This window comes from Halichoerus grypus, chromosome 7 (assembly GCF_964656455.1).
Source record: "Halichoerus grypus chromosome 7, mHalGry1.hap1.1, whole genome shotgun sequence".
NCBI lineage: Eukaryota > Metazoa > Chordata > Mammalia > Carnivora > Phocidae > Halichoerus > Halichoerus grypus.
Genome location: NC_135718.1, coordinates 134,926,700 through 135,048,595, shown reverse-complemented (window position 1 = coordinate 135,048,595; position 121,896 = coordinate 134,926,700). Strand labels below are relative to the sequence as shown.

The following is a 121,896-nucleotide window of genomic DNA, read 5'->3' as shown; positions in this document are numbered from 1 at the left end:
CCAAGGTCCTCTTTCATTCCCTCTCAGTTTTGTAAAATTTTGTCCCCCAAATCTTCAGAGACATTCTATAGTTTAGGCTCTCCCAACATGGACTGTTCCAGCAAATCTACTGCCTCCAGAAAAATCTAAACCAGAATTCAGCATTCATTTTTTTGTTCAAGTACTCTGCCAAATTTGAGAGAACTTAATGGCAAGCACCACTTTCTTCCTTTCAGTGGGATACAGGGACTGGATAGGACATCCAGTACCTAGGTTTATAGGATCCTCTCCCAAGATCTGTCTCACAATGTGAGTGATGTTACCTGGCTCATCATCAGCAGGCTTCTAGTTGATGAGGGGATGCCAGTTTTCATTTTTCACAGGTGCCCTGACTGGGTTCTCTTGGAGCTCTCTTAGCTTAGTGTAAAAGAATGCATCTCCCTTCCCTCCCTGGTAGAGAAGGGAGGAAGTAGTCTTTCTCAACAGGCACTGCATGCCCTACAAGGCTGAGGACTTATTTCTCCCCAGGGTTCCTTTTCCATTGCTGGGGATTAAGAGTGTTTGTTTCTTGGTAGGGGCTGTTCTGACCTGATACTTCTCAGTAATTCCTGTGGGAATGTGAATATCGCATTTACTGGGAATGGAGTCTATATAGAATGTGAGGTAGTTAGTATGTGCTTTGGTTATTAGCCTCATTTCCAGAATAAGATAACCTCACTTAACATTCTCTTACATGAATTTGTGCTGATATGTCAAAGTATAAAATGAAAAATGCTATAATAGAAGAGAGAATAGACAGAAATTTAAGGATTTCTCATATTGCCTTGCCTTTTTAGATAGATGTTTCATTTCTTCACTTAGAAATGAGAAGGATAAGGAAGATCTTCCCCCCAAAATGCATGTTTGGGGTTCTGATTTTATATGCTTGTCTCCCTCTCATAGCTGCCTGCATTTGATATGTAATTGGCCTAAGATCGCAGGCTGAAATTTGGAGGCAGAATAGGGATCCAACCCTAGTAAGTGAAGCTCTGCTTTAGATGTTGGAAGTGGGGCAAAGATTCTACTATGACAGTATTTGTGGATGTGCCCCTCTTCCATTATGCCTTAGTACCTTTGCTTTTGCAAATACAGAGTTCTAAGAGAAGCCACTTACACTGAAATCAAAGTAATTCTATACTAATTAGATAGAGCAGGTAAGGTTCCGGAATACCTAACTTGGGTCCCCATGGTTGTTCAACTGACTCTCAGTCTTTATCAATCAATTTGGGAAAGTGGCCAGGGTCCCATTTGAATATTAGTAGGTTCTAGTAGCACATGGATGCTCTCTCCCACAACTTCAGATAAGGGATGTTCTTGAGAGACAGGCAATAGACATGATGAATTCCCTATAAGGGTAGCCATTGCCTTAAAGCACCATGAACTTCTTAAGCCTCATTGTGTTTGATTCTGCTGCCACTCCAGCATGACTCAAGTTTGACCATTTGGAAAAAGCTGCTATTAAGAATCTTGCATGTGCCTATGCCAGCTCTCTGTCATTTTTAGAATATGGCTTTGGTTCTCTATTTTGAGAAGGCATTTTATTCAGTTTCCAGTTGGTCAGTATTACTAAGAGACACTCAAGGCAATCTAGGGGCGGAGCAAGATGGCGGAGGAGTAAGAGACCTGGATTTCGTCTGGTCTCAGGAATTCAGCTGGATAGGGATCAAAGCATTCTGAACACCTACAAACTCAACAGGAGATCAAAGAAAAGAATAGCAACAACTCTCTGAACAGAAAAGCAACCACTTTCTGGAAGGGACCCAACAAGTGGCAGATCTGGGGAGACTCCCCTTCCTCCCCCGGGAGGAGCGGTGCGAGAGCACACCACAGGGATCTGCTGGGTTTGGAGACTCCACACCGAGTCGGGTGCCAGAGATAGAAACGCTCAGTCACAGGCCAGGTGAGCATGGAGTTCGGCCGGAGACCGGGGAGAGAGGAGTGATTGCCTGCTTTTCTCTGGGGGCTCACTGAGGAACGGGGCCCCGAGTTCTCGCTTCCTCTGGGATGGAGATTGGGAGGCCACCATTTTCACTCTTGGCCTCCAAAGCTGTACGGAAAGCTTGCAGGGAACAAAAGCTCCTGAGAGCAAACCCGAGCAGATTACTTAGCCCGGACCGGAAAAGGGCGGGGCAATTCCGCCTCGGGCAAAGACATTTGGGAACCACGGCAACAGGCCCCTCCCCCAGAAGATCAGCAAGAACAGCCAGCCAAGACCAAGTTTACCAATCAATGAGAACGGCAGAACTCCTGCGCTAGGGGAATAATGCACATAGAAACCATGGCTTTTTTACCATGATTCTTTAGTCTTTCAAAGTTAATTTTTTTTAACTGTCTTTTTTTTTTTTGAATTTTTCTTTTTCCCTTTTTCAACCAACATCTTATCAATCCCTTTTTTAAAAAACATTTTTATTTTTCATTTTTAGAGTCATATTGTATCCCTTCATAGTAGTTACCCTTATTTTTGGCATATATATATAAGTTGTTCTCTCCTTAAAATTTTGAGATAGTTTCTTCTAACAGATCAAAATATACCCTAAATCTCTAGTGTATGGTTTTGTTCTACTCTCCTGCCTGATCACATTCTCTCCCTTTTTTTCTTTTTTTTTTTAAATCCTCTTCTTTCTTTTTCCAAACAACTTCTTATCAATTCCTTTTATAAAATTTTTTATACTTTTCATCTTTACAGTCATATTCCATCCCTTCATCATATCAACCCTTATTTTTGTACATATATGAGTTTTTCTTTCTTTAAAATTTTGGGAGGCACTTTCTTCTAACAGACCAAAATACACCCAAAATCTAGTGTGTGGCACTGATCTATGCACCAGCCTGATCATATTTGATCATATTATGGTTTTTTTTGTTTTGTTCTGTTTTTGTTTGTTTTTATCTTTTTCTTTTTCTTTTTCTCTTTTCTTTTTCTCTTTTCTTTTTTCTTTCTTTCCCTTTCTTTTCCCCTGGTTTCAGGTCTTTTCTGATTTGTTTAGAATATATTTTCTGGGGAGTTTGTTACCCTGTTAGCATTTTGTTCTCTCATTAATCTAGTCTCCTCTGGACAAAATGACAAGACGGAAAAAATCACCTCAACCAAAGGAACAAGAGGTAGTACCAAATGCCAGGGACCTACTCATTACAGACATTAGTATGATGTCAGATCTAGATTCAGAATCATCACTTTAAAGATACTAGCTGGGCTTGAAAAAAGCATGGAAGTTATTAGAGAAACCCTTTCTGGAGAAGTAAAAGAACTAAAATCTAACCAAGTCGAAATCAAAAAGGCTATTAATGAGGTGCAATCAAATATGGGGGCGCTAACTGCTAGGATAAATGAGGCAGAAGAAAGAATCAGTGAGATAGAAGACCAAATGATGGAAAATAAAGAAGCTGAGAAAAAGAGAGATAAACAACTACTGGATCACGAGGGCAGAATTCGAGAGATAAACGATACCATAAGACGAAACAACATTAGAATAATTGGGATCCCAGAAGAAGAGAGAGAGGGGCAGAAGGTATATTGGAACAAATTATAGCAGAGAACTTCCCTAATTTGGGGAAGGCAACAGGCATCAAAATCCAGGAGGCACAGAGGACCCCTCTCAAAATCAATAAAAATAGGTCAACACCCTGACATCTGATAGTAAAACTTACGAGTCTCAGAGACAAAGAGAAAATCCTGAAAGCAGCTCGGGAGAAGAGATCTGTAACCTACAATGGTAGAAACATTAGATTGGCAACAGACCTATCCACAGAGACCTGGCAGGCCAGAAAAGACTGACATGATATATTCAGAGCACTAAATGAGAAAAATATGCAGCCAAAAATACTATATCCAGCTAGGTTGTCATTGAAAATAGAAGGAGAGATAAAAAGCTTCCAGGACAAACAAAAACTAAACGAATTTGCAAACATGAAACCAGGCCTACAAGAAATATTGAGGGCGCCTGGGTGGCTCAGTTGGTTAAGCAACTGCCTTCAGCTCAGGTCGTGATCCTGGAGTCCCAGGATCGAGTCCCACATCGGGCTCCCTGCTCAGTGGGGAGTCTGCTTCTCCCTCTGACCCTCTCCCCTCTCATGCTCTCTCTCACTCTCTCTCTCTCAAATAAATAAATAAAATCTTAAAAAAAAAAAATATTGAAAGGGGTCCTCTAAGCAAAGAGAGAGCCTGAAAGCAACATAGACCAGAAAGGAACACAGACAATATACAGTAACAGTCACCTTACAGGCAATACAATGGCACTAAATTCCTATCTTTCAATAGTTACCCTGAATGTAAATGGGCTAAATGCCCCAATCAAAAGATACAGGCTATCAGATTGGATAAAAAAAAACAAGACCCATTGATATGCTGTCTGCAAGAGACTCATTTTAGACCCAAAGACACCCCCAGATTGAAAGTGAGGGGGTGGAAAACAATTTACCATGCTAATGGACACCAAAAGAAAGCTGGGGTGGCAATCCTTATATCAGACAAATTAGATTTTAAACCAAAGACTGTAATAAGAGATGAGGAAGGACACTATATCCTACTTAAAGGGTCTATCCAACAAGAAGATCTAACAATTGTAAATATCTATGCCCCTAACATGGGAGCAGCCAATTATATAAGCCAATTAATAACAAAAGCAAAGAAACACATTGAAAACCATACAATAATAATGGGGGACTTTAACACGCCCCTCACTGAAATGGACAGATCATCTAAGCAAAAGATCAACAAGGAAATAAAGGCTTTAAATGACACACTAGACCAGATGGACTTCACAGATATATTCAGATCATTCCATCCCAAAGCTAGAGATTACACATTCTTCTCTAGTGCCCATGGAACATGCTCCAGAATAGATCACATCCTAGGTCACAAATCAGGTCTCAACTGGTACCAAAAGATTGGGATCATTCCCTGCCTATTTTCACACCACAATGCTTTGAAACTAGAACTCAATCACAAAAGGAAAGTCGGAAAGAACTCAAGTACACGGAGGCTAAAGAGCATCCTACTAAAGAATGAATGGGTCAATGAGGAAATTAAAGAAGAATTAAAATAATTCATGGAAACCAATGAAAATGAAAACACAACTGTTCGAAATCTTTGGGATGCAGCAAAGGCAGTCCTAAGAGGAAATTATATAGCAATACAAGCCTTTCTCAAGAAACAAGAAAGGTCTCAAATACATAACCTAACCCTGAACCTAAAGGAGCTGGAGAAAGAACAGCAAATAAAGCCTAAACCCAGCAGGAGAAGAGAAATAATAAAGATCATAGCAGAAATCAATGAAATAGAAACCAAAAGAACAGTAGAACAGATCAACGAAACTAGGAGCTGGTTCTTTGAAAGAATTAACAAGATTGAAAAACCCCTAGCCGGACTTATCAAAAAGAAAAGAGAAAGGACCCAAATAAATAAAATCATGAATGAAAGAGGAGAGATCACAACCAACACCAAAGAAATACAAACAATTATAAGAACATATTATGAGCAACTCTATGCCAGCAAATTAGATAATCTGGAAGAAATGGAGGCATTCCTAGAGATATATAAACTACCAAAACTGAACCAGGAAGAAATAGAAAACCTGAACAGACCTATAACCACTAAGGAAATTGAAGCAGTCATCAAAAATCTCCCAAAAAACAAGAGCCCAGGGCCAGATGGTTTCCCAGGGAAATTCTACCAAACATTTGAAGAATACCTATTCTTCTGAAACTGTTCCAAAAAATAGAAATGCAAGGAAAACTTCCAAACTCGTTTTATGAGGCCACCATTACCTTGATCCCAAAGCCAGACAAAGACCCCATCCAAAAGGAGAATTACAGACCAATATCCTTGATGAACATGGATCCAAAATTCTCACCAAATTACTAGCCAGTAGGATCCAACAGTACATTAAAAGGATTATTCACCACGACCAAGTGGGATTTATCCCTGGGCTACAAGGTTGGTTCAACATCCACAAATCATTAAATGTGATACAATACATCAATAAAAGAAAAAACAAGAACCATATGATCCTCACAATAGATGCAGAAAAAGCATTTGAGAAAGTACAGCATCCTTTCTTGATCAAAACTCTTCAGAGTATAGGGATAAAGGGTATATACCTCAAGATCATAAAAGCCATCTATGAAAAACCCACAGTGAATATCATTCTCAATGTGCAAAAACTGAGAGCTTTTCCCCTAAGGTCAGGAACATGGCAGGGATGTCCACTATCACCACTGCTATTCAACATAGTATTAGAAGTCCTAGCCACAGCAATCAGACAACAAAAAGAAATCAAAGGCACGCAAATCGGCAAAGAAGAAGTCAAACTCTCACTGTTTGCAGATGATATGATACTTTATGTGGAAAACCCAAAAGACCCCACCCCAGAACTGCTGGAACTCATACAGGAATTCAGTAAAGTGGCAGGATATAAAATCAATGCACAGAAATCAGTGACATTCCTATACACCAACAACAAGACAGAAGAAAGAGAAGTTAAGGAGTTGATCCCATTTACAATCGCACCCAAAACCATAAGATACCTAGGAATAAATCTAACCAAAGAGGCAAAGGATCTGTACTCAGAAAACTATAAAATACTCATGAAAGAAATTGACGAAGACACAAAGAAATGGAAAAACATTCCATGCTCATGGATTGGAAGAACAAATATTGTGAAGATGTCAATGCTACCTAGAGCAATCTACACATTCAATGCAATCCCCATCAAAATACCATCCACTTTTTTCAAAGAAATGGAACAAATAATCCTAAAATTTGTATGGAACCAGAAAAGACCCCGAATAGCCAGAGGAATGTTGAAAAAGAAGAGCAAAGCTGGCAGCATCACAATTCCGGACTTCCAGCTCTATTACAAAGCTGTCATCATCAGGACAGTATGGTACTGGCACAAAAACAGACACATAGATCAATGGAACAGAATAGAGAGCCCAGAAATGGACCCTCAACTCTATGGTCAACTAATCTTTGACAAAGCAGGAATGAATGTCCAGTGGAAAAAAGACAGTCTCTTCACCAAAGGGTGTTGGGAAAATTGGACAGCCACATGCAGAAGAATGAAACTGGACCATTTCCTTACACCACACACAAAAATAGACTCCAAATGGTTGATAGACCATCAAAATCCTAAAGGAGAACACAGGCAACAACCTCTTCGACCTCAGCCACAGCAACTTCTTCCTAGAAACATTGCCAAACACAAGGGAAGCAAGGGCAAAAATGAACTATTGCGACTTCATCAAGATAAAAAGATTTTGCACAGCAAAAGAAACAGTCAACAAAACCAAAAGACAACCAACAGAATGGGAGAAGATATTTGCAAATGACATATCAGATAAAAGGCTAGTATCCAAAATCTCTAAAGAACTTATCAAACTCAACACCCAAAGAACAAAGAATCCAATCAAGAAATGGGCAGAAGACATGAACAGACATTTTTCCAAAGAAGACATCCAAATGGCCAACAGACACATGAAAAAGTGCTCAACATGGCTCGGCATCAGGGAAATCCAACTCAAAACCTCAATGAGATATCACCTCACACCAGTCAGAATGGCTAAAATTAACAAGTCAGGAGACGACAGATGTTGGCAGGGATGCCGAGAAAGGGGAACCCTCCTACACTGTTGGTGGGAACGCAAGCTGGTGCAGCCACTCTGGAAAACAGTATGGAGGTTCCTCAAAAAGTTGAAAATAGAGCTACCATATGATCCAGCAATTGCACTACTGGGTATTTACCCCAAAGATACAAATGTAGGGATCCAAAGGGGTACGTGCACCCCGATGTTTATAGCAGCAATGTCCACGATAGCCAAAGTGTGGAAAGAGCCAAGATGTCCATTGACAGATGAATGGATAAAGAAGAAGTGGCATATATATACAATGGAATATTATGCAGCCATCAAAAGGAATGAGATCTTGCCATATGCAACGACGTGAATGGAACTGGAGACTGTTATGCTGAGCAAAATAAGTCAATCAGAGAAAGACGTGTATCATATGACCTCACTGATATGAGGAATTCTTAATTTCAGGAAACAAACTGAGTGTTGCTGGAGTGGGGGGTGGGGTGGGAGGGATGGAGTGGCTGGGTCATAGACATTGGGGAGGGTATATGCTATGGTGAGCACTCTGAATTGTGCAAGACTGTTGAATCTCAGATCTGTACCTCTGAAACAAATAATGCAATATATGTTAAGAAAAAAAAAGAAGATAGCAGGAGGGGAAGAATGAAGGGTGGAATCGGAGGGGGAGACGAACCATGAGAGACAATGGACTCTGAAAAACAAATGAGAGTTCTAGAGGGGAAGGGGGGTGGGAGGATGGGTTAGCCTGGTGATGGGTATTAAAGAGGGCACGTTCTGCATGGAGCACTGGGTGTTATGCACAAACAATGAATCATGGAACACTACATCAAAAACTAATGATGTAATGTATGGTGATTAACATAACAATAAAAAATGAAAAAAAAAGAGAGACACTCAATTCATCAGAGGTTACTTATAGGGCAAGCTCAATTGGGAGAGGGAGATGCAGTGATTCTAAAGCATTATGAATGCAGTCGTTTCAAAGGGAGGCAACTTAGTTTCAACTTGAGATGCTACCATGTTCTGCTAGACAGCAGCTGCCATCCCATAGTTCAGGGTTTTTTTTTCTATTACTAAGGACTTCTCCAAGTCTTGTGAGTTATTTCAGAGATGTTTGGAATGATATTCTTTATTATTCCTAGGAACTTGTTTGATAGAAACTGTTGTGCATTCTAATGAAAGATACAAGGTCCAAAGTGGATCAACCTTTCAGCAAGGGGTAACTTATAGCAAAAGCAACATTTTCTCCTGTTATCTCAGATGCTGGTTTTTACACTCAGAATGGTCAATACTCACAATTTTAGCCTAGAGCTGAATTTGATAAAAATAAGTTTCTTTTTTTATGCTCCTTTTTTTGTTGACATAAATTTTTCCTAGAGTTAAATGCACAGATCTTAAGCATATGTAAAATTTAATGAATTCTGATTAATATACATTCCTGTTTAACCATCATTACAATCACGATATAGATTATTTCCATCACCCTGGAAACTTCCTTTATTTCTACTTCTATTCTCTCAACCCCCTACAGGCAAACATTGTTCTTTTTGTCACCATAGATTAGTTTTGCCTGTTCTAGAATATCGTATAAATAAACTTATCTATGTGTATCTTCTATGTCTGGCTTTTTTTCACCTACCATAATATTTTTGGGGTTTGTCCTTATTGTTGCATGTATCAATGGTTCTCTGAGCTTGTGTATCTGTAAGTTGTTTTCACAACTTAAATAAAACCAATTAGATCTTTCAGCCATTATTTCTTTTAGGTATTTTTTTTCCATCTCATTCTCTCTCCTCTCTTTTTGGGAAATTTCAGCCATTATTTCTTTTAGGTATTTTTTTTCCATCTCATTCTCTCTCCTCTCTTTTTGGGACTCTGATTCTGTGGTTAGACTGTTTAATATTGTCATTTATATCACTGAAGTTTTGCTCACTTTTCCTAATTCTCATTTTCTTTTTTCCTCAGAATAGATTTCTGTTGGTATTTCTTCAAGTTCACTAATTTTTATTCTCTAATCTGCTCGTAAATTCATCCAGTAAAATTTTTGTTTCTGGTATAATTTTCAGTTCTAGAGTTTTCATTTGGCTTTTTTTCATGGTTTAATTTCTCTGTTGAGGTTATTATGATTTAGTTTTTATTTTAAGTCCTTAAACATATTATTATAACTTCTTTGAAGTATTAATATGCTAATTCTAACACGAGAGCTACCTCAGGGACTATTTCTATTGATGCGGGTTTTTTTTCTTGATTAAGGGTCACCATAACCCGTTTTTAAAAAAATTGTGTAGTAATTTTTGATTATATACACAACATTTCGTATAATGCATTATAGAGACTCTAGACTCCTTGATCTTCCTTTCATGAGTGTTGGTTGTTTGATCTAGTAGTTGAGTTACTGGTTTGTCACCTTGATCTTAAGTATGCTTGGTCTTATGCTTTGTTATAACACATCTCTGGTGTTAAAAATCAAAATTCAACTGAGTAAATTTAAAGATCTAATTGGTTTTATTTAAGAATTCATGAACTGGGTAGCATCCCATCTGGCAAATACAAGGGAGCTCCAAGGAGTTGTACAAAATGAAAGACTTTTATAGGCAGAAACAGGGCAGGACAAGCAACTTATTAGCAAAAGAAAAGAAAGGATTGTTATGGGCAAGGTCCCTTAGGGGGAAAGGCAGAAAGTCTTAATGCACAGATTACCTCACAGGTGCTGATCAGGAAATCCCAGACTGGTTTAAAATTCCATTCCTAGGAGAGGCCGAAACTGCTTTTAGGTGGTATTAAGGCTTGGTGGGGCTTAACATTAAGTGACTCCATTTTGAACCTGTTTCTTTTTAACACTGGAAAGCCCTGATGTCTCGTAAGCCCTTCTAATTTTGTAAGACTCAACTCTAAACTTGAGTCTTCTCTACCCTGCATCAAATGTGGAGTGGAAATGTCCCCAGGGGAAATGGAAATGTGGACCTCACCCAATGATTGTGGTTTTGTTGATTTTAAGGATCTAATCTTCTACAGTTTCTGCTTTCTTACGGTTGCTCTCTGGTGCCTTCATTAGGTAGTATTTTGTTTTGTTTTTTAAATTTATTTTGTTGAGAGATATAATTGTTATCTTTCAAGGACTTAGTTAAAATAAACTACTTCTCCATTACTAAAACTTGACTTCAAAATGAATTTCAAACTGCATATTTTGTATTGTACACATAATGAACTATGAAATTCGGGAAGTGATTAGATGAATATTTGCAAATATGTTTTCCTTTCTCTCTAGCCTGATCTTGTTTTCTCTTTCCCTGGACACTGGTATTTAATTCTTGGTTTTCTGCATGCCTCAGCAGTTTGAGCCTCTAGCATTTTTCCCTCTCACATTCCCAACCTTTGTTTAGTACTTTTCCTGATCACAGTACTCTTTACACTAAATTGTGATAATCTATTGACTTGTTTATATACCCCTTTGACTATGGGGGCATGAGGGCTTTACCTTGTTTTATATCTGGCTCATTATTTGGCACTTATTAGGCACTGAACATACAAATATATTGATAAATTAATAAATAAATGGAAGAATTAAACAAAATGGAAATATTTGAAATGGAAATTTGAAACTGAGATTTTCATGAAACTTCTGTTTTTACAAAGGTATTTAAATAATGATTTTCCTAGACTGAATTTTGTCCTAAGTTATGAGTATTTGGGTTGAGTCATTTTAACACTAATAAAATATTTATGTTGAAAAATATATATAATTTTATACAATTGAAAGGCAGACGAGGCAGGTTAACAGGGAAGGGGAAGATTAGATCCTGAAGTCATCTGCTCTAATTTCTCTTAAGCCATAACTCAGGACAGGACTCTGGAAAAATATGAATGCACTAATGCATTCCAGAAGAGTGGGTGACAGTGGTTTTATGTCACTTTATGTCATATAGGTTAAATTTTAATGGACAGTGAAACTCCGTTTTGCCAAGTAAGAGAACCTGGACCAATTTATACAGAAAATTCTAGTAAAATAACGTAACAGGCTAATGTTAATAAATGGTCTGCTGTTTCTTTTTGAAATAAAGGTGGCTGAGACAGTGAAAAAAGATTTTAGGACAAGGTCTGGACCTTTCTGTTCATCCATAAAAGGATTGAATTTAATTGTTTTGCATTCTCAAATTTTCCTGTAACATTAACTAATAAACCTACTTATTCCTTCATTTATTCCTTTATGCACGATCATTTTTTACATGCGTACTTCAGGCTAAGGGTGGTGCTAGGCCTTGGTTACATATAGATGAATAAGACATAGTTCCTTCCCGTAAGTCCTCACAGGAAACCATAATGTACTTCATAATATATAAATATTGACTTATAAACTACAGGGAAGAATGTTTAACTTTGCTTGAAAAGAAATAGGGAGTGTACCTCGGAGAAAGTGACTCATAAATTAGAACTTGAAAACAAGGTCAAAGATCTTTTAAAAAATCAGATAGTGAAGTTGCAGATGTAAAGAAGAAAAGGAGAGAACAGTAGAAGGAAAAGCATAGAGCTAACGTCTTAGAAGATAAAGTGGTGATAAGGCAAAAGGAAATATGAATCAATGTGCTGCAATTAAAGTCCTTTGGCAATAATTAGTGTCTAGTGCAACATCTGGCTTTGGCAATTGTGCGTCATGTTATGGCAGTGCTACTTAACTCTATAACCAGTGGCTTAAAGATTAGTATTAACCAACTTATGCTATGCAGCTATGCTTGAGGTACAGCGACAAATTTAAAGAATTTGCTCTGCGGACATGTTTTATTTGGCCGGCACAATCATTTAAACGATTTTTTTGAATTTGAATGTACTTAATGGTTTGCAACAACTTCCACATATCTTTGTTGCTTCACACACTAACATTTTCTTGCTGACCCCTAAAGGTATTTTAGTGTGCAATCCTTAATCCAGAGACTGGTTTTATGATCATTTGAAAAATCTTTCCAACGTAAGACACGGTATGAATAAACAATTGGATTGAAGATGATTTCAGAAGTTGTGCTGTTTTGTGTTATTATGTTTGAGTCTGAGAAAATTCTGTTACTTTGAACAGTATAATAAACAGTGTTGGTTTTAATGGATGGATTATTGGACATTAGTCCAATTATCCAGCCAGAAGAGTTTAAATTACAAGGGCCTAGAAATTAGCTTGGACACATGCCTCAGCAGTGATTTCAGGAATGCAGTTACTGAAGTTGGCGAAATAATTGTTGTATTGCACAGTAGCGTGCTTGTAGGAGGGAAGAACAGTGATAATAAAACAACAATAACACAACAGGGTTATTTCAAGGGAACTGTTATCCTTGATAGAAGCAGAGCAAAAAGCCCCCTGAGATCTGAGTAAGGGAGATCTTGGGACAGAATCTCCAGAGGGACAGTGGTTGTGATTCCAATAGACCCCAGTGTTTTTCCCAAAATTGTCCCACTCCCTTAATTTCTGTCATTTTGTCTCTTGCACTGATAACCGAGCTCAGCTCCCAGGGCTGTGCTTCTCCCCCTAGAAAACTCTAGCCCCTATTTAGATGGAACGCTTTTGTGTTTCCTACTTCAGCACACCAAAGACACAAAGAAGTATTAGCAAGTTACTCTCTTACATACTAAGAAAGATAAATATGTATATAAAACTTAAACAGGGAAGACTTGTTTAACATTATTCAGCATAGTTCTTGATTCTCAAATAGCTACACTGTTGCCCCCCACAGTCCTCCTGGTGCCTTGCCTGGCTCCCCTCCTCACCTACACCTTTCCCAGATGCCTGTCTCTGCCGGTGGTGACGCCTACCCATCGATATGTTAATGAGCGTGTATGTGTATACCCATTGTGTGTATTCAGGAAAAACTATTAGCTACATAAATTGTTATTCTGAAAATTGATGGACAGTATTTATTAGTATCGTTGTCTACCACATGTGCCATTATAAGTGTGCCCAGTAAACTACATAAAATGTGTTTCTGATGAGACTTATTTTTTAGTAAATATGATATGAATTTTACATTCAAATACTGTATTCACTGAAAAAGTAAAGAATTTTGATGTTACTGCCTTTACTTAGAATGTTTTAAAATCTTCTTTGTAGAAATTGCCTTTAGAGGTTTTAGCAAATTCTTTTGCATATTCTCAGTAGTGACAATTTTTTTTTTTTAATCATTTCTGGGTAAGTTTGATTTTTGGAAATAGCCAAGAGTTATTTGGTGTGAACTCTGGTAAATAAAGTGGCTGATCATACTAGGTATTATAATTTAGCAGAAGGAAATAAAGTTGAATGTGAGGATAAACAATGAGGTTTTTGTTTTGTTTTGTTTTGTTTTGTAGATCAAGCTGGCTGCCTCAGATCTTCCTCTTCTCATCTATGTAGCTGCAGAAGGAATGGTTGCGGGAATATCAGCGTGATATTGGTAAATGCCTGAAAAGCTTCTGACAATGTGTTTTCCAACCAGAGGTTTTAACTTGAAATTCTCTCATGAAAAGTGAGTATAAACCTCTTTTCTCTCCAAGATGCTCTACTGTAACTATTAGCATGAGACAGTGTTTTTTTGTTTTTTGTTTTTTTAAATTTATTTATTTGACAGAGAGAGACACAGCGAGAGGGGGAACACAAGCAGGGGGAGTGGGAGAGGGAGAAGCAGGCTTCCCGCAGAGCAGGGAGCCAGACGCGGGGCTCGATCCCAGGACCCTGGGATCATGACCTGAGCGGAAGGCAGACTCCCAACGACTGAGCCACCCAGGCGCCCCAGCATGAGACAGTTTGTGAAAGGAGGGACAATGTTCTTTTTTTTCCGCTCACTTTTTTTTTTCCTCACGTATTTCCCACACCTCATATTCTGCATGGCACATAGTAGCGTATTCAATAAATATTTGTTGAGTGAACAAAAGGTAAGCATGTTGACTTTTCTCTTCAATAAACATTGGCCCTACTATTAGTAAGAGCAGTGTTAACAAGATAACTTTTAGGTAATTATAAATTGTAAGTGATATGTAACTAAGTTCCTACTATTAAATATAGATTATTTTTGCTTATATTAATATATTTTAAAAGATAATAAAAGTTGTTTCATAATGGTCACCTAAGGTTATTTAGATTTTATTATGATCTGACAATATAGGGCAGGTATTCATAGAAATTATGTTTTCTAGGAGTACTCTTGTTCCTCTACTGAGTAAGCAGAATGATCCTGCTAAAAGTCAGTCAGAACTGTAACCAGTTCTTTGCCCAAAAGCTTCTACTGGTTTCACAAATACATGTAAGATGGGTTCCCTCCAAGGATCCTTGGACTGGGCAATTCCCATTGCCCAGAATCCACTTCTGCAGATATTTCCACGGTCAAATTGTTTATTGTCTGTAAGTTTTAGTTATAAACTTACTTCCAGGGCTCTGGAAGATCATTTTTCTTTTCTTTTTTTCTTTTTGTTTTTAAAGATATTATTTACTTATTTGAGGGAGAGAGAGAGATCAGAAGCAGGGGGGACCAGCAGACAGAGGGAGAGGGAGAAGCAGACTCCCCGCCAAGCAGGGAGCCCGACGTGGGGCTCCATCCCAGGACCCCGGGATCCTGACCTGAGCCGAAGGCAGACGCATAACCAACTGAGCCACCCAGGCGCCCCTGGAAGATAATTTTTCTAACTGTCTCATCGATCTTATGAGTTTTTCAGGAAAAATTAGATTCAATTTTGAAGTAACATTATCTGAAATAAGGTAAAAAAAAAAAAGGCAGAAACTCAGAGATGTTTTAATAGGCCGATAATTCTATTTGAAGTCATCGTAGGTAGATTGAAAAGCCTGTCTTCACCTTGCAGGATTTCACATCTTTTCAAGGAAAGGAAAGTAGATGCAGAAACATGATTTTCTTTTCTTTTCTTTTTTAAAAATTTTATTTATTTGAGAGAGTGAGAGTGAGAGAGCGTGGGGGATGGGCAGGGAGTGGAGGGATGGAGAGAGAAAGAGAGAGAGGGAGAACCAGACTCTCCACTGAGTGGGGAACCTGACATGGGGCTCAATCCTAGGACTCTGGGATCATGACTTGAGCTGAAGGCAGATGCTTAACTGACTGAGCCACCCAGGTACCCCAGAAACATGATTTTCTAATCTACCTAGTTTTGGCTGGTTTTTGAACATCTTGGTTTTTAAGTATGTTAATATTATGAGGTAACAGATTAATGATTTGAAGGAAATTTGAAGGATCAAATTTATTGTCACTTTACTTTGTTATCGGTTAGGTATATATTCTATTTCATATTCCTACAGCCACATTTGATTAATAAAATATCTTCTAAGAGCAGTACTTTGGTGTTATTTTAAGGCTGGTATACTTAGCCCAGAAATAAATAAAAGAACATTGCCATTTTAGGAGATACAGCTGAAAAATGAGAAATACAGAGATGTTTGCCAAAGGACAGATATTTAGTAGAAAGAACATTTCTTACTTTCTCATTGAGTCTGGGAGTACTAGGAAAATGGAGGAAATTTGTGAGAGATCTAGTAGAGAATATATATAGTGGACTTTTAATGGAAATATAATCTTGAAAATGAAAATACTGATATATACCCTTAAGTATAAATTTTACTTTACAAAGATATATGATCTTAGTTAAGTGGGTTATTATTAGAATTTTATAAACTCTTTTGTTATCACTCCATTTCCATCAAGTTATGAGAACAGTTTCTATTATAATGTTCAAAATCTGATTCTTTTTTTAATCCATGTCTCTAATTTGGATTATCTCTGGGAAACTTGTTGCCAAGAGGGCATGTACTGCATTATAGTTTTATAAGGGAAGATTTAGGGCTGGAAATTGGAAGAGAAGCTGTGTCACTGCACTTTAATTTTTGACCAGGAAGATAATTTTCAGTAACTTTGTTTTGAGAGTTAAATTGTATTTTGTATTTTTAGGTAGACTGGTGATTTGTTGCTGGTGTTTTACCAGGATGGAGATTTGTAGAGGATTAGTAAGGTCAGAAGAGTTTTATTTTTTAATTCATTGCATAGAATACATAGTGCTGAGATAAAAGGTGGTTTGCAACTGCACTTTGGAAGAGAATGGTCATTTATTCGGCTTCTTTTGAAATGAAAATTTTTTATTTGTTGTAACAGCATTGTTGCCACAAATCAAATAGGATATCTCATAGCAAAGCTTTCTTTGTTATAGTCTGCAGAATATTACTCTTCTCTTTTAAGCTTATACTAAAAATGTGATTTCAGAGTCCCAAAATTCCAATACCTAGCTACATAGTTCTTCCTGAGGTAGATAAAATGTTAGGAACAGATTTGTATCAGCTTCCATATTATTAGTTTTCCTCTCACTTTCTTCTTTGACTTTGGAAAAACAGCTGCGATGGTTGGTTTGAGACCTTTTATGACTTCTCTCACTCACAGAAATGACTATTTTAGTGTTGACCTTTGTCCCTTCTCTCAGGGATAGAGATAACTTGATACCACTAGTCATGGAGAAGGAAACTGAACATCAAGGATCAAGAGAAGTAAACTAGAGAGAAACAATATCAGTGAATTTTAAGGCAAAAAAGAATGGAAATACCCTCTGGGTATTTTCACATAGAATCAGGTTATAGAAGCAGATAAAAATGTTTTATTGTTTTAGTTTCTTCGTCTGGAAGCATAAAAAGAGCTGAAGAGATGGAAAGCCATAAAGCCTTACTTGAAAAAGAACTCTGATAATCTTGTTAGGCTGAATTTAGATTGTTACCAAATGTCTTTTTTCTTTTTACCTCTTCTACTTGTAAATACATTTTTAAGTTCTTTCTGGATTTTGAGCATCTGTAGTTCACCTGAAAGCCCATGCCAGATAACAGAACGGATTGCTGATTCTTTTTTTTTTTTTTTTGATTGCTGATTCTTTTATTGCCAATACATTAATCTTTCTTCCACACCCCCCCACAAATATATATGCCAACAATTAAGGTATATTCATATAAAAGGAACATGCTGATAAAATCATCATCATGTGTGTTACTATCGAGATTTATTTTTATTATGACATTCATCATTCTCTGGTATATTCTTGTGTATTTGTTTGTTTATTGTTTGTGTCCTCCCACGAGATGGTAATTTTTATGAGAGGGAATATTCATCTTATAAACCTAGAGAGTGTCAGGCACACAGCAGATGTTAAATGTTGGTTGAATAAATGGATGAGTGAATCACCCGAGGCAGATACCTTCCACAGTGAAATAGTACCCTATCTTGACTTTGCAGAAAATTCTAACCAGTGTTTGGAGCTCCACACCTGAATGTCCAACTGCTTTCTTACCTCTTCCACTTGACTGTCTGACAGGAATCCCACATTTAACATTGTCCACAATATACCTCCTAATTTCTCAAACCAAATCTGTTCTAAGTCAAATCCATGTTTTAATCATCTCAAGTAAATGGCTACTTGATTTCTTTTTTTCCTTTCCCTCTCTATGTATAATCTATCGTAAGTTCAGACAGCTATACCTCCAAAAAAATTTTTCAGATCTGTCTACTTTTCTTCACCTTTCCATTTGTCACTTGGACAAGCTACCACTGTCTCTCGTGTGGACATCTGTAATCTCCTGTAAATAAATGGTTTCTCTGCTTCCATTCTTGCCCTCTATCATCTGTTCTCCACACAGCAGCAGAAGTGCTGTTTAAAAAATCCTGAACCACTTTAGGATGCCTTCCCTCTACCATTAGAATAAAATCTGAACTCTTCACTGTGTTTTGAGGACTCCTATGAGTTCTGCCTCCTCTCCCACCTGACCCTGTTGGACGCTTCTCACTAACCTCCAGCCACAATGACGCTCTTCTGCTCATCAACTAGGCCCTGGTCACTCCTAAACTTGGGGCCTGTTGAACTTGCCGTACCCTCTGTGTATGTTTTGCTCCCAATCTTTCCATTTCTAGCTCCTGTTGTCATTCAGATATCAACTCCAGTCTACAAAAGTGGTCCCCAGTCATGCTCCATCACATTCCCTAATTTATTTTCTTCATAGAACTTAAACTATAGAAAGTGATTGTGAACTTTCCTTCTGGAACAGAAACTCCACGAGAGCAGAGAAGAAGGACTTTGCCTTTCTTCTTCCGTATTATATCCCGGGACCTCAGACAGTGCCTGACCTGTGGTGTGCAGGTGCTCAGTAAAACACAGTGAGTGCATATGCAGATGAACGTGCAGAGATACATCTTCATAAGAGTTAAAAAGATAGCTAAAATGTCCTTCCCTCTCTTTCCTTAGCTATGGAAACGTTTCAGACTTGTTAAAATTACCAACTGACACAGCGATAAGGTAGGAAGCAAAAGATAAATGGTTTTGTGAGCTCTAAGCTATTGGGAGAAAGGCAGAGGTAGGGAGAAGCCCGTGTGTTCAAGTGCCGAGGGAAGAAGTCAAGTGCCAGTGTGAGTGGGCTCTGTTATTAGTATGAACGTGCAAGTCTCCATATTACTGTGCCTTCCCCACCAGCTGCCATTTCTCTGAGACATTCCGTGTCAACTGGAAACGGATTCTTTGTGTAAATCCTCCTTGAGCAGCAATCAGTGCTTTTCCTTTATTTTTATTTATTTATTTATTTATTTATTTATTTATTTATTTAAGATTTTACTTAATTTGACAGAGAGAGACACAGCGAGAGAGGGAACACAAGCAGGGGGAGTGGGAGAGGGAGAAGCAGGCTTCCCACTGAGCAGGGAGCCAGACGCGGGGCTTGATCCCAGGATCCTGGGATCACAACCCGAGCCAAGGCAGACACTTAACGACCGAGCCACCCAGGCGCCCCAGTGCTTTCCCTTTAACAAAGTGAAAGTTTCAATTAAGTTTTCGAAAGGAAGGTTATCTTTGAGATGTAAATAATATGTTAACATTGTACTCATCTCTAAAAAGCTAAGTACATTAACTTGGAATGTGCTGAGCTAGGGGTAAATTGATATCCGGCCTGCAGCTGCCAGAGGATTTTTGTCTTGTTTCTTCACACGGGAGAGAAAATGCAAGCCCCGGTCAGTTATTGCCTGCTGGGGTACTGCCCTATCTATTTCGGGCAGGGAAAACGGGAGAGGGCTGACTGGTTTACTCTCTAAGTAGCACCTTTCCGAGGAAGCTCAGTTTCAAAATCCTAGAAACAGTATGTGTTAGTTTAATCAGAGTTTGGCCCTGAGGAGAATTAAAATGAAAGAAATTCCACAATTAGAAGGTGTGGAAGTGGAAAGCCGACTAAATCAAGCCCTTAGAGAGGCAGTGTGGGTTGGTGAGATTACATTCATAGGGTGTATAATAGGCCAAGGTTTTAATTTCCAGATTCTTTCACTTAAGAGCTTCTATGTCTGAATTCTAGTAGAATGGAGGCCTGTCCAGGCTTTTCTTCCCTCCATTGTAAGGGCCTCATCTTTGTAGTTCTTAACCTACAACCGAGAAAGGTAAGAGTCCCAAGTTTGCAAGAGGTTTGAATAGAGGTTTATAGCAAAGACCTGGACAGAAAGCCTAGCTTCACAATGGGCTTTGTTCTCCTTTCCCAGGATGGATTTCCTATTCTCTCAGGTTGGCCTTTTACTAAAAAAATCAGAATAATGAAGAGAAGAAAGTTTCATGGGGGATCCTAGGAGCCACTGTTTGTGTTTATTTGGGATCCCTGAGGGAAACCTCTGCTAAATGAAGTTGGTTACAAGTTATGAATTGTACATCGTTAATCAACATTGACATGGAGCTGTGCACAGGGAGGTGGCCCAGTCAGATAGAGTGGGACTGGGACAAAGCCTGGTGGCATTCCCAGCAGTGAGGGGAAGGTTGATCTGAGTTTAGAAGTTTTGAGGGATAAATGGATGTCTAGTCTTAAACCCAGTACTAACATGGAATTGTCCTATTTTTAATTTTTTGAGGAATCTTCATATTGTTTTCCGTAGTAACTATACCAGTTTATGCTCTCATCAATGGTGTATGGAGGTGCTCTGTTTTCCACATCCTTGCCAATACTTTCTAACTTTTGTCTTTTTAATAAAAGTGACTCTGACAGGTGTGAGGTGATATCACATTGTGGTTTTGATTTGCATTTCCCTGATAAGTGATGTTGAATATCTTTTCATGTGTCTGTTGGTCATTTGTATGTCTTCTTTTGAGAAAAGTCTATTTGGATCTTTTGCTCATTTTTTAATCAGGTTGTTTTTCTCTTACCGAGTTGTTTGAGTTCCCTATGTATTTTGATATTAAACCCTTACCAGATATATGGTGTGCAAATATTTTCTCCCATTCCGTAGGTTGCTTTTTCACTCTATCAATTGTTTCTTTTGCGGAGTAGAAGCATTTGGTTTGGTATAATCGTACTTGTCTGTTTTTGCTTTTGTTGTCCCTGCTTTTGGTGTCACATCCAAAAAATCATTGCCACCACCAATGTCAAGAAGGTTTTTCTCTATTTTCTTCTAATAGTTTTATGGTTTAGGGCTTTATATTTAAGGTTTTTTTTGTTTGGTTTGGTTTTTACATTTCGGTTTTTAATTCATTTTGAGTTCATTTTTGTGTATGTATAAGGAAGGGTCCAATTTCATTCTTCTGCATGTGCTATCCAGTTTTCCCAACACCATTGATTGAAGGCAACGTCCTTTCCCTACTGTTTGCTCTTGGCAGCCTTATCAAAGTTTAGTTGACCATAAATGGTTGAATTTATTTTTGGTTTTCTCATTCTGTTCTATTGGTCTATATGTCTGTTTTTATGCCAGTACCATACTATTTTTGAAAGTTTCATGGGGGATCCTAGGAGCCACTGTTTGTGTTTATTTGGGATCCCTGAGGGAAACCTCTTCTTCTGAATATATATTCAAAGGGAATGAAATCAGGATCTTGAAGTGATAGCTGCACTCCCGTGTTCATTGCAGCATTATTCACAATAACGAAGATGTGGAAACAACCTAAATGTCTGTCAACAGATAAAGGGATAAAGAAAATGGCGTATGTCTGTATACATATATATACACACCATGCATTAGGTTTTGGAGTACTAGCTTTTGCTGATAGTTTATTGTGGCCATTTCACAATTTATACATACACTAAAACATCAAGTTGTACACCTTCAACATATATAATTTTATTTCTCATTTATACCTAAATAAAGCTGGGGGGAAAAACCAATTAAAAAAAAAAAGAAACCCAGCATTAATAACCTTAATATGGGAGAAACACATGATAAAAAAAAAGTGAAAACAGTACAAAGACAAAAACCCACTAATAAACGGCAAGTAGAGGTCTAGAAATGATTTTTTTATTATTCACATATACATTGGCTACCTCTGCCTTTCTCAAGAACTTTATGCCAGTGCTCATTTCCTTCACCATTCCTTCCCTATCCTCCTCCAAATATAGGAAGAGCTCTTCAATTCACAAAAGATTTTGAGTCTACAATGTACTATGTACTAGGGAGAAAGCAATGAATAAAATAATCTGTACTTCAAGGTATTTAAATAGGAAGGTAAATATACATGTATACGAATTTAATTTTTATATAGTATTTTATGTATAGTAGGTATGATCAAGGGGTACAAATAGCACTGATGCAAAAAAAAAAAAAATGCTTAAACCCATGTGAGGTGTGTGAGGTGTTAAGAATGAGATATTTAAATGCATTTAGCAAGGGGACCATGGAAGTGTTAACCAGCTGACTGATAACTGCGTTATTTTGGGCATGATTTTTTTTTTTATCAGAGGGTAGAAAGGCTACTTTAGTCTAGCTCTGTTTCATTCATTTCTAAGACATAGGCCTATTAATAGAAAATTTGAAATCAACAATAATGTTGTATTTATGTAACTCTAGTATAATTAATTAGAACATAAACTTTTTTTTTAAGATTTTAGTTATTTACTTGAGAGAGAGAGAGTGCACGTGAGCACAAGCAGGGGGAGCGGCAGAGGGAGAGGGAGAAGCAGACTCCCCGCTGAGCAGGGAGCCTGACACAGGGCTCGATTCCAGGACCCTGGGATCATGACCTGAGCTGAAGGCAGACACTTAACTGATGGAGCCACCCAGGCGCCCCTAGAACATAAACTCAAACAGGTTCTTTTTGACACAATAAATAAAGACGATAGTCTATTGGTTTTTTGCATGATTTGTCAGGTTAATTCTTGTTTGTACTTGTCTTTTTTTTTTTTTTTTTAATCTAGAATCAGAATGTGTTTTGAGAAAATGCACCAGGCGCCTGGGTGGCTCAGTTGGTTGAGAGTCCGACTCTTGGTTTCGGCTCAGGTCATGATCTCATGGTTGTGGGATTGAGCTCCTCATCAGGCTCTGCACTCAGCATAGAGTCTGCTTGAGATTCTCCCTCTGCCTCTGCCCCTCCCCCCACTTGCACGTGCTCTCTCTCTCAAAATAAATAAATAAAAATCTTTTAAAAATAAAATAAAAAAATGCACCAATGTATGATAAAATTCATTTTATAAATGGACTTAAACCAGGACATGGCTTAGATTATTAGTTTGTTCAAGCTAAGCTCCTATGAATTCTAACTTCGTTGCAGTACTTTGGCTGCTGCATAAGCAAGGATTTATCGAGACTGGTGCAATAAACTAAAATGGTTATTAGATTATCTTAAATCAAAACTATGTGATAATCCATGGTGAAATTAGAGGAATTTGAAGTGAGTTCCTCTTTTACCTTTTATTCAGGAATAACTTCAGTTTAAATTATGTTATTCAAAGGCTACGGGAGCTTTCATAAATTATTCATTTGCAAAGATCTAGCTATTTCAAGCCACATCCCCTGAAACAGAATGGGTTGAGTAAGATGGTTTCATTTTGCGGAAGCATTCATAAATAGCCCTTTGCCTTACTCCTGAAACTAATTTGGATGTCTGTTAGCTTAAGGGACGCTTCTTTCCCACTATCAGGTAATCTCATCTAATAGTTCCCTTTTCTAGAACAACCTGAGGATGAGCTTTTTCTCATTCTGATTACCTTATTCACTTCTAAACTGAGAGAAACATTAACTGCATCTCTGGGAATTTCAGCAATTCTTCAATCTTCCTATGCAAGCGGGCCTTTTCCTTAGCATTGGTGATTTCATGTCTTCTAGGAAAAGCAAGAGCTGTTTTCTTTTTGTGTTTTCCTATTTATACAGATTTCAAAGGTAATATGCTTATCCTCTTTGATACTCTTGTTCATGTATATCTGTTACAGTCAGGATGACAGTACATTAATTGGGAATATTTCTTTTTTTTTTTTTTAAGATTTTATTTTTAAGTCATCTCTATACCCAACATGGGGCTCAAACTCACAGCGCCGAGATCAAGAGTCGCATGCTCCACTGACTGAGCCAGTCAGGGGCCCCAAGAATATTTCGAAGTAAGGTATTTTCTTTTTTTACACTTTTTTTTAAATTATGTTATGTTAATCACCATACATTACATCATTAGTTTTTGATGTAGTGTTCCATGATTCATTGTTTGCGTATAACACCCAGTGCTCCATTCAATATGTGCCCTCTTTAATACCCATCACCAGGCTAACCCATCTCACCACCCACCCCCCCTCTAGAACTCTCAGTTTGTTTCTCAGAGTCCATAGTCTCTCATGGTTCGTCTCCCTCTCCGATTTACCCCCCTTCATTTTTCCCTTCCTGCTATTTTTTTTTTTTAACATATATTATTTGTTTCAGAGGTACAGGTCTATGATTCAACAGTCTTACACAATTCACAGTGCTCACCATAACACATACCCTCCCCAATGTCTATCACCCAGCCACCCCATCCTTCCCACCCCCACCACTCTAGCAACCCTCAGTTTGTTTCCTGAGATTAAGAATTCCTCATATCAGTGAGGTCATATGATACATGTCTTTCTCTGATTGACTTATTTCACTCAGCATAATACGCTCCAGGGCTAGTATCCAAAATCTATAAAGAACTTATTAAACTCAACACCCAAAGAACAAATGATCCAATCAAGAAATGGGCAGAAGACATGAACAGACATTTTTCCAAAGAAGACATCCAAATGGCCAATAGACACATGAAAAAGTGCTCAACATTGCTTGGCATCAGGGAAATCCAAATCAAAACCTCAATGAGATACCACCTCACACCAGTCAGAATGGCTAAAATTAACAAGTCAGGAAACAACAGATGTTGGTGGGGATGCGGAGAAAGGGGAACCCTCCTACACTGTTGGTGGGAATGCAAGCTGGTGCAGCCACTCTGGAAAACAGTATGGAGGTTCCTCAAAAAGTTGAAAATAGAGCTACCATACGATCCAGCAATTGCACTACTGGGTATTTACCCCAAAGATACAAATGTAGGGATCTGAAGGTGTACGTGCACCCCGATGTTTATAGCAGCAATGTCCACGATAGCCAAAGTGTGGAAAGAGCCAAGATGTCCATCGACAGATGAATGGATAAAGAAGAGGTGGTATATATATACAATGGAATATTATGCAGCCATCAAAAGGAATGAAATCTTGCCATTTGCAACGATGTGGATGGAACTGGAGGGTATTATGCTGAGCGAAGGTATTTTCTGGGTAGATTCCTGTTAGTCTGAATCAACCTTCTCCATTATCGGATACAGATGCTCAGCTGGTAATCAATCATCTATAATTATGCTTTGGAAATACCTCATATGCAGAGATACTCAACTTGTCATAGCTACAATTTGTAAGTAATTCTACAAAATTTATATTCTGTAATCTCTTTGAAAGATTAACTCAGTGACTGAAAGATTGCTTCTCTTCCTGAAAACAAGTATTATTTGGTAAAACTGATGCTATTTAGTGCAATATTATCAAGCTTTGTTGGCTTTCAAGTTCTGAGTCATTTATCCTTTTCCTATCTTTCCCCTTCTATGCCACAAGTCCCTTGATTGACCTTGTGGTGAGACCTGGAGACAAGTCTAGGGGTGGAGAATCAGGACTTAGAATTGCATTTCTATAAGAATAGCTTGAGAGCAGCCAAATGGGAAGAGGTAGCAGATTCCAAAAGTCATGGGAATGGAAGCCAGAGAGCTTCGAGTAAGGAGGACTGAATGAGTGATAAGTAAAAGCAACAAACACAGATTGACTAATTTTGCAAGAAATTTGATCTTGAAGTTAAGGAGACCAAAGAATGGATTAGAATGAGGAAAGTTTCTTTAAAGCTAGAGTAGATTTGAGCATGTTTACCTAGAAGAAGAGCCAGTGAAGATGGAGAGATTGATGATAGAAAAGAGCAGGAATAATTGTTAAAAACTCTTGGAGGAAAATAGAAGGAGAAAGATCAAGAGCTCATGTGGAGGGGTTAGGAATTGCACAAAAGCAGAATACCTCTTGAGAGATTAAAATGAGGTGAGAAAAATTATGAAGATACAGAATGTGATGGTTAATTTTATGTGTCAACTTGGTTAGACTATGATACACAATTGTTTGGTCAAACACCAGTCTAGGTTTTGCTGTGAAGATATTCTTTCAGATGAGATTGACATTTAAATTAGCAGACTCTGGGTAAAACATTATTTTCCAAAAAGTGAGTGGGCCTCATCCAATCAGTTGCAGGTCCTGAGTGCAAAGTCTGAGGCTCTTGAGAAAAAAGGAATTCTGCCTACAGATGGCTTTTGGACTTGGGCTGCAACATCAACTCTTCCCCCAGTCTCCACCCTATTGAATTTCCCAGTTCCACAATTGTGTGAACTAATTCCTTAAAATAAATCTCTTTTTCTTTATATATGTTGGTTTGCAATCTCAGGAGTCCCCTGGATGAAATCTGAAACTAGCCCCTGTATAAGGAGAGACCTAAGAAAGAGACCACTCCAGGTTGGCAGTTTTATTAGGTAAGGGGACTTAAATATAAGGCTTGTCTTGTGAGGCCATAAAACAAGTAGATCTCACCTGCCTGCCAGAAACTTAAGAATTTATACAGAAGGCTTATCAGGTTCAGTCATGTATTGAGTCCAGATGGTCTCAATAACACATTACTCTCTCAAGGCTGCATCCTTGAAGTGGCTCCTAGTGCAGGAATAGTGAGTGGAAGGTACACTCCAAGAATGAGGGGTATAGATAAGGAGCCTCTGATTGCTCAGGTCCAGCTCGAGGGTCAACCGGTAGTCATGTCCTCTCAATAACTTCCTCTAACAATGTATATACATCTGACTGGTTCTGTTTCTCTGAAGAACCCTGACCAATACATAGATTCAGAATGAAATGGAAGGGTTTTGAAGATGCTCAGGTTAGTAATGGCAATAATTTTGGTACACTGGGGACTAAGATATGTCATGAAGTGAGGATGAGACTTGAAAGTAGAAAAGTTTTCAAAGAATTTTTAGGTGGGTCCATGAAACTATGAATTCTTCCAGAACAGGGAGTTTATCTTATTCATTTTGTGTCCTAAAATCATAGCACGACAGTTGGCATCATGAAAATACTTAACAAATGCTTGTTGTTTCTCAAATAAGCCAAACAAAAAGACTATGAAGACCCCAACTAAGATTGGATACTACAAACTCACGGCGAATAAATTGTCACAGCTTTGTAACTTTTTACAATAACATTGGTCCTCTGGACGTTGGATCAGAATCATTGAGCCATGGGAATCAGCACACAGAGAACTCCTGAGGGTCAAGAGATCAAAGACAACCAGTATGGCAGTAAATGAACTATGTACTATGAAAATGACACAGTGAGACCCGGGCTGGGTAGAAAGGTGAAAGAAGACAGATGGGATGATTGGTCTGAGAGAACTGGAAGGAGCCAAAGGAATTAATTGACTTAATGAAGACAGGAAGGATGTTTAATGGGAGAAGTAGTATAGAGAGATGGGAAGAAAGGAAGTATTTGTCTATGAGCTTCATAAGTCTCAGGATCATGGTGGTAGGATAGTTTTGAGTGGCCAAAGTAGGGGTTAGATAAAGATTGATATTATTCAAAGAATATATGGTTATTTTGCTATTTATACATAAGTCCTTAATATACAATTTATATTTTTATTCTTGTTATTTATATATATTTTAATTCCTTAGTATATAATTTAAGAAGGTCTTGACAAATAGAAAATATAGTCAGTAATTGCATAGCATTACCTACTTTAATTTATGAAAAATTATCTACAGTGGCAAGGTACTGGGTCTTTCTAGACCCCAGTCAGGGTGTTGAGTCTTAAGAGCACTGAACTTGGAATTAGAAGATCTTGGAATAGGGCCAGGCTTTTCTATTTGCTAGATGGGTAAACTTGGGCAATCCATGTAACTTCATTAAGCTTTTATCTTACAAAAGATGAATGATAATAGTTCGGATTATTGTAAAGATTTGATGAAAAATACAGGGGCCCTTTTCAACTGTGAAGTTTAAATATGTGGTAATATTTAACAAATATTAATTAAACATGATACTTTCCTTCAAGGAACATTTTCCTTGAAAAAGATACTTAAGGGTTCATTTTCGGTCTGATGCTGGCATAATTAAATTAAAACCTCTTAATTATGTTTATGAATTTTATTATATTTAATAATTACAAGTATTCAAGAGAACATTATGTATAGTTTAATGTAAACCAAAACCAAAATACAGATTTATTTATTTATTTATTTATTTATTTTTTTAAAGATTTTATTTATTTATTTGAGAGAGAGAGAATGAGAGAGAGCGAGTACATGAGAGGGGGGAGGGTCAGAGGGAGAAGCAGACTCCCTGCCGAGCAGGGAGCCCGATGCGGGACTCGATCCAGGGACTCCAGGATCATGACCTGAGCCGAAGGCAGTCGCTTAACCAACTGAGCCACCCAGGCGCCCCAAAATACAGATTTAAAAAGCCCCTGAATGTACCTTAAATGTTGTGATTTCCCTTGTATTCAAAGGGATAATTCTTATTCTTATGGTTCTCCTTCCTAACAGCAGGGATGAAGTAGAGTTGTGTGTATATTTAATTTACTTACTTTCTTCTTTTTTTTAAAGATTTATTTATTTACTTTAGAGAGAGAGAGCAGGGGGAGGGGCAGAGAGAGAGGGAGAGAAGCCGACTCCCTACTAAGGGGGGGCATCCGACATGGGACTGCATCCCATGACCCTGAAATCATGACCTGAGCTGAAACCAAGTCGGACGCTTAACTGACTGAGCCACCCAAACGCCCCTAATTTACTTACTTTCAATAAAATAAAATCCTAGACATAGAAGAGTAACTATAAATTGTATATACTCTGAATACAACTAAAGTTAACCAAAAGGATTCATTTCATGTTAGACTTTAAGCCAGGAATAAAGAAAAAATCAATGCGGTATACAAGTGCAAAAAAATACAATTTATATATTTTTTCACTAAGTGTTAATTTTTTATAGTTCATGTTGTAAGTTCTGAGATTCAGACTCTTAACAAAATTCCTAGGCAGATGTTAAATATCTACCCTTAATTGATAAATCTTAACTTGAACGTTAAGCCCCTGTATAATCAACACAATATTTAGTATGAAATATATGAACAGTTAACACCCATAATTTTCTGTACCTGAGGTGATATTTAATGCATTGTACAAGACCTATCATGACACTGCAACATGAAATCCTTTTCACTTTGGACTCTATGGAGGAAGGAATTCTTTCCAACAACATGGGTTTAAATGATGCCCTATGCTCCAGCCCTCATTATCACAGAGAACAGAACCCATGTCTTGGGAGGAGGCAAGAACACATGTACAGAACATTCAGGTTAGAAAGAGAGTTTGGGATTCTTGCAGCCGTTGTGGAGAGTATTAGGATATAAGCAGGGCTACTGTAACCAAACCTCTAAAGTGTGGGGGTTTAAGCGAGGTAGAATCTTAACTTCTCTCTCACATACCAGAGAATAAAGTAGGCAGGCAGTCCAGGGCAGATAGCATGACTTCATCAATAAGACCACCCAAGAATGCTGGATGGTGGGACAGCTTTGCCATCATCATGTGACTTTTTTCTCTAGATCTAAGGCAGCTCCTTTACGTGTCCTGTTTCCCAGCCATCTAGAAGAGTGAAAGAGGAAATGAAAGTCGAGCTTCTCTTTTTGCAGATGTGACCCAGAGATTGCTCATATCTCTTCCATTCACATCCTTTTGTCTAGAACTTACATGGTCACAATGAACTACAAGAAAAGCTGGGTGATGTACTTTCTAACTGGGAAAATTTATGCCCTATAATTGGTGGTGTCATCTTTTCTCTTCTGTCTTCTACCACCAAGATGTAATCTATAAGTGAGTTCTGATAGTTTGACTTCCAAATGATTTCCATTATTTTCCATATGCCCAACAATATTCTACATCCCTTGCCTGGCCTACTATAATAACCTAACTGGTCTGCTTGCTTCCACTCTGGCCTCGCTAAGTCATTTCTCACATAGTACTCACTGAATTTTAAATATGTAAACCAAATCTCATCATTCTTCTTTTTAAGCCCTTGGTGTCTTCTCATTTCTATAAAGTCCAAACTTCCCACCATGAGCTGTAAGACCCAGCAATGAGGCACCTGGGTGGCTCAGTCAGTTAGACGTCCGACTCTTGATTTCAGCTCAGGTCATGATCTATGAGTCCTGGGATTGAATACCACATGGGGCTCCCCGCTCGGCAGGGAGTCTGCTTTGGATTCTCTCTCTCCTTCTGTACCTCCCCCGCACTCATGCGTGTACTCTAATAAATAAATAAATAAATCTTAAAAAAAAAAAAAAGACCCAGCAATGACCAGGCTCTATCCAGCCCCATTCTTGTACTATGTTTTTGCCTGGTCATTATGTTCTGGCCACTCTGGCATTTACCTGTTTCTAGAGCACAGTGATCCCTTCCCAACCTCAGACCTTTAAACCCATATTCCTTGTCCAAGAAATTTTTTGTGGGGATCTTTGTGTGGCTGGCTTACCCTCATCTCTTGACACTCAGCACAAATGTCTTCTCTTCTGAGAACCTTTGCTGACTGCTCTTTCTAAGCAGCATGTCTTGTTTCCAGTTACTCTTTATCAGCCACGTTGTTTATTTCCTTCATAGCACTTATTAAATTATATAACAATCCTATTTGTTTGCTTATTGATTGGTCCATTACCTCCTCATTAGAAAGTATTCCTTAAGATTGTTTGATTTACCTTTGATTCTTGGACACTGACACATAAAAAGAGCTTAACAAAAAATGGTCCATTGAAGGAGTGACTAAATGAATTGGTGGATTTCATATGCTTCTTACAAATAAAAACCTGGTGTCCATGATGGAAAAATCAGGTAAACAGAGCCTTATACAGATTTACCTTCATTAGTTTCATTTCTGACTTGGGTGTATTGCATATTACATCTGAGCCATGAATTTATCAACCTCAGATGGGGTGTTTAGAGTTTTAGCTATTCCCCTCTGTGGCAGGTTGAATGGTGAGCCTTCAGAAGTTATGTCTTAATACCTGGATCCTGTTAATGCTACTTTATTTGAAAAAGGGTCTTTGCAGATGTAGTTAAGGATCTTGAGATGAGATCATCGTAGATTAACTGGATGAGCCCTAAATCCAATGACTGATGTCCTGGTAAAGGTAGAGAGAGATCTGAAAAACTAGAGAATGTGATGTGGAAAGAGAGGTAGAGGTTGGAGTTATGCAGCCATAAGCCAAGGAACGCCTGAACCACCAGAAGCTGGAAGAGGCAAGGAAGCATTCTCTCCTAGAGCCTTCACAGTGATTGTGGCTCTGCTATCGACTTGATTCAGACTTCTGTCCTTCAGAACTATGAGAAAGATTTCTGTTGTTTCAAGTCACCTGAATGATTTTTCAGTATAAGTATGACCCAAATATTGCATGGAACATACTTATACCAAAACATTATTTGTTATTTACCTGAAATTCTAATTTAACTGGGCATTCTGCATTTTTACTTGCTAAATCTGACAATTTTCCTCTAATCCCAAGAATATGTGAAAATGAAGAATTGGCTGGGAATGATATGTAGATTCTGCCAAGTAAGAATTGGCATCACATTTTTTTTTTTAAAGTCTATTAAGTAACCAAAAGAAAATGAAATTGGTGTCATGGGAGTTTTAAATATGCTACAGGATCCTGAAATTTTGCCCAGAGAAGTAACTAAGCAAAATGCTTGGAAATATAAAAGGTCTTTGGTGTTCTAAATCTGATCTAAAACTATCTCAGGAGTGGCTCATTTGTTTCTTGTGACTGTAAAAAGTAAGAACTAAATTCCATCTGATCCTGACTTAATTTTTTTTTTTTTACATCTCTGGGGAATTAAGATTGACTTAAGGACTGCCTCTTATTTCAACTACCAACAGTTTATTAGATTCAGCTTGAAAATAGGTAGATTAAAGCACAGGAATTAAAAAAAAATAGACTGAAAATAGCATTCAGTGAAGTTCAAGGAGAGGTGGTCTTCTCTGAGGGCCTACAGGGATTTCTTAGCAATGAGTGAGAAACCTCTGTGAGCCCATATTTTCTTCACCTGCCTCAGGAGCAATAAAACCACCCATGAGGCAAAATTCTGGTTTACTCTGTTTAGATTTTGTATTCCTAATGTTTATAATAACCTTCTTTTCTTCCCCCCTTGTGAGTTTTTAAGCACAAATATCATGAAAGCTATTAAATAAGTAATTAAACCCATTTCAGGATCAGTTGAATAGGCAAATGGGGTGGGGACAGCAGTGGGGGGAGAGAGAAAGAAAATGAAAACAGAGCACTGAAATTCCCCAAATCTCTGCTTTATTTAATGAAAGACTAAGTGAATTGGGTGGATTTCATGTCTCTTACAGGTAAGAATCAGGTGCCCATAGTGGGCAAACTAGGTAAAAAGATCCTTATATAGAGATTTTCTTCTATTAGCTTTATTTCTGACTAGAGTGTACTGAATGATATACCTAAGCAGAAGACAACCTCACCTCCCCTGTTGCAGTTGAAGAGTTAAGACTCCTTAGGAAGGAAAGAGCAATAGAGACGGAGGGAAGGAAAACTGAGAAAATGGCAAATGGTGGATGATGCTAGTGCTGTAGGGGGGTCCCAGAGTCTCTAGGGGGCCCTGGTGGGAGGCTGTGGTGGCTTCTAGAGGCTTCAGCAGTAGCATTTGGAGCGAGGGCTGAGGCCACAGTGCTCTCAGAGTCAAGGCTGAGGACAAGGAATGGATCCCCATCACCAAACTGGGCTGCCTGGTCGAGGACAGGAAGATCAAGACTGTGGAGGAGATTTATCTCTTCTCCCTGCCCATCAAGGAATTTGAGATCATTGACTTTTTCCTGGGGTGTCCCTCTAGGATGAGGTTTTTGTTGTCATGCACAGAAGTAATGCTCTCAGACACCAATCTGAGGGGTCGTGCAGGGCTGCCTCTACAAGGGAGAGTAGTTGCAGCTGAATTCTGCACATAGCTTTTATTTAGTTTTCTATCAGCAAAGCAAGGACAGATGTATCAAAGTATGGGGAAGGAATAGAAAGAGATGGCAGTTATCTTGAAGCTGGAAAGCAGGCCTGCACCCTCCCCTGTGCATGGACATGCAAGGAGGGGGTTATGGGATAAGGGAGGAAGGTGATGTTCGTGCTAGCAATCACCCAACGGTTACTTTCTTTCATAGCTCCTTATCTATGCCCTGCCACAGGAGATGATAGGATCCTGTTCCTTCCAGGCCATTGTGTTCAACAGCCTGAGAACAGGAACGCTGCTGATGTTTCAGCTGCTTCCAGTCACCCCTTAGGGCTTACACTATACTTTCTCTAAGACTAACCCAGGAGATGGTGGGATCCTGCTCCTACCAGGCTATTGCGTTCAATGGCCCAAGAACAGGAACGCTGCTGACATTCCAGCTGCTTCCACGATCACTTCTTAGGGTTTACAATACATTTTCTAAGAATAACTCCACAGGGGGCACCTGGGTGGCTCAGTTATTAAGCATCTGCCTTCTGCTCAGGTGATGGTCCCAGGGTCCTGGGATCAAGCCCCACATCGGGCTCCCTGCTCGGCGGGAAGCCTGCTTCTCCCTCTCCCACTCCCCCCTGCTTGTGTTCCCTCTCTCGCTGTCTCTCTCTCTCTGTCAAATAAATAAATAAAATCTTAAAAAAAAAAAAAAAAGAATAACTCCACAGGTTTTGAAGATTACACCTGTGTAAAAGCAGACCTGTGCTGGCCAGTGGACCAGGATCAAGGCATTTGTCATGATCAGGGTTTACAATGGACATGTTGTTCTGGGGGTAAAGTGCTCTCAGGAGGTAGCCATTGCCATCCATGGTGCCAACATCTGACGACACTCTGCATCATCCTATGCAGTAAGGATACTGGGAGAACGAGATCAGCAAGCCCCATACCATTGCTTGCAAGGAGACCTGCCGCTGTGGCTCTGTGCTGCTGGTGCCCTGTTCCCCGCCCCCCCACCCCTCAGGCACTGTCATTATCTAGGCCACTGTGCCTGAGACGGCCAGAATCAATGACTGCTACACCTTGGCCAGGGGCTGTACCACCACTTGGTGACTTCACCAAGGCCACCTTTAATGCCATACCCAAGACCTACAGCATTCTCACCCCTGAACTCTGGAAAGACCTGTGCTCACCAAGTCTCCCTATCAAGAATTCACTGACCATGTCTAAAGACCCACACCAGTCTCTGTGCAGAGAACCCAGGCAGTTATCTGTGGCCACCAAATAGTTTTTATACAAGAAAAATAAAATGAAGTAAGTCTGTTTGTTTTTTTTTAAAGGGAAACTAGAAAAAGACGAACAAAGCCCCATGTTAGTAGAAGGAAGGAAATAATAAAGATCAAAGCAGAAATAAATGAAATAGAGACTAAAAAAAGCAATGAAAAAGCCAATAAAACAAAGAGCCAGTTCTTTGAAAAGTTAAACAAAATTGACAGACCTATAGCCTGACTCATCAAGAAAAAAAGAGGGTTCAAATAAATAAAATCAGTGGGCGCCTGGGTGGCTCAGTTGGTTAAGCAACTGCCTTCAGCTCAGGTCATGATCCTGGAGTCCCAGGATCGAGTCCCGCATCGGGCTCCCTGCTCAGCAGGGAGTCTGCTTCTCCCTCTGACCCTCCCCCCTCTCATGTGCTCTCTCTCTCTCTCTCCTTCTCTCTCTCAAATAAATAAATAAAATCTTTAAAAAATAAAAATAAATAAATAAATAAAATCAGAAATTAAAGAAGAGATGTTAAAACTAATACAACAAAAATAGAAAGGATCATAAGTAACTACTGTGTAGGGGCGCCTGGGTGGCTCAGTTGGTTAAGCAACTGCCTTCGGCTCAGGTCATGATCCTGGAGTCCCAGGATCGAGTCCCGCATCGGGCTCCCTGCTCGGCAGGGAGTCTGCTTCTCCCTCTGACCCTCCTCCCTCTCATGCTCTCTGTCTCTCATTCTCTCTCTCTCAAATAAATAAATAAAATCTTTAAAAAAAAAAAAAATAAGTAACTACTGTGAAGAATTATATGCCAGCAAATTTGACAACCTAGAAGAAATGGGTAAATTCCTAGAAACATGCAACCTTCTAATACTGAATCATGAAGAAATAGAAAATCTGACAAGACCCATTATTAGTAAGAAGATTGAATCAGTAGTTAAAAACTCCCTACAAACAAAAGTCCAGGACCAGACTGCTTCAATGGTGAATTCTACCAAACATTCAAAGAATAATTAATACCAGGACTTCTTAAACTCTCTCAAAAAGTAAAAGAAGGGATACTTAAAAACTCTTTTTACAAGGCCAGCTTTATCCTGATTCCAATGCCAGACAAGGACACCACAAGAAAAGACAATTACAGGCCAATATCCATGATGAACATAGATGCAAAAATCCTCAACAGAATGTTATCAAACCAAATTCAAAAATACATTAAAAGAGTGGGGTGCCTGGGTCGCTCAGTTGGTTAAGCAACCAATTCTTGATTTCGGCTGAGGTTGTGATCTCAGGGTCATGAGATTGAGCCCCACATTGAGCTCCATGCTCAGCGCAGAGTCTGCTTGTCCGTCTCCCTCCTTCTCCACCCCTACTGTCCTTGCATGCATGCGTGACTGTGTGCTCTCTCTCTCAAATAAATAAATACATAAATACATAAATAAAATCTTAAAAAAAATACATTAAAAGGGTCAGATACCATGATCAAATAGGATTTATTCCAGGTTGCAAGGATGGTTCAACATCAGCAAATCAATCAACCTGATACACTGCATTAACAAAATGAAAGATAAAAGTCATATGATCATCTCAGTAGATGCAGAAAAAGTTTACAAAATTCAATGTCCTTTTGTGATAAAAGCTTTCAACAGAGTAAGTATAGAGGGAACATACCTCAACATAATAAAGGCCAAATATGACAAGCCCACAACTAACATCATACTCAATAGTGAGAAGGTGAAGAAGATTCTCTACATCAAGAATAAGACAGGATATCTCCTCTCACCACTTTTATTCAACATAGTATTGGAAGATCTAGCCAGAGCAATTAGGCAAAAAAAGAAATAAAACACATCCAAATCGGAAAGGAAGTAAAACTATCTCTATTTGCAGACATGATGCTATATAGACCCCACCAAAAACCCTTTAGAACTAATAAATGAATTCAGTAAAGTTATAGGATACAAAATCAATATATAGAAATCTATGGCATTTCTATACACTAATAATAAACTATCAGAAAGAAAATTAAGAAAACAGTTTCATTTATAATTGCATCAAAAAGAATAAAATACCTAGAAATAAATTTAACCAAGGAGATGAAAGACCTGTACACTAAAATCTATAAGACATGGGTGAAAGAAATTGAAGACACAAATAAATGGAAAGATATTACATACTCATTGATTGGAAGAATTAATATTATTGAACTGTTCGAGGCACATGGGTGGCTCAGTCGGTTAAACATCTGCCTTCCCAGGATCCTGGGATCGAGCCCCACATTGGGCTCCCTTCTTAGCAGGGAGTCTGCTTCTCCCTCTTCCTCTGCCCCTCCCCCATGCCCCTGCTTTCTCTCTCTTTCTCTCTCTTACTCTCTCAAATAAATAAAATCTTTAAAATATATATATATATTATTTAAGTGTTCACACTACCCAAAGCAATCTATAAATTCAATGCCATCCCTATCAAAATTTCAATGGCATTTTTCATAGAACCAGAACAATTTTAAAATAATATGGAACCACAAAAGACCCTGAATAGACAAAGTAATCTTGAGAAAGAAGAACAAAGCTGGAGGCTTCACACTCCCTGATTTCAAACTATATTACAAAACTATAAGAATTAAAACAGTATAGTATTAGAATAAAAACAGACACATAGGTCAATGGAACAGAATAGGCAGCCCAGAAATAAACTCACATACATAATGGTAGTTAATTTATCTTTTTTTTTTTTTTTTGAGAGAGAGAGCACATGCAGGGAGTTGGGTAGGGGCAAAGGGAGGAGAGAGAGCATCTTAGGTAGGCTCCATGCCAAGTGTGGAGCCCGAAGTGGGGCTCAATCCCACCACCCTGAGATCATGACCTGGGCTGAAATCAAGAGTTGGACGCTTAACTGACTGAGCCACCCAGGTACCCCAATGTTAATTAATTTATGACTAAGAATATACAATGGGGAAAGGATAGTCTCTTCAATAAATGGTGTTGGGAAAATTGGACAGCAACATGCAAAAGAATGAAACTGGATCACTATCTTACAGCATACACAAAAATTAACTCAAAATGGATTAAAGACTTGAATATAAAACCAAAACCGTAAAACACCTAGAAGGAGACATAGGTGGTAAACTCTTTGACATTTGTCTTGATGATTTTTTGAATTTGACACCAAAAGCAAAGGCAACATAAGCAAAAATAAACAAACAGGACTACATCAAACTAAAAAGCTTCTGAGGAGCAAGGGAAGCCATCAACAAAATAAAAAGGTAACCTCCTGAATGGAAGAAAATATTTGTAAATCATATATCTGATATGGGGTTAATATCCAGAATGTATAAAGAACTTATACAACTCAATAGCAAACAAACAAACAAAAACAAAAAGCAAACAAAAAATCCAATTAAAACATGAGCAGAGGATCTGAATAGACTTTTTTCCAAAGAAGACATACAGATGGCCAATGTGTATGAAAAGAGGCTCAACAACACTAATCATCAAGGAAATGCAAGTCAAAACCACAATGAGATAGCACTTCATACCTGTTAGAATAGCTATCATCAAAAGGACAAGAGGGACTCCTGGGTGGCTCAGTTGGTTAAGCAGCTGCCTTGGGTTCAGGTCATGATCCCTTGAGTCCTGTGTAGGGCTCCCTGCTCAGCGGGGAGTCTGCTTCTCCCTCTCCCTTTGCTCCTCCTTCTGATCATGCTCCCTCTGTCACTTTCTCTCTCTCAAATAAATAAGTGAAATCTTAAAAAAAAAGGGGGGGACAAGAAATTACAAGTGTTGGCAAGGATGTGGAGAAAAGAGAACACTTGTGCACTGTTGGGGGAATGTGAACTGGTGCAGTGACTATGGAAATCAGTATGGATGTTCCTCAAAAAAACTAAAAAATGAGCTGCCATGTGATTCAGCATATTTATCTGAAGAAAACAAAAACATTACCTTGAAAATGTATCTGCATTGCAGATGCAGATTCTGCATTGCAGAAAATGTTCATTGCAGCATTATTTACAGTAGCCAAGATATGGAAACAACCTAAGTGTCCATCAACAGATAAATGGATAAAGAAAATATGGTATATATTTACAATGGAATATTTTTCCACCATAAAGAAATGAAATATTGCCATTTGCAACAACATGGATGGACCATGAAGGCATTATGCTAAGTGAAATAAGTCAGATAGAGAAAGACAAATATCATATGATCTCACTTATATGTGGAATCTAAACAAAACAAAACCAAACAAAAGAAACATCAAGCTCATAGATACAGAGAGCAGGTTGGTAATTACCAGAGGTCAGGGGTGGGATTGTGAAATGGGTGAAGGGAGTCTAAAGTTACAAACTTGCAGTTATAAAATAAATAAGTCATGAGGCACCTGACTGGCTCAGTTGGAAAAGCTTGTGACTCTTATCTCTGTCTGGGTCATGAGTTTGATCCCCATGTTGGGTATAGAGATTACTTAAAAATAAATAAATAAAAACTAAAATAAATAAGTCATCAGGATGTAATATACAGCATGGCAACTATAGTTAATACTGTATTACATATTTGAAAGTTGATAAGAGAATAAATCTTAAAAGTTCTCATCATAAGAAAAAAATCTATATGTATGGTGACAGATGTTAATTACATTTACTGTGGTGATCATTTCACAATATATACAGATATTGAATCATTATGTCTTATACCTGAAACTAATATAATGTTGAATGTCAATCATACCTCAATTTTAAAAAAAAGGGGGGTAGACCTAAGTGTGTAGGGGGTTGGGAAACGGGGATGGGGAGAGTAGATGAAGAAGGTAGAGACTTTCCAAAAAGGTTCTCACAGGAGAAAAGCTGAGAATTTGGTAATGATTTTCTACCAAAGACAAAGCAATAGGGAGTTATTGATTATTGGCAAAGAAAGTTTCTGGAGGGTCTGATGTTTATTCATTAACTTATTCCTCAATCATTTATTGGCTACTCAGTATGTGTAAGGAATTATGTAGGATGTGGAGGTTTCTCCAGGGAAAAAGTGTTAAGCCGCTGACTTTAGAGAGTGGGCTGTATAGAGAGAGAGGGGAAAGATATGCTACAAAGAAGTACAATAACAACGAAGTGCTATCACCATAGAAATGTTTATAGCGTGTAGTAAACAGACCAAGGAAACGGGCAGGGAATTGAGGGGAGAGGATGTGGGTGTCAAAATCTTTACAGTGTTGGCGCCCAGGTTAAACTTCTGTGTTTTATTAGATCGATCTGTTCTCTGAGGTTAGACACATATTTTGAAGCAGCTAGTGCAGATTCTGAGAACATTAAATAAAATAATCGTTTTTACGAGCAGCTACCGTTGTTATCAAGTGGCTCTTCTGTGCCAGGCGGTATAGATATCATGTTAATCCTCACAATAACCTTATGAAGTAGAGAGTCTTATTCCCATTTTACAGGGGAGGACATTTAGGAGGGCTGGAAAAATCACCTCAGTTAGTACAGTGACGGAATCAAAAACAAACTTGATTGCCATGTTTTCCATTTTGCCTTGCTGCCTGTGTATTAGAAAACACATATATTAACAGTTGCCTTGCTCTGAAGTGTGCCCTACCGAATGTGTTGATGATTTAATAGTTAACTTCCAATTGTTTTATGGAAAGAAACCACTTTCCTTGATGAAGACAAAAGTTGACAGTCTCTGATTTAAGTGGCTCTGCTTTCCACGAGATCCACATAGTCTTTTGTGATGGCCAAGGCCAGCTTTCACTGAAAATCCCCAAATTGAAATACAGTTATCAGAGAATGTGGTGTTTTGACTCAGCACAGAAACCAAAAACATTGTATTTAGTACCTACTAGGATACACTAATCTGATCAACATGATTTTTGATATTTAGATGTTCTTTTACTATATCTGCCATGTCACTAGGAGATGGCTTCTATTGGTGTCTTTTAGGTAGAAGGGCTGTGGGTAAGTCAGGGCAGCTGCTCAGGCTTCAGTGTGCTTTCTGGTAGGCTTGGGATCTTGTGAATCTCTAGTCTGAACTAGGGCTGACATTCTGCGTTTCTCAATGTCGTCACTTCCTGGCGATGCTCAGGCTCTGATTAGTAGACCACGCTTTGTATAGCAGGGGCATAGAGTGAATGCACATCTTCCATCTGATTCAGAATGCCTTCATCCCATAATGCTACATGACTTAACCCATTTATTAAAAAATAATTATTCAGTGCCTGCAATGTACAGATGCCATCCATGACACAGAAGATATATATACATATGAAAAAGTGCAATCTCTATGTATTCTAAATGTGCACTTCTGTAGTGGGAGTAGTGCAGAAAGAGGGGGTCTATTATTCTTTTTATTCTTGATTGCATTTTTTTTAATTTAAAATAAAAAAAGTTAATTTTGAGAGTAACTTACGTTGTAGTAGGACAAAGAAACAACACATTACATGTTAAGGCAATAGTATTACTATGAAAGCATATGGGGGAGGTCATAAAAAGTCACTCTGGGATTTTTAACTTTATCTGAAAACAAATATAGATACATTAAAGGTTATTTTGGGGGGGAAGGGGAGACATGAATATATTTGGTTTTAAAGTGATAGTTTAGGATTCAGACTGATTAGCAGGTATTAAGTCTGAAGGCAGGTAGCGCAGTTAGAAGGCTGTTTCTATGAACTGGGAAAGTTGAAATTTTAAGAAGGGCTGGATTTTAAGAACCAGCTAGTAATAGGTTGTATGCAAAGAATGAAGAAAAGAGAAAGTCAGGGATGACTCTTAGTTTTCTGGTATGGGCAGTTGAATGGGTGGTCATCCTATTCATTGAATAGAGAAGAAAAGAGGAGGAGATTTGGGAATTTGAAGTGAGGATGGGGCCTCTAAGTTAAAGTGTCCAGTGGGTTGTTGGAGATAGAGTTGTAGGACTTAGGAGAGGTGCCTGGGCTGGAAATATAGGCTATAATGATGATTGAAGCTATGACACTGGTTAAGCTCATCTAAGGAAAATATATATTGTTGAAGCTTTTAGCCAGAGAGCACACATATGGGCTTCAGTGAGTCTTGAAGTTTCACAATTTGTATGAAAAAATTAACTTAAAATTTTTTATTTAAGTATTATTTTTTTAATTTCACTATAGTTAACATACAGTGTTATATTAGTTGCAGGTGTACAATACAGTGGTTCAGGAATTCTATTCATTACTCAGTGCTCATCATTATAAGTGTACTCCTTAATCCCCATCACCTATTTTACCCATCCCTCTACCCACCTCCCCTCTGGTAACCACCAATTTGTTCTCTATAGTTAAGGGTCTGTTTCTTGGTTGACTCTCTCTTAAAAAAATTAACTTCTATGTGCATTTTTCTGGGGACAGTGATCCTGAGGTTTTATGAAATTTTACCCTGAAAAGTTGAAGAACCATTAGGGTGGAGTATAAAGAGAGATCAGGATGGAACCAGAGACACCAACAAAAAGCTATGTGAAAGAGAAGAATCGAAGTCTCAGAACAAAATCCTGGGGGAATGTCAACACGAGGGAAACCTCATCAGATGTTCCTAGGCCCTGAATCTTCAACTGCTTATTTATTTTGCCACATTTTTCCTGGTGTAGAGTCTAGGAAAAGAAAGACTTGGCATCTGGAAGACTGGGCCACAGACACTGATAAGGTTTGGGGTTAGAAATAACAAATTAAAGGGGAGAGGACTAATGAGCATTTAGTTGGACTTCAGGCCTAAGGGTTTTCGGAGACACGATTCTTAGACTTTTCTGAAACCTAGAAATGTCCAATTACACCATCAGTAAAGAAAATTAATAAATATAATCCCTTTAGGATAAAGAATTCTTGTCCATGGAACATGTAATTGCTTTTTATTCATCAGGCTATATGGGATAAAATGAAAGCAGAGTCCAGCATTGGCTTCACCTGGTAAAATTAAGATAAAGGATCAAATGTCTTTTCAAGTACAAATAGAATATTCATTTTTAATTCATGTTCTTTGCAAATACGTTATATTTTGAAAGGTTTTCACACCAATTGGACTAAGAACAATTCAATCTTGATCCTGTATCTGTTTTTTTTTTTTTTAATTAACACTTAACACTAGCGACACTTTAACATTTTCCCCACAACTCAATTTGCTACTTATCTTTATAGATTTAGGGCAGAAACTCAGGAACTTTGTTACAGAGTGCTAAAAAATAGATGATACCAGTAATCAGGAAAGAGAAGGCATGAGGCTCTCTACCACCAACAATATTCTGACTGGAGCATTTACTCATTGGTCAAATACTGTATTTCTACCTTCATCAATCATCTTTGTGTTGGTAACTGTATTAGTTTTCTACTGCTGTATAACAAATTAGCCCCAAACCTAAGTGGTGGATCCATCCTAAGCAAGCAGTTATCTCATGGTTTCCTTGTGTCAGGAGTGGCTTAGCTGAGTGATTCTGGCTTGAGGTTTCTTGTGAGGTAGCAGTTTAGATGGAGGTTGGGGCTGCAGTCATATGACAGCTTCATGTGACCTAAAGATCTGATTTCCAAGATGGCTGATTTGCATGGCTGTTGGCAGGAGGCCTTAGTTTCTTGTCATGTGAATTTCTCTGTAGGATTTCTTGAGTGTCTTCATGGCACAACAGCTAGCTTCCTCCAAATTGAGGGATCAAGGAAAGCAAGATGGAAGTCTTAATGTCTTTTATGACCTAGCTTGGAGGTTACACTGTCATTTCTGCAGCATCCTATTAGTTACCAATGTCTGTTTTATGCAATGTGGGAGACTATACCAGCCTATGAATACCAAGAAGCAGAGCTTGTTGGGGCCCCTTATGGAGGCTGGCTATCAGAGTAATGAATACTATTGTTTTTTAATAAGTGTTCTCCTGGAGATTATAAATTACGTTAAAATAATCATCACTACTGCTACCACCACTGAGCATGCTGCTTTATCCCCCCCTAGTTTTATTGAGATATAATTGCCATATAACATTGTATAATTTTAAGGCATACAACATAATGATTTGATATACGCATATATTGTGAAATGATTACCACATTAAATTTACTTAACATCCATCACCCTAGCACGCTGCTTTAGAGGTATGTCAAAGATCTACTCAATCACTAATTACAACTGAGACACAGTTAGGTCTTGGAATAAAGCTATTGTCAATAACAACACTTTAGCCATGAAGAGCAATAATATCTATGCATTTTTACTTCAATTTTTAACATAGTGACCTCTACATTGGGAGCCTTAGGTCTCATTGTGAGTCAGCTTTAATGGATGGTAGGACCAGATAAAGTGGGTTCAGCAGAATAGTTAATGGATATATTTTCAGTAGATTGAATTTGGCAAGGTATCAGTTGCTTTTAGTCAAGAATTTCTCCCCATGAGGATTAAGTCTTTGTTTCACGGAAAATAATTACTCCATCTCTTCCTAATCCATACAGCCTATAAAGGCTAGTCTGTGAAAAGTATTTATGTACACAGAGTTTCATGACCCTTTAAAAAGTCTTCCATTTCCCTTCCTGCTTTTTGAGGGCTTCCAAAAATGCCATTCCTTATTCAAACATAACTAAATTCTAAGACAAGTTGTGCCAAATTGTAAACTTAGATTTGATGTAGGTTGTGAACTTAACAAGATGCTTTTTGAATGTCCCAAGAACGGTTAATAAAGACATGAAGTACATAAGGGAAACTCAAAATAGAATGTGGTATAGGTCAGTGTTAGACCTCATTCTAGACTCTCTGTCTAGCAGCTACTTCCTGCAGCTCTCTTGGGCCACATTCTGTAAACATGGGAGTCACTGCCACAAACTGTGGGAATGTATGATATTTCCAACAGGGTGGATTCCATCCTTCTGGATACAGAGAAAGGAGTTAATTAACCTGAGAGTAGAGGGAGATGTTTTCTGAGGTTATTGCTAGCCTTTATGTTACTGAAGATGAAGGATTACTCTTTTGAAATTTAGAAAGAAATCTGGGTTATGGTCTTACTGTAGCTTTTTGTTCTGTCAGAGGACTTAAGTGCTAGTTATATTTGAGAACAGTTTGATTTTACCACCTGAGGAATAAGTCAAGAAGAAGGGAAATTTAAAATGGGCTATCTAGGGGGGATAGCAGGCTTAACTAAATCACTAACTCTCCAGTGACTCTGCTTATATTGATTCTGAAAAGCAGAACTGCAACTAAATTTGCTTTAACTTCAAATTATTATACAGAAATTCATACCTGTTTTTATCCCTTTACTGATAAAATAATGCAAACATGCCTCTTAAATTCTAATGGGAAACTGATTCCCTCTTTGAAGAATTTATTGCCCATTTTGTGGGTAGGATATTTGTACAATTCTCAGAAAATGTTACCTTAGTGATTCTTAGAGCACACTGATAAAGTAGAGAAGTGGCAAGCAGGACTCTCCCCTCTGTACCTGCAGGTAATTTAATCAAGTCACATATACTAATAGACAAGGAACTGCATGAGTTAAATATTCATTGAATGAGTGGATAAGAGTTTTAAGGAAACTGTTGTCTAAAAAAGGCAAATAAGATATGCACAAAAATACTTCTAAATGCTAAAAGATCATTATACAACTTTGTGATAATTCCCCAAAAGAAATACTTTCTTTCAGTGGGAGAAATCTGGGAGTAATTCAGACAGCTTGGGCATGTGGAACCTTTCTCTAGCAATATTCCATAGCTAAAAACATTTATACATCCCTGCCCTTTTGAGCCCAGGATATTCCCCAAGGTTGGATAAAGTCAGTAAGGTGAAGTGAGAGACCTGTAGTTTCCAGAGCGCTAGTGAGGACATCACTGAAACGGTCAAGATCCACCGTGGGTAGAGAGGTACAGGATGTGAGAGGAGTTGGTGGATAGGGAATGAAGAGGACACAAGTTCAGTTCTCAGCCATGCCTCATTGGTCAAATGGGTCTAATGAAGGTGATGTATGTGAAAGTACCTGGCATGATGCTGGTCAGGTTGCCGTGCTTAATGATGGAATAGTGCCTACATTAATAAATCGGCTCTGACTCAATGTTGGGAATCTGGAAAGAATGGAATAATAAGGAAAGACCAAAGGAACAAATACCATTATGAGTGTGAACAAGGTTCACAGAAGTGAGCTAGTGGAAAGGATCAATAGAAGCTGTGGTCCTTTCAGACTTTTTCTTTTACACATTAGACCTCTCGTAACCTAGCTCCTCTTTTTCACGAATGCTTTTCATGCTCTCCATAATTCTTCTTGTACATAAATCTGATGCCTGGCCATGATGCACACTCACTGTTAGAAGACTGCTCTCCAGCAAGTCATGACACATTTACTTTCCCCGTTTGAACTATCCGCGTACAGAAAGTATCGTTTTTCTCCAAATCTCTTTATGCCAGTTGCACCTGAAATTATGTAGGTTAGTTGCACCTGAAATTATGTAGGTTATTTAAATATAACATAAACTGATGAAATGTAAATGCAAAAAGATGGGAACATTATTTCCATGAAAATTTAAGTTGAATGATGTGTAGAGATGCAATAAAATGTAACTGCTAAAAAGCATGGCTCTCCAAGTAGATGTGGGTGAGAGAAACATAAAGGATTGAAAAAAATACTGAAACATTCTGCACTTGGGTTTGTTTGTTTGGTTTGTTTTGTTTTGCGTGAGGCAGAATCATGGCGAGCATACAACAGGAGCCAGACCTGACTGAGTGGAAATCTGCTTCACCCACTAGGCAGCTGGGTGACTCTCAATGCCTGTTTCCTCATCTGTAGAATAGGGCTAATAAATAGCCCCAATTTCAATCAGTGTGGCTGCAGTGGTGAGGTCTGGGAGGAGCCCAAATACAAGGCGGATTCCAGTCATCTCCCTGTGGAGTTCCAGACGTTGTTTCCTCCACCAGGCACAACGATGCATGGCCAACACTCAAAAGTATGGCCAACCAAGGAAGCTCACCTGAGCTGCTTTGCTGTCTGCAGTTTTGATTGGGGTTTCATGACAAAGGTGTGGTTGATTAAGTAACTGGCCGCACAGTTGAACTCAAGTCTCCCAGCCCCTCTCTGCTACTCGGAGTTTGGGCTACTATCTCCTGGCTCAAAGCCCCAACCCTCTCATCACATAGGTGGTCTTTGTGACATGGCCAGCCCCTGTTCTGAGTCATTTCCTTAGCAGAAACTATTCTGAGGTGCACCATGAATCATCTCATTACCATAAACTATGAGGGCTCCCGAAAAATAATAAGGACACTCTTCTCACTTGTTATAGTCCAAGGATTTGGAGGCTATTTCCCAGGAACCAGGGACAAAGGCCGGCTGAATGCACTATTGTACAGTGGCTTAAAGAGTTAATGTCTAAAAAGCACTTAGAACAGTGCAGACACATAGGAAACACTGTATCAATGTTTGCTAAGGAAGTAATACATTCTCACTGCACTTTGAAGATGCCAAACCAAAATTCATCTATTTACTGAATATTGATATCTTTCTTTCTTTTATTTATTTATTTATTTATAAAATTTTATTTTATTATGTTATGTTAGTCACCATACAATACATCATTAGTTTTTGATGTAGTGATCCACGATTCATTGTTTTCGTATAACACCCAGTTCTCCATGCAGTATGTGCCCTCCTTAATACCCATCACTGGGCTAACCCATCCCCTCACCCCCCTCCCCTCTAAAACCCTCAGTTTGTTTCTCAGAGTCCATAGTCTCTCATGGTTTGTCTCTCCCTCCGATTTCCCCCCCTTCATTTTTCTCTTCCTTCTCCTAATGTCGTCCATGCTATTCCTTATGTTCCACAAATAAGTGAAACCATATGATAATTGACTTTCTCTGCTTGACTTATTTCACTTAGCATAATCTTCTCCAGTCCCATCCATGTTGATGTAAAAGTTGGGTAGTCATCCTTTCTGATGGCTGAGTAATATTCCATTGTATATATGGACCACATCTTCTTTATCCATTTGTCTGTGGAAGGGCATCTCAGCTCTTTCCACAGTTTGGCTATTGCAGACATTGCTGCTATGAACATCGGGTGCATATGGCCCTTCTTTTCACTACATCTGTGTCTTTGGGGTAAATACCCAGTAGTGCAATTGCTGGGTCATAGGGTAGATTTATTGATATCTTTTAGAAATAACTCTTGGGTATAATAGCATCAGACAAAAGGACTTTTGTTGTATTCTTTGTGTTGTTTTTCTTTTAGGTCCTTTTTTAAAATCTAGAAAGCATAATGAGCTATAATTTTATGCCAATAAACTATGTTGGAAACTATGTGGAGTGAAACCTACAGCAACAGATAGGCTGCCAGGAGATTGGGATTTTAGTCCTAGCTTTGTTTTTGATTAATTGTTTGACTTTAGGAAATTCCTAACCTCCTTGAACCTCAGTTTTCTTTATCAGCATTGGTCTACTTGCTTAGGGATCATTTGGCACCAAAATATTTCTTTCATGAAAAATACATTTTTTTTCCTTATCTCTACACTCCTTCTCCCTTCGGCCTCCTGTCCACCAGGTTTTTCTAATTTGAATTTTTTTTTTTAAAGTAATGAGTTTCATTTAGATCGTTTCCCACAAAACGTTGTCTTGTGGGAAAGTCAATATTCTATTCATTTGATGTTATTACTCATATTATTGTTAGTATTACGATTATTCAGGTCACTGATGTCTGCAAGTAATAGGAACCACAGCATCATTATGATAATGGTAAATGTTAAATGAGATAGTGAAAATGCCATGTGCTGGTAAAATTTGATGGCTAGAACATGTTTTTACCCTGTTTTCACTGTTGTTTTTTTTTTTAATCATTTGTCTAAATATTTTTTACTCAATGCTGACTTAATATAAATTTATAGCTAGCATTTATTGATAGTAAGATACATGTAAGACTCTATTCCCAAGATAGATTAAGACAGAAACCTAATATCTATAACTAGATCTACATTTATATCTGTATCTATCATCTATTTAGCTATCAACAGCTAGCTAGTTATAAACAACTATATATAGAAAGACCAATAGGATGAACAAAGTATGAAAAAATCATATAAAACTCATTGATGATAATAAAGAAAAGATGTTACTTGAGTGAAAGACATTTTTATGTTCTTCATTTTTTAAATTTTTTATTTAAATTCAATGTAGTTAACATATAGTGTATTATTAGTTTCAGGGGTAGAATTTAGTAATTCATCAGTTACATATAACATCCAGTGCTCATTCCATCAAGTGCCCTCCTTAATACCCATCACCCAGTTACCCCATCCCCCCACCCACCTCCCCTTCAGCAACCCTCAGTTTGTTCCCTATAGTTGAGGCTCTTATGGTCTGCCTCCCTGTCGGTTTTTATTTTTCCTTCAGAAAGAACATAACATTAAAAATATTCATGGGATGCGTGGGTGGCTCTGTTGGTTGAATGTCGAACTCTTGATTTCAGCTTGGGTATGATCTCAGGGTCCTGGGATCGAGCCCTGCATTACACTCTGTGAGAAACGGGGAGTCTGCTTGAGGATTCTCTCTCTACCTCTGCCCCTGCCCCCCAAAAAAACATGTCTCAAGGTAGCCCTTAACCAAAGGCAAACACTGCACTTTTGATCTCACACAGAAAGAATTTGACTTATATTTTCTAAGTAGTTCATAGTACATTGGCTGTTTTATTACCTAGTTAATAGTTTTTTAAAAGAACGATGTAGAAGAGATATAGTTTGAAATAATTATAAAAAGCCAAACTATCAGCAGATCTTAACAAGACTCTAATGCTGAATGAGGAAGCAGAAATACAAAAAAATGGATATAGAACTTAATTTTTGCATAGAATGTAGCAGATGTTCATGTATGACTGTGGCATTAAGGAGAAGTTAAATTATGTTTATGGTCTTTGTAGAAAACACATTTTTGGCAAGGTATCTGTAAAAAATGATTTGAAAAACCCTTTGTTTAAAATTTTTGTTTTATTGGTAAACTCCTTTTATCTGCAAAATTAATTTATACCAAGCATCTCATTCTCTAACAGTGCCAGGCCATGGAAGGGAGATGTACCTATCACGTGAAGGAAAAAATGCTATGATCAGGAAACTGGTGCCACTTATGCAACTTTGTTTTATTGGATCCAGCTTCTAAATTTCCCTGAATCCAGCTTTTCTTAGATGTAAAATAGAGATGGCGAAGTCTGCTTCCCAGGATTATTGTGAAATCAAATGAGACCCAATATATGAAATCATCTAGTACTCACTTACAAAACAGGAGCCTGTAATAAAGGTTCTTTAAAAATAATTTACTGTTGTTATTTGAAGTCTAAAAAGCCTCAGAACCATTTAATTTTCCTAAACCGTTATGGGCTGGTGATCCAACAGGTTTTGAGTTTTTAGAAAAAAGCAAACTGTCGGTAACAGGGCCAAATGCTGAAGGAGGGAGGAAGGAGGATTTAGCAATTGTTGGTGATTTTTAAGAGGGCAATTTCATGAGTGGTGAGGATAGAGCCCAGATTGCAGGGATGTGAGTATCAACAAGGAGTTCGATTCAAGCAGCTGGGCAGAGAAGGAGAAGAAAGGGAAATAGGGTAGAAGCCTGAAGGGTTTAGGCAAGGGACTTTTTCTTTTTTTCCAGATTGGGAGGAGATGACATCCTTAAATTTCTTGAAGGTCAGCAAGAATAAAGAGGAAGACAGTGGAAAGAGTATAGATAGAAGAATCAGGTCTGTTTTCAGATCAGGCTTACTCACTAATTCAGTGTTACCTTGGGCACCATCCTTAGCCCCTCCGAGTCCCTGTGAAATGGAGGTGCTAATACCACCCTTATCTCCTCCATGACTTCTGGGTGAAGATCATTTGTAGTAAAGCCAGTAAAAACACCTTGAAAGCTATAGGGCATGTTATCATACAAAATAAGTATAAATCTTTTCAGAAGATGGTCTCTCTATGTCCAAGGTGCTTACCTTTACGGCGGGTGCTATGAAAATGTTCTTTGGCTGCTTGTAAAGGGCACTCTTGAAGAAGTGTTTATTGAACTGAATTGCACTAACATGGCAAATACACTTTTAGATTACAAGGCAAATCACTCCTCCCCGTTTATAAGCTAAGAGCCCTTCCCCAGTTCTCTGGACATTCTGCCTTGGTTCTTGTTTTCATTACTTACCAACTGCTGTGCGGCTTGTCAGTTCTGTGTTCTTCATCGCACACACTTTAACCATATCTCTCAGCAATTTTATGTCTGGAAAAATTGCCTGCTCTTTGTTTTCGTTGAGGTGAAACGGTAACCACTTAAGGCCCATTTACACAAGGAGAAAAAAAGACTGTTTAGAAACCTAGTGTCAAATACGGCTTTTTCAAACCATGTTGTGTTTTGAACACTGTAATATCAACAGAGTCAAAAGTTGATTTTTTTTTTTTTTTTTTGAGTACACAGACTGTGAAAGATCTTCTGGAGTCTGAGCTTTAAATATAACCCCTTAAATTCTGATTGAGTTTGCTCTTCAGCTCTTGAATTTATTTTTGGCACAGTATATACTATGTGGGGCCAAGGAAAAAAGACATTTTCCAAGAATTGTAGATCCCCAACAAGAGTCTAAGCACCTCAGAAGGAAAAACTTCACAAAGATTTTTAACAGTTTATTCTCTGATTTAAAGATTTATTCCTCAACCAGGCATCATTCTACCCCTGGGGAGATAAAGATGAGCAAGGCATTATGCTGTTCTTCTTTTTTATTTATTTTTTAAAAGATTTTATTTTTTATTTGAGAGAGAGAGAGAGAACATATGAGAGAGAGTATAGAGTGGGGAGGGGCAGAAGGAGAGGAAGAAGCAGGCTTCCCGCGGAGCAGGGAGCCTGATTCAGGGCTGGATCCCAGAACCCGGAGATCGTGACCTGAGCCGAAGGCAGATGCTTAGCCAACTGAGCCACCTAGGCGCCCCAGCATTATATTGTTCTTAATGAACTTTGGCATATAGGAAAATAATTGCGATTCAGAATGGTGAATGCTAGGATGGAGTTGTGTGTACAATCTAGTGGTCACAGAAACCTTGCAGTGGTCAGCTGTGAGAAATAAATGGTGGCATCTCACACACTGCTCGCCAGGTCAGAGGCTTTGAACAAGTTGGCAGCTACTCCTACCAATATAAGGGAGGGAGCCCAGAAGGGCAGTGTGATCAGAATAACTTTTTATTTTGTCTTGGGGCTTTAATCTTGATTCATTTTTCTTTACAGCTTGATTGGAGTAAAAGTGACATATAATAAACTGCACATATCTAGGTACATTTTGACATATTTATGTGCTTGTCAAATAACCACCACAATCAAGGTAATGAACATGCCCACTTCCCCACACATTTCCTTGTGTCCCTTTGTAAGCCTTCCCTTTTGTCCCTTTTCTCTCCCCTTCTCAAGGAACCACAGATCTGCTTTCTGTCACTGTGGATTAGTTTGCACTTTCTAGAATTTCACATAGAGAGAATCATACACTATGCACTCTTTTTGTCTGGCTTCTTTCACTCACCATAATTATTTTGATATTCACCCATGTCATTATGTGTATCAATATTTCATTACTTTCTTTTTCCTTTTTTAGCTTAGTAGTGTTTCACTGTATGGATATGCCACACTTTTGTTTTTCCATTTATCTGTTGACAGACATTTGGGTTGTTTCCAGTTTTTGGCTACTGAATCTGAAGTTGTGAATATTCTTATACAAGCTTTTATAAGGGTATATACTTTCATTTCTCTTGGGTAAATATCTGGAAGTGGATTGACAAGATCAAAAGGTATATATAGGCTTAAGTTTTTTTTAAGATTTTGTTTATTTATTTATTTTTTAAAGATTTTATTTATTCATTTGAGACACAGAGATACAGAAAGAGAGAGAGCATGAGCAGGGAGAGGGGCAGAGGGAGAGGGAGAAACAGGCCTCCCACTGAGCGAGGAGCCCGATGCAGGGCTCGATCCCAGGACCCTGGGATCATGACCTGAGCCGAAGGCAGATGCTTAACCATCTGAGCCACCCAGGTGCCCCAAGATTTTGTTTATTTATTTATTTATTTGACAGACAGAAAGAAAGAGAGCACAAGTAGGCAGAGCGGCAGGCAGAGGGAGGAGAAGCAGGCTTCCTGCTGAGCGGAGAGCCTGGACTCGGAGCCTGATCCCAGGACTCTGGGATCATGTCCTGAACTGAAGGAAGACGCTTAACCACTTAATTTTTAAAGAAACTGCAACATTGTTTTCCAAAGTGGTTGTACCTTTTTATATTCCCACTAGTATTACATGAGACTTTTAGCTCCTCTGTATCCTTGCCAACACTTGTTATAGTTTGTCTTTTTAAAAAATTTCAGCTATTCTAGGGCGCCTGGGTGGCTCAGATAAGGTTAAGCGTCTGCCTTCAGCTCAGGTCATGATCCCAGTGTCCTGGGATTGAGCCCCGCATCGGGCTCCTGGCTCTGTGGGGAGCCTGCTTCTCCATCTCCCTCTGCCTCTCCCCCTGCTCATGCTGTCTCTCTCTCTCTCTGTATCTCTGTGTCTCAAATGAATAAATAAAATCTTTAAAAAAAAATAAAAATTTCAGCTATTCCAAAAGATGTGTAGTGGTATCGCATTGTGGTTCTATTTTGCATTTTCCTAACAACTAGTGATATTGAACATCTTTTCATGTACTAATAGCCATTCATATATCTTCTTTGTTGATGTGTCTGTTCAGATCTTTTGCCCATTAAAAAAATTAGGCTATTTCTTATTATTGGGCTTTAAGAGGTCTTTATATATTCTGGGTATAAGTCTTTTATCAGACCTATGATTTTTTTTCTTTATTTTATTTTATTAAAAAAAATTTTTTTTTAATTTTATTTTATTATGTTATGTTAGTAACCATACATTACATCATTAGTTTTTGATGTAGTGTTCCATGATTCATTGTTTGTGTATAACACCCAGTGCTCCATGCAATATGTGCCCTCCTTAATACCCAACACCAGGCTAACACATCCCCCCACCCCCTCCCCTCTAAAACCCTCAGTTTGTTTCTCAGAGTCCATAGTCTCTCATGGCAGACTTATGATTTGCAAATAGTTTTTCCTGGTTTGTGACTTTTCATTGTCTTAACAGTGTCTTTCAAAGAGCAGAAGTTTTAAATTTTGATCAAGTTGAATTTATCAATTTGTTCTTTTTTAAAAAAGCTTTACTGATGTATATATGACATACAAAGTTGCACATATTTAATATGTACAATTTGATGAGTTTGGACACATGCAAACATCTGTGATACCATAACCACAGTCCAGGTGATAGACACATTTAACACCTCCTGGAGTCTCTGTGGGTCCTTTGGTTTTACGTTGTTTTGTTTGTGGTAAGAACACTTAACATGAGCTCTATCCTCTTCTCAAATTTGAAGCTCAAAATGCTGTATTGTTGAGTATAGGCACTGTGTTGTGCAGCAGATCTCTGTCACTTATTCATGTAGCATAACTGAAACTTTATACCCATTGAATAATAGCTCCTCATTTCCCCTCTTTCCAGGCCCTGGCAACCACCATTACATTCTCTGCTTCCAAGAGTTTGATTATTTTAGATTCCTCATATAAATGGAACTATGCAGATATCATCTGTGACTGGCTTGTTTCAGTTACTCTATGTCCTTCACATTCATCCATGTTGTCACAAATGGCAGGATTTCCTTCCTTCTTAAGGCTGAATAATATACCATTTTATGCATATAATACATCTTCTCTATCCGTTCATCCATCGATGAACATTTAGGTTACTTCCATATCTTGGCTACAGTGAATAATGTTGCAGTGACCATGGGATGCAGGTATCTCTTCAAGATACTGATTTCAATTATTTTGGATGTATACCCAGAAGTGGAATTGCTGGATAAGGAAGTTTTTGAGGAATCTTCATACTGTTTTCCATAGCTGCTTCGAGTTTGTTTTTTTAGGGATTAGGCTTTTTGTATATGTAAAAAAGCTTTGTCTAAGCCAAGATCACAGGAGTTTTCTCTTATATTGTCTTCTAAAAGTTCTATTGGTTTAGGTTTTAAATTTAAGTTTGTGATCCGTTTTGAATTAATGCTTATATTTGTTGAGGTATAGATTGAATTATTTTTTTCTTTGGATATCCAATTGTTTTTAGCCCTATTTATTGGAAAAGACCATCCTTTCTCCATGGTAGAAGGTAGAGGAGGGGAGGGACTGTAAAGTATCCTCCAAACTGAGAAGGCACTTTAAGACTGAAAAATGAAGGAAGTAACTTCATACAGTTTACACAGAGTTTTACTCGGGGTAACTTACTGACAGGGAGGATTGGGCAGACGACAATCCAGACCTCTGCAGCTATTCTCCACAAAGTCCAGACCTTGGTCTACAGGTTTTATAGAGCGAAGGGATGCCAAGGAGGGGCACTGTAGTGAGATCAGAGGGTTTGTATGCACCTAGTTGACAGCTAACATTCAGTTAGATCTCGTGGTGTCCCACCTGTGCATCAGTGGGGGGAAAGACTATGTTATCTCTAACAGATTCATGGGAGGCCAAAGCAAGCCTCTCTACCTTCTAGACGTGGGGGTATTTCTAAAGTATGTATATTAATCTCCAAGGGGCCTGGAACATGTAGCCCCAAGAGAGGTCATCGAGTGGACAAGAACAAGATGGAAGGCCAAGGATGGAATCGGTATTGTCAGCCTTCCTACCTCCACCCCTGACATCTTTATGGCCAGTACAATCTTTTACATGCCATTTTTCTGTGATGCCCCTACAGCCAGATATCAGGAAGTGACTTGCATCCTTATGCCACAGCAATAACATAGACAGCAGTGTGAGATTAATATACCTGTAAGACAAAATATTTGGAATTACGCTTTCCCAGTGACCTTGTAAAGAGGTGAGCCATCTAGTGAAGGCATTAGCAAAAGAGATCTTCTTTACACGATCAATAACTTTTTGTGTATGGGACACTTAAGTTCAGCATTCTTTAGACCCAGCAGTCAGAGTGATTGTGAATTTCAACTTAAGTGGTGACAGGGAGATGTTACCTGAGGCAACAGGGAGGGACATCACCAATGTGAGGCTAAGGGCAATAAGACAAACATTTTAAAGGCAATAAATATGGTAAATCTTCATTTAGTAACAACCCAGTAGCTGTTTGGACCCCATGAACCACTACCATCCTGGCTTTTCACCATTACTCATTCTTGAGGGATGGGGTAACAACACTCTAGCTACTTCCTGCTGGAAAGTGGCATAGATTAGGATTTGAGGAATGAAACTGCCTTCCATCCAGTTATAGATATTACCTAGTACGAGGTTGAGCCCCCATCCTTCATAGAGCCATTGTTTCAGAACTCTCATGTATAGTCTTAGATAGCATCTCATTTCACATTTTGTAACCAGGTCACTTCAGCTAAACAGTTGTCTCATTTCAGGAGGCAGTCCCACAGGTGGGCTTTCAAAGTCAGGCCTATAGGTAGAAAATTAGCCGGATATGCAAGGAAACCAGAAGAATTCAAGATCCAGCCCAGTTTTATATGTAAACAAGAGACATTCAAGGACAGTTAAGCAGAACTCGAATCTAACAAACACCCATAAAAGTGTGTTACTGAAACACAGTTTTTTTTTCTCTTTAAAGTCACCCTCATTTCCATCAAAGATAGCCAAACTAAGACGAATCTGTTTGTGAAACAAGTCCAGTTTTAAAAAACTTGGTCTAATTATTTACATAAGTACAGCAAGAATAGTGGCTGGCCATATAGGTTCTTTTAAATCAGCTTTGCTGGAACTTTCCATAAGGAATTTCAGATTAAACATTTAACAGCCTTTTGAGGCTAAGAACCAAGAGAAATACTTGTCATCAGATTTGCCTGCAATACTATACATTTGGGTTACTTCCTTTCTTCTCCAGGTCCCCAAAATATTCTGAGATTCCTGAGCCTGCCGGGAAGTGACCTTCCTTACTCACCTGGTAAGGCCCCTAGGAACCATGTAAGTTAGGTACCAGGCTGATTTTTCAAGGGGCTTCATTAGCTCCACAAAGTCAACCTGAGCTCCTTAACGCTACCTGGTCATATCTGAGTCTATGCATGCCTCTCTCAAATATGACATTCTGGTCAAAGCCTTGGTAATATGACCAATGTTTCCAATGGTGTCCTGTTATAGGACCACAGAGTCTTACCAAACTTAAGCAAATAACTGTAATTGCCATGAAAATAAGAATACTCCTCTCCTGCTCCATCAGCCCCTCCCCCTCCTCAAATAAATAAATAAATCTTAAAAAAATATAAAAGAAAGAATACTCACTGAGAGTTTCCAAATTTTGGAGACCAGGTAGGGAGAAAAAGATAACTCTTTCCTTAAATCTGGAGGAGTAAACATTAGAGAACTGGGAATGTTTTAAACAAGAGTCAAAAAACTATAATCATTTTCCTCAATTCATTCAGTCTCGTGTTAATAATTCTTGTTCTGTTTGAATGCAGTTTTTCCATTAGTTCTGGAAATTCTTACTCAGCTTGGTTTTATGATCCTCAGGTATAAGAAACCTGTATTTGTCAAAAGTTCTCTCCATGAATCTTCTTGAAGATGAAACACATTTAGCAAAAGCATCAGAACAATAACTGTAAATGACAAAAGACTCAAAAATGGCCTTGGTTGAAGATCTGATGAAAGTTCATTATAATGCAATTGACAAGAAAATTTGTTTTTTTTCTGTGACATACACTTCAATAATTAGAATTACAGGTGATGACATTATACCAGGACATATCAAAATCTTAGGAACTTTATATGATTTCTAGAATAGTTATAGAATTCTTCCAGATAATATAACCTAAGAAGGTTTATCATCACTTATTTGACGTTACTTCCCATGTAGCTTGACATACCAAGACTAATTAATCAAGAACTTCATTTAGAATTTGAATTTGGGGAAGTTTGTTAAAAATATCAGAAGGTTTTAAAGCACATGCCTAAATAGGAGCACAGATCATTATAAAACTTAATTACCTAATTAACCAAGGTGGCAGTAAGAGATTCTTAAGGCAAATATAGAAGGTGACACAGTTGTTAGCAAAACTTAGTTCTTTTAATATTGATAAGATTCAGTTTTCTTAAGTAATTGAAGACCTGATAAAGATAAAATATAGAAACTGTTTTGTTTTTTTTCTGGGCAAAGAGAAAAAAACATTTGTTTACAATTTCTTATCAAGAGTAGACCAATAATCTACAAAAACTTTATCTTAACAGAGAAAAAACAAATTCTAATCTTATACCAGTACTTTTAAATCTCTTTCATTCCAGTCTTTGTCCTGACCGTGCATAAAATTCTTTTCCAAAGATTCCTATTTCACAAACTTCCTACAACTTTTTTTTTTTTAGATTTTGTCCTAAGTTTTCCCTCCAAACAGCCAGTCTCATTTTAGGAAAAAATTACGTCCTCAGCAAAAATGTATTCCCCCTTTTCATACCTTTCTTACCAAAAACACATACCTTACTACTTCTTCTTCTTTTTTTTTTTTAAGTAGGTTCCAGGCCCAGCATGGACCCCACCATGGGGCTTGAACTCATGACCCTGAGATTAAGATTTGAGCTGAGATCAAGAGTCAGAAGCTTAACCAACTGATCCACCCAGGCGTCCCACATGCCTTCCTTTGTTTGCATACAGTTGTTTCCCTTATTATTTCTAGTTGTCTTAATTACATTTATTAGAATTCTTACTGCTTAGAAACTTTACTTCAGTGAAAACTAAGTAGTAAGCAATTGTGAACTGTCTGTAAGTTACACCAGAATTCTTTGGGATTGGCAAATTTATGAATATATTTTATAATTTCCAGAAACATGTTCTTTTTTATAATTTTAATGTTGATAACTCTGAATACATGTCTATTAAAACAACAACCTTAAATTAGCTTTAATACTAAGTATTTTTCCAGATCGCATGAACTTGAAAAACATTTGGGTTAGTTTCCTTCTTTCTGAGTTTTAGAATGCCCAATTCTTGTAAGCGCTTGCCTTTATCCCAATTAAATAGAGCTCTTTTACAAAGTAGTTTTAGCAATACCATTCAGAGGTCAAAAAATATCTCATGTTTACAACCTACATATGTGGATACACACAGAGGCAGATGTAAAACCCTATAGGTACAATATTTATGGAGAAGATTTTCAAGATTTGTATTTGTACCTGTACCTGAAATTAGTCTTGAGGTGACTGTGCTAGAGTTTGAACACAAGAGCCATCTTATGAGTTTGTATTTTAAAAAAAGTCTTCTTCCCACCCCCACTCCACCTTTTTTTTCTTCAGTGTCAGGTGATTGTAGGCTATGTTTACATTTCAAAGACAGGACAAGTTGTATAACTTAAAAGAGGTGGAGAAAGAACACAAGTTTTCCCAAAAAGGACTTTCGTTTCCTGAAGCCAATAATTTACAAGCCTTTAAGATAAATAGGGGAAGATTTGGGATCAGTAAAGGAATAGGTGACCTTTGGATTGCCTCTAGAGTTGCATTTCTAGCTTTGTAAAGTTTTGTAAGCTAAGGAAAGCTGCTTTCAAAACTTCAAAGAACTGGGTTGCAAGTTAAATAACGTTATAAGTTGATCTACTCAGCTGATTCCATTTTCCTCAATTTGCCTCTTCCTCTCTGGGTACATCTTACTTGTTTCCTGCCAGGATAGTATCCTGTCAGTGTTTTTAGAAGCTTCGAAATACCAATCGAAATATGCATCCCACTCAGATTGTTTAGTTCAATAGCCAGCTTTTTCTCAAGTTGGGTCCGCAAATACAGTAATTAGGTATTTTAAAGAATCCTCATTTAGGCCATTTGAGAGTTGAAACCATCCCTAGTATAATCCTTTAAAAACCTTTCTTTTGACCTCCTTCACCCAGGGATTTCTAGGCTCAATTTGAACAAGCATTTAATCCCACAGGGCGTTTACCGAAGGGGTCTTTCTTCTAAAACGTTTTCCCCAGCGTTCCTTTAGTCTTTGCAATTAACAAAACAGAGAGCATTAATTATTGTGGCAGAGCCAAAGCTCACTTATCTGCCAATCCCTTCAGGTGCTGAACAAAGGATGTTCAGGTGGCCACTTCACCTCTAAGGTTGTGGGATAGATGAGTTTGGTCACCAGAGATCAAGTGGGATGGTCCTCGTGGAGAACCCAAGGTGACCAGTTGTCCAGAGTAAGCGAGCACCACATGAGCTGCTGCTGCCGCCAACTGCTTTGCTCCTGCTCCCAGACCACCGAGGCACACAAACCACCGACATGCCCCACCTGGGTGGCCAAAATTTATAACCATTTTGTACAAATGGATATCTAGTTGTTCTAGTACCATTTGTTGCAAAGACTATCTTTTTTCCACTGAATGGCCTTTACTCCTTTGTCGAAAATCAGTTGATTATATTTATCTGGGTCTATTTCTGGACTCTCTATTTTGTTTCACTGATCTATTTGTCTGTTCTTTTGCCAATGCCACAGTGTTTTGATTACTGTAGTTTTATAGTGAGTCTTGAAATGGGGTGGTGTCTGTCCTCTGACTTTGCTCTTCCCTTCAGTGTTGTGTTGGTTATTATGGATCTTTTGCTTCTCCATGTAAACTTTAGAACCAGTTTGTCAATATCCACAATAACTTGCTGGGATTTTGATTGGGGTTTCTAGTTTTCTTTATATAGAACTTGTTCATATTTTGTTAGATTTATACCTATGCAGTTCACTTTGAAGGGTGCCAATGCAAATGGTATTATATTTTTAATTTCTGATTCCATTTATTCATTGCTGGTATATAAGGAAGTAATTGACTTTTGTATGTTAACTTTGTATCCTGAAACTTTGCTATAATCATTTATTAGTTCCAGGGAATTTTTTTTTTGTCAATTCTTTGGATTTTCTACATAGATAATCATGTCATCTGCAAACAAAGACAGTTTTATTTCTTCCTTCCCAATCTGTATATCTTTTATTTGTTTTTATTGTCTTACTGCATTAGCCAGGGCTTCCAGTGTGATGGTGAAAAGGAACAGTGAGAGAGGAAATGCTTGTTTTGTTCCTGATCTTAGTGGGAAAGTGTCTAGGTTCTCAACATTAAGTCTGATGTTAGCTATAGGTTTTTTGTAGATGTTCTTGAACAAGTTGAGGAAGTTCCTCTCTATTCATAGTTTGATGAGGGTTGGTATTATAAATAGGTATTGAATTTGTCGATTTTTTTCTCCATCTATTGATATGATCATGTAATTGTTCTTCTTTAGCCTGTTGTGATAAATTATATGAATTGATTTTTTCTTTCTTTCCCCCAGCTTTATTGAGGTATGATTGACAAAAACAGTACATATTTAGGTTGTATAAAAATTTTAAAGGTGTACAATGTGATGATTTAATATACATGAACATTTTGAAATGATTACCACAATCTAGTTAACATATCCATCATTCACACAGGTATGTGTGTGTGTGTGTGTGTGTGGTGAGAACATTTAGGATCTACTCTTTTGGAAGATTTCAAGTATATAATACAATATTACTAACTATAGTCACTATGCTGTATGTCATATCTTCAAGACATATCCATCCTGCATAACTATATAATTTTGCATAACTGTATAACTTTCATAACTGCATAAACTTTGTATCTTTTGATCAACACATCCCCATTTCCCTCACCCTGCAGCTCCTAGTAATAACTGTTCTACTCTTTGGTTCAGTGAATCTGCCATTGTTTTTTCTTTTTAGATTCCAAATATAAGTGAGATCATTTGGTATTTGTCTTCCTGTATCTGACTTATTTCTTATTTTCTGGCTTATGTCCTCTGTGTTCATTCATGTTCTCACAAATGGCAGAATTTCCTTCTTTTTATGGCTAAATAATATTTCACTGTGTGTGTGCATGTGTGCCTGTGTGTGTGCATGTGTTTGTGTGTGTGTGTGTGAGAGAGAGAAGCATTTTAAAATCCATTTATCTATAGATGAGCACATAGGTTGTTTCCATTATCTTGGCTATTATGACTAATGTTGCAGATGAACATGGAGTACAGATATCTCTTTGAGTTATTAATTTCATTTCCTTTGGATATATTCCCAGAAATGGGGTTGTTGGATCATACGGTAGTTCTATTTTTATTTTTTTTGAGGACTTTCCATAGTGCCTGTACCAATTTACGTTTCCACCAACAGTATACAAGGGTTTTTCTTCATACCCTTGCCAACACTTATGTCTTGTCTTTTTGATAATAGTCATTCTAACAGTGTAAAGTGATACTTCATTGTGGTTTCGATTTGCATTTTTCCCTGATGATTAGTGATGTTGAGCATCTTTTCATGTACCCATTCACCATCTGTGTGTCTTCTTTGGAAAAATGTGTATTCAGGTCTTTTGTCCATTCTTAAATCAGATTATTTGGGTTTTCTAATTTTTTATTTTTGCTATTGAGTTGTGTGAGTTCCTTATATATTTTGGATATTAACTTCTTATCAGATATATGGTTTGCAAATATTTTCCCCATTATGTTGATTGCCTTTTATTTTGCTGATTGTTTCCTTTGCTGTGCAAAGCTCTTTATTTTGGTATAGTCCCATTCCTTGATTTTTACATTCATTGTGTATACTTTTGTTATCACATATGTTAATTGATTTTTTGAATGTTGAACTGGCCTTGCCTACATGGCATAAATCTCAGTTTGTCATGGGGTATGATGCTATTTTTTTCAATGATAAATTTCAGTTTCTAATGGTTTGTTTCTAGCATATAGAAATACATTTGGTTCTTGTATGTGGATCTTGTATATTGATCCTGTAATCTTGCTAACCTGATCTTTAATTCTAGTAAGTTTTTTATAGAATCCATTGGATTTTCTATGTAGATAATCATGTCAGTGTTGGTGAGTTTGCAGCCAAAGACTCAAGGGGAACCCTCTGCAATCTTCAGAGCTCTTTTTCTGTGCATTTTTCTACTTTAGGGTACTCTACCCTACAAACTCTAGGCACTTTGGCTTCCCAAGCTTTCAGATCTCTCTTATTATCTCAGGGAAACTGATGGGCTCTATCTGGGTTCCCTTTCTGTCTACCATGGCCTGGAAATGTTTTGTAGTAAAGTCATAGGATTTGTTACCTGTCCCTCAGGGACCAAGATGTTCAATGTCTTGAAAATTGTTGTTTCATGTATTTTGTCTGTTTTTTTGAGTTGTTTTCTTTTGGGGGAAGGGTAATGTAAATCTGGTTTCTCTTACCCCTTCTTGGCCAGAAGCTAAAACTTGAAGATACCTTCCCATGTAAGAATGTATTAGTGTATTTCAATTTTTATTAAAGGAAACACTGTATTTATTTTACTTTATTTTATTTGAGAGAAGAGAGAGAGATCATGAGTAGGGGGGAGGGATAGAGGGAGAAGCAGACCCCCTGATGAGCTGGGAGCCCAATGTGGGACTCGATCCCAGGACCCTGGGATCATGACCCGAGCTGAAGGCAGATGCTTAATGGACTGAGCCACCCAGGCACCCAGGGAAGCACTATGTTTTGTATTTATGTGCTGTAATTTATACATTGTTTCCTTATTGAAGGATATTTAGATTGTTCCACTTTGTTTTCTTTACAAATGAGATGTAATGCATGTTCTTCTCAATATTATCTGAATTGCACTGAATTTTGCATGAAATGAGTACTTACTGAGATACTTAAAATTGTATTCATATCAGCAAAACTGAATGCCTAGTACTTGGCCAGAATTATATTAAGCAATGTATATAATCATATTGAGAATTCTTATTTAAAGACACAATACTTAAGAGAATTAAAGCATAAAGTGAAATAATAAGAATACACAGCCACTTTCAGTTTATCCAGAGTCTTAGGGGAATTGGGTATGCTGGATAAATGCCTTTTTTGGACATTGGTAAGGCTAAAAAAATGAGGTAAAAAATGATTTGAACTCAACCTAATTGAAATCCTGAAAACTGTATTATATACTTCCTAACTTTAGTATAAAGAATAAAATTAAATAATTTAACCATATCTTGATGATTCACAATCATTCTTATAAACACAAATGCATATATGCTGATGTAGAAGTTGTGGGACATTGAAATGAATCAGTTCTGGCAAATGCCATCAGGATTAGAGTAGAATGTCCATGCATTTTAGCTGACTTCCTGGTAGAATGTCTCTTTTCTTTCAAGTACTTTCATAGTGCACATTTTAGCTTAGACTTAGTATATCAGTTATTAGAGTGGTTTATGTTTATATCTTTTCATTCTGCTATATTTTTAGTTCCTGGAAGGCAGGACCACCCTGTTCGCCATGTTTTTAAACCCCACAGTTCCTGGGTAAGTATTGGATATGATTAATTTAGGAGGACTTAGGAGAGTAAGAAATTTCAAACTCTTTTTAGATGAATTGGGATATAAATACGTAAGTTAAAACAAAATATTGAAAAGGCTAACAGTCCAATATTACAACAAGACAAATAGTTTATATCTTAATCTAAAATTTATCTCTGTACATTGCTGAAAGTTTAGTAATGTGTATGTGGACCAGCAAGAATATACAAAGAGAGTGAGAAATGAATAAATTGGGAAAAGGAATCTCTCCAGTTACTCTAAGGATAGAGAAATTTTACCTTTTGGCTTCTCAGGAGGAAGAGGAAAAAAAACTTAGGTTTGAGTGTGTTGTGTCTTCTTTCCCATCTGATGTATTGTCATAAGGTCAATGAGAGAGGGAAATTCTTAAGAGTCCAATATAGTAGTTGAGGAAAAAAAGACTCTAATATAGTAATTAATTAGTTAGTTGAACAAATGTATATATTGAGCACTTACTATTCAGTTATCACTTTGCTAGCAAAATTCAGAATCCACTTTTTAGGTGTTTGCTAACTAGCCATGGTTTACTTCTTCTGAAATGGATTTTTTCTTTGGAATCAAGAAGATAAACCCTAACAAGGATGAATTGGAAATTAAGATATAAGGCACTTCTCAAAGATTTTCCTTTACACTAGGAATAATTTTTGCTTTGGCCATATGAAAAGTAAATATGGAAAAAAAGATAGCAAGTCCCTAGTTTGAGAGAGATAACCTTTAGGAAGATTTTGATATACTTTGACAGAACTACCATCTGCATTTTAAATTTTATTCATAATTTATGATTGCTACCCCTGCTCACTTTCCAAGCAAGGTCTAAACTAAAAGGGAAATATTTTTCTTCCTCTTTTCTTTTATCTTATGTGTATTGAAACAGTTGTATTTTAAAATTTCAAAGTACAGAGCATAGCTGGATCTCTTTTTTTCTGTGGGGATTACTTACACATCCCAGAGAGAGGTGTGGAGTAGGCTACAGGAAAGATGCACTGCAAAAGAAAAAAGCATAGTGAGAAGCATGATGATATTGTTTCCAAATTTTTAACCATATACTTTGGAAGGAAAAAAAAATGATCTTAGAAAAATGATTAAGAATACAGATGGTCCCTAGCTTATGATTTTTAGACTTAACAATGATGCAGAAGCAACCCACAATCCATAGAAACCATACTTTGAATTTTGAATTTTGATCTTTTCTTGGGCTAGTCGTATGTGGTAAAATATTCTCATGATGCTGGGCAGCTCCCAGTCAGCCTTGTGCTCACAAAGGTAAACAACCGATACAACTATGACCATTCTGTACACATATAACATTCTGTTTTTCACTTTCACTGTTTTTCACTGTATTCAATACATTACATGAGATATTCAGCACTTATTATAAAATAGACTTTGTGTTAGACAATTTTGCCCAGCTGTAGGCTAATGTAAGTGTTCTGAGTTTATTTAAGGTAGGCTGGGCTGAGCTATGATGACAGGTAGGTGGTGTATTAAATGCATGTTTGATTTATGATGAATGTATTGGGATATTGGGATGTAATCCCATCATAAATTGAGGTAGATCTGTACTGAATTCAACACTCTCTTTTTAATCTGCTGACTTCTAAATGCAAAAGATTCTATTTTAGAACAAATCCTTCTCCGACAAATTTTCTTTCCTGATACATTTTGGTATGTGGTTAATTTTATAAATTGCCTAAAATATAACATCTTTCCATTTTGCTAACTCATTGAATCAGTTTTGTAACAATTGAATCAAGGCCTGAATGAGAGGATAATAAAGATAGGGTAGATTAAGAATAAGTACTTCAAACAATGGAAAAGAGTTATTTCAACATGTTCTTTTCTTGCCACAACACACTCAGATAGGCACATCTGGATCTTGACTTTCTGAAAAAGTTATGGAGATGTAAAGCAACAAATATTATACACAATTATACCATTGTACCTTTAACCAATGTCTCCCCATTTTCTCCTCCCCAATCCCCACCCCTGCAATTACCCTTCTATTCTCTGTTTTTATGAGTTTGACTCCTTTACATTCCACATATAAGTTAGGTGAGATCATGCCGTATTTGTCTTTTTGTGTCTGGCTCATTTTACTTAGTATAATGTCTTCCAGGTTCATCCATATTGTTGCACGTAGCAGGATTCCCCACCCCCCTTTCTTTAAGACTGAATAATAGGCTGAATAATATTCCAGTATGTGTGTGTGTGTGTATGTGTGTGTACAACAATACATACATACACACACACACATATATATATATACCACATTTCTTTATCCATTCTGTTGGTGGGCATTTAGGTGGTTTCCATATCTTAGCTATTGTGAATAATACTGTAGTGAACATGGCAGTGCAGTTATCTCTTCAAGAAAGCACTATTATTAGGGCACCTGGGTGGCTCAGCTAGTTATGCACCCAACTCTTGAGCTCAGCTTAGGTCTTGATCTCAGGGTTCTGAGTTCAAGCCCTGTGTTGGTCTCTACTCTGGGCATGGAGCCTACTTAAGAAAAAAAAGAGAAGGCACTATTATTAAATATATCTTCTTGCTAACTAAGACTATTTATGGATTTTTAACCCATCACTTGAAGAACATAATGGCTAATATTACCAGCATCATCACTTAGTCTTCATTCGATTTGGTCATTTGGACTGTTACTCAATGTCAACAGCATCATGGTGGTTCAAGTATCAGGCCAATGGAGACGACTGGTTGTAAAATGATTGTCAGTGGAGGGGCACCTGGGTGGCTCAGTTGGTTAAGGGTCTGCCTTCAGCTCAGTCACGATCCCAGGGTTCTTGGATCGAGCCCCACATTGTGCTCCCTGCCCAGTGGGGAGTCTGCTTCTCCCTCTCCCTCTGCTTCTCCCGCTGCTTGTGCTCTCTCTCTGTCAAATAAATAAAATATTTAGAAAAAATAAATAAAATAAAATGATAGTCAGTGGATCCTGGGGTTCTGTGGATGTGTCTCAAGTGTCAGCAAAGGGGAGCAGCCAAAGTCTAAGTGGGCAACCTTGTCCTCGGCCCAGGGTTTGAATTAGAGCAATTTCACATTTATCTGTTTTATATTTTGGGGTTCTACAAAAGTCTTCTTTGAAAAAAGTTTTCCTTTTCCTGTACAAAGAAAATACTTGAAAACTTATGCTATAAATGCCTTGTTGTGGTCTCTTTATCTCTCCTTTCTTAATAAAAATTTATCCATGGGTAAAACTAAAATGAAAATGGAACCAAATACAAAATCAGCACCAAAAACACTATAATGATTCATAATTGCTGTAGTTATTAATGGCATATCATTAATGATAGCTCACTAAGGGATGTGGCAGAGGAAAAATAAATTGCAGGTTATGTCTAATTCTCTTTACCTGCAATTTCAGCTATTTCTTCCAATTTTAGAAAGCAGATAGGAAAGCAAGTGAGTGAGAGAGTGATACTATTCAGGGGATAACCTTGAATCTATTCTAATTTAGAAGAGAAAGTAAATCATTTGTATGATCGACATCCTAATTATTACTATTAAAAGTATTTCAACACCTCTCATTACTAATGACATCACACTGTTTGAGGATTTTCTAGGGTAAGGAGCTGAGAGCAAGAAGTCACTGCACTGATTTTAAAATATGAAATTTTTGGATTGCAAGGGATACATTCTGTTGAGGACACCTTAGATTTTTGAGGTATAATAGCTCTTATTCCATATTTATTTATTTTTATCATAATCTCAATAGAAGATGATCTACGTGGCAAGAGAGAAAACATCCTTGGAGGATGACTGGTGATTCTGCCTCACAGGATTGGTGTGAGAATCTCATGAGGTCCTCTGTGAATGATGCCCGTAAGGAAACAGTTCTTAGTCCCCTGGAGTGAGAGGGAGAGGGCATAGCTCAGATAAGCAGTGTAGCCAGGAAGAGTGAGGGACTGGAACCTGATTAATAAGTTAATTGAAATGAAACTAAACAGCTTGTTTGTAGTAATACAATCCTCAAAGCACAGTTTTGTAAGGGATTTGGATCTGTAGGAAAAGTGGGATTTATGCTAGAAATAGAATCAAGAGGGTAAGAATCTGTACTGTTACTAGAAATTAATAGGCCAAGGCTGTGCATGTTCTCTTCAGGAATAACTCATGGATTTACAAGTGACTTATTAAATTAAAACTGTCACCCCCTAACTGTGCTAGTAAGCTGTGACAGCAGAGTGTGGGCTAGGCCTGGGGACATAATACACGGAGCATGACACCTGGAGGATACTTTCAATAACCTGACCCACCTTCCTTTATTTTATTTTATTTTATTTTATTTTATTTTATTTTATTTTATTTTATTTTAAGTAGACTCCACACCCAGGGTGGAGCCCAGCGCGAGGCTTGAATGCATGACCCTGAGATCAAGACCTGAGCTGAGATCAAGAGTGAGACACTTAACAGGCAGAGTCACCAGGTGCCCCACCTTCCTATATTTTAATAATGGATTAGGTGTGAATGGGGTGAGCAGGAGGTGGGTGTGGAGGGACCCCTAAAGGAAACCGTTAGGAGGTGAAAATGTTCAAGAGAAAAAAGGCTTCTAGACCTCCTTTCTTCACAACAAGGATTTCTGAAAACTTTCTGGGCTTTGCGACTTCCAGTGGCACGTGCAGAAATCCAAATGACCAATCCAATAAAATTAGATATAGTAACATTCTTATCTGTATCTTGATAAATCAGTACTTGTTCCCGACAGATGATTAAGGGTTGAGATACTGGGTGCCGCTAACGTTACTGACAGACATCACGAGACTTGGTAGGAATTTTGCTTCAAAGTGGGAGGAAAATTGCCTAAGACGTGTTTTACTATGGGCCAGGTGTGCCTCGAAGGGCAAAAACAGCTGACAACAACAGGACTTCAGAGCATTCGCAGAACGTGCCGAAGGAGTGAGGTGAGACTCTCTTTGCTATATCCGAATCAAGAAAGAATACCTCCAGTGAGATCCATTGTTACGGTTAAAGATGGGGCTCTGCAGTCACACACACCTAGGGTTGAATTCCCGATTAGTCATGCACCTGGTGACCTTGGATAAATTCTTTAACCTTGCCAAGACTCACTTTCCCTATTTTTGAAGTGGCATAATAATGATAATTTTCTCCTAAAATGGGATTAAATGAACACTTGCCGAGTTGCCAATAACTCTTCTTATTCCCATTATTATGAATAATAACCAAAATGCTATGCAGAATCATGTAAAGCTTCTAAAATGTGAGAAGCCACAAAATACAAATGTGACCCCCGTCATTATTCTCAGTGGGTGGTGTGGAGGGAGGAAATTCGAGAGGCATGAGGAGGGTTTTCCCTAAAAATAAGCTGTTGTCCCACTCATCAAAAATACATGTCAAATTTGGGAGAAGGGGTAACATCAGCTTGAACTTAAGACAATCTTAGATTATCCGAAAAGCTAGTAGTGCTGATTGTTGGAGGTCTTTTTGCACGAAGCATGCGGGGCTTTCAAAAGAGGAAGAAAGCAAAGGATGGTTTATCTGATCTCATGCAATGTTTGTCTTTTGCTTGTCAGATTTTGCATTTTGCTCTTGAGAAACAATATAGAAACAGACAGTTGCCAAAGCATATATCACAATTGAACTCTGACCCATGTAAGAAACCTGGATGCCAAACCACAATTTCTTTAGCAACCAGTTCCGGAAACCAAACCACAACCCATGCAACAAACAGCCCAGAATGGTAAGGGCTTCGTCAGTAACTGTCAAGTTCCCTCTTTTTGCCCTAACTTCCAACTCAGGACCAGCCAGATAAAGCCAGAGATACCCTCCAAACCAATCACAGAAGATGACCTGCTTTTAGTGAGTCCACCTCTACCTTCACCATAGCAACACCTTCAATCAGAGCACACCTGAAGCCTTGCCTTTTTTCTTGACAAAGCTTTCCCGCATCCGTGCCTGCCTTTGAGTTTCCTCCAAACCCAAGTGATGGGTGCTGATTCCCTTGTTATAGCAAGCTCTGAATAAATATCCTCTGTTCTCATTTGGGTTGTTTTCATTTATTATCAATTTCTATAGCACACATGTTTGTTTTCATGAGACAATAATGTCTAACATTAATGTATGAAATTGTCAGTGAGTAAAATGAATGTTTCAGAGTGGTACTGTGTTTGATCCTGTACCTCTGGGTGTTCACAAGCCCTGGTTTGAGGATTTTTTTTTTTAAAACAATTTTTTTCAATTACAGTTTACATACCATATAATTCATCCAGTTGTTCTGGCACCATTTGTTGAAAATGCTGTCCTTTCTCCCATTGAATTGCCTTGACACCTTTGTTGAAAATCAATTGACCATAAATATGAGGGTTTATTTCTGGATTTTCTATTCTGTCCCTTTGATCTATATATCATACTATCGATTACTATAGCTTTATAGTAAGTATGAAGTCAGGTAGTTTAAGTCCTCCAATGTTCTTTTTCTAAAGTGTTTTGGCGATTCTAGATCCTTTGTACTTCCATATGAATTTTGGAGTCACTTTGTCTTATTTGCCATAGACCTCCATGCAGTTTAGGTGCTGAGATGAGTCAGGGCTTGGTGGTGCAGGCTGGGGGAGTCTCTTCATCTCTTAATCATTTTAGCAGATACTATGTTTAAGTGAAATATTTCTGCAAGAAGATTCACCAGAAGGTCTTGGAAAGCTATTTCTTTTCTTAATTCTACATTCTCTACTAACATCTTTGACTTCTCTAAAGAATCCTTTCTCTTCATTCTCTGAAATATTCTTTTCTGCTTTTGTCCTTTAACATGGGCATTCTTCAATGTCATACAAGCAGTCACATCTGCTAAAGTGTATCTCCAAATGTTTCATTGAAAAGAGCAGGAAAAAACTAGGATTATCCTCTTACTAAATAGGAATTTATTATTTGTGTAATCTGAAAATGAGAATATTGAATATAGTAATACATATGCATTTACATTTGTTTTTGCAACAGAAAGCAGTGGTAGAAATTATCTTCTGTATAAACATAGATGGTGTTCAGAGTAAAATGGCTCCCTTTATGGAGAAAAAAATATATATGCACAATTTAATTATGAATGTGGAAGAAAAAGCAATTCTGTGATTGCATAATAACTCACTAGCTGGCTAATCTTTTTTTTTTTTTTTTTTTTTTTTTAATTTTATTTATTTATTTGAGACAGAGAGAATGAGAGAGAGAGAGCACATGAGAGGGGTGAGGGTCATAGGGAGAAGCAGACTCCCTGCCAAGCAGGGAGCCCGATGCGGGACTCGATCCAGGGACTCCAGGATCATGACCCGAGCCGAAGGCAGTCGCTTAACCAACTGAGCCACCCAGGCGCCCCACTAGCTGGCTAATCTTAAAGGGCAAGTGGTAAAATCAGCCTTTTTGAGCTTGCCTATTAGAAGTCTCAATAATGTATAAAAGGCTGACTTTTGTTTTTTCGTATTGCTGCTATTTAAAATCAACACATGATTTTATTTGTATTAAAGTTTCTAACCAAGTGCAGAACTTTTAAAAGTGGAAAAATTTAAAGCACATTTTAGCATGAGTAGAGCACCTTTTTTTTTTTTTTAAGATTTTATTTATTTATTTGACAGAGACAGAGACAGAGAGAGCAGGAATATAAGCAGGGGGAGTGGGAGAGAGAGAAGCAGGCTTCCCACTGAGCAGGGAGCCCCATGTGGGACTCAATCCCAGGACTCTGGGATCATGACCTGAGCCGAAGGCAGACGCTTAACGACTGAGCCACCCAGGCGCCCATGAGTAGAGCACCTTAAAAGTAGTAGTCATTCAATCAACATTTAGAGCCGATGATAAGCATTTTATTTTACTTTTTTTTAAGTTTAAAAAGACACTACATACATCTTAGGGTATATTTTATATAGTATTAATATAAATTTTGTACCAGAAAAAGCAAATGAAAAGGCATTCAAACATTCTATCAGACTATGTCTACGTATTGTTAGGAGAGCAAGAACAAATAAACTCAGGGTTAAAAAAAGCAATTCTGGGAATTTAAAAATAGTTTCCTTCAGCAGAAATAAAGTAACCAACTCTCCAAGCATACCATTTTATTCACTCGGAAGAAGCAAATTCAAAATGTGTGTAAACCAGTCTAGTTGACTACAAAGTAAGCAGAATCACTTTATATTTATCATGTAACTATTTTGACATCTTTTATTACTTAGTGGGTCTCCATGCTGATTGAAGGGGACTGGCACAAATTCTAGGCTTTGGAAAAGTTGAGTAATTTTCATCTAATTGCACTATAAATAAAAATATCTCAGTAATATTAATGGCTATCAACTAGTAGGGATTTCTTGAGTTTACATGTAGATATCCATACATTAATAAGTATATATGTAAATGAGTATATTAAGTAGTTAAGTGCTTTATTTTTATTTTATTTTTTTAAAGATTTTATTTATTTATTTGACAGAGAGAGATAGCGAGAGCAGGAACACAAGCAGGGGGAGTGGGAGAGGGAAAAGCAGGCTTCCCGTGGAGCAGAGACCCTGATGCGGGACTTGATCCCAGGACCCTGGGATCATGACCTGAGCCGAAGGCAGACACTTAACGACTGAGCCACCCAGGCACCCTAGTTAAGTGCTTTAGAACAGTGCTTGGCTGATAGTAAGGAGTCAATATGAATTAGTTATTATATGGACATATTAGTGTTATCCACATATTATTTCACTGTATGTTTATTAAATAAGTTGAGGAAAATCCTGCTCTATTAGCTGTAAATGGAAGTAGCTGCTTGTCAGTATGAACTTTTGACTCTGGTGCTGCCCATTTCAATAGTGAGCCGGCGGCTGATAAGCATGTAATACTGAAGGGTCACCAATTCTCTCAGCACTAGGTGTTCATTTTGACATCATCTTGCCAGGGAAAGGAAGAAATGACGTAAATGATTGAAGCAGAGAACCAAAAAGAATGATCCTGCAAAAGTGATATTATTTTACACTATGAGCTGACTTAACTTTCTCCTTTTTTTTTTTTTTTTTTAAGATTTTATTTAGTTATTTGTCAGAGAGAGAGAGAGAGAGTGCGCGAGCACAAGCAGGGGGAGTAGCTGGCAGAGGGAGAAGCAGACTCCCTGCGGAGCAAGGAGCCCAACGCTGGACTCCATCCCAGGACCCTGGGATCATGACCTGAGCCAAAGGCAGACGCTTAACTGACTGACCCACCCAGGCGTCCTAACTTTCTCCCTCAACTGAAGTTTAGACTCTTTGCTGATGGCATCAGTTGGCTTTTTTGTAAAACAAATCACTTTCTTTTGAAGTGTGACTCTCTAACAAGGAGTCATGGTTTAATATGTATTAATTACATGGATAAAAATATTATTCAACCTATTCATTTTTATAACAAAAGTGTGAGTGAATGGTAGGCAGCTTTTGACATGCCTCCCAATGAACTCTACCTCCTGGTATTCATGTTTTTGTGGAATCCCGTTGAGTGTGAGCTGATCCTAATGACTTGCTTCTAACGAACAGCAAATGGCTAAAGTGATGGAATATCACTTCTGTGTTTGGGTTGCTAGCATTCTCTTTCCTGCACTCTCTCTTGCCACTGCCATATTGTGAGTTATTCTGTGGAGAGGCCTACATGGCAAGGAATTGAGGGAAATCTCCAGCCAATAGCTCATGAGAACTGAGGCATGAGTCCAACAATCTGCTAAGATCTGAATCCTGCCAAGTACCACATAAATGAGCTTGGAAGTGAATCCTTCCCATTGGATCTTGAGATGACTGAAGTCTTCCTTGAGTGATGCTCGTAGCTGGAGTACTTACCTAAGTTGTACCTGGATTCTTGATCCAGAGAAACTGTGAGATAATAAATGTTGTTTTAAGCCCCTAACATTTTGGGGTAGTCTGTTACACAGTAATAGATAACTAAAACAATGCATAAATTGAAGAGCCAAATATTTACTCAGTGAATTTGGGTTATGGAGACAGGCAATTTGGTTAATTTGATGCCAATTATCTGAGATACTTATACAATATCTCTTAAGAGTTAAAAAGAATTATACAATATTATGAACAAACACTATTTTTCTAATAATTTTCCCTCCTTTCACCTCACATCCAGCCTGAGCTTCATGATCTACTTATTTTATACGTATGATATGACTATGATGTTAGAATATTTCTTTATACATGATTACTCACTAGCCAAATAGCAAAAATAAAATAATTTGACAAAAATGCTTTGTATGTCATAGCTCTAGGCCATATCATGTCAGGGAACATAAAATATAGCATTTATCTGTAACACATTCATTACCCATGAAAAAAGTTACTTCCCATGGGGTGTTCTTGGCAGAACACTCCTTTGAGATGATCTGCCTGGATTACATCAGTCATGATGCATTACATCATACAAGAGAATGAGGATTGCCACTGTCAAATGCAATGTGCCAGATGGAAACTGTCAAAGAAAATTTTCTTGGAGCTCACATGATATAAATTTTTCCGTGCTTCCCCTCACCCTAAATAATCTGTAATTCAAACACCATTTTGTGGGCAGGGAGAATTCTGAAAAAAATGTGATTAAAGATACAGTGTCAGTTATATATGTACTATTAGGAGTTAGCCATATTTTCTTCCTGCAACTTTGGGCTCATGCATCCAGATGAGGAGGGAGGTAAGGAAAGTAAGGCTGAAGTTTATTGAGTCAACTCACTTTGCCAACAAACTAAATGAAATTTAGTGGTGTTTCTAGTTTTACTTTATTCCAGGTCTAACAATGGTTTTGTGCAAGTTTGACAGCTCTGGTTTGAAGTGTTTCTGTTAACATGTTGTGGTTTTCATCTTCTGATGAGTATAGCTGATTCTAAATAATTTAGCTGTTAGCTTAAGGGCAGTTTTTGTGATGGTACAGATTCTTTTCTTCTGGGTCTATATTTAGGGCACTCTAATTAAGGATTTCAGCCAGAAGCAGAAGGCAAGCTCAGGTTATCTTGCAGTTTGGCTTATTGGCTGTTTTGATAAAGAGAGTCAGTGGAGGAGGAAGTTGGATGTAAGAAAAAAAAAAAAAAAAACATCCGCTAATTTCAATGATCCATATTAGTTTGGGTCCTGTTAACAAACGAATCAATTTGATTGGTTTTAAATTTCAACTCCTGCTGGATCAGTACAACTGGTCAAGATACAATAGGAAAAAAATTATCCACGAGGATGGGAATTTGCTCTAATAATAACTGCTTTGTAGTTCTGTAGTTGACCGTTAATAAATACTCTTAACATTATTGCTATGGATAATTGGAAAACATAGCCTATTAAACCATGAGTCAAATTTACTAACTTTCTGGGCATCTGCTGGTCTGTTTAGAGAGAAATTGATCCTGATTATCTGTTATTTGCTCGGATTACTTGTAATCAGTCAGGTGTAACAAGTTTTTCTGCATCCAGACACATGTAATCCTAACAAAGTCTGCTTTTCTTGCAGAGGTTTCTACTGGTTGTTGCTTTCAGGTACCTTGAAGAAATCATTCTTTCCAACATTACATAAAAGATGAAACACATGCTCTAAGTAATTTGACAATGATGGAAGAGAATGGTCAATTATTTTTATGTATCTAACTTTAGAGTTATTACTCTATTATAAAATCACCTAAATAAAAACTCTTTATTCTTTCAAGAAGAAAAATAAATCTATGGCCTGCTTTCTTGTTTTATAAATTAAGGTGTGGTTTGGAAAATAAAACTCTAAGAAAAAAGTGTGCACAGGATACTGCATTATCTTTCAACTTTTTAGAGGGAAAGAAAAAAACATGTCAGTCCAGAAAGATTGTCCTGAGGATATTTGCAGTCTGTCATAGAAATGACTGGTTGGATCAGGAAAAAAGCTTCTTTCTTAACTTTTGTGTGAAATTGGCTATAACCTCATGGATCAATATCCTTTTATATATATTAATTTTTTATAAAAATGTGTTCATTATTACAAAGGAATACTTATGATAGAACAACATAAAAAATTAGTTTGTCTAAGAAATCTATAATTTCACCAAAGATTAACCTTTAATCCTTTAATTATTTATTATATACCTTTGAGATAAACACACACACATAACTTTTTTATCCAAGATGGTATCAAGGGTTATGCTACTTTGTCCTGACTTTAACTTGCTTCTTAATTAAACAATATTTTGCTAACACATTTCTTTTCAACAAACATCATCATTATTATTCTTGTTGACTGTATTAATATTTCAGTATGTGGATGTACCATCATTTGTTTAACCAGTTGACATTATTGGCCATTACACTCAGTTGTTAAGCAATCCTGAAATAAACTTCCCTCTTCATAACATTTTGGAGCCCTTGTCAAATTCTTTCTTTAGGATACATTCCTAAAGGTAGAATTTCAGGATTAATGGTATGCATTTTAAGTGTTTTGATCTACTCTAAATTTATTTTATAAATGAAAATTTCTGTTATCTTAAAGGACATTTTCAGGATCCTTCTTGTTATTTGATCATTTTGTACTTTCTAATATAAACAGCTCTATTTCACATGCCAGTGTGAGTCTTGGGTGACCGTAAGAGGTCATCTAGGAAACTAAATATCCCACCTGCAGCTCAGATTTTTCAGTCAGCAGTTGACCTTTATGTAAATAAAAGAGAAAAATAGTGTTGAGTTCATGCTCACTAACCAATTTAAACATTACATATTAAACTCAAATCTCTTTCCTCCACACCACCACCTGCTTTAAGAGAATGACTTCCTATTTGTGGAAGACTCAAAAGCATTTGATTGTGTTTTCTTTATGTTTGAGAAGTAGGTTATGGCCTTTTGCTTGGCACATTTTCTTTGTCATAGTCTTCCTTTCGCATATTTTGCTCTTTTATATATACTTACTTGGATGAGTTTAAGTCAAATAGTGGATCTGAGAAATCTTGGAGTCAAAATGTCTGGCGTAAAGTATTTTGATCCTGCTTTATTAAAGGGGCAAGTATTTTTACTACTGCATTCTTCCCATCCCTCTATTATGATGTAGATTATGCATGGATGTGCCAGACTTTGTTTAGCAAATTGGTATCATTTTGTTAATATATTTTCCTCATCATTTTCATTCTTGAAGCCTGTGGTTATTACATATTTTAACCGTTAGCATTGGTCTAAGTATGTGAGAATTATTTCTGTCTATGCTCTACTATTCCCTACATAGGGGAAATAAGGCAGAAAAGATTTTAAGAGGCAGAAAAGACATATAGTAAAAGTTGGAAAAAAATTTTGGTCTACAAATCTTCTATGGTTACTTTGCTGATAAACTGGAGATGACAAGCACCATCTAAATATACACATGTTATATACAAAGATATTAGTTTGTGTTGTGAACATTTAGCTAGCTACCCACAGATTAAGAAAGTTGTCACACTGATCAAGGGGACCTTCTAATTTCTTCTGTCACTTAACTAGTTTATTCAGATTATCTGTATCTATATATATCTCATAGTATGTAACACATACTGTGATATATAATATAGCAATTATATACAATTTCATTATGGTTACATTTTTATAACTCACATATATACTTTTTTTTTTTAAGTTAAAGACTCATCACAGGTTATGGCAAGCTAAGCTCTTGACCCTCTTTCAATATACTGTGTTGAAGGAATTCCTTGATAATCTTTTAAAATTTGAAGTCCTATTAAAACACACACAATACAATCTCATGATGAAGGCATTCAACTTCTCACTTCCTAATTCATATTCCATTTTACTCCCATATAATTTTTAAAAATCACAGTATCACCTGACAATAATCTCATGGAAAGTCTTTCATTGTGGAAAAATGCCCTCAGTTTGGGTGGATGCAGTGATAAAAATGACATTCAATTTCAGGGTGCCCAGATAGCTGCCAGGCTAACTTAAGTGCTCATTGAAAACCACTCCTTGTATAATCTTGTTTTCTCACCTATGCTCCTGTACTGACAATATCATAAATGCTATGAGTTTTTTTTAAGGTTCTCAAACTCTTTGTTCTTAGGATCCCCTTTAGACTCTTAAAAATTGAGGTTTTGTCTATGTGCTTTTGTCTGTGTGTATTATAGCTAGAGATTTTTAGTATATTCAAACTTAAAACTGAAAAAATATGTATTGATTATTTAAAAATAACAAACTCATTACATTTGACATAAGTAACATTTTAATGAAAAATAATCTTATTTTCTAAAACTAAAAAAAGAATGTTAGCAAGAAGTCTGCATTGCTTTATATTTTTGCAAGTTTCTCTATTGCCTGGCTTAATAGAGGACAGCTGGATTCTTATATCTGCTTCTGCATTCAATCTGTGGTGACATCGCAGGTCATATAGCCTCTAGAAAACTTCATTGTCTGCTCACGAGAGAATGAAAATAAAAAAGGCAAATAATGTTTTCATATTATTATGAAAGGAGTTTTGACCTCACAGTCTCTCTGCAAAGGTCTTGAGGACCCCCAGGAGTTCCCAGATCACACTTTGTGAACCACTCACTGTGCTAGATTATAAAAACATGGGTGTCCTTATACATCTTTATTGCAGAATAAAAACATTTATGGGAACTATTATTGCAGCGTGGTATTGGAGGGTTATAGGCCAGGTTTAAAGGGCAGCTCTGCCATTTAGTTGCTTTGTTATCTTGGGAGCGTTAAACTTCTAAACCTCAGTTTCCTCTCGTGACAAACGAGTATAATGATGTTTACCTCGTGGAATTACTTTTGAGGCTTGTCATTCTTAGTTACTTACCATCTCTTGCAGTTTTAGTTATTATAAAGTCATTACTGAGAACGTGGTAGACTCTGGATTTATTGATAAAGACTGCTTTCTGGTCTTGCAAAGTGGAGAACCTGGCTCTGTGTTGTGATAAAATCAGAAAACAAATGAACGGCTGGAAGGTATTGTGGCATCGGTATATAAAATTAGTGCTGCTACCACTAACGTTATCCCCGTGTTCGAGTGAAGACACTGAGGCCCACCAGAGGTCAAGTTGCTGGGGTAAGGCCAAGGCCAGCAGAACTGGGATGGGAATCTGTGCAGTTCACCGGCAGCATCCACATCCCCAACCAGTATCCTACATAGCCGACCCAGGTAGTAATTTGACTGTCATACTCCAAATGATTCAAATCTAGAGTTTGATTCTTGTGATTTTTCTGAGTGCATTTTACATCATGGAAAAATTATTACAGTTTACATCCATTGTTAAGTTAACCATTGCTATAAAATAACAGGTGCTGAATGTGGATTTCTTCAGTCAATCCCTTGTAGTCAGTCACTGCTTCACATACTTAGGGATATTGCCCTATTTACTTTAGTTATAATTGCTTTTCTTTGCATCTGGTGTGACTTTGTCAGAAATTCATGTTACTCTTTGTGTAGATGTCTTATGATGTTCTTTCTATGGAGTTTCTTACCCTCAATCCTGTAAGGAATAATTTTCCAACTGAAATGTGTTTTCAAAACTTTTAAGTGAAGAGAACTTTATTACTTTAAATAAAGGGAACTCCCATTTGTTGGATTTCATGAATGAAACATCTCAAAAATACTTTCTCTTCATTCACTTTAATTTTTAACTGTACTGGGCCATCCGATTGCATCAGTGACATCATTCCTCAAAGCAATTAAAATTAGAGTAATAGGTTTAATTTGGTTTTCTCCAACATATATTTGACGCAAAAATTATGTTTTTATATTTAGGTAGTAATTACATGGCTGATTCAGATCTCAATGTAAGAGGGTAAGATTGATCTTTTCTGATGAGTGCCCTTTCTTTTACCAGAGAAGAAATTTCTGTGGAAAGCTGGGCTGCTAATATTCATTGTTTTTCTTGAATAAAACTATGTGGCACAATTTAGGTGATATGTGCAATTTAATTTGTGTTAATAAGGGTCAGCATGGCCATCTGGACTATAAAATAAGGCTGCCTCTTGAGAAAAGAAATGATCTAATTTCTAAACTCATTATAAGAGTTTCCTTTTAACAGCATTTATTTAATTATGATACTGAAGAGAAATTTCATTCTTTGCGAGTCAGTTTAAAAAAAAAATTTCATAAAGCTGGCCCAACTGCTATGAAGTAACATGGTTTCAGCAGTTTGAAGAAAGCTCTGAATGAAGTGTGAGAAGTTATAATTTTTTTTTAAATGTTTTATTTATTTATTCATGAAAGTCAGAGAGAGAGAGAGAGGCAGAGGCAGAGGAAGAAGCAGGCTCCCCGCCTAGCAGGGAGCCCGATGCGGGACTCGATCCCAGAACCCTGGGATCATGACCTGAGCCGAAGGCAGACGCTTAACCATCTGAGCCACCCGGGCGCCCCAAAGTGTGAGAAGTTAGAGACTGATCATAGTTCCTGTGTTTGCTGGCTTCCATTACTCTAAAAAGTTTTGGCTCTCTTTGCCACCCCATCTCCTCTAAGCATTTTGTTTTTAATCTCTTTTTAACCCTGAACTGTGTTAGTCTTGCCTCTCCAAGGTTTTTCAGAGATCAAAGGCATCAACATCTTTCTTCCCCTATCCAATTCTCTCTAAAGCAGACACACCCCTAGCAGGCTGAGTCTATAAGGTTTCCAGATCATTTGTTGTGTTTCCATTTTTCTCTTCTGCACCCTTTCCTGCCCCACTCCTAGCACATCTCTATCTATGCTAGCTATAAGGAAGCAGACACCCCTCATGTTGGACTGAGTGAAAACCCCATTTAATAAGGTAGCTTAAAAAAAAATGCAGCTGGAGATACATACAGTTCATTGTTGTTTTAAACGATAATCCTTCTGATGTCTCCCAAATTAATTAGGTGACATAAAATTTTTTGTATCAGCTTTCATAACTTGGTAGAATATATATCATTTTCATAAATCTGGGGATTGTTAAATCAAATGTGTTTTTAAATAATTTCAAACATAAGTGATTTTGAATAGAGCAGATCTAAATATTCAGCTTAGAGAAACATTGGAAAAACTCCCTCTGATAATTTGGTTTACATACTGGTGATTGGTTTTAATTTTAACAAATTATTTTAGCCCCAGACTAGATAATAAAGAAGAGAACACAAATTGCATAGAAGAGAGACTGTGGGGATGAACAATATTTTTGGTGTCCTGAAAGGATTGCTCAATTTACACCTGGAAAAAAAATGACTAAGATTTTAAAGATCTATTTTCCCAGGGATAGCAAGAAGACCTGCTTTTAACAGAGTCATGTCGAAGGCAAGAATTTTAGGATTTCTCCATTGAAATCCCAGGGGAACAAAAGGGCCCTAAGCATGGTTCTCTAAAAGGTATAATGCAGTTACAAAAATTACGTGTAACACAGCATCCCATGTATGAGAGTCAATATCTTTAGTGATTCCAATTTCAAACTGTTTATTCTGTCAAATGCATGTATTTTACCATTTTGAGGTGGTATACCACATTTTTCTTTTAGGTGATTCTTGAACTTGTCCTGATAGTTAAGTTCTATAATAGGAAGGAAATAAGAATTGTCACATAAAGACTGAATGATTCAAGAAGCAAATGTAGTAAGTATACTTCTTGATTCATAAACTCTTCTGAGATATAAGGATGTTCCAAGGGGCTCTTTCTTGCTCTCCAATCCAGATCATATTGAGAGCATCCTTGAAGGAAACACTGACTCTTTTTATGGGGTGGGGTGGGGGAGTACCTATGGTTTATTCATCAGTTAATCCATTTTTCCAATCAGCAGCTAGCTAGTGAGCATCTACTATCTGCAAGGCATTCTTCTAGTCCTGGAAGATAAAGTAGTCAATAACAGACACTGTCACCGCCTTCTTTTGCCTTAGTTGAGGTGAATGGCTGCATGATGGGAGAAGAACAATACATTGAGGTAATTTCAACAACGAGTAAGGATAATGTTGAAAATAAAACAGGGCAACGGGATAGAGAGTGACTGAGGAGACTACTTTATTGAGAGTTCAGGGAAGGTCTTTTTCTGAGAAGATGATTTTTGATGTAAGACCTGCCTAGAGATGGAATTGAATGTGCATGTATGTGGCACTCGATTCCAAGCAGAGACAGCAGCTTGAGCAAAGGCCCTGTGGCAACAGCCAGGTGTGTTCAAAGAACAGGCAATATGGCTAGAGTGCAGGGAGTGAGATTAAATATAGTAGGAACTGAAGTCACAGAGGAGGGCAGGGGCCATGTAGAGTCTTGCAGACCATGGTAAGGATTTTATTTTATTCCAAGTAACTGGGGGGTTTTAAGCAAGAGACTAATAGGATAAGATGTATATTTTCTTAAAAAAAAAATTACCCTGACTGCTCTGAGGATTATGGATTGTAGAAAAGACACAATATTTGGCACTTTAATATATTATTTTTAGTCTTCATTATGTACTGATGGAGATATTATTATGATTTTCATATAAAACATGAAAAAACTGGAGCTTAGAGAGGTAAGATGTGCCAAGTCACATCGTCTGTAAGTAGCAGAGCCAGGACTTGAAATCCAGTCTATCTCTAAAGTCCATGCTGTTTGTAAAAGATGCACAGTTAATATAAAGAAAAACCACTGAGGAAAATGAACTCACAGAATTGTTATGTCTGAAAGTTTTCTTTTTTAAGTAAACTTAATTGTTGTGTCAATTCAGAAAAAAAGAGTGCACAATCATCACTTCACAGCTCAAGGAAGTTTTAGAGGATGAAAACACCTGTGTTTCCATCGCCTGCTCACGAAGCCTCCTTTGTCCCCCTTCACAGGTGCCACCACTCCATTATTCTGATTCTTAGCGACACCCAATAGGCTTATCTGGTTTTAGACTTTATGTATATGAAATCATTATTCTTTGCCATCTGGCTCTTTTGATCCACACTGTGTTTTGAGAGATTCACTTGTGACGTGCATAGCAGTAGTTTGTTCACTGTTGACTATTATTCCATTGTATGCGGACACATGACTTATTCTTTCCCTTACACATGGACATTTGGGTTGTTGCCAGTTTCTGGCTTTTAAAAATTGTGTTGCTATGACACTCTTGTAGGCTGCTTTTCATGAACATATATGTGCATTTTGGGGGGGGGATTATAATTAGAAGAAAAATTTCAGGGTTACGGGGAAGATTCAGCTCTAGTCAAAGGAAAGATGGAGTGGCCTGTACCAGGTCATATGAATCTATTTTTGCACATCTCTTCCCAAGCTCCTGTTCAGTGATGTCACATTGGTACTTGAACCTGGCCATCAGAGGAGGTACATACACCATGGAAGTAGGCAAACGCTACAAATCAGACCCCTGACCCCTTTCCGAGAATCCGTTGTTAAACATTTAAACATTAAGCACACCACTGGCTTTAATAGTTTTCTAAATTGGTTTTTTACCAGTGAATGAATCTGTGCTAGCATCAACAGTGTGAGAGTTCATTTGCTCTGTATTTTCACCAACACTTGTTACTTTTGTTTCAGTTTTAGTCATTCTGGTGGGTATGAAATGGAATCTCATTTTGAATTTAATTGTTATTTGGAAAACGTTTTGAGTTATTCAGATTGGCCCGCTACCTGCATTTGTGAACCCAGACATAATTTTTGTGAGCAGATGTTTCTTAATGAAGACAGGAGCAGTTGAACAAATAAAATTCCTTACCTAAAACTCATACTATAGGCGAAATGCATTCATTCTGTAGAAGGTTAGAAATATTTCTAAAGTTTAGATGGGTTTTGGTCAAGGTAGAGATATTTGAAACCTCATTTGAAACTTTCTCACCACTGCTTTCACTTCTAAAGCTATGGATTAATTTTGATAGCAAATGAAATTTATCAATGCCTGTAACTTAAAAAATGACGTTGTGGGACATCAGCATGAAAGATGCATTTCTTCTCATCTCCTACTTGTGTGGTCCGGTGGGATGACAGATGGCAGGAACCACTGTAAACTATTAGCTTTAACACCACATCAACTTCTTCATGGGGTTTTTTGGGGGGAGCGGGGCACTTTCCGGCCTATATCACTGCTGCAAGCAGCCTTCTCCCTGGTGATTTGTGGTGACGGCTCCAGTCGCTCCAGCTTTATCTAAGTCATATGCTCTTCCACACCAGGCAACTGACGGATGGTAGCAGGGCTTAAAATAACTCAGTGCATTTGGGTTTGAAAAATTAAGAACTCTTTTATACTAAACCAGCATTCGTGATTATATTTGAAAATCATCTACCTATCCAGTTGGACAAGGCAGAGTAATGTGATTTATTTTAAGTCTCTTATTATTTCTTTCTTAATTTAGTAATGGAAAGTAAATGAGGGGGATATAGGAATATATAAATACACATGTTTTTCAGAGAAGAGACATATTCTGTAAAGCATTGGGGATATTATATTCAAGAAATGATTTGAATGCCACACTGATATGAAAAGTGGAGGTGTTATGGATGGAAAAATGAGTATCAGGCCTTGACAATATAATAAAAAGAACAGAGGAGAAAGGTATGGAACACTGCATATGCAGTGATTCTGGATTTTACCTTTTTGCGGGGAGGGACCACTTTTAATGTATCTTTTGTTCTAAAATGTTTCATTTACCACATTATATTATAGAAACAAAATCGTAGGACTACCTGTTAAAAATAACCTCTGCTTTGGGTTGGCGGTGCTATGTTTGCAAACATTTGTGTATTCAGGAAAATGAACAATTATGGAGATGGAATTCGTAAGGATTTTCAAGCTGATAGGATGTGTCAATAGTTTACATTGAGAGAGTTTCAGGAGGGAAAGAGTAAGTAAATTTGAAGGTTCTGAGGTGAGGGGGGTAGAGGAGAATGACGCCAAAGCTTCTGCAGGGAATTTCATGCCTTGACCTGTAACCGCACATTCTCGTTTCCTATCTTGTTTCTGCTCATATCCATTCTTAGGCTTATGCTCTAGATCCCATCTATGCTTCTCATCAACCCCTTCCTCTCCCTTGGACCATTCCCAATCCTTTCAGCACACATACATGCTCTGGTTTTTCCTGAATTTGGAAAAAAACCCAAAACCTTCTGAGTCCCCATATTCCCTCCAGCAATCATCCCATCCTCGGCTCCCTATTCACAGGTGAATTTGAGAGAGAGAGAGAGAGAGAGAGATGTGAGTCTCTGTTTCCTATGGCTTTCTCTCCTACTCATTCCATGAAGGCCCTTGATTGTTGAATCTTCTTAGAGATGCCTCCTCTAACCATTTTATTTAAGCTTACCTTCTAATTCATCTCTATCTTAGCCACTTTTCTATTTGATACTTAAGAGATACTTTATATGTTGTATATTTATAGTCATATGTTCACTTCTTTTTTCTCCATCTCCCTTAGTAGAATATAAACTCTATAAAGACAGGAACCCTGTCTCTGCATTGTTCATAGTGGTATCTTTGTTACCTAGAACTATACCAGGTATTACCTATAATGAAGTGGAAAGGGACAAAAGTAATTATGGTTTATATTAATCTTACCATGCTTTCATTCCAATAAATGGGTCTTGTTTTCAATTCAAATGGTTAAATGAGAAATGGCATTCTCAAGCTTCTTTTCCTTTTTCTTTTTTTCAAAGATTTTATTTATTTATTTGACAGAGAGAGAATGAGTACAAGCAGGGGGAGCGGGAGAGGAAGAAGCAGGCTCCCCACCAAGCAGGAAGCCCAATGCAGGGCTCAATCCCCAGACCCTGGGCTCATGACCTGAGCTGAAGGCAGATGCTTAATCCACTGAGCCACCCAGGTGCCCCTCAAGCATTCTTTTTAAGTTCCATTTTTCATATATATCATACTGCAATAAATAAATTACCTTCTCATTGAACTTTCATCCAAAAATCTTAGGTAACATTGAAAAGGCTTTGTTTTTCACCCCACTTAACTGAATCTGAGTGCTTGGATTCAAGTTAAATTAAGTAGAAGATGCACCTTGATGTAGTATCAAAGACGCTAAACTCCCTCCCCCCACCCCGTTCTCAGATCTACTCCTCACTCTGTGATTTTAAAATTTTGCCTTCCTTCAGAGCTTTGAAGTCACATGATGTGGGTTACGCTCCTAAATTTTTAGCTTCCACTTCCTGGTGTAATTGCAGCCAAAAGTGCAGAGCAGTTTGAATGCTTTGACAGGGTTAGCTTTGGAGAATCTTATTAATGTAATTAGTTTGGCTTAATTAAGGGTGAAAACTGAGGGTTCTTCAACCATTGCTATCCTATACCCTGCATTAAATGCTTTTAGCTTTACTCAGGGTAATTCCATTCCAGGACAGATAAATCCCAGCAGGACATTCTGACCTGGTTCTGTCCCCAGTACACACAAACAGATAAACTCAACATCAGCTCCAAGGTCCTTGTGTTTTTGATTTGTTAATCTTTTCCAAGCCTGCCCTGCACAGACATTGCTTCTCTCCTGTTTTCATTTTATTCTCTATTCTTTTTTTAAAATACGAAAATCAAAGCATTATCTTAAAAAAGCTGTTGCTAACTACTTCTATGTCTGAGAAGAGAGGCAGACTCTGACCATGACATAAGGTTTTTCCATTTCTCCTCTCCTGTGGCATAGAAATTCTTGCAAAAATCATTTCTCATCATTTAGAAATTTTGGCAGGCAGAGAGAGTTAAAGGATAGGAAATAAAGAAAAGATATTCTTCAGTGAAAAGGGAAGAACTTGGGCCACTGAGAAAAGAAGAGCATGTGGGGACGTTGAGGGCAGTGAATTAACAGGAGGGCTTGGAACTGAAATGGAAGGCCAAAGTGCTGTGTTGGGGTAAATAATGGATATATAACATACTCATTCTTGCAGTTTTCTTTATCTTGGGTTTTACTCCTACCAGACAAGTGTCTGTGAGTATGTGGATCTTGTCCACATTCAGTCGAGGGTTTTTTTATTCTCTGGGGAGGAAAAAAATGTATGGTCCCAATGAAACCTGCCTTGCTTTCATGTCCTCTCCCTTCCAATTCATTCTGTACCACGGCCCTCAAACCAGTTTCCTAATTCATGCCTTTCCTCATGTCACTTTGCTAGTCAAGAATCTGCCTCCTCATTGCCCATTGTGAAAAGTATAAACATTTCATCGCCTACTTTAACCACATCCAGCATCATTTCCCACTGCTTCTCCACACACTGCTCTTTGCCATCTTCCCTTTCTCCAGGCTATTTCTTGGCTCTGTATTTTTAAATTCATTTCTATGGAACACCTGTATCTTAACAACAGTAAGACCAGGGCTACCCTATGGTGGATGATGCACATATGAATAAGGTATGTCTAATAATTTAGTGTGTGTGTGTGTGTGTGTGTGTGTGTGTGTGTGTGATTAGGGGCTAAAACAAAAACACAAATAGCTATCTTCATGCCATTCTTTGACTGGAAAGACTTTCTTTTCTAAATATTATCATTATGATGTAGATCCACAGTGTTTACAGTTTCTTGCATGACATCAGTGCTTCTCAGACTTTAGTGTGGATAAAAGTCATTTGGGGGTCCCACTCCCAAGGATTCTGAGTCCACACATGTGGGTCGGGACTCCAGAATTTGCATTTCTCCCAAGTTCCCAGGTGATATTGGTGCTGAGGCTTCAGGGAATCACACTTGGAATAGTTTTAGTGTATCCAACAACCCTAAGAGGTGGATGGAATTATCTCTAATATGTAGATGGGGAGAATGACACTCAAAGGAACACGGTTGACTGGTCTACGGTCTTGTGACTAGTAAATGGCAACACTGGGACTTAGGTCCTCTAAGCTATCAAGGGTCATTGCTATTGTGTCCTACTATCTAGGTACGATCTGAACACCTTTGAAGGCTAAACTCAATTCTTACTTCAGCCAGGCAAAAAAGTGAGGACTTTTGTTTGTGATCATTTATAACACTTAGTGCTTATATCAGTAGTTCTCAAAGGACCATCCACAGAGCCTGTGGGTCCCTGAAATCCTTTCTGGGTGACTCAGAGGACAAAGTTATTTTCATAATAGTACTGAACTGTTATTTGCCTTTTTCACTGGGGCGACATTTGCGAGCACGGTGAAAAGCAACGGTAGATAAAACTGTTGGCACCGCGGCCTGAGTTGAGCCAGTGGCGCCAAATCCTACCAGGAGGCGTTGGATTTTTCATGGCCATACACTTGCAGTTAAAAAAAAAATGCCAGTTACACTTAAGAATATCTTTATAAAGCAGTAAAGGTTATTAATTTTATTAAATCTTAACCTTGGAGTGTGTGTCAAGTTAACATTCTGTATGACCAAGTGGGAAGTACGTAAGTTGTAAAACTCAGAAACAGCAGAGTGGTGGTTGTGAGGGGCTGGGGTGGGAGAGTAGGAAAGTGGGTGAGGATGGTCAGAGGATACAAACTTCCAGGTATCAGATGAGCGAGTTCTGGGAGGTAATGTACAGCATGCTGATTATAGTTAACAACCCTGTATTGTATGTTTGAAAGTTGCTAAGAAGAGTAGATAAAAGTTCGCACCACACACACACACACACACACACACACACACACACATACACACAGAGACAATTTGTAACTGTGTGAGGTGATGCATGTGTTAACTAACTTTATTGTGATAATCATTTTGCAATATATACATATATCAGATCACTATGCTGTTATCTGTTGATCTATGATCATATGTTAATATCTTAATAAAGCCGGGAAAATATAAAGTGCTGTGGTTACATACTGAAGTATGATGGTTGTCTTGGAGAAAAACATGTGTATCTCTGAGTTATATGCTGAAGTAGCTGCTTTTTTTCATGGAATATCATTTTCACTTGGAGGAACAACTGTCAGACAAACTAGGGCTATTCTGATTTATTTGGCAGACATTTTCTTGAAACTCAATGAAGTGAGTTGATCATTTCTAAAAAGGAACTGACATTTGTTTCCAGTGAAAAAATTGGAGCTTTCACACAAAAATTCAAAATTTAGAAAACTTGTATCCACCACCATGAACTAGAGAGTTTCCTAATACCTGCAGTCTTTTCTAATGAGAATAATGATGATATTAATGAATGTGATTTTTGACACGAAATGGGTTAGCATTTGGAAGATCTGAAAAGCTCAGTGGACCAGTGCTTCTCAAGTGACTAATCATGCACGGTTAACAAAAAGGTCCATTCAAAGTGCAAGATAGACCAAGGACTTTTAATGTAACAGGATACAAAAAGTTCATGGATATGGTTTCTGATTTCACATTTTGGTGTAGAATCAATGAAGAATAACTACAATTATCTGAAAAAGCTGTTAAAATATTCCCTTCTTTCCCAACAACATATCTGTGTGAGACCACTTTTTTTTCATGTATTTTAACCAAACAACATATCACAACAAACTGAATACAGAAGCAAATATAAGAAATGAACTGTCTTCTCTTAAGCTAGAAGTTTAAGAGAACTGAAAATGTTCAACAATGCTGCTCTTCTCACTGAAGTATTTTGATTTAGAAAATATGGTTATTTTAAAATAAAAATATGTTATTTATGGGCGCTTGGGTGTCTCAGTTGGTTAAGCGACTGCCTTTGGCTTAGGTCATGATCCTGGAGTCTCAGGATCTAGTCCGCATTGGGCTCCCTGCTCAGCAGGGAGTCTGCTTCTCCCTCTGACCGTCCCCCCTCTCATGCTCTCTCTCTCTCTCTCTCAAATAAATAAATGAAATCTTAAAAAAAATATGTTATTTATGACAATATACAATTTAGATTTATTATTATTTTTAGGTGAATCAATATACAAAAATCTTTTAAAATCTCAATTTTATTCTCTAACATGATCACTATCATTAACTAAAATGTATAGAAATTTTAAGAGTGTAAAGAGGTCCTGAGACCAAAGAGTTTGAGAACTGCTGACCAAGTCTATGAATTTTGGTAATTGATTACATTCAGTATGTTAGTAACATAGAAGTAGACATGGTTTAGCTTTAAAAAAATTACCTTGATTTAGCCTTTCTTTGCTAAAATTAAAAGCTATTCTTAGTTGCAGTAAGTGTCTAGAATAAAGTATTCTACTATGTAAAATACTTTTAATCACTTTTAATTTGCTGTCTAGGTTTGCTGTCCAGCTGTCAGACTGGAGTATCTTTTCACCACCATCATTGGAATTCAGTTCATTTCACTCTTATTTTTTGGACCCTCTGTTTTCTGTGTTTATGTTTTCCTCTTTCTTGGATTCTACCCTTGCACATTTCTTAGATTCTACCCTTGCACATTTCCAGTAACTTCCTGAGAAAGTATTTGGGAGGTAAATCTTTTGGGATTGTACAAGTCTGCAAAGTCTGTCTACCTTTCATGTTAATGGTTTGGTTAGGTATAGAATCCTAGGTTGATCATCATTTTCTCTCAGAATTATGTAGATTTTTCTCCATTGTCTTTCTGTGTTTTTTTGAGAAATTTGATGGCATTCTGATAACTGGTAAGTGCCTTGTTTTTCTCTCTCTGGATCTTTTAGAATCTGCTGTTTATCTCTGGTGGTTTGAAATACAGTGATATGCCTTTTTTTTTTTTTTTTTTAATAATTCCACAAATGCTTTTTTTTTTTTTTAAAGATTTTATTTATTTATTTGAGACAGAGAGAATGAGAGAGAGAGAGCACATGAGAGGGGGGAGGGTCAGAGGGAGAAGCAGGCTCCCCGCCGAGCAGGGAGCCCGATGCGGGACTCGATCCAGGGACTCCAGGATCATGACCTGAGCCGAAGGCAGTCGCCTAACCAACTGAGCCACCCAGGCGCCCTACAGTGATATGCCTTAATGTGTGGCAATTGTGACTGTCCACCATAATCCATTCTTCTCTTCTGTGGTATACAGTTGAAGCTCGAAAGAGGCTAATAGATGAGAAACCTCCTTTTCCAAGTCTTTGTGCAACTGGATGTGGCCATATAACTAATTCTCACCAATGTAATTAGTAGAAGTGACGTGTACTGTTGGGGGCCAAGGCTTTTGTGAAACAGGTGTGCTTCCCCTGTATTTCTTTCCTCTTCCATAGGTTGGATGCTGATGACAGTGATGAACTAGGGGATGATAGAGCCACCAAATGGAATGGTCATGGATACCTGAATTATCACATGGAAGAGACCTCCTTACCCTACTTGAGCTCCTATATAGTGAGATATAAACTTCTACTGTGTTTGACCATTATATCTATAGCTCAGAAACATAAATATATATTCAGTTAAAAGCTCTTCTTGGGCTAGTCATTCAATGTGAAACACAGAACTCTCCTTTAATCTCCCTGGAAAGTAACATTAAACTTTAAGACATTAAATTCTTTACTTAATCTATAGAATATATTGCTCATGAGTCAGAAAAAAACTGTTAATCGGATCCATCACTAAGTATATTGTTTAAACTCTACTGTCAGTTGGAAAAACCTCACCCTCTTGGGCCTAGTTTTTTTCCTACCTGACAATTCAAATTAAAGAAGAAAAATGTTAGGTCTGGTGGATTAGAATCCAAAACCAACTTGAAGCCTAAATGCTGTCTTCTTATTTTTTCACACAAATGTCTTTTCTATGAATTTGCATTAAATTATTTGAGGCAGAAGCTATGTTACATACTTTTTTTGTGTACCCTATTGGATTTCCAGGAATAGTTTTTAGTTTTTCCCTGACCCACCAGTATTAGAATCTCCTGTCAAATATACATGTCTACTCAATCAGAATCTCTGTGGAAGGGCCTTGGAATCAGACTTTTAACAAGCATCCAAGGTGATTGTTATCACATTAAAATTTGAAAACCACTTCCTCACAGCATGCTAAGTAATTTAGACACTTTTAAATCTTTTTAAAATTAATTAAATGTTCATATTATAACATATATCATTGAAATTTATTTACTTAAAAAGAGAATTATAACAATAAATAATGATGAGGCTTTGATAAACAGAATCTCCAATGAAGTCTATGTAATGATTTATATAACTGCAGAGAAAAATCTTCCAAACTTTGGGTAGGACCATTTTATAAGATGTGAATAATTGAATCTTGATGTTTTAGTGTTATCCATTCTTAAGTTCAAAATACTCAATATGAATGAGCCCAGTCCCCTATTTCCTTTTGGACTATTTCCATTATTTTGCTGGTGTTGCTGCTCTGGTTATATATTGCTGGGTCATAAATCACCCCAGACTTAGTAGCAGAGACAACAGCCTTCTTATTATATGCATAGATTCTAAAAGCAGGACTTTGGATAAGGCAGAGTGAGGTGGATTTAAAGAACATCCGTGACTGAGGCCTCACCTAGAAAGACTCAGAAATGGTTAGGGTTGAATCACGTGGGGGCCCCTTCACTTACATGTGTGAGCTGACAAGGCTCAGAGCCTGAGCTCAGCTGAGACTACTGACCAGGGTACAGATGTCTCCATGTGGCTCCAGCTTCTACACCATGGATCTGGGTGTTGAGAGACAACATCTCCAAACGGGATGTTACAAGGTAAGTGCTTCACGAGAACCAGGCAGAAGCTGCATGGCCTTTCATGGCCCAGCCTCTGAATCCCTGAGTGTCACTTCTGTCCTAGTGTGGAGTTCTAAGCAGTTACAAGTCCACGCCTCATCAAGGTGGTGGTCGTGGCGGGGTGCATATCTTATGGGAGGGGTATCAAAGAATTTGGGGGCCATGTTTTAAAAGTGCCACAATTACTAAATTAAGAAGCACTTCTAATCATTTAATTTCTAAAATTCTTTCTTAGCCCTTTGATCTTTATAGTTTATCAATGATAATATTTCTTTGCTTTTCTGGTGAGTGCAAATATAGCCAAACATTAAATCTATATATTCTTGTTTCCCTATGTAATTTTCATAACCACTCTATAACATTGGTATTACCATCGCCATTTAACAAATGAAGACACTGATATGTTGAGAGGTTGAGTAGCTTGGCTGAGGTCACATAGTTGGGGAGGTTCTGACTCCAGAGCACAGGCCCTTGACAACATCTGATCGGCAGCATTTTCATATTTATGTGAGATCTTCTCAGAGCAAATCCAGGAAAGTTTACATAATCTAAATGTCATTGGTGAGAGCTGAAATAAATTTATAATCACACTCTATCAAATATCCTAAGCCTTTTAAAAAGTTGCTTTTGGCTAAATGATGGCTGGATCATAAACCTTATCATCTTATGAAAGCACTCAGGGGCTACATATTTTTAAGGTTTTCATTTCCTGTGGAAAAAAGAAAACGTCTTTGTTGCACTCTGCTGCTGAATTTTGACCAGGGAGTAAAAGATACCTTTCTCTGTGGAAAAGGGCAGGACACTTCCATTTGTTTTTCCCTGAGGGGTTGGCTATTTCGTCTAATTTTTGTGATAAGTTGACTAAGGGTCAGGGAATGTCAGGAGCGCAAAAGGCAGCAAAACCTTGGACAGAAAAAAGAAAGGGTGGTATCAGGTGAAGACCATAAATAATAGAATGCCTGCCCAGGAAGGGTCTGACCCAGGAGACACGGAGTTAACTATCTTAAGTCAGTTAAAGCTAGACTCGGAATCTGTGTACCAGGTTAGGTCAAAATTTGGTTAATGAAGTTGAAGTCCAAATTGGAGACAGAAATTTAAGCCAAGGAAGCTGTAAAAGTCACCTTTTAGTGAATGAAAAACGAAGGTATACCAGCTTGCACCTCTTCTTCACCAAGGACGCTTAGTAGTTAATGGACGAAGAGGTAAGACTGGTGGTGGGTGTTCACTCTGCGAAAGGTTTGCTTACAATTTATAAAAAGAAGGTTAGCAAAGTCCTAATAAGTCTGGAAGCAAGAAAGAACAAGGAAGAACTCAAAATCATTTTAAATTTCCTTTTAGATATCTGTTTCTATGGAGAGAAAATGTGATACTAATTCCATCCTTAAGGATATGGGAGTGGCTTTTTTTTTAAATTTTATTTTATTATGTTATGTTAGTCACCATACAATACATCACCAGTTTTCGATGCAGTGATCCACGATTCATTGTTTTCGTACAACACGCAGTGCTCCATGCAGTACGTGGGGAGTGGCTCTTCTTGACATTAGGATTTTTCCAAATCTACGAGTTATATGTTTACTTACTTCCTACTTTCTGTATATTGCTTAAATTTGTAGAATCAAATCGTAGATCATTATTATGTAAACTTCTTCCCATTCTGAACAGTTTAAATAAATATTACAAAGCTTCAAGTCAATCAATAATGTTTATTTAGCACTGTCCCCTCCCTAATATTGTACTAAATTAAAGGATAACAGATGTGTGTCTAATGTATATCCCCGCTTTGTCCATGGAAGACATCCTTAATTGGTCAAGACATTCCAGACTTGACCCTGGACCTTCTTCTACATGTGTTTCAGGTCGTTATTCACATTTAACCTAAGTTGATACTTGAGTGAAAACTAAGGTATGATTAGGTGCTAATAGTGAATAGAGAAAAAATTATCAATTTGGACTAACTGTGGGATAGATCAGACTGACTAAAAGAAAAGAAATATCTGGTAATAAGATATCTAATTACAAATAGAGGCCAACTCTAAACTAGACATAGCAGATGCTGTTGACAGTCCACCAATGTCCCCTTGGCTAACCTGAGTTTTCTTGCACTTGTGGACAACCCGCACCCCCTGACAGGTTCCCACCTTAGGTATACCTGCATTCTCTGCTTTCTCTGCCTGAGGGTTTCCTCCAGTGTAACTAGAGCTTGCTCAACTGTAAAAGCTAAACCATAAAGTTCGAGGGAGCTAACCCTCTGGAAGGCAACCTTCAATTAGTGGGGATGGAATGGGAGTGGTAGACAAATCCCCGAGACTCCCTGTTCTTTGGTGGGAGGGTCCTGATGTTTGTCTCACAAGGTCTCTCAGAAGGTCTCCAGCAAGACTGAGCCCCTCTTGCTTTTTATTGGCTCTTCTCCCTTCCCTGTCTCATGTTCCTAGCTTCCAAACATGTCTTCCTGGGTTTACCTTCCAACTACTCTATCTGCCTCTAAGTCTTGATTTTGGGGTCTGCTTTTAAAGGAGCCCAAATTAAGATTCTAGAATAACTATTATAGGAACCATTATATAAGTGGATAATTTTTATAATCAACATCACTTTTAATGTCTATATGGGAGTCATTGATTTTATTATATAGTTTTTTAGAGCTGGGAGAGCCAGTGGTAGATTATATATATATGTGTGTGTGTGTGTGTGTGTGTATATATCTCAATATATATAAAAAATATATAAATAAATATATAAATAAATATATAAAAATATGTAATTATTATATATATTATTATAATTATATATATATAGTTCCCTATTATTCATTTCCTCTCCCTGTGGGAAGATTGTACAACCCTACTCTGTTGAACTCAGGAGTGTCCATATGGCATGCTTTGGCAAATGAAATGTGTGTGAAGAGACACATATCACTTCCTAACAAAGGCTGTATGAGCTAGCTCATGGTTTTCCATATCTCTTTTTCCTCTGCCATAAGGCAGTCAAAGTTCCAGATGAAGCTACTCTATCAGCACTGAGCGCAGATATGAAGATGACAAACAAACATTGAGCAGAGCTTCAGCTAAACTACAATGAACATATCCAGTGAATAAGAAATAGAATTTTTTCTCATAAATTACTGAGATTTTGGAGTCATTTGTTGCCATAGCATAGCTTAGGTTAAATTGACTAATAAAGAATCTTTAAAAATAATTCGGTACAGTGGTTCCCAATCTTGGTTAATCATAAGATTTACTAGTGCACATTTTACACTTACAGATTTAAACTTATTCTAAGTCAGTAGGTTTGGGGCAGAAAGCTAAGGGTGTTTTGTATTTTAAAATCTCCCCAGATGGTTCTAAAGATCTCACTGTTTGAAACACAACCATTTTGCTTATTTTATTTTATTTTATTTTATTTTATTTCCATTTTGCTTATTTTAAAGGAGAAGAGGGACTGACAGCTTGAAAAGTTGTCTATTCTTTTAACTAATTTATGAAATACACAATTGCGATATAGGTCAGAGTTTGAGTTATTTATAAAGTCTTTTCTCCTAAAGAGCAAAAGAGCAAGCTTAATTGTATACCTGAATAAGGACAAAATCTGAATTAGTATTATCCGAATTAATAAAGTTTAATTGTATGTCATATATAGGCCATCTGGGTTCAAACCTAATCAAAAATTATAAATGCAGCATGTTACTAAGGCCATTAGTAGGGCAGAAAGGCTAAGGGTAGTAGGGTTTTAATAACAGAAAGTAAATTTGTTGCATAGATATGTCCAGAAAAAGAAAAGCTTTGTCCTTGCTATTAAGAGATTATGGGTCTACAAGGAGAACTTGTCATGGAGACCAAGAGATCAAGTTAAAGGTGACTCAAAGGCATCTGATGAAATTCTCTAGCATCACACCTGGCAACTATATGCCATTCAACTTGTCTGGGTCACTGTATATGTTTAAGCTGTAGAAATTACTTATTCAATTCGATTTTACTTTTTATTTTATATATATATTCTGGGGAAGGCATTTTAAGAGATGTTGGTGTCATAAATTCCCTCAAGGGGGAGATGGTGGAGGTGAAATATCGGCCCACATATAATGGTAGGATAAGGCAGAATATATTAATTATAATAAGAAAAGAACACCCTGTAAACCAACTTGGGTTGCTAACTGATCTACTGCTGCAAGGTAACTTTGGGCTTCGGGGAACCTCACATCATCATTCAACTTTGGTTTCCTAGTCAAGGATATTGTTAAATGTGTGCTACAGGACTCACAGCTGCCCCTGCAGCTCTGAAAGGGGAATTAGATTCCCATCCTCACTTCCTCACTACCACTCATCTTAGCTCCTGGCAATCTAGCATTTGACTCTACCTTGCTTCTCAAACTGACCTCTTCAAAATTCAGCAAGGAATCACACAATTCTTCATCCCTCCAGATTTAGACACTATTAATAAATCTCATCTTGAAACTTCTTTTTCTTTTAGATTTTACAATACTATGCTATTCATTACCTATCAGGTACTCACCTCGTGCATTAGGGATGTAATAATAAGGACTCTCATTTACTGAGTGCTTGTTACATGCCAGGGTCTTCCTATCTATCTATCTATCTATCTATCTATCTATCTATCTATCATCTATCTATCATCTACCTATCTATCTATCTATCACCTATCTATCTATCGTCTATCTAGATATACAGATAGTTATAAATATAAATGAAATTTTTAAAATTAATTAATTAATTAATTAATTTATCTATTTAAAACTTGCAACAATCTACTGAACTGACTGATATTATCTCCATTTTCTATATTAGAAAATTGATGTTTAGAGAGGTTCAGTTCTTACCCATGGTCATGCAAGTAATTATCAGAGGTAAGACTCAAACCTGTGTTGAATTCTAAACTTGTGCTCTTCACCAACACACGAGGGTCTCAGGACCCCATTTACTCTTTAAAAAGTATTAACAGTCCGAAACAATTTTTGTTTGTTATATCTGTTGATATTTATCATAATAAAACTGAAAAAGAAAATTTAAGAATATTCATTAATTCATTTAAAAATAATAAACCCACTATGCATTGACATAAATATTGTTATGAGAAATAACTGTTCCTCAATAAAAACTGTAGTGATAAAAGTGGTATTGCTTCCCATTTTTACAACTCTTCTTAGTGCCTGGTTTAATTGAAGATAGCTGGATTCTCATTATCTGCTCTGCATTCAATCTGTTGTCGTATGATGTTTTGGTTGAAGTGTATGAAGACGGTCCAGCCTCACACAGATATGTAGTTGGGAAAGGGAGGAGTATTGTAATAGCATTTTCAGATAATTGTGGATTTCCTCCTTTAATAGTATACAAACATTCAACGAGTAGAGGTTTCGTAAAGGTGAGTTGCTACGTGGAGTCTGAAACGGGATCAGTGAACTTTTTGTGTTCTTTTACATTAAAATTCATTGGCCTATTTTGTATTTTGAATGGATCTTTTACTTGTGTGTGAAGCTGGTCCAAGGCTTCCCTTACACCACTCTCCTTTCTAACATTGAAAAAAACAAAACAAAAGATGAAGCATGAAACTAAACACCAATGTGCTTGAAAACAGCTAGCAAATTTCTAAAGTAAATTGATGAGAGCTGATGATAAAAGTACAGACAATTTAGGGAAATTTCTGCTTTTTATGTCTATTGAATCAGACTGTGGACTTGGAACTGTCTTGATGGTTCTACAAGGCTGATACATACTATTTTCTAGATGCCAGTGTATTCACTTTGTGTTATGTATAAATAGCTATTCATCTTTTGCCATTAACATCTCATCAACTTTATTGCCATTGATAGTTTTCAAATGTTTCAGGTCAAGGCTATTGAGTTCTAATTTTATTTTGGCAACACTTTAAAAATGTAACTTTGCCCATCTATGGCTGCTTTCTACCAAACCATTCAGCATAGGTGGTGTTTCTCTTCTACAGATTCTCTCTTTCACAGAATGGAGATTCCTGCATACTCATTAACATTGTTAAAGGCTATTGAAGATGAACATTTTCCTACAATGGACTAGATCATCTTTTTTTTTTAATTTAAATGATATATATGTCATAACTAAGTGTAAAGTGGATGAGGGCTGAAGCCCACACATTCATGGATTTCCACCGTAGGGAGAAACATACCACCAGTTTTCATATAAGAATCTTTTCCATCCTCCAATTGCCAACGAAATTAAGGATAGAAATAGTTTTCAGTAAGATATTACTGTGTTGACTAAAATATAATTATTGATCATGATGAGATGATAGCATGCTACCATTTCTATGATTTGGTTGGTTCTTATATGTCTTATTTTTACTCAGGAGGCAAGAGTCTGTCATCTTTATGTATTCTTGGGGCTTGACAATGGCAAAAGGAGACTGGTTTTATAACTAACTTCCAAAAGTGCATAAAACAAGACATATATAGAATGTTGTTTACCTTTAAAAGCATTACAAGTGTTCAACATCCTCTCAAACGTGTATATATGTGAATCAATTTCCTCCCTTCACTGTGGGTTGAGCAAATACATTATTCCCCCGCACTCCCGCTCCCATCCACAGGTTTGCTTTCTGCAGTTCCAGTTACCCAGGTCAGTCACAGTCCTGAAGCAGATCATCCGCTTTCTGATGGATGTAGCGTCAGAAGACCAACAGTAACCAAATGCGACATCACAGTGCCTACGTCATTTCCTAACTTCATCTCATCACGTAGACATCGTCACAAGAAGAAAGGTGAGTACAGTAAGATATTTTGAGAGAGACCACATTCACATCATTTCTGTTACAGTATACTGTTTAATTGTTCTATTTTATTATTTATTGTTGTTTATCTCTTACTGGGCCTAATTTATAAATTAAACTTGATCACAGTTATCTATTTATAGGATAGGAAAAAACACAGGATATATAGGGTTCAGTATTACCCATGGTTTCAGGCATCCACTGGGGGTCTCAGAAAGTATTCCCCACAGATAAGGGGGACTACTGGGGATGTAACACTCTCTACTTTTCTGTTTTTAGTAAGGTATAATTCTGAATATGTTTATAAAGCCTCTCTTGCTGGCCTCCATGGAATTAATAAATTATGTTGATAGCTGGAACTTTACATTTTCCGGACAGTTGATAAACCTCTCAGGACCCTTGTTTTTTCTGTAGGTGGTAAACCCAGATGGAAGCAAGCAGGGAGATTTATTTCAACTGGGAATATTGATCTCAGCTGGTCCAGGACTTCTCTTACACCTCTGCCCTTTATAATGTTTCCGAGAGCTCTTTGGTGAATGGGATTGCCTATGAGTCCTTGCTTTTGTGACTTCAGGTGCTTTCCACTGTCATCTTTCCTTCAAGGTTCTTGAGAAGCCTTTAAAGGGGGGAAAGAATGCAGCCCATTGAAGGTGTAATTCCTTCACCCCTTTTATGCACAGCTAACTTCAGCTCCTTTTTAAAGACTCTGCTCATATCTCACCAACTCCAGGAAATCTTTTATCGTCATCTGTCCCCTCTTCTGCTGGGCTATGTCCCTCCTATGGCATCTTTCATCTGTCTCCATCATAGCACAGCCCTTACACTGTGGGAAAACACGTCTTAATTGACTGTCTCTCTAGATCTTGACAGAGAATTTTCCTTCATTTCTTTATTGCTGGTGCCTGGTGACATGTTTGGCATAGTCAGTGATGCGATTCAGTGGTACAAAGGTGGTCCCATAGTACCAGTTGAGGAGTCTGTTAAAAGTCATAGCTTAGACTCTGTGCTTTCAGAGAGCTCAGTGAGGCAAAGCCAGAGCTGGATTGGAAGAAAATAAGGAAGCTAAACAGTTTTTCAGTGAAACAGGGGTAAAAGAGCAGTAGAACTTAATACTGTGTAAATATTTGTGTAGCAAACTCTGTGGGGGAAAAAATGTTAGTTGCTAGGATAGATGAATGAAATTTCACACTTCAAGGTAAGAATACCCTAGTGTGGCAATGGGGTTATATTATCTGATACTGTTTTCTTACATCAAATGTTCTATTTCAACTCCATTATATACATTCTAATGATCGAGTATGTTAATAGAGAATTAAAAAAAAAGTCTCCCTTTAGATTGCTATCAGTTTTGGAAGGACTGGGGGTAGAGGAGTGGATTTGTCCATTAAGTCATGGTAGGGAAGAAGTATATCCCATATACTTAAATCTTTAGTCTCCTTCAGAGGCTGCTTCCTGAGCTCCTTTAGCACCCAAGTGAAGAGCCTGTTGGCTACATTTATAACACTATAATGAAATCTAAGATTTACTTTTTCTGCTTTTACAATACACTGTTTGCTTTTTTTAAAAAAGATTTTAGTTATTTATTTGAGAGAGAGAGAGAGAGAGAGAACGTGAACAGGAGGGAGACGGAGAGAGAATATGAAGCATACTCTATGCCTAGCACAGAGCCCAATGCAGGGCTTGATCTCACAACTGCTAGATCATGAGCTGAGCCAAAACCAAAAGTCGGATGCTCAACTGACTGGGCCACCCAGGTGCCCCACACTATTTGCTTTCAAGGATTATTAAATAAATATGAATTTTAAATATTGACTTCTTGGGAACTGGTACAGTAATTGGCACATAGAAAGTGTCCCATAAATATTTGTTAAGTATTTTTCTTAGAGATTTACCCAGAGCATCCATATGGTAGTTCTTTTTCCCCAATGAATAATGATAATTTTTTCTTCTTACTTACCAATCTCTTCATCTAAGGTTATCTTAAAGCTCTACATAAGATCATTTTGGAAGATCTACACTTTTGACATCTTTCTTTTGTTCTGGTTGCCTCATGTGGGTTCTTTATTCTTTGAGTAGAATGTGAGGAAATCTGTGGATATAGCTCGGACCAAAAAACTTCCAAAGAATAATCTTGTCTACACAGTGGCAATGAGGAGGAACTCATCAAAACCAAATTTAATGTGACAAATTCCAAGAGGACACTTTATATTTCTTTTCACTTTGGGTAGGCACAAACCTAGTCTAGGCATTTCCATCCCTATCTCATTGTCTCAGGCAAATTCCTCGATTCAATTAATAAATACGGTATGTCTGTGGATAAAGGTGAGGGTTGAGGTCTTAAGCAACACACTATGATGTTGGGATGTTAAAACTATACACCTCAGACAGTGGTTTGACATTTTAAGAGACTATGATGAAAAGATTGAAAAAGTGGTTGAAATCAATTTGACTATTCTTTGTTTGTTCTGCAGTGAGGAAAATGCAGTTCACAGTACTCTGGTAAAAATATTTTAAAGTAAGCAGTTTGTTAGGAGTGTGAATGACACTTAGAACTAAGTCATTAAAAAAAAAATCTAAAAAAAACCCCAAAAATGAAGAAAAGTCACCCCAATTTAGCCCTAAGTCATGTAGGCACTGAGGTGCAACTATTTTAAGAATAGATATGCACACTGAATTTCTTCTCACAGAACCTCTTGTGAATTAAGCTCTGATATCTCATTTTTAGATCTCATTTAAACTGGTTTAACACTAGTGAGTAAAAGTGCTGACCTAGCTTTGTACAAGTATTCTCGCTGTGTATTCCCTAGGACAGTGCTTTATACCAGATTTTTACACCAACAAAACTGTTTCCATTTGGGTGCCCACAGAAACAGATTCTGAGGCAGTTTCTTAATGGCAAAATAATTTATTTGAGAAATGTATGAAGCACCAGTAAAGAAGTAGAGAAGTGAGACAGGGAAGGGAAGACAGCCAATATAAGGTACATTATCAAGTCAGTTAACTATTAATAGTCTGCACTTAATTCCAGAGGGAAATCTGGGAAATGGTGTAGAATATACACCCCAGGGATCTCTCACCTCAGGGATGAGGAATATTTATATCTGTATTGGTCAGCTTGGGCTGACATAACAAAATACCATCGATTGGGTGGTTTAAACAATAGGAATTTATTTCTTACAGTTCTGAAGGCTGAGAAGTCCAAGATTAAAGTGCAGGATGATTCAGTTCCCCAGTAAGGGCCTTCTTCCTGCCTTGCAGATGGCCACCTTCTCCCTGTCTGAGGACAAAGAGATAGAGAGAGGGGGAGAGAGAGAGAGAGAGAGATAGTAAGCAAGCTCTCTGGTATCTCTTATAAAGTCACTAATCCCATCACGAGGGCTCCTCCCTCATGAGATTATCTAAACCTAATTACTTTCCAAAGGCCCCATCTCCAAATATCACATTGGTGTTTAAGGATTCAACATATGAATGGGAGGGTATAATTCAGGCATAATAATATCCCCAACCCTCTCTTTCTATCTCTATACCTATCTCTATCTTTATCACCTCTATCTATATTCTCCCCCCGCATTCCTTTCTCTAGGGAGCTGTGTATCATTGGAGGAGGGCTGCTCCAGAGGTTAATTCCAGGAACTTCTGTCTTACTATTCACTCAGGCAGAATGGGCTCTCATTAGATGCAGAGAAAAGCCCTCAGACAATGAGATTCAGACGGGCAGGTGAAAGCTGGCCCGTAGACACTGCGGGAACCAGCATAAGTTGTTACCTTGAGGGACTTACTCTGCATTTACTATAGTAACTGTGTGGTTTCTGGGATGGCATTCCTATGTTACCCACTCAAAGTATGAAACTTAAAGTTTTGTATTTTAAGATACAAATAAATGTAAAATGTGCATTTGTTTCATAACATATTTAGAATTAATTATAAAAATAAAATTACATTAAAAATTACTTAACCTTTTCCTCCAACATGAAAAACATTTAAAAGAAAAAGAATGTCTTAGCCTGGTTTCCCTTGAAAGTAGAGACTAAGACAAGTCTGGCATGTAAGTAGTTTATTTAATTGCAGGAGCCAGAGGGATGTGAAATCAGGAAGGAAGCCCAAAATAAAGATAAGTTATCAAGTTGGTTATTGGTATGGATTGACTAGTGATTGATCTTGCTGGGATTTTCTGAGGAACCTATGAAATACCTTTCAAAACTGTTCAGGTGGGACTGAGAGATGGAAGCCTTTATCCATCATCTTCTGTTCTTCCATGGTCAGCGGTAGCCCCATAGGCATTAGTTGTGTTCTCCCCGAGGTGATGCTCGCCTGAGTCATGATCAAGTGCAGAAAAGCCCTGGGGCAGGACAAAGGGGCAAGAAGTACAGGCTAGGGTGGGGTGCTGTCAGGTTACTTTTGAGGAAGTTGGTAGAAGCCGGAAGAGAACTGGTTGCAGTAGTTGTGACTGAAGTGAGTTTGTGAGTGTGTGTATGTGGGAGGGGTGGCTAAGAAGATGTGTAATGGTGCACACAAAGTACCCATATAGTGATGCTTCAGGAACATGGGACTAGGAGTTGGGGATGTGAGAAGGGGCATGCCCTACAGTATTGTATGGGGTTATTGATACATTATCCCTTTAACAAGATCCAGCACTCCTTTGCTGAATTCAGATGCTTTCATACTGTTCTTTCTGTCAAAAACAACAACAAAAAAGTGATTCAAAATGCATTCTTTATTTCACCTCAGAAACACCTATTAATTTTATATTGTTATATAAATTTAATTTGTTAGTCCCTCAAAGTTATTTATTAGAGTTGTAATAATTACGACCATTGAGGTCTGTTAATAAAGACTCAAAATATAAAAATCCTTTCTTTCAAAATATAAAAACTCTTTAATATTATGAAAACATATATGTATATGTTACATAAAACAGAACAGAAAAATGTAATTATTTATAAGGAGTATTCAGTTTGATTCTGTTCTCATCATGACCCACATATTTCACTGTTTGTTGGTGGTAGAGTCCTGCTTTTGCATCATCCACGGGAGAGGATGGAGATAGTCTAACTCTAGCTCTGCTGGCAGCTACGGCTCCCTCCAGTCAGAGACTCCGAGTGACCTGGGAGAACATTTATTAGAGCAAGTATTGAATGTGTGTGTTATAAAGTAATCAACACCACATCAGCTGCTGCTGCCCAACTCAGTAGTCTGTGAAATGGGCAAGCGCAATATTGGACCCAGAGGAAATGGAAGGAGAGCCACTGATAAAAGAATGCCTTTTTTTTTTTTTAAATTACGGAAAGACATAAAATGAACATAAATAAACATTTAAGTATTTGATTTAAACATTTGGTTTTGTTGGTTTAAATACGTTATGTGTTTCATTATGTCAAGCACAAAAGTCTTTTTATTTTTTATTTTAAGATTTTATTTATTTATTTGAGAGAGAGAGAATGAGTGAGAGAGAACACACATGAGAGAGGGGAGGGTCAGAGGGAGAAGCAGACTCCCCACTGAGCAAGGAGCCTGATGCGGGACTCGATCCCGGGACTCCAGGATCATGACCTGAGCCGAAGGCAGTCGCTTAACCAACTGAGCTACCCAGGCGTCCCCAGAAGTCTTTTTAAATCAAAATTCTGGAAAGCTTTTCAGCTTGTGTGATTTGAAGAAAGATACTGGTACTGTTTTTCAGTCATTCTTGATAATTATTACTATTGAGTTCTAATGAAGAGAATTAGAAAATATTCCCCTACTTGAGACTGCTTCAAATCAGCAGGTATATAGGAATTTCTCATCCGTAAACTAGGTATTATAATTGTGTCTTTAGTTTAATGTACATAATGAGATTAGAGCAGTATCTGGAACTTAGAAAGCTCTCAGCAAGGGCGTCTGGGTGACTCAGTCATTAAGCGTCTGCCTTTGGCTCAGGTCGTGGTCCCGGGGTCCTGGGATTGAGCCCCACGTTGGGCTCCTTGCTCAGCAGGAAGCCTGCTTCTCCCTCTCCCGCTCCCCCTGCTTGTGTTCCCTCTCTTGCTCTCTGTCAAAAAATAAATAAAATCTTAAAAAAAAAAGAAAAGTCTCAGCAAATGTTAGTTATTAATCTTACTGTGTTTGTGTACTACAACCTGGACTATTGGATACTTATCTAAATCTAGGTAGTAAAAACATCCAAATATTGCAAGCAGATAACAAGCTAAATAAAGATGTCATTAGCAACACAATAACTATCTTTAAACCCCAAGCTTTAAAATCAGAGATATTGTATAATTTAAAAAAACAGGGGCACCAGGGTGGCTCAGTGAGTTAAGCATCTGCCTTCAGCTCAGGTCATGATCCCAGGGTCCTGGGATTCTGGGTGGCTCAGTGAGTTAAGCATCTGCCTTCAGATCAGGTCATGATCCCAGGGTCCTGGGATTGAGCCCCGCATCGGGCTCTGTGCTCAGTGGGGAGTCTGCCTCTCCCTCTCCCTCTGTCCCTCCTTCTGCTCATGCTCTCTCTCTCTCTCTCTCTCATATAAATAAGTAAATAATCTTTAAAAAAATAAAAATCTAATAATATGGAAATTCTAGGAAATATCCTCAATAATCCCTCAGATATTTTCTAAAATGAAACATATCAGGTGCAAATTCCTTCATTTATTCAGCAGATCTTTAGTGAGTTCCTAAAATTTGCCAATGTATTAGGTGTAAAAGATTCATCAGTGATTAAGACAGAGTCTCTGACCTCAGTGACCTTAAATGGGAAAAACAAGACAATGAAAAAGTGCCAAATTTTAAGGATAAGAGTATGCTAGTCAAGCGAAATGATGGGAGGAGGGCGGGATAGGAAACATTTCAAAAAGAAAGACCAGCAAATACAAAGGCGTAGAAGTAAGAAAAGGTTTGGTGTGTTCAAGCAATAGGAAGACCATATACTTGGACTATCATGACTAAAGGTGAAAATTGTATGGATGGAGGTTGAAGAGGAGGACAAACCCATGGTTAGGAATTTGGCTTTATTTTGAGAGAAATGGGATGCCATGGAAGCGTTTTAAGCAAGGGATAATATAACCTAACTTATGTTTAAAAACATCTGGCTATTTTATGAAGCATGGGTAGTTGGTACTGTCAGAAGTAAGATGAAAAGAAAAGCAACTCAGTGACTCTGGAAGTAGTCCCAGGGAGAGATGGTGGTGTCCTGGAAAATGGTGGTCATACAAATGGAAAGCAGTGAACTGACTTGAGATGTATTTTGGAGCTGGAACCAACAGGGAATGGGGAGAGAAAAAATTCATTGATTCTGGCTTGAATGACTCAGTGGACTGTGCTTTTGTCTCCTGAAATGGGAAAGAGGTGGGGGGAAGAGCTATGTTTTTGTCTTGTGAGATGCCTATTACACATTCAAGGAGTTTTCAAGTAGGCAATGGTGAGGCCTGGATTTAGATCAAGGTATACAGTTGGAAGTTGTTACCCTGGGTGGTATTTAAAAGTGTGGGATTAAATGTGACCATCAAAGGATGCTGCTGAAGACATAATTATAATAAAAAAGTGAGCAAGGACTTGGCAATAAAAGTTTTTGGTGACTTAAAAGATTGGAAAGTTTGAAGAGTGAATTAAAAATAAGGACGCAGATACACATGACTCATTCGAGGAGTTTTACTGTGGAAAGAAGGAGAAAATGAAAGTATTTCCTGGTTTCAGGGGAGTATATGGTCAAGGGAGTTTTTGTCTTTTTTTAAGATGGGGGATAGAAAAAATATTTGCATACTGATGGGAATGATCTAGCAGAACTAGTGGATGTATAGCTGTGCATGAACTGAGTTGCAAAAATCCTTGAGAAGGTGAGAGGTTTGGAGCAAAATCACATGTGGAAACAATTGTTTTTGATAGACATAAAGACATTTTTGAAACTGAAAACAGAGGAAACATGTATAGAGTTGATGGTGGCACCATGATAGAATTCTGATCGAGTAATTTCTATTTTTTTAATGACTTTGAGGAAAGACCCTTATCTGAGAGGGTTAGAGAAGAGGTTTTCCAAGAAAGTTAGGTCATTTGGGGCGCCTGGGTGGCTCAGTCGTTAAGCGTCTGCCTTCGGCTCAGGTCATGATCCCGGCGTCCTGGGATCGAGCCCCGCATCGGGCTCCTCGCTCCGTGGGAAGCCTGCTTCTCCCTCTCACACTCCCCTTGCTTGTGTTCCCGCCCTCGCTGTCTCTCTCTCTGTCAAATAAATAAATAAAAATCTTTAAAAAAAATTGGGGTAAAAACCATATAAAGTTAGGTCATTTTAGAAAGTGGGAAAATGAAGTTACTTGGGAAGGGTTATAAAGTTGCTGGAAACTGGTGACCAGTCATTTTAGATTTGTTTTCATGAAGTTGAGATGAAAACAATAAGCCAGTGTGTGATATTTGCTAGCAATACGTAGCCACTGTGTGGCAGGCAGACAAAAGGAAGACAACAAAAAAGAGTTGTTTCAGTTAAATACAATGAAGCTATGATGAGGAAGTTGAGGGAGTTTCCAAGAGCATGAATATAGTCATGGACCCCGGGATCTAGCCTGAATGAGAAGGAAAATGAAGACCAAAAAGGGGTGAAAAAATAATGAGACCATAATGGAGATCACAGTGAGGTAAAAGAGTGAATGAAGTGGATGCTCTAGAGGGAGTCAGCTGGAAGAGAAGGACCTGAGTGGGATGTTTCCAATGGAGATTTTGGTGGTGATGCATTTATAGACAAATGCAAGGTCTTGGTTGTAACAGTAGGAATGGATGGCTAAGGGAAGAGAAGTATATGAAAGTGAAATCAAAGACGTAGTAAGTAAACCAGAGTTTTTGATGAGTCATTCAAATGGCTGCTGAAATTCCAAGGAATGATGAATGGTGTAGGGTGGAAGGAATGTAGGTAGTCAAGTAAAAATATCATCAATAAATGAGAGGTCCTTTATAAGTAGAATCATAAAGGAGAGAAACAAGAAGGTGGATGGCAGAGCAAGATGGCATAGCTTCAAAGGAATTGTGGGTTTTGAAAGCTTTCAGAGAGATAGATGGTTTAGAAGCAGCAGTATGGATCAAAAAGGACACCTTTCAGGTGTTTAGGCTTCTTTCCTGTCCCTGAGACAGCTGCAGAAAACAATTTCATATTAGCACCGGGAAAAAGGGGCATAGATGAAGAAAGCACATATCTAGTAGCTGGTTATAGACTTTTTTTTTTTTTAGATTCCATTGCAGAGGGCAAAATATCTCCTTAGAAAACAGTGGGAGATAACTCTGTTATTTTGAGTCTGAATTCTGAATGACTGTAGACAGAGCCTGTACCGGCATTCTCGTACAAGAAATTGACCACAACACATACTTGTATGGGAAAAGAACAGCACGGGTCAGGGAAAAAAATGGACAATAAGAGAAAGAAGTAAAGAGAGGTAAGAGGCTAGGGGCTTCATTAATTCTTAGTGAGGGAATTTAATATTAGAATCTTATTGTTTATTTATAGTTTTTAATGTCATTATGCTAACACATATACAATAACCTTTTAAATTTCGATTTCCTAATGTTGGGTTTAGTTTTTCTCAACCACTTTTTACTTTTCTTCTCTCTAAGATCCCAAGACAAATAATATCTTTCGATACTGTTAAATATAGATATCTGGACTGAATTGAACTTACATAACAATTGCAGTCAAGATTCTGGAACTCAGAATGGGCAAACCAGGTAAGCAGTGCCAATTTTAGAATGTTGTTTTAATAAGCCTTATTCCTGTCTGGGTCGGCTGCATTTTACATATGCAATCACTAGGCTGTGGGTATGAAGAGTTATTGCCATGACAACCAGGACTGACTGACTTGTCTTTCAGAAATGGTAACAATTCAGCATGTTTGTAGATGATACCCGTGGTTCTCAATGACTTTCTAGAAGGTCATACAGTTTTCGCAATGGTTCTCAGTCATGTGGAAGGACCACTCATAAGGAAAAATGTGAGTTAAGTTCTAGTCATGCCTCTCCATGAGCCAAATGTGGAACCTCAGGCAAGTCTACTGGGGCCTCAGTTTCTTCATCCATTTAATAGGAAGCTGTAGGCTAGATTATATAGTCTTTAAGGTTGCTTATGGTTCTAAATTTCTCTCATTCCATAGATTTACATATTATGAGCATGTGGAGCAAGATAATCTATCTACTCACTCTGTAATCATGTCATCACTTCTAAACATTCTGTGAACTCTTTTTTTTTGTCTTACCTTCAGAACTGACAATCTTCTCTCCTGATTTTGATTAAAAAATAATAACTCAAAACTCTTGGGGGTTAAAAATAATTCATGAATAAAGACGATTCTAAACATTTTTTGAGTGATTGCAGCTTTATTGGGCTGCAAGGATATTTTTTTTCAAGGTAACGGACTTGAATGTTTCAAGTCATTTGATACACATGTTTTCGTAAACATCAGAGCATGTACTTCAACCAGCAGTTGATTTTGATTATTGTTCACAATAGAAATACAAACTAACTCTCTTTTGTGAATTTATTCTTTGTTCTTCCTGGTTGTGTGTAGTGGCTGGCAATCCATTTTAACTATCATTTATATAATAATATGATATTATATAACTGCTATCTAACTCCTGATTTTTATGTAATATAAAGCAATATTTCATAATGAACAGTTTTATCTGTTTGTGTTCAAGTGCCCTATCTCTTCATTATTTGCAAAACTAGCTATGATAGTATGGTTTGATAGTCAGATGTCCTCTTTATTCTAAAACATGGATTGACCCAAGTTTAGATGTTTTCTCACTCAAAGGACTCTGAGAGAAGTTTTCCGTAACACTTAGTCATTGCCCTTTTCCGGATCCCTCCTCCCCTGGCTTCTAATTAGGCTCTATGGGTAACCAGAATTATCCTTTCCTTGGAGCGAGGGCACATAGTACCAACTTTTTGGTTGCTTGCTATGGAGACCCAAGTATGAACTTGCTTCTTTTGGTCTATATTTCTATTGTGCCTTTGGTAGGTGACATTGACTCAGGTTTGTCTTCTGACGTTGGTCCTTCTTATCTTTTCACTCTTTCATCTTTATTTCCTATTCTTCTCTCTCTATTCCCTGCTATTTCCTTAACCTAATACCTTTTATCAGGTCTTCCAATATTTCCTTTCCCATTCCCTTATATATTCCTAGACTGTGATCTGAGTTTATATGCTTGTCTTTATTCTCATTTTACTTACAAGCTCACACCTTCATAACCGCGGCAGGCTTCGTGGGCATGAGACCTGTGCAGTTACATGGACCCCACACTGAGAAGGCCTCATGCTTGGTTTAATGCTCTGCTGTTGCCAACTTGAAGTTTTTAATAAGCTTTGAACAAGGACCTCTGCCTGTTCTTCTTTGCAATGGGCCCCACAAATTATATAGCTGTTCCTGATTGTAGCTATTTTTTTCCCTTTCTAGTTGGGTAAGTGGTTTTGTTTTAGTTCATCTCTTTTTCATTCCTCATCATATTTCTTTATTTATGGCCTTCCTGTGGTACATCGTTTTGACTGCTATTTTAATATAGCCATATTTAGCTCTGTTTCTCACATCCGTCAGGAACATTTAGCATTATATAAAAATAGTATATGGTCAACTTTTGATTGACCACTCTGACTAAAGGAGAAGGGAATAAGGGAATCAATGAAGATTACAATTCATATAGGGAGTAATCATTTTGGAGAACATTGTGTGGTTTTTTACCTTTGGGAGAATTACCTTTTAATTCGTGTTTGCTCAGGTTAATTGGTTTGCACTCCCTGAATACACAATAATTGGTGGTTGGGGAGCCTGCTGAGTGGCATAGGGCTCGCTAACCTGAGGTTAAATATCTCTGCTAATAAAGGAGATTGATTGTTCTCATATTTTTCTGTTTTTAGACATCGACAAATGAATTATTTTTTGGTTTTCACAAGTTTACTTGAGGGGGTTAGTAGGATATAAAGGCTTTTCTAATAATATTCCAACACCTTTTTTGGTTTTCACAAACCAAATGGCCTGTTCTTGTCTTTTTACCTGGTGGCAGAATGAGTCACCTTACTCTGTGATACTGTGTGCCCAGAAGCACTAAAATAGTAATGAAGTCTGATGTGGCCTCAGGTTGACCTAGCTGCCCAGGTGTTAGTTATCTTGGTTTGCTTGTTTTTTTTTTTTTTTTTAAATATATCTTCTCATATCCCTTATTAAGTGTCAGTCACTGTTCTAACCACTTTAAAAATCCAAGCTCAATTAATCCTAGGAATTAGGTACTATTAGTTACCCCCATTCTTTGTTTGGAGAAACAGAGGCATAAATAAGTTATATAACTTTCCCAAAGACATAGTCACTAGGTGCTAACACGAGGATTTGAACCCAGGCAGTCTGTCTCAGGTCTGAGTGGCGTCCTGCTGTTCTAATGCATGATCTGTTTAATTTTATCCATTCAGACCCTTAGAGAGTTGGAACCCTAGGTGACTGATGAAATAAAACCTTATCATAGTAAAGGACTTCCTAAAAGTCTCTGTTTCTTTAACTTATCTTCAGTTGGCAATTTATAATAATAAGTAAGGGAATGTGTAAAAAAACCCAGGCAGACCTAGATATTAAAAGTGCATATGACTCTAAAGCAGATATATATGAGATGTGATTCTGGATCCTACTGAGATGAATTCTTGACAATACATTCCTGGGAACTAACATTAAAGAGATGCTTCACTAACTGTCACAATCCCTTTTGGAAACTTGTGATCACAGCTGGTGTCATTGCTGACATCTTTTATCTGTTGCCATACTTTTTCTTTTGGCTAGACATTACAGAGTGCGGAGTTAGATGGCCAATCAATGTGCTGCATCAGAATCAATAGATCTCAGTAAGCATTCCATTAGGCCCAGGAGCCTTTCCATTTCTCAGTCCTGTCTAGGTTTTGCACATTCTTTCATGAAGAAAGAGAGTTTGGGGATTATTTTCTCTACCTGTAGCTTCTCATGGACAAATGCATTCCCTATTATTGTAGAAATCTAGTCAATAAAGCTGTCAGAATTTAAAAAATATCGCCAGTAGAGCCAAGTTCAGTGTACTTAACCTCTGTAGTAAGTTCTGGGTGTGAAATATAAGAGAGGGAAATGATATTTATAGGAAAGTGCCCTGAAGTTTAAAAATAAGTTTAAAATGCTTTATGGTAGAAAAGAATCCTGACTTGAAGTTGGAGAGTTTGGATTTTGGCTTGGTTCAGCCACTAAGAATCCTGGACAGTTAATGAAATCCCTGCAAAATGAAAGGACTTAATCTGATAATTTTTAGTGTCCATAACAGCCCCCAATACTAAATTTTTTTACTTCAAAGAGTTTTATCCCCACAAGTCCATGTCAGTCCTAGATGGATAGGTACCTACAGGATTTATGGGATCCAAATGAGAAGTGGCATATGGCTATTGTTATTAAGATCTCTATCCTTTCTTTTTATGGCACCTAAGTATCTCTTCTTGTTACTTGCCCTCTCTCACAGTCTACCCCTCTCCTTGCTGATAGCAAGTCAGAACCCATATAACATCTTTGCCTCTACTTTAGAGCTTCAGGAAATTTTCTCTGATCTCTTTCTTCAGGCGGATAGGGCTAGTGTGGTTTCTTTACCTTCTACACATCTTAATTTCTCTCTTAGAATCCTAGAGATTATGCCCACCTCAAATAACACTTTCATATATGAGTTAGGTTAAGGCTAGCAGCTGTAACAGGTGAATGTCAAGCCTCAAGTGACTTTACACAAATTGGGTATTCTTGACCAACTGGTGGCTTTCTTTCAGGCAGCTTCCTTTTATTTTATTTTTTTATTTTTTTATTTTTTTTAAGATTTTATTTATTTATTCATGAGAGACAGAGAGAGAGAGAGGCAGAGGGAGAAGCAGGCTCCCAAGGAGCAGAGAGCCCGATGCGGGACTCGATCCCAGGACCCTGGGATCATGACCTGAGCCGAAGGCAGACGCTTAACCATCTGAGCCACCCAGGCGCCCAGGCAGCTTCCTTTTAGTGTGTTGCTCTACCATCTTCTATACAAACCTTTCAGGGTCAACACATTACCCTGCAACAAGACAATGGAAGGGGAAAAACATGGAGTGTCATTAATGGAAACTTTTGATGGACCTAACCAGGAAATAATGTACATTGCTTTTGCCCATATTCCATTGGCTACATCTAGAGTGTCTGGGAAATGTGGTCTATCTAGTTCTCTGTCTAGGAAGAAGAAGAAACTGGTTTGATGAACAGCTGGTCCAGTAGTTCTCAAATTTTTGAAGGCATCAGAATCACCTGGAAGAAGTGTTAAAACTAAGACTGCTGAGTTTCTGGTTCAGTTGGTATGGAATGGGCCCAAGACTGCATTTCTAGTAAGTTCCCAGGAGATGCTGATGCTGCTGATTCAGGGACAATGCTTTGGAGACCACTCAGCTTATGTGTGTTTGCTATACTTCTTAACACATAACATATGGACTATATTTCTTGAGGACTTCTAATCTTTACTGGAGAGAGAGAAGGGTCATTGATGGAGAAGCAGGAAACATGGCTTGTAAGGAAGTGGGGGCTCCAGAGTATAGATGACTTGAGTTCTGGTTTTGACTCTTCTTAGCTATGTGACCCTTGGCAAGTAACTTCATCTCTCTGAACCTTAGTTTCCTGTAACTAAGATGGGAATAGCATAATATCAGTCCCTTTTAAAACAAGGCACTGTTGAAATCAATTGAGATAATTATGGGGTAACACAATTATCTTAAAAGTGGACATCTGCATTCCTCTTTGGATAAGAACCATCTTTTGAAAGGAAAATATCTTGACAATTTACTTGGGGGTGGCAGTGCAAGTTCTGAAAGAAGAAAAAAAGGAAGTAAAACTACTCTGAAAGAGAAAGGCGTGGGAGGTTGGAAGAAGCAAACACCCACGGAGGAGAGAGGGAATGAAGTAGAAAGGGCAGCAGTTTGTCAAATCACCTTTTAGAACAGGGATAGTTCCTGTTCAGTTTTCAGTTGTTTGTGTTTCTGGATACAAAGCTTCTCTGTCTCCCTGAACTTTCAGTAAAATTGTGGTTGTTTTGTTGGTGAAAATCCGTGAAGAGAAAATGATTCTGTGTCTGTCTCGGTTCAGAGCAGAGACAAGAAGATGCCTAGGATATAGGAACAAGGTGTGAAAGTGGAGAACACACAGAAGTAGGAGCTCCAAGCTGGAATTTATCACAGAAACCTAAGCCCCTGAAAATGTGGTAAAGGCTCAACCCATGAAATTTCATGAGATTAACAATCTCAGACATTTGTGTGGGAAGGGCCAGACACAAATGCTGCAAATATATGATTAATTATTCTTAGACATACCAGAAGACATTTAAAATGATCACCTTTATAGTGGTATTGCTTAAATTTTCAAATATCTTCTTATTTATTCATTCCTATATTATTGGCATTATTATGCTCTTCATTATACTTCCATTGGGCTTTTAATTTTTATTTTATTTTAAGTTTAGGTGTAGATGCATCTTCTAAAAGCTACAAAATTACCCAACAGAACAGATTGAATTTCAAGGTGAGGAAGTTTTTCTAATAATAATTTATGGCCCAAGTATAATGTGATGAAATAAGGTGTATATAGGTACCAACCTGAGACTATGTTTGCCAAGTGTTGGATCAAAAATGGGGAAAAACATTTCTAGCTTCAGTTAGAAACCCGCTTAGAATGCATCTATTATTATTTCTAAAGAATGGTGCATCGTATATACTCAGATATTTTTCAGCAAAATGGTTTAATTGGGAGCGATTCCATCTCATGTAAGATTTTGCATTTCCTTCTGAAATTAGAAGAATAGCCTCTCCCTTAATATCTAAGAAAATTATAACACCTATCATGGAATAATTTACAAAAGAGTGTACATTTTGCATTTTCACCTTTGAGAGCTATTTTTCCCCAAGCCTCTCCTTTTTTGGAGTATTTGCAAATCTCTCCAAATGACAAGCGCTTCCATCTTTCTGTTGGGCTGTTCCTGGGGTAGTGATTAGCAGTATCTTCACTGAATATTTAACTTCCTCAAAATTGCTTATCTGTGCCGTGGATTAGTGAAAGATCTGGGTGAGCTGTCACTACTTTACATAATTAAGTTTTTCTTGCCAAAAAAAGAAAGTAACAAAATATAGAGTGAAAGAAGCCTAAGGTTGGGCTTTTAAAACATTTTCCCTTTATGTTACTTCCCCATTTAAAATAACCCAAAACAAAAGCAAAATAGTTTGAGGAGGAATTTTATGCAGATCAGTGAGGCTGACAGCTCACATTTTCTTGCAAAACCCTTAAGAATTTTCCTCTGCAGACCCCTCCGCAGTCAGTGATAAATCGTAAATGCCATAAAGAAAACAATTTCCCATTGTTCAAAACTGACTGGTTTGGTGTGTGGGTGAGGAGAAGGATAGGGTAGAGGGAAGTTCCATTGTAGGGAAGTTAAAGTCAGACGGAGATAACAACTCAAATGTACAGAAATGATAATTCAAGCTTCTCCTATCACTTTAAATTAGTACAAAATCATAGCACAGGATTAGTACTTAATCTCATTTTTACTCTGCAGAAAATAGGCCCCAGAATTAGAATGACATATACTCCGAATGCTTAGATAGGATGTCCAGTCACTAAGAATGTGTGGATGAACACCAACTTTGCTTGCCTAGCTGCACAGAATCTCTATTTCCCTCTCATTTCAGTGGGCTAGTGTACCCAATGGGATCCCCTCCCCTGGATCTATTGAGCTTGCTGATGTCTGGGGGTGTCTTTCCCTGGTTACTGTAATAGGGAAAATTGCATTTGCTTATCTATCACAAATGAAAATCACCTAGGGAATAGAGTATTTTCAATTCTGCTACCATTATTTCAGAAGCAATCAAATGCAGAGGAATGAAAGTCAAACATAGAGAAAAATGCTGATAGATTGGGCAATCTGCATGTCTCTGGGACCATCATTATTTCAGTGTTCAAGAAGAAAATGCACATTTGAAAGATGGTAAATTCCATCATATGCAATCAATCATTCGACCTCCTATAGCAAAAATAATTGTAGAGGAAGTAGTAGTTCAGAATTTAACTATGTAGCCATCCCTGCTTCTTTGTTTGTTTGGTTGTTTCAAGAGATACCAAATCTTCTTTAACATTATGTGGATATTCCTGCCCCATTAAAACACAGCTCATAGATGATTTTCAAATATTGGTATTCAATACCAATCACCTGCAAATGATGAGGTCAAAGTAAATACTGCAGCCACTAAGAGCAAGATACTTGACATTGCCTTTCTTCTAGGACATTTTGTCTTTTTATTCCAGACGTTAAAAATAGGTTATCTGTCTGCATTTTGTGCATTTTTTTCTACCTTTATAATCTGAAAGTGATTTTATTAATACAGTAAATCTTGGTTGACTGATACTTTAGGAAGATGCTTTTTCTGGGTAAACTAAAAGCCTGACATGGCTCTTCCTGATGTTCTTAAATATTTTATTAGCAATGTCTCTCCTCCACCCCCTTCCTATTCATAGTCTCCTTCAGTTTAATGATATAAAGCAGGTGGTAGGGTTGTCAAAACTAGGTTTCCATTAGAAACAATCTCTGAGAATGCGGTGTGTTTTCTTCCTTACTTTTCTCATTATTAGGTGTCTCAGGCTCAAAAGGCTTATATGGCAGTTTGGAGAAATATACATCCTGCTTGAAACCAATGTTCTGAGAGTTTTCAAGCCATGAAAATCAGATATCAGAGTTTTTACATTTTTTTTAACCTTTCAGAATGTGGATTCTGGGTTTCTCTTTTTCTTCCTAATTCTGACAAAAGCCCAATCTCCAACACGATCTCCCTCTCTTCCCCTTCTGGTACTGGATGGAGCAGCATTAGTGAGGACAGAGTCTTGTTGTGATGTTGAGACAAATTTATCCATCAGTCTTGATGTTTGGAGAAAAGCTGTTTAGTCACTGACAACATTTTAAATTATTGATGGGTCAGAAATTGTGTCCTTCTTAACTTTCTTTGTAACCCTTTATCCCAAATAGATTGAAGCCGGATATTCAAATTATTATTTAGTAGAGGAAACTAAACATAGCTTTTCCTCCTTTTAGTTTTTTTGGAAGAGAGAAATAAAGAGAAAAAAGAGAAAGAAAGGTGGGAGGGTATAATGGGGATATGATACTTCAGGATCCCCTGCCTTGGAATGGAACAGCCAGAAAGTTAATAGGAGTGAGGAGAGGGTTTCACTGCTTTATTTAAGCTGACTTTAAAAGTTCCATTCCCCTTCTTTCAAACCTTTTATTGAATATAATCACATACAGAAAAAGGCACATATCATAAGGACATAGCTGGAGGAATTTTCACAAATTATCACACCATGTAATCAACACCCGGTACAAAAAACAGACTTAACAGTACCAGAAGCCCATCTCACAGATCCTTCCTGTTCTTACGCCTCACTCTCAAGGGTGACTACCATCCTAACTTCTAATAGCACAGATTTGCTTTGCTTGCTTTTTGTTGTTTAATATAAATGGAATAATACTTATGTACTCTTTTGTTTGGCTTCTTTTACTCAATATTGTGTCTGCAAGATTCATCTACATAGTTCCATGTAGCTTTAGATCACTCGTTTTTCTGCTACTTTTTAACTCTCTTAATTTGATATTATACTTGTGAATAGCCATTTTCTTAGAGACTTGAGTGTGGTTAATTAAGAGCACAGAATCTAAAACTAGGATGTCTGTGTTGAAAACTCAGCTCTTCTCTTCGTTAGACATATATATCACCTTAGGTTACTCAAGCATTCGTTGCCTTAATGTCCTTATCTGTAAAATGGGGGTAATGATACTGTCTTCCTTATGGGATGATTCTTTAATGAGGTAGATATTAACTTGCATTAATACATATAAAGTGTTGGGGCGCCTGGGTGGCTCAGTTGGTTAAGCAACTGCCTTCAGCTCAGGTCATGATCCCGGGATCCTGGGATTGAGCCCCACAACGGGCTCCCTGCTCCTCAGGGAGCCTGCTTCTCCCTCTCCCTCTGCCTGCCACTCCCCCTGCTTGCGCGCGCTGTCTCTCTGTCAAATAAATAAATAAAATCTTTAAAGAAAATACATATAAAGTGTTTATCAGAGTGCCTGGCAAATGGACAGCATTATGGAAGTGTAAGCTTATTCTCCAATTCACACTTGATTTTCCTCCTTCTGCCATTGCTTCAATCTCTGAGCACAGAATGAGGAAATAATGTACACTAACTCACCAGAAGAAGGAAAGATGTGCCTTTGACAGAAATAAAAGAAGTTCTTGATATCATTTGCCCTTTGCTCCCACTCCATTAATTTTATTATTTATTTATTTATTTATTTTTTAAGATTTTATTTATTCATTTATTTGAGAGAGAGAGAGAGCACATGAGAGGGGGGAGGGTCAGAGGGAGAAGCAGACTCCCTGCCGAGCAGGGAGCCCGATGCGGGACTCGATCCCGGGACTCCAGGATCATGACCTGAGCCGAAGGCAGTCGCTTAACCAACTGAGCCACCCAGGCGCCCCACTCCATTAATTTTAGACTTAAGTACTTACATTTAATTTTCAGTGATTTACTGTTTAATTAAAAACCCTAATTACTCACTGGAAATCTAATAAATAATAACATTTAGTATATAGTGATGAAAATTTAATTTGCTACAAAAACTTAGTTTCTTATAAAATGATACAGAGAAGTATTAGCTATAAGAAACTTCATAATTTTATGCTTTAATTCACTTTCCTGGCCCATTCTTTACAGTTAGTATTGATAACATAGTACTGCCTTTGCAGTATTTATGGTTTGAAGTACTTTATGGGAGGGTTGAGGTGGGGAAAAGGTGGTACCACAACCTGAATGATTAGAAGTGATGGAAAATTTTTCCATCTTCCCTTCACTTTTCAGCCTACTTAACCTTACCCTGACCTTCTATTCCCACTTCCTTATGCTCAGGTCCAGGATGAGCTAGGAACAATGGTGCAATATCATTTGGTGTAAAAAAATGCATTAATAAATGCTAAATTATTTATTTCTCCTCCTTTTTTCTCTCTCTTGGTATTTCCCCAGCTAGCATTAGACTCAGGAAAGAGAGTCTCATGGACTTGGAAAGTGTTTATGGAAACTGTAATGCTTTTTATAAGAAAGACTTTAGAATGTGTATAGATACTTTTATTATTTAAATTGGACATTAAATTTCGTCAGTATATTGCTTGTGTTCTGTTATTCCTAGCAACTTGGGTCTATAAAAAACTATGTTCTAAATGCCATCAGGTATTGTTTTCCTGAGAAAGTAGTTCAAGAAAGTTCAGACAAAAATTACACTGTTATTGCCTATTGCCTTAATCTAAAAAATTATTTGTATTTCCCATTTCATTGAACATAATGTATGAAACCAGAATTTCTAGAAGACATAGGACACAGATACTATAAAGTCTTAAGGGTAACTATCTATGGAGAAAATCTTGACTAGTTTCTAACATCTGAAATTATAAACAATGTTTCAATATTACAGTGTATCTTGAAATACAAATCACTGAACATTTTGGTCAAAGTAAATAAATAACCTCCTTAGTCTCATGAGCTCCTCCTTGTCATGAGATAGTAAGTATGCCTGTGGAAACATGTGATGCCAGTAAACTCAGTTTTGAGTAGGTTTATCTTTATCAAACAAGTTTTAAATATTTAAATGAGTCAAGTTTCATAGAAATCAACCCAAGGGGAGAAAAAAAAAAGAAAATGCAAACTCACCGTGTAATGTAATTGTACAGAATTCCCATGATCCTAGGGTCCCCTTTAGTATTTCAAGATGAAATTTGATTAGTGATATATTTTTTTAAGATTTTATTTATTTATTTGACAGAGAAAGACACAGCCAGAGAGGGAACACAAGCAGGGGAAGTGGGAGAGGGAGAAGCAGACTTCCCGCGGAGCAGGGAGCCCGATGCGGGGCTCGATCCCAGAACCCTGGGATCATGACCTGAGCCAAAGGCAGACGCTTAATGACTGAGCCACCCAGTCGCCTCTTGATTAGTGATATTAAAAGCATGTTTTAGCATCATGTATTTTTGTTTTCGCTTCACATACTTACATCATCATCCATTGTTTTCAAAGTTTCTTCTTAGCTAATGTTTATGTACATGTGTTTGGGTGGAAAAAGCAATATATGGCTTTTCCACATTAGTGAATTAACCCTAAAGGAACATCACTGGAATTATTTCAAAGGAGTTAGGGTAGGGTGACCCTGGTTTGCCTGGGATGGTCCAATCTTGGCACTGAAAGTCCCATGTTCTGGGAAACTCCTCAGACTGGGCAAACTGGGATAGTTGGTCACTCTAAGAAGATCTTACCTTCAAACATCTCTACCACTAGCCTGTCACAGAGTCTGAAATGGATCCTGAGTACTGTATTTTCAGGAGTCCCATGTTAAAATGTGAACATACCAAGATACACACATGAATATTGGTTTTCATCAGTTTTTACTGGGTGTATGTTTATCAGCCATGTGGTTTCTGTTTTAGACAGCAGAGAGTTGAGCCAGACAGAAGAGTAATTATTCATAGTGAGGAGAAAAGGCAAAGAACAATGATTTGCTAAGAACCTACTATGTGCTAAGGAGTTTGATGGGCTCTTAATAGAAATAGTTCAGAAACAAGCCACTGAGCCTCTGGAGAGGGTGTGATACTGGGTTGGAGAGTGGGAAAGATGAAGAGTGAATCCTCTAGAGGAGGAAAGTCATTACTTGCCTGAGTGAGGATACACCTGGGGTCAAACATAGATCTGCTCGTGGGCGCTGCATCTTTCTGACACCGTAACTGTGACCCAGCATTTTAATTTCCAACACTGAGTTTTCTCATCACTACAACTGGGCTATGACACTTTCCTCATCAGATTTTGTGTTTTGTGAAAATTAAATGAAATAATGTGTGTAAAATACTTAGGATAGTGCCCACTAGCTAAAAAGCAGAATATAAAAAGAAGCTGTTACTTCTGTTGCTGTTATTCTATTTGCTCCTGGGACACCCTGCTCAGAAAACTGTGGCCTCTGAGTTGGTGATATTCACTACCATTTTCAAGAGCCTATCATTCCTTTGTCTCTTTGACATGTAGGCTATTTGATGCCTTTGCTGGAAACTGCAGGGCTTACTGTTGCATCTGTGCATATGGGTATACAAATAGGAAAAAAAAAAACAAACACTGCAAAAAGCAATTGGATTTGTTTATAAAGTCATAATCACAGGAGCATTGTTTTTCTTCTATGCTCCATTCTGGGTCCTGTTCCATTAAGGTTCTCTCAGGCATCAATTCATTGCCTCCAATTTTTACAGGTTTTAAGTTACACTGAAGGTGCTATATAAATGCAAAATAATAAAAAAGGAGAACAATTTTGGGCATTTCCATATCTATGCTATCAAAAGGACTGCAAAAAAGTCTTCATTTTCCTCCACGTAGCTCTGCCTGAACATTATTTATGGTAGTAGCGAAATAGTCAACATGGAATAAGAATTCATCCAGCTAAGACATCTCAGTTATTCATAGGTGAACCGATGGCCTAAACCAACATTACATTTCACTAGCAACATTCCAGTGATATAGTCACATAAAATTGAATTGTAATGAAATGTAACTTTCCGTGTATTCATGAATTTCAAAGGGAAAAAAATAGCATTGCCTCCAATGGGTGTCAATTCGAAGTATGGTTTCCTATTTTTTTATTTAAGTATCTACTAAAGATAGCACAATATCTGTGTCAATAGGAGAACTCCCTTAATCCACTTTCATTCCCCAAATAAGTATAGATGTGAACACTTGAAACTGATGTTTAAAGTCTTGACGTGAATGTAAAGAGCAGAAAATCACACATTGTCAAATATGTAAGGTATAGCAAAAAGTAGCTAGTATTATCCCCTCATGTTACAAGTGAGAAATTTGCTTTGAGTTTGCATACACAGATGAGTCACATCTCGGTCTTTTAATTTCAATTCTCTTTCCATTACATCGCTTTTTGTTTTGTTTTGTTTTTAAGAAAAATCTCAGCAAATTGTATTGGAATAGGGTTCTAAGGAGAGGGGGGAAAGAGAGGAGTGCCTTCCAAAATGCCAAAAAGTTCCAATGGTTTTGATTATTTTATTTTATTATTATTATTTTTAGTTTTGATGATTTAAAAATGCTGGCAAAATATAGATATAATCAATATTATCAGGAAGACCATATAAGAGGTTGAGCAAAGTAACTTTTGAATAGAATCCTAAGTGCCTAACAATTACTTTCTCTTGAACCCTGGTAAAACTTCTAAGGAAATGATATATTACTAATTATTTACCTGGTAACCTATGGAGATACTGAGTTGTTTTTTGTTTTGTTTTGTTTTGTTTTTTTGTAGAAAATAAGGCAGTAAAAGCAATGGTTAATTAAGCCTTATTTATTT

General features: G+C 37.6%; 1 protein-coding gene and 1 pseudogene across 3 annotated transcripts; both read left to right on the top strand.

Moving 5' to 3' along the window:
- The first annotated feature begins 13,941 nt into the window (after positions 1-13,941).
- Positions 13,942-69,396, top strand: LOC144382509 (uncharacterized). Of its 3 annotated transcripts, XR_013449514.1 has the most exons (5): positions 13,942-14,090; positions 67,117-67,223; positions 67,719-67,824; positions 68,225-68,299; positions 68,930-69,396. XR_013449514.1 is itself a non-coding variant. In XM_078076883.1 (4 exons), the coding sequence occupies exons 1-4, from the start codon at positions 14,084-14,086 to the stop codon at positions 69,098-69,100; spliced, it is 309 nt and encodes a 102-aa protein (XP_077933009.1). In that variant the 5' UTR covers positions 13,942-14,083; the 3' UTR covers positions 69,101-69,396. The 3 variants fall into 3 exon arrangements, 1 of the variants encoding a protein (XP_077933009.1); XM_078076883.1 differs by lacking the exons at positions 67,117-67,223; positions 67,719-67,824 and adding an exon at positions 63,301-63,356; XR_013449513.1 differs by lacking the exon at positions 13,942-14,090 and having other exon boundaries at positions 66,733-67,223.
- Positions 29,133-34,170, top strand: LOC118530572 (small ribosomal subunit protein uS5 pseudogene; annotated as a pseudogene).
- Positions 69,397-121,896: the final 52,500 nt, after the last annotated feature.

What these genes read in the sequence shown, in the direction of transcription:
- LOC144382509 (XM_078076883.1), top strand. An exon ending in TTAAACCCCACAGTTCCTGG is followed by an intron (nt 63,357 to 68,224) that starts GTAAGTATTGGA and finishes ACTATGGGCCAG; the next exon opens with GTGTGCCTCGAAGGGCAAAA. An exon ending in GAACGTGCCGAAGGAGTGAG is followed by an intron (nt 68,300 to 68,929) that starts GTGAGACTCTCT and finishes TTTGCTTGTCAG; the next exon opens with ATTTTGCATTTTGCTCTTGA.